General features: G+C 47.7%; 3 protein-coding genes across 5 annotated transcripts; 1 reads left to right on the plus strand and 2 right to left on the minus strand.

Annotated features, from left to right (window-relative positions):
* Nucleotides 1-6,003: 6,003 nt before the first annotated feature.
* On the minus strand, nt 6,004-8,116 carry Pnma3 (PNMA family member 3). Its single transcript, XM_042680396.1, has one exon. The coding sequence runs from the start codon at nt 8,075-8,077 to the stop codon at nt 6,710-6,712; it is 1,368 nt and encodes a 455-aa protein (XP_042536330.1). The 5' UTR covers nt 8,078-8,116; the 3' UTR covers nt 6,004-6,709.
* A 24,407-nt stretch (nt 8,117-32,523) lies between these two features.
* On the plus strand, nt 32,524-33,840 carry Pnma5 (PNMA family member 5). The gene has a single exon (XM_042680399.1). The coding sequence runs from the start codon at nt 32,524-32,526 to the stop codon at nt 33,838-33,840; it is 1,317 nt and encodes a 438-aa protein (XP_042536333.1).
* A 10,109-nt stretch (nt 33,841-43,949) lies between these two features.
* Nucleotides 43,950-102,810, minus strand: Znf185 (zinc finger protein 185 with LIM domain). Of its 3 annotated transcripts, none has more exons than XM_042680420.1 (23): nt 102,640-102,810; nt 88,644-88,723; nt 88,354-88,477; nt 87,907-87,972; nt 86,269-86,307; nt 86,106-86,183; nt 85,491-85,571; nt 84,453-84,536; nt 83,539-83,622; nt 83,170-83,211; nt 81,416-81,499; nt 77,516-77,602; nt 75,551-75,655; nt 73,871-73,969; nt 71,828-71,917; nt 67,252-67,449; nt 61,052-61,249; nt 57,103-57,213; nt 55,967-56,047; nt 52,990-53,061; nt 50,145-50,247; nt 46,365-46,463; nt 43,950-45,598 (listed from the first exon to the last, which is right to left on the minus strand). In XM_042680420.1, the coding sequence occupies exons 2-22, from the start codon at nt 88,675-88,677 to the stop codon at nt 46,365-46,367; spliced, it is 1,959 nt and encodes a 652-aa protein (XP_042536354.1). In that variant the 5' UTR covers nt 88,678-88,723; nt 102,640-102,810; the 3' UTR covers nt 43,950-45,598. The 3 variants fall into 3 exon arrangements, with proteins under 3 accessions (XP_042536354.1, XP_042536353.1, XP_042536355.1); XM_042680419.1 differs by having other exon boundaries at nt 86,269-86,310; XM_042680421.1 differs by lacking the exon at nt 71,828-71,917 and having other exon boundaries at nt 86,269-86,310.
* Nucleotides 102,811-114,907: the final 12,097 nt, after the last annotated feature.

The following is a 114,907-nucleotide window of genomic DNA, read 5'->3' on the forward strand; positions in this document are numbered from 1 at the left end:
CATTAAATTAGGACTCTTCACTTATTAAAGGGCAGGACCACCTTCCTTTCCCACCTCACAGGCATTGTCAGTCAAAATGAGGTGTGAGACATGGCCAGCATAAGTAAGTGAAAGGCAAAACTGTCCAATTCTTGTTCTCATGTCCTGAGCAATTGGAGTCCTATCCAGAATATCGTTATGTAAACCTATATCTTCAATGTCTTTTCTTTTCTATATTTTCCACTAGTAACTTCAGTTTCTGGTTTTACATTAAGAGTTTTGATCCATATTGCATTAATTTTTGTACAGGGTGAAATAAAGGGATCTAGTTTCAGTCTTCTACAAGTGGAGATCCATTTTTCACAATACTATTTGTTACTTATTTTCTATGTCAAGAGTTTGGGGCATCTTTGTCCAAAATCAGATGGCTGTAGCAGTGTAGAGTAATGTTTCTGAATTTTCTCTTCTATTCCATTGGCCTACATGTTTGCTTTTCCTGCAGTATGATGTTTTTTTTCTATGAAGGTGTATTGTAATTTGGTCAGGTATCGTGATATCATTACCATTGACTATTTCGCTCAGGATTGTTTGGTTCTTCGGGGTCTTTTTGCTTAAATATGAATTTTAGGATTGAAGTTTTTATTTCTGTGAAAAATGACATTAGAATTTTGGCGAGTACTCCACTTTTGGCAGTTCTCCACTTTCACAATAATATTTTTGCCTTTTTTATGCTCATGGGAGGTCTTTTCATTTTTTCCTAACATCATCTTCTCTTTGTTCCTTGAAAGTTTTATAGTTGTTATTGTAGTGGTATTTCATCTCGTCTATTAGGTTTATTTCTAAATATTAAAATTTCTGAAGGCCATTGTAAGTGGAATTTCCCCCTGTTTTATTTCTTTAGCCTTTTTATTATTAAGATATAGAAAAAAGTACTGGTTTTGTATTTTGGTTTTTAAATGTTGTTATTTTCCTTAGTGTTTATGAAACCTCAGGGGTATTTTGGCGGAGTCTTTAAAGTTTTAAGTACCAAGTCATGACTTATGCAAGTAGGGATCATTTGGCTTCTTTTCCAACTTGTAACCCTTTTATTTCTTTTTCCTTTTTTCACCTGCCTAATGATTCAATCATAATATGATTGGGGAGAATCAACATCCTTGGTTTGTTCTTCATTTTAGAGGAAATACTTTTAGTTTTTCCCACTTAGTAAGATTAAGCTATAGGCTTATTATATATAGCCTTTACATTGTGGAGTTACGTTCTTTCTCTTCCTAGTTTACCATTAAGGAATACTGAATGTTGTCATTTTTCTGTATTTATTGAGATGATTATGTGATTTTTGTCCTTTATTCTGTTCATGTGCTATATTACTTTTATTGATTTGCATAAATTGAAATGTCTTTGCATCCCTGCAATTAAAGCAACTTGTTTGTGCTACCTAATCTTTTTACTGTGTTGTTGAATTCTGTTTAAGTTTATTAAGTTATATACATTTAGGAATTATCCATGTCTTCTAGATTTCTCATATTATTAGAATATAAGTGAATACTGAACTAATGATTCCCCAAATTTCATAGATATTTGTAGTGATATGTCCTTTCTCATTTTTAATTTTGGTAAATTGTGTATTTTCTCTCTTTTGTTTAGAGTGCCTAAGGATATTTCTCTTTTTTTGTTTCTTTTTTTTCTGGTCCTAGTTCTTGAAATCAGAGCCTGGGTGCTATCCTTGAACTTTTTTGCCTAAAGGCCAGTGGCCTACCACTTGAGCCACAGGTCTGGTTCCAGCTCTTTTGGTAGTTGATTGGAGGCAAGAGTCTCACAGTCTTCCTGTTCTGGCTGGCTTCAAACTGTGATCCTCAGATCTCCTGAGTAACTAGGATTACAGGCATGATGAGCCACTGGCACTCAGCTTGGCTAAGAATTTTTAAAATCTTTTTTACCTTCTCAAATAATAAACTCTGATTAATTTCCTGTATTGTTATTTTGTTTCATGGTACTCAGATTTGAACTTAGTCTCTTCCACTTGCTGGGCTGTAGTTGAGCCAAGTTCTACAGCATTTTTGCTTTAGTTATTTTTGTAATAAAGTCTATTTTTTTCCCCTGGACTGGCCTGGACTTTGATCATTCTCTTCACATTTCCAACATAGCTAAAGTGACCCAAATGTGTTACCATACCCAGATATTGGTTGAAATAGTTTCTCAATACTGATCTCTAACTTTATTGAATTGTGGTCTAATAAAACAAAAGAAGTCATTTCAATTTTCTTGTATCTACTAACACCTGACTTATATCCTAAAACATTATTTTGGAGAATGTTTGAGCTGCTAAGAAGAAATTCTGGGGTGGAATGTTCTGCAAATGTCTGTTAAGTATATTCCCTCTATAGTGATATTCAAGTTTGAAGTTACATGTTCACTAGACTTGTCTGGATGACAGAGTTGTGGATTGAAGTCACCTTGTATTTATGAAGAAGTATAATATATGTTTGTATAACCAATAGTGTTTACTTTATGAAACTGGATGTGCCAACATTCAGTACACATGTGTTTATGTCTTATATCCTCCTGATGGATTTTTCCCCTTATCAATACTGTGTCCTTCTTTGGAGCATCTAATTTTGGTTTGAAGTAAGATTGTCATACACACACACACACACACACACGCACGTGCACGCGAACACATTTGTTTCAGTTTGTATTTTCTCAGAAATTCTTGTTCTGTCCTTTCACTTTAAGCCCATGTCTTTGCCAGCAAGGTACCTTTCTTGTAGGCAAAAAATGACTGAGCTTGTTTCTTAACTCAGTTTTCCACTCTTTCTTATGGTTGGGACATGAAGATTATTTGCATTCAGAATAATATATAAGCATGTAGTAATTCCTGTGTTTTTATTGAATTTGTAGGGTTTCATTTTTGTTCTTCTCATTTCCTTATCCATGGATCAAGTGATTTTTCCTGTATTTTTGTGAGTGTACTTATCTGTCTCTTTAGAGTGTAGAATTCTTTTAAGTACATTCTGTAGTGCTGGTGTACAAGTGATGATTTTCTTTAGTTTTTGTTTATCATATTATATCTGCTTCAAGCATGAAAGATGACTTTGCTGGATATACTAATCTAGGTTGTCAGTTACTTTCTTCCATGACTGGAAACACACCATTCCAAGCCCCTCCCCCCACCACCTTGTTTTTTAAAAAGGGTTTCTATTTAAAAAGTCCTTTGTGGGCTGGAGGTTAGACTGAAGTGGTAAGAGTACCTGCCTAGAAATCACGTGTTCCTGAGTTCAAACTCTACTACTTCAAAAAAGAAAGAGAAAGAAAGAAAGAAAGAAAGAAAGAAAGAAAGAAAGGAGAAAGAAGGAAAGAAAGAGAGAAAAAAAGGAAGAGAGAGAGAGAGAAAGAAAGAAAGAGAAAGAGAAAGGGAAGAAGAAAGGAAGAAAGAAGTCCTGCCTTGCCTTAGGATGCAACCTTATTTGGAGATAGGATCACTGTAGATTTAATTAGTTACATTTAGATGAGGTCAAACTAGAGAACGATGGGACCCAGATCCAATGACTGATGTTCTTTTGAAAGGGACAATTCGCACACAAATACAGACATCCACGGAGGCCAGATGTCATGTGAAATTTTCTCAGATAGTATTTCATGCCAAGGAAAGCCCAAGGATCCCAGAGATAGGCTGAAAGGAATGCAACGGCTTCTCCCTCAGATCTTCTAGCTGGCATGAATCTTCCTGGCACCTTAATCAGACTTCTTGCACCCTGTATGTAATGTTTTGTCTTTTTGATTCTCCAATCATTCAACATGTACCTTCAAACAAATTCCCATGGATTTACTCACAAGCACAAATTCATGTATGTTCACACATTTACATATATGTATACATATGCACTCACACATATACTCAATATAATCATGTGTATTTTTACAATGTTACTCTACTATCACACATCTATTTACACACATTAACACTCATAAAAACACTTGTACCAGTGCACACATTCATTCACACTTGAAGGTATATACATAATCATTTGGACAATATATTCATTCACAGATCATCTCACACACTCACATATTCACATTCACTTACCCATACTGAAATGTATTTTAAAACTCCTAATATATTCACACAAGCATAGTCATTAGCATACTGTCTCACTAACTGAAATACTCATTCATAATATCCACCATCTAACATAAGCTAATATAATATCCACTGCCACTCAATCAGTAACTCAGAAGTTCACACATTTTCACACATCACCTCACACATATTCACATATAAGGAACAAGGCTGACACTCCAGATATGATGCCCTGAGTTCCACCAGCAGTACTAGCAAACATGAGCCATCTGGTGCAGCCTGATGACACCCATTGTACCTTTAATGTCATGCCTGCCTACTTACTTTTGAGGAGCTCCCTGGTACGTCGGTGATTCAGAGATCATTACCTGTATCCATTAATGCCCTGTCAACTGCCAACTTGTTCAGCTGGGCTTCTTTGACTCTATAAGGCATTATTTCTGAGTTGTGAGCACCTCTGCATTTAGGACACTCCACAGTTCTTGTGAACCCTGCCCAACATATTTCTCAAAATTAGCCCAGTCCTTTTTTGTTTGTTGTTTTTTATTTTTATTTATTTATTTTTTGTGATCCTGGGGCTTGAACTCTGGGTCAGGGCACAGTTCCTGAGCTCCTTTTGCTCAAGGCTAGCACTCTACCACATGAACCACCGAGCTACTTCTAGCTTTTTTTTTGTGATTAATTGGAGATAAGATCTCATGACTGGCTTCAAACTGTGATCCTCAGACTTCAGCCTCCTCGGCAGCTAGGATTACAGGCATGAGCTACCAGTGCCTGGTTAATCCAGGTGCTTTGACCCCTCGATCCAACCCAACTCATCCAAGCAGAGGCAGGACACAGTAAAAACATTAATGAAATTTATATAATAAAAATGTTTGCTGAAACCATTGAGAAAAAGAGAGTGAAAGCAAAGAGAGGAACTCTCCACAGCTGTCTTCAGGATCACCCACTGTGGGCTGACCCTGCCCATGGTCAGCACACGACAATTCTGAGATGCTGGAAAGAACAGCAGAAAATTCCCCCACTGGGCAAAGGAAACTGAGTCACAACGAGCCACAGAAACAAAACATCAAAATACAGTCATCAGACCCCCCACAAATCCCTGGTCTGGGTCTTCTTGCCCAAATTTAAAATTCAGGTCACAGAAGAGCACTCCTTATCGTCCATCCTTCCCAATGGCTCCTGGGACTGGGCTCAGGGACTCTGGGGTGGAATTGCTCAGAGAAGAATATAATCCACACATGTGCACACAGGTCCATGAGAACCAGCGGCAAGGCTGCTGTTCTAGATCTAGACCAAGAAAGCAGAAGTTGAGCTCATGACACTGGACAAAAAGAGGAGCTTGGACGCCATGGGAGGAAGCTCATGGCCTGTGCTCAGACCTTGAAGTGGCTGGCCAGGTGAGTAAGGGCCTCTGCCTGGGCTTGACACACACCTCATACCTCTGCACAGGAAGAGTGGTTAGTGTGGGGGGCGGGCTCTTGTCTGACAGCTGGGGTAACTAAGGGGCCTACAGGTAAGGGTGGGCTTATCCAGGAAAGGAAGTAGCCTGTCTGGGGAGAGGCAGGCAGCTGGCAGTTTTCAAATGGTGTCTTCTCCCATATGAGTTCCAGGCACCCTTATGTAGGCTGGTGTCTTAGAAGATGCCTCCAGCTCAGCCATCCAAGTTGGCAGGGTTTGAGCTGGTCTTGGCCTTATCAGCTGCTAAGTTGTAACTTGCCATGCCAGGCTCTGGAACTCCCTGCTCGTTATCTCCGGTTCTGCAGTCTCCCTGCAGGAACAAAAAGAACCAAACGACCCCACGCCACGTCCTCCCTCCTCTGCTGCTTCTGTTAGAACAAAGGCTGCCCAACACACCCACTCATTCCCACGGCAGTTCTAAAAAACTGTCCCAGGGAGAGTCCTGTGTCCCTGTAAGCGGGGAGAGGGGGTGGTTTCGTGAATCTTCCCACACAGCTTGTCAGGCTGCAGGGGAGGAAACTGCCTCTGGGTGGCTCTGGCCTCCCAGGGCCTTTGGGTCTAGGGACCCAGCTTTTACTCACACAGGGGCTCCAGGATTCTGCCCTCCTGGGCTTCCCCTGGAGCAGTGTGGATGATTCTGAAGACAAGCTGCAGCCTGGGCTTTCCATCTGGGGTCTTCTCTCTGTGTCCTGCAGCACTGGCTCTTTCTGGCTGGGGCAGGCCTGTATATGCCCAATGCAACCTCACATTTAGTGAGTAGGCTTAAATCAGAGCTCCCATGGTGGGCATCTGGAGGTGGCCATGTCACTGGGTTGACACCCAGACCACAGACCACAGCCTCACTATCTTGGGCCTCTGCTTCATTGAGTCCTATAGTGGAGTTTTTGATGCCTTCTGGGCTAGGAGGGTCCGTTTCTTGCATGTGTCCCTGACACTTCATGGGGTCCCTGTGTGTGGCCTCCAAAGAGTTGGGTGCCATTTGGTCTTGGTTGGTGGCAGCTGGTGAAGGGTGAGGGGGTCTGGCCTGGGCCTGGCAGCTTTGCCCTTCTGCCCCCCCTCAAGTCTCCTGCTATTTGTCTGGACTGCCCTTTCCATTTTTCCAGTATGTCTTTTGTCTGCTTAACGTGTGGTAAAAGTGGGTGCCTTCTTCTGTGGAGCCTACTTGGCCTGGGGCTTGGGTTGGCTCTTATCTCAAGCCCGGTTTCCGTTTCCCAACTTTGCAATTGCAGCCTGCTTCTTCTGCTTCACCAAGCGCAGGTTGGAGGGGTTGAAGCACTGTACCCTGATGTGGCCATCTTCTCCACAACTGTAGCAGAATGTGTGATGGTTCCGGTTTCCTGCATCTCCAAAGCCAGCTCCCAGCACACTTCCCTTCCCACCTCTGCGGCCCCTCCTGCCACGGCGGCGACGGCGCAGGGAGCCCTGGGAAGGCCAGGTCTCTACACTCTGGTCAGAGGTAGGGACAAAAGGCCCGAACCCACTGACTCTGCTTGGTGATCTTGGGGATAATTCCAGCCCTTCCAGGAACTCCCTGTCTGGACCCATGGTAGCCTCCCACTCCTCCTCTTCCCGCAGGAGCTTCACTAGCGCCAGGAAACCTGGTGGCTTCCTGCGCTGTTTCATCAGCTTAAGCTTGTCTCGAAGTTTGTCAGTGAGAGTGGCTCCACCTAAAATTCGTTTCAGGCGAGTCTGATTCACATTCTTCCGTGGTATGACCTTTTTTTCAATAGCTTTTTGGAGCAGTGGCTCCAAACGGACCACAAAGTTGGAGACTTTCTCTCCTGGCTCCTGATAGGCTTTACAAAATTTTATCTGAGCCATCTTGCCATTCTCTACTGGCCCAAACACCTGCTGCAGGGCCTGCAGGCACTCCTTTACCGTAATGCCAGCATTATTTGCCCGAAGCACACTGACCACCTGCAGAGCAGGGCCTCGAAGGCACTCTATCAGCCTGCGCCTTTTTTCCATCTCAGGCACTTGCCACATCTGTAACATGTCAGTGGCATGCTCAAACCAGGCTTCAAAGGCTGACATCCCTGGGACAGCTACGGTGTTCCCAGAAAACACTCTTAGCTCTCGATACAACATTTGTTCTAGCAGAGGCTGAACTGTGACCTCCAGGGTCTGGGCCCAGTTCCAAACTTCTGGGTTAAAAGCCAGTCTAGGAGTAGAATTAGTATAGGATCCAAGGATTCTGTTAATGTCTGACACTGTTCTCCTCTCCTCCTCTAACAGGTGGTTCAATCTAGTAAGAAATTCACCATCTGAATTAGGAGGTTCGACAATCACCTCCCAGGGCCCCCCCTTGCCTACTATTTCTCTGGGGACTGAAGAACAGTCAAAATCTTCTGCAAATTCCAGGAGAGAAGCCTGGGCATTCTCCTCCCTCCTAAACATCCTGCCGATGACCCTGTATCTTCCCAGGTGCCTGAGAGCCGCGTGGACAGTCTCCTGAAAGTCATCCTCACTACAGTCCTCCGGAATGCCCAGGATCAGCATGGAGCGCTGGCTGTTCAGATGCTCCCCTCTACACCAGTCCTGCAACAGCGTCAACGGCATGTTTGCAGTTGCGGCGTATTCTAATTTACGTGTAAACACATCAATCGGAGCCAAAAATCCCCGTCCAGATCTCCAGTGCCTGCGAAGGCTAAGGGGGGCGGGGGGTGGGGGGGAAGAGCGAGGTGAAGGCCCGCCCCCCAGCCCGCCCCAGCCCCGTGCCACCGCCCCCGGAGGCGCCCGTGTTTCCTGTCCCGGGGGACCCCATCCGCGCCCTCCCCCGCCAGTGGGCCGATCCCCGTGGGTCGGGTCGGGTGGGCGTCCGTCCCCGCACCGGCCCCCGCACCCCAGGCTGCCGCAGTGGGTCAGGGCGCGACGCAGGGAGGGCGCCGGGGTTCCGCGCGGACGGCCGCCTCCACCCCTCCCTCCCCTCCTCCTCCCCGCCGCGCGCGGCTCTGGCGGGTACCTTCTGGTGGGGCCGGGGCTTCGTGGCCGTGGCCCGGGTCCGTGGCAGGCGGGGAGCGCACGCACGGGGCTCTCGGGCGGGCTGCGCGCGGCGGCGTGGGCGGTGGGCGGCCCCGGTTCCCGGTTCCCCGGCTCCCCGTTGCCGGTTCCCGGTTCCCCGGCGCGTGCGTGCGTGCGCCCGTGCGCTGCTGCGCGCTCTCCGGCTCGCTCAGCGCGTCTGGCTGTGGCTGTGGCTGTGGCTGTCTGGTTCCGGCACGTGGGCCGGTGCGTCCGCGCCTGCTCGCCACCGCTCTCTGCAGTGCGGACTCGGGGCGGGGGTGCGGCGGCGGCGGCGGCGGCGACGGCGTTGGCGGCGGCTGAGCCCGGACCCTCCGCGTCGCCCTGGAGACCGCCGGGCCATTGGCGCTCGCGGGTCACGGGACCGGGCCGCTGTGTCCGCCGCCACTGCCGCCGCAGGCACGGGGGGCCGCGGGTGACGTCAGCCGCACCGCTCCACGCCCCCCTCCCGCCCAGTCCCGGGTGACCCCCGCCCACCCGCCCGCCCACGTCCTGGGCGTCAAGAACCTGATTTCCAGGACCCCACGCTCCCCCCCAGCCCGGCCCTCCTATCTGGGGTCAGCCGCCCGACCCCGCCTCTGGAGACGTAGGATGCGCACTTGTCCAGGGCCCGCGAGACCAGGGAGTGATAGCGTCCTGCACTCAAGGCCACCAGAAAATGGTCAGAGGTGTGGCCAAGGCATGGGAACAGGGACCCTGAGGCTTTCCCAGCTCTCCTTAAATCCGATCCCACTCACAACGGCTCCGGTCCATAAACTAGAGGAGCAGTGCCTACCTGCCCAGTAGGGTCCCCTGGAGGGGATCCCACATGTGCTCACATAGGTTCATGCTCGACTGCCCATCTGGCTGGAAGAAAGGGACTGCAGGCAGGCCTGAGCCTGCAGTGGCGCCACTGTGGAAGCAAAAGAACTTTCCTGCCCTGGGGCCAGTGTCCAGGAGACGGGGGTGACCTATAGCACAGTTTGCATGGCCCTTTCTCTGCATGACGAGTCAAGGGTGGTGGACTGCATTTGCCCTACACAGATGAAAGACCCTTGATATTGAACCCAACACGCTAGGCCTCGTTTTTCCCAGTCTCTGAACCTATTTGTTTGGTGTCAGGGAGGCAATTGAATGAGGGAGACATTGACTCCCCTTGAGGCAGAGTACCATTCACCTAACTCTTTGTGATCATGCTTGCTTGGAGGGCTAGATCCCAGCCTCCTGTGGGCAGCATTCTATCCTCTTGTCTGCCCACCAGGAGCATGCATGCCTGCTCAGACAGGGAGCCATCCAATGAGGTGTTATAAACCACCTTGTATAGTAATGTGACACAAAACTGTCCACATGACTTGGGTCCCATCCGGGAGGCCTCAGATTTGTATGTGTCATTGTTCTGTCAGTTGTCAGGGATCCAAAAGCAATGGCCCCTGATGGCTTTTCCTTGGTCAGATTGAATTTTTAATCTCTTTATGGGAATCATTTTAGTTACTACTCACCAGAACCCTGTAAGGTATGTTTATTAACACTGTCCTTATTTGACTCATGACCCTTAGACAGGTTAAGAGACTTGTGCAAGGTCAAATACTTCATTGTAGTTGAATCAAAACTAGATCTTAAATCCCTGTCCATCTGTCTTTGAGTACAGTTGGGACCATTGCTCCCTGGTTGTTTTACCCTCAGAATTTATTTTTCAGATTTCCATATATTCAGTAGTCCTTCCCACATATATTAGTGAGACTGCTGGTTTAACTTCACATTTGTAGAATTCCCTCTTGTGGAAATATGACGCAATTGCCTTGCTCTGAAAGTGGTGATTTACCTTCTATGGCATGTAGAATGGGACATTGTCACTGGTGCTTTGAAGATCAAGAATGTATGTGTTGGCATGCTCGTTGCAGCATTATTTACCATAGCTGATATGTGAAATCAACCCAGATGTCCCTCAGTAGATGAATGAATCAAGAAGATGTGGTAAATATACCCAATGGAATTCTGTGGTTCCATCAGAAAGAATGGCATTGCCCAATTTGTAAGGAAAGACCTGGGGAAAAATATATATTAAGCGAAGAAAACCAGACCCAAAGAAAAGTAGGTTGAATGGTAACCCTCATTTGTAAGAAATAGAATATGTCTATGATATTCTTAACAGGGGATATCAATAACCCAACTGCTTTGTGCATAGGACCATATACAATGAAGCGTATCAACATGAACTCCAAGACATGGGAACAAGAGGTGCTTATTATGCCCTATATATAGTTTCTCTTTCTTTCATTTTTTTCTCTTTTCTGTACCTTGTGCCTCATGTATAAATTTATTCAATCTGTGGAAGGGAAAGGGAATCACAGAAACATCAGGACAAAGGATGAACTAATGCAACATTGACATTCACTTGTTACTATTTTGAATATGAACCTTACATCTTGGGGGGAAGGGGTAAGTGGGAATAAATGAGGAATGGGGTAACAGTATTTAAAAACAAATGCATTCCTTACCTTACTTATGTAACTGTAAACTCCTGTTCATCACCTTTTCAATAAAAAAAGGAAAAAAGGAAAATTTTCAAAATTACACTTCAATTCCAGAATTTAGATAAAAATAATCTTAGCTCGTTGAAATAAATGTTCTCAACATCCCAAAAAATAATGTATGTGTTGTTCCATAAAAATGTATGAGATCATTCAGAATGCATCTCTCTAAAAAATATTCATTTGGAAATTGCTAAACCAGCCCCTTGTATTCTTTTCTTTTATTAGACCTTTTACTTTCTTTCTTTTTTCTTTTTTTCCAGAGCTGAGGACTGAACTGAGGTCCTTGCACTTCACAGGCAAGTGCTTTTCCACTGAGCTAAAACCCCAAGCCCATGTTCTGGTCCCACCGTTACCACTCCAAGGGTTCAAATCTTCATTGCTTGAGTTTCAGGGACAGAAATTTAGGCTCAGCAAAGGGACACTACAAATATAATGTCAGTGAATAAATTTCAAAGCTGTGAGCTGTCAAGGGGAAACATCCAGTGGTGTGAAGACAAGAGGGTATGTCAGGAATTTCTCCAGATAGGACACTGTTAGAAGTCCCAGACAGGTGGCTGTTGTGTACATCAGAAAAGGATTCAAGAATACCAAGCATAGAGGTGATAGGTAGAATATGTTCAGTTTGAAAAGTTTATGAACGCTTTCCCAATTGAATTTAGTCACTGACCCTGGGGCAGTAGAAATGATTTATTTGCTTTTATGTCTCCACTATCTGGTATGGTAGCTAGCACAAAAGCATTACATTTGGGGACCAAATGGATAAACACCACTTGTGAGGTGAAAAGTGTAATAGATGGAGAAGGATAACCAGTGGCAGCTATCACTAAGAGGGCAAGTTTGTGGAGTCCACCTCTGGAAACTGAACTGATGAGTCTAACATAGGCTGAGCAATTGTGTTTACAAAGGCTTCTCATAATTAAATTTAAATATAGAAAAATTCAGTGGCTAGCACTGGTGGTTCTCACCTGCAATCCCAGCTACTCAGGAGGCTGACATCTGAAGATCTTGGTTCCAAGCCAACCTGGGCAGGAAAAGTCCATGAGACTCTTATCTCCAATGAACCACCAGCCATCCAGAAATGGATCTGTGTCTCCAGGGTAGAGCACCATCCTAGAGTAAAGAAGCCAAGCAAGAATGCCCAGGCTCTGAGTTCAAGCCCCAAGTACTAGCACACACATACAAAAAATTCAACAAAGTTTAGCATATAAAAAGGTAAAAAGGGGCTGGAAAGGTGGCTCAGTGGTAGAGCGCTTGCCTTGCATGCCTGAGTCCCTGGATTCGATTCCTCAGCACCACATAAGCAAAAAGAAAAAAGCCGGAAGTGGTGCTGTGGCTCAAGTGGTAGAGTGCTAGCCTTGAGCTGAAGAGCTGAGGGACAGCGCCCAGACCCAGAGTTTAGGCCCCATGACCGGACCCCCCAAAAAAAAAAAAAGGTAAAAAGGAAAGCACAACCGCTACTTTATCTATAGTAATTTCAAGCAAGAGAAATCAGTAATATCCCCTAACATAGCTATTAAACCATATTCACAATCAAATTCAAAGGTACAGAGAAGTAACAATTGACATCCCGCAGAGTTAGCACCATTAAACTGACATTATAGCACTGATATGGAACTTGATAGAGCTATTTTGGAGGTAGACATGGGGAAGATTGTGGTTTGAAGGCAGCATAGGAGAAAAGTTAGCAAGACCAAATCACAACAAACAAGCCAAGCAAATCATACTCATTCAGTGGTACACTTACACATTCCATATTCAAAGCCACACAAACTCAGACACAGAATGGCATACTCATATGCTCATACACAGTATATGCCCTCACTGATTCACAGCCTTCTCATTTTCAGACACACCCACTCCCCCACATTCTCAGTGACCCACACTCTCAACAACACATAGGCATCGACAATCACATACCTTCACTCTCATTTAGTCTCACATACTTGGAAATTCACATGAACACATCTGCCCCCGTGCATGCCCACGTCATATATACCTTCACCTACTCCCTCACACCACTCCAGTCACACCTACTTAGCCATCACAGCACAGCATCCACAAGCCCTCTGTCCCTGGGAAAGACAAAGAGCTACCAAGGACTGTGTTATTCCCTTGCCAGCGCTTACCCTTGTCCTGCCTCTCAAATGTAGAGAGGCTCCTGGCAAGTTGCCATGGAAACTGTGTGGCTCCTGATGGGTCCCATGACCAACACCCTATGCACCCTCTGCCCCCACTTGCCTAGATATCCTTCTGTGCGTAGAACTATAATGGCCGTATCCTTTATAGGAAGGTTGTTGAACATTCATTCATTTATTTATTAGCCATTGTGTTTCTTCTTTAGAGAACTTTGTTGTATTTGTTTGCCCATTTATTAATTGTCTTATTTGATTTTGTGCTGATTCATTTTTTATCTCTTAGTATATTCTAGATATTAATCCTTTGTGTGTTGAATAGTTGGTCAAGACTTTGTCTTTTGATATGCAAACCCTTTTTAATTTGATGTGAACCCATTTGTTGATTCTTGCTTGTATTTTAGGGCAATTGGGGTCCTATTTAAAAAAAATAAGTAGCTTTGTCTGCACCTTGAGAGTTTTCCCTGTGAAACTTTTCCTGTAAAGTGTCAAGATTTCAGGTCTCATGGTAGGATCTTTGATCTATTTGGACTTAGTTTTTACACAGTTGAAGGAATTGAGGCTTGACACCATTTGTTGAAGAGGTTGTCTTTTCACCGGGGTGTGTTTGGACTCATTTGTCAAAAATCAGATAGTCATAACTATTTGGCTTGTTTTTTGAGTCTTCTATTTTTTAATTAATTAATTAATTTACTTATTTATTTTAGTCGGTAGTGGGGCTTGAATAGTGGACTTGGGCACTGTCCCTCAACTCTTCAACTCAAGGCTAGTGCTCTACCACTTGAGCCACAGTGCCACTTCCACTTTTCTGGTGGTTTATTGAAGATAAGAGTCTCATGGACTTTCCTGCCCAGGCTGGCTTTGAACGGAGATCCACAGATATCAGCCTCCTGCATAGCTAGGGTTACAGGCGTGAGCTACCGGCGCCTGGCTGAGTCTTCTATTTTGTCTCATTGGTCTCCATGTCTATTTTTGTGGCCATATCAAACTGTGTTTTGTAACTATGGTTTTGCAGTATAAACTGAAGTCCAGTGTTGCAATACTTGCAAAAGTGTTCTTTTTACATAGAACAGCCTTTGCTATTCAAGGACTTTTAGTTTGAAAGCTGCCTATTTTCACATGACTTCAGTTCAAATCTGAGGACAGTAAGTAAATCCCTGCACAATGTGTATCATCCAAACTCAAATTTCACACAATTTTTTTTGTCACTCATGGGGCTTGAACTCTGGGCCTGGGCACTGTCCCTCAGCTATTCAGCTCAAGGCTAGCACTCTACCACTCGAGCCACAGTGCCACTTCCGGTTTTCTGGTGGTTTAATGGAGATGAGTCTCATGGACTTTCCTGCCCTGGCTGGCTGTGATCCTCAGATCTCAGCTTCCTGAGTAGCTAGGATTACAGGCGTGAGCCACCTGCACCTGGCTCAATTATTTTAAATACACCAAATAATCGAGTCAGTACTCTACCCAGAGATTCCTTAGTGTGCTTGTGAATGGCATTGCCAAGTTATGTAAACTCTTTTTTTAATATCTCTGTTCCATAAGAGTCCCTTATACCTTCCTCCCCTCTCAGATGATGCACTTAAGCTCTCCTCGTTAAGAATCTGAACAGTCTCCTCTTGTACAAACTGCTGTCTCCTAATTGATCTCTCTGTGCTATTGCCCCTTGTGGTCATATTTTTCCTTGCTCAGCCTCCAAATCCCTATATATACTGCTGACTGTAATAAAAGATGGGAAAGCCAATTTAGCAAACACCATCCCATGGAGGCTGTTAAAGAGAAGATTATGCATTTCAAAGATGATTTTGGAAGGAATTTACAGGAGCAAAGAGTGCTTTGGCTGTTCTCCTACCCTCTCTGTGGAGGAAGATTTGGAGGCATTCTTTCTAACAGCAAAGTAAACATGTCAGTTTGGATCTTGCAGGAAGCAAAACAGAGTGCAAGAGATTTACTGAGAAAGACAAAGTGGAAAAGCCACAAGTGAAGCAGGAAGAGCCTTTAGATCAATATAGGCCTGATACCTGAGGAGAGAGGGATACAGAAGGGTTGACAGAAGATATTCAGACAAGCCAGGTGCCGGTGGCTCAGGCCTGTCATCCTACCTACTGAGGAGGCTGAGATCTGAGGATTGTGATTCAAAGCCATCCCAGGCAGGAAAGTCTGTGAGATTCCTATCTCCAGTTAACCACCAGAAAATCGGAAGTGGTGGTGTGGCTCAAGTGGCAGAGCACTAGCCTTGAGTGAAATTGCTCAGGGATAGCGCCCAGGCCCAGTGTTCAAGTCCATGACCGACAAAAAAGAAAATAAGAAGAAGAGGAGATATGGAATTTTGAGAAGGTCTTGGCAATGGCTCAGACTCCTACAGAAGAGTTTTACATTGGCTAGAAATCACCCTAGTACTCTGCTGTGCTAAGCCATTAACTAGCAGGTCCTTAGAAATGGCGTGGCCTTGATTCAAATACTGTCAGCTAACTGTACCCCTGGTGGCAAGGGCTCCCTTAAAGAAACATGTCAGTGGTAACAGTCCCATAGCTGCCACAGGCCACCTCTTCTAACACAGAGACCCATGCATATAGAGCAGCTCCTCCGTGGTTCCTGTGGGGCTTTCTGAAGGCAAACAGAAGTTGGTAGGACAAAATCCAGCCTCCATTGATATGGTTGGCCCTGTGATTGCAACAAGTATTCATAATCCCATTCACTCTTCTCTTCCACTATCCACTTCCCTTGCCTTTAGCCCTCATCTCTGCAGCCTTAGTGACTTTCCTTCATCCCTGGGGAGCTGATTCCTTGGTATGTACACTCATGTCAGGCCAAAATTTCTGCACTTGTTTATTCACAGCCTCAGTCGGACAAGGAATACCAAGGACCACCCACGGAGCTCTTCTAGGTCCCCTATATGTTCCTCCCTGCCCCGATTTTAACATTAGCCTTACTTCTTCTTTGGTAAATATCTATCACCCCTACCAAGAGGGTGAAACTTCCGGTTTGCTCGTCTCTGGACCCAGTGAACCACAGTAATTCCCACTCAGCAGTCAAAGCTATAACTACAAGGAGATCCTGGCTTTACCTCCTGGTGAAAATGTACTGTCTTTAGGGCTGAGAATCTCTACACACCCCAGAGGTGAGGATATGATTCTTGGCTAAGTCACTGGGCTCTGTGGCTTATATCCCTTAGTTTCCTGACCAACATATTGCTCCCGGGAACAAAGTGCTGCCTGGAGGTGTATGATTGAGCATGTAACACTGTGGAGAAGCACCCTCCTTCTTGCGGAGTATTTGTGCTGAGCTTGTGTTTTAGCTGCACCTTCATCAGGCCATTCTACCTCTATCAAGTATCTCATGGCTGGTGCCAGGTGTGACAGCAGAGCATTCTAGGTCATGGGTCCTGTCACACGCTTCCTTCACTCTGAAGCATGTCCCCTAGTAAGATGCCATCTTCTGTGAGGTTCCAGATCTATATCACACACTTTGGTGGTCCCTGGATAGTGATTCCGACTGAAGTTCTGCTAGAAGGGGAGAAAAAAATTATATTCAGAATAGGCTTTTATTCTTATAAGAAAGAAAAGCCTGGTCCTTCCAAGAAAGGAGGGACATAATGTGGACTAATGGTGCCATGTCCAATTGTTGATTCTTTCCGATGAGCATTCATGTATTTCCTCTCATGCTCGTACATATGCTTGTGTATCCAGGCTCTTTTATCCTCAGCCATTGAGTCCTTTTTACTCTCAGAACTTTGACACTGCTCAGGGATCTGTGTATATTCCTATCTTGAGCCATTTATCTTTCCGCACAAAATGAATACCAAGGTCTACCACTCAAAGCTTCACCCATTGGGAAAGGTCTTTCTTCCACACTGTGATTTGGGGGCATCCCTAGGTGGGCATGAAGGGTGAGTTGGATGCAGCTGTATCCACTTTAGATGACTCCAAATACCTAGTCAATTCCTTCATAAACTGAACATGGGCATTTCCCTTTCCCTAGCTACAAGATCACATGATCCAAGACGTGAACTGAGAGAAGGGCATTGGTATAACTGTGATGGTAACAAGGAGTCTACCCTGCTGTCCATACAATTGCACTTATATCCCTACCTGGTTTATGTACTAGTTCAATCCTATAACGGATTGCTGACAGGCATCTGATAGAACTCTGCTCATAATAGGGAGTTTGAGACACAAAAGCCACCTGACATCCTATGGTCAAGTATTATTTCTAGAGGGACCCAGAATCTCACCAGAAACTGTTTCTACAAAGACATATAATTCTTTGATGGGAGTGGCATGGCTGTCCTCCAGAGCCCTAGGGGTCTGCATGGAGATTCTCCCGAGGGGCTGGACTTAAACCCAATGCTGCATCCTTTCCTCCCCAAGCCTCACTCTCGCACCATAGGGCCTGTCAGATAGGATGATCCAAGCACTTCTTCCCCTCCGCCCTGCCTTGTACGTTGCTCTCCTGCTCCTGGCCCCTCAAAGCTCTCAGCTTTCTGTGTCACTGCCACACAGGGTTTGGACCAGAGCAGTCACCCCAGAGTTGTGATATTTTTCTCCCCAGAACCCAAAGCAGCACACCATTGCTTCTTGGGGAGCGGGAGGGGCTCATGATACAGCCATTTGTCTTTTACTTTGGAGAGGATATTAGTATGCCTGATACCAGAGCTGGAAAAAGCTCAGTAAGGTGGCAATTACCTGACGTTTTTAGGACTTATCTCCCACCTTCTAGAATAAGTGTGTCTTACTAAGGTCTCCATTGTTTGGTGTCAGTATAACAGATCTGCATAATGTTCTGAGTGTGGTCTAAACAATCCATATCTCCTTGAAGGGTATTATGAAAGAGGGAAGGAGAGTTAACAAGGCCCTGAAGCAAGGTGTGAATAAAGATTTTTGTTTAGCCCTATGGTTTTGAATTACTATTCTTTTCCCTAATGGGTCAAATCATTGCCTACCTGGGATACACCAAGATGTCCTCTCCAAAGTAAAAGACAAATGGCTGCGTTGTGGCCCCCATCCACAAGTCTTACACATAAGGCTTTATGAACCTGCTTGAAAAATGACCCCATGTTTAACATATAGCATCAGAAATGAGTATGCTACTTGGTTTAGCGTGTGACAGTGGACAGCCATTCTCCAGAAACTACTCGATGTCTGCAAAGTATAGAAGAACAAATTAAAGGGAATTGTTGGGGACTATTACATATCTTTAAGATTTTTTTTGGAGTGTTTGTGGTTCTAAGTTTTGCAGTGCCCATTCTAATATTGTTTTGTGGGGAGGAAGGTGCCAATGAGGGGCTTGTACTCAGGGCTTGGGTGTCACTTCACATTCGTTCAAGGTTCATGCTCTAACACTTGAGAGCTGCACCTCCACTCAGTTTGTTTTTTTTTGGGGGGGGGTCCGGTTGTGGGGCCTGAACTCTGGGCCTGGGCGCTGTCCCTCAGCTCTTCAGCTCAAGGCGAGCGCTCTACCACTTGTCCACTCAGTTTTTTAAATTAATTGATCTATTTGTATAAAGCTGATGTACAGAGGGGTTATAATTACATAATTTAGATGATGAGTACATTTCTTTTTGAACAGTGTCACCTCTTCCCTTGCTGTCTCCTAATTTTATCTCCCATTCCACCCATAAGTGTGGTACAGTTCATTTTCAGCATAGTGACTAGTGAGTACAACTGCTGCATTTGTTTACCCTTTGTCCCACTGTTTCAGTGCTCCCCCTTACCCTCCCCAAAGCAGATAAACTTCCATGCAAGACATGAACACAGAAATTAAAAACAGAGACAAAGGGGGAGGAATAAATTAACCCAAAAAACCCTCTTGTTTCCATTTCTTGGAGTTCATTTTGATAAACATTTTTATGATCATATGCACATAGCTATTGAGCCTTTGTAATCTTCTCCTAAGAATTGTGTGAATGTTTAGAGTCTTGTTTAATTTATCATGTCCAAATGTAATTTTGTTTGTTTTTGCTGGCTGATTGGAGGCAAGTGTTCAGGAACTTTTCTGACCAAGCTGGGCTTGAACCACAATCCTCCAATCTCAGGCTCCTGAGCAGCTATGATTAGAACTGTGGCTCACCAGAAACCTGGCTGTTGTGATATTGTGTTAAACTTATACTCCTGGCCATGTGAGTGAGTATAGTTTAACACACTTCCACTTGGTTTTCCTGAGTGTTAAGGTAACCTGAAAAGATAGACCCACATCTAAAAACTGCTTTGGATGTTGACACTGAAGTTCCCCCAGCTTCTATCTTTTGCTCCATCTCTGTGTCTCTGTCTGTTACTGTCCTCCCTGTGTCTGTGTCTGTGTCTGTCTGTCTGTCTGTCTGGCTCTCTCACGCGCGCGCGCGCACACACACACACACACACACACACACACAAGAGCCAAGAAAAAATGTCTTTAATTAAATAATTGATAGTTCTGAAGAGAGCAGAACAGGCCTGTCAGCTTGGGTGAGCAGAAAGGAAAGTAGCCTGAGTTTTCATTGTGGTTAGTTCTAGGGAAGGGGTAAGAGTTTTTATGGGGGGAAAAGAATTGCCCTGGTTTGAATCACCATTATACAACAAAAAAGAGAGCACTTCAGCTATTTATCAGCTTGCTGAGATGTGAGACTCAAGGGAAAGAGTGAAGGCTAGGTGAAAAGTAAAAGCTGTCTTCTAGGGGAAATACATGCTGGGTGGCCTCTCTGTGCACTTTTGTTACTTAGGGAAAAGAAGACTTTAGTAGGCAAAAGACGAAGGACAAAGTAGTCTGAGTTTTGCTGGTCATTAATCAGGGAGGGGTTTTGCTGGAAGTAATAATTTTTCTTTTAAAGCAGAGCCTGTGGGGAAAAGATGCTATTGGGCTCTACTGGCTGCTTGGCACCAATGCCCTAATTGAAACTGCCTGACTTCTTGTAACTAGAGTAGGAACATGCTACACAGAGGGTGATCATGGAAAGTCACTTCTAGGATGTCATTCCCAGTGTAATAATTAAACATTAAAGAACGGAAGTAGTTTCTCTGGGCAATAATAGTAATGTTAGATTTCTAAATGTAATAGAAGTGGTCACGGTGTCCAAACAGGCATCTAAGAGGTAGGAAGTGGGAGAACCACCGCGCCTCAGCGCATTCATCCTTCACATTTGAACTGAATGTCACAGGCTCACCATAGCATTGGCAACAAGAGCCAATCCCAAACTGGAAGCAGTAGAGGGTAGTGAAATGGGCACGAGTTTCAGATTTAAGAAGCCCGGTCCTTAAGCACTGAGCCAGCTAAACCCCCAGTATTGTCCATTCATCTATTTCTAGTCCCTCCTATAAAGAGGCCCTTCACGATTCCGAGCTCTTAAGAATCTCATCACCCCACGCCCACCCATGCATGCCCCTCATCAACCACATAGGGTACTAACTCCATCATCACGGAGCCCCTGGGCATGAGCCAGCTCCTGGTCCCTAAATTGGGCTGCGCAAAGTTTCCAGTAGGCGTCCTAGCTAAGTCCTCTACGGTCAAGCCCTCTTCTGCTTGTTGCTGGCATAGCGATCTCCTTCGCCTCTTAAGGGTCCATGAGTGCCCAGTCCTTCCCCTCTCCTGACTCTTCCCCCTCCCCTCGCATCGTGTTGTCCCTGGGGACGGCTCCTCTGGGCCCTGGGGGCGGGGCGGCGGAGCCCAGCAGTGTGGGGGAGGGGCCACGGAGCGGCCAACACCATTTGTGATCCTCGCCTGCCACCTACCGGCCGATGCGGGTACGACCTCTGGAGGAGCCCCATTGCGCCGGATCGCGACCGAGCAGCCATTTTGGCTTCCCGACCAGCGCCTTTTCCCCAAGACGTCGCAGCCCAAGCTCTCGACTACAGGAAATGGCGGCCTGCGCAGGCGCACTCACACCTAACCGGTGGTCTAGGCGCAGAGCGCCCCCTCCTCCAGTGCACACACACGCGCAGGCGCGCACATGCTCGCTGCAACTCACCTAGGAACAGGAACAGGCGCCTAAGGCTCAAGTGAAAAATGAGTTCTCACATGCTCCGGTGAACAAGTTTGCCGTTCAATGCTCAGATTCCTGACAGTGTGTGTGGTTGTAATGTCCCACTCATCTATTGTATAGCTCAAGTCACTATTCCCAGAGATTATAAACATTTTAGTACCATAGCTTAGGTGCAAGATAAACATAATAACAAAAATCAGCAAATAATTAAAAATATATGTACCCTAAAGGCAGACATGGGGGATTGTAGTCCAGACCCAGCAAAAGCAAGTTTGCAAGACTCCATCTGACCCAATGGCAAGGTGTGGTGACAAGCACCTGTTATCCCAGCCATGGGGTAAATAGTGGGTGAGCACGGAGGTGAGCCTGTCATCACTACTGAAACAGGGAAGACAATCTCAACCCAGACCAGCGAGGCATAAAGCTAAATCCTACCTCGAAAATAATCAATACAAAAAGATGGGCTGGAAGCATGGCTCAAGTGGTGCTACTTTCCCTAGCAAACACAAAGTTCACTATTCACTCTCCCACTCGATCTCTTCCCTCTCATAACCTATTTATATCTACATTAGATAGATAGGTACATAGATACACACATAGATGATAGCTACATACATGATAGATGATAGATATGCACACACCAATAATATGACACATACATATACAAGACCTTTGAGACACAGTTAAAGTCTTGTCTATTTTCCTCCTTTCAACCTTTCCATCCCAGAACTCTCTGTACATGACAGGGGGATGCAAGTAGCCAGAAGTAGATAGGTACATAGATACACACATAGATGATAGCTACATACATGATAGATGATAGATATGCACACACCAATAATATGACGACACATACATATACAAGACCTTTGAGACACAGTTAAAGTCTTGTCTATTTTCCTCCTTTCAACCTTTCCATCCCAGAACTCTCTGTACATGACAGGGGGATGCAAGTAGCCAGAAGTTTCTTCCAGAAGTTTCCTATGGACTAGCAGCATATCATCCACGGTGCTTATCTGTGCCTATAAGCAGAACCTTCGATGCCCTGTAGGATGAGTATACTTGCCCACCATTTCTCTACCACCATGTTCAGGCCTAACATAACCTTCCTTCAGCAGCCCAAAGTAGACACTGACAAAACTTAAACATCCAAGAAATTTATTAAATAAAATCATTGGCTGAAAACATTGAGAAGGGGTAACAGCACACATGGGAACTTTTAATGGCCAATGGATGCCACAGTTCCCAGGCCTAACTCCTCCTGGGACTGCTGATGACGTGCCTCACTTTTCCCATGCTGGGGCCCTTGTCACCTTATTCTTCTTGCTGAGGGCCCACATCTGCCTCTTGCTATGATGATGGCCTCTTGCAATGGCCAGTCACTCCAGGAGATCCTCCAAAGGGATCATCCACCATTGTGTGATCTTGCCCCAAAGCCAGCAAAGGATAGTCCCAGGACACTGGAAATCACAGCAAACAAAGCCTCATGGAGCAGAGGAAACATCAAGACAGTGTGCTCAGAACCCCAAGTATCTATGTTCCCGATCTTCCCGATGGAGGCTAATGTCTGAACCACCATGAAGCGTCATGCCTTCATCGTCCATCTTTCCTGATGGCTCCTGGGACTGAGCTTGGGGCCTCTGGGAAGGAAGTGCTCAGAGAAGAACATAACCCACACACATCCACACAGGTCTAAGCGAACTGGTGGCAAGCAGCCGGCCTAGATCTACACCAAGAAAGCAGAGCTTGAGCTCATGACACTGGGTAGAAACAAGTGGAGCCTTGGCTGGCATGGGAGGAAGCTCACAGTACATACCCGGGTATGGAAGAGGCTGGCCAGGTGTGCCAGGACCTCTGTCCAGGCTTGGCACACATCTGTGCCTCTGCACAGAAAGCATGGATAGTGTGGTAGTGTACACTCGCTTGACCGCTGGGTCACTAAGGGGCATACAAGTTAAGGGTGGGCCTTTTCAGGATGAAGATTAGCCTAATGACAGAGGAGACATTGGTCTCTTTGGTGTCAGTGGTAGCACTTGCTTCTGTGACATCATTGGTCTCAGCAGTGTGATCATTTCTGTTCTTATTCTTGTCCTCATTCTTTTTGCTACTCCCCCTACTATGCTCCACATACCCAGAGCCAGGAGTTCCTACCCCTTACCAGAGCCAGAGCCTCTCTTCTCTCACTGCTACCTGAGCCTCTGTTGCCAACGCTTCGTCAGCAGTCTGGATTCTTCTCTACAGCCAGGAAGCCCCACTTTCTCCAATTGCATGATTGAGACCTCCTTCTGTGCCCACTGCCAGTCAGGGCCAGCAGTCTAATCTCTTTCCATGGTGACTGACATCACTCTGGGCTCCTACTCAAACAAAGCCCCCTGGCTGCGTGCTAATTTTCTCTAACACTGTGAGTGCTGCTGCAGAGAACTTCACAGTGTAGAGAACTCCCCTGAAAGGCTCAAAAATGTGGCCTCCAGTTTGCAGAGCTGATTCTAGAAGCAGCCTCAAAGCCCTGGAACAAGAGGACCAAGAATGCACCTCAGCCAGGCATCTCACGATTCCAGAACTATGCAGTCTGGGCAGTTGACAGTGCCTCTCACACCTGTGATAAGGTCCCTTGAGCCTCTCAGTTCTCCCAGAAGCCCTAGTTACATGAGAGAGAAAGATCACAAATGTCTTTGTTTAAGGCAAATGATTGAACACATGGAGGTGTCAGCACTGCTGTGAAAACAGAACCTATTTGGTCAGGGCTTAATATGGCAAGACTTGAAACTTCTAGGGCAACAAGCATTTCCATTGGCTGTCTATCAACAGAACGACCTAGTGGAAGAGCAGAAAGATAGGATAGGTAGTTTCCCATGGTCCCTATGCAAACACAAGTCTACCTCATTATTCCAAGAACCTCCACATCATGCAGAGACTGACTGTTCCTGGCTCAGAAGCCTCTTTTGCCACCTAGGAATTCGTTGCATTGGAGAATGTGTTTTGAGACAGCCAAAGATGAGGTTACTTAGCACTAAGCAGACATTTTTGCATGACATGCAGGTCTCTCTTCCTTCCTCATCTGTAAATGGGCCACAAGAACACTCTTCATGGGCTTTACCTTCCAGTGTGCACAGCAAATGACCACAAGGATCAGAAATAGAAGGGATGCTCAGGCTAACAATGCGGGGAATATAGAAGGTTGCTTGATACAGTCTCATGGTGAGCAATGTGAGAAACGTAACATAAGGTATAACTTTGGGACTGCTTCCCCAATGAACACGAGAACTGGCTGAAGTGATAATGTGACTGTTTCTGTAGGCATTAGTCAAGAGAAGCCTTTTTTTTCTGCCATGTTTAGGACTATGTGGCTGTTACTTTCTACCTCCATCCCCCATGGAAAGGGTGATATGATAAGAACTTCACCCAGACAGCTTGACCTCCTACTCTCCCCCTCACCCCCAAGGGCCCTGTAAATTACTACTCAGGAATGTAGGCTGGCCCAGAGAATTGCTTCAGAGAACAGAATGAGAGCAATGAAGGCATGGGTCACTCACATATTCCTATTACTTCACATATTTAGGGTTTTCATGGTATGCCAGGTATTGTGTCAAGAAATATGGGGATTGGTGGAAATGTTTTCCCCAAAAAGGCACTATCATTTTCCTGAAGTATGTAACTTCCATTCCTCAGGATTTGAACTGGGCCGTGATGTAATACAACTCTAGTTAGTATTAGGAAAGTTAGTGTCAGGCACCAATGCAATGAAGGTAAGATTTGTCTTTTGTATCTTACAGGTTGTTTCTTTCTGTTGTAGACAATCAGGAGTTTGAGTTCTGAACACCATAAGTCTCTCCCTCTCCATCACCCTTTCCCCTTTTTTTCTCTCTCTCTCTCTCTTCCTCTATCCTCTGGAATCATTCACTCAGACAAAAGGACCCACTAGGAATAGGCATACATAAGCAGAACTAATATGTTAGTGAGCTTTCCATCATTGTGATAAAATCCTGGAAAATAAAAAGAGGAAATGTTTATATAGACTCATAGTTTCAAAAGTTTCATCTATCATGGCAGGGAGGGGGTAACCAAGCACTCATATTATGGTGGAAAGAAAGCAGAGAGAAACAGTAACTTAATAAATGGGCCAGAGCAATATGTAGCACGCAAAGAAATGTTCCCAAGTGATCTTCTTCTCCAAGCAGGCCCCATTTTCCATGGATCTACCACCTTTCAATAGCATTTTCAAATTTTGAGGTCATTAATAGCTTTAAATACTCTTAAATTCATTAAAGCAGAACCATAATAATTTAATCATCTCTGGAAATGCCTTCACCCAGTATTGTGCTTTATTAATCTCCGAATCTCCCTTAATCCTGTTCATTTATTTTTGTTGGTTGTGGGGCTTGAACTCTGGGCCTGGGTCCTGTCCCTCAGCTCTTCAGCTCAAGGCTAGCACTCTACCACTTGAGCCACAGCACCACTTCCAGCTTTTTCTGGTGCTGAGGAATTGAACCCAGGACCCCATGCATGGAAGGCAAGCATTCTACCCCTGAGCCACCTTCCCAGCCCTGTTCCTTAGCTTTTTGTGCTCAGTGCTAGCACTCTATTACTTGAACCATAAATATGTGCTGAGGAATCGAACCCGGGACTCATGCATTCAAGGCAAGCACTCTACCACTGAGCCACCTTCCCAGCCCCTTAATTCAGTTCAAATAAACAATAAAGGTATTCCATCACAGCTACAAAGTAGGTATGATTGCAACTATTTTAACCATGATTATAACCCAATGGGAGCAAAGATCACTTTTTTTGAAATTTTAATGATAATAACATTTTATTGATAGGAATATAGGAAAAGGTAAGCACTTTTTAAGAATTTGACAATATTTCCCATTGCAACTTATATCATAGTTAACCTAATTATTTTAGCTCTCATTTTCCAAGATGAAAGAAGAGATTTTTCTTTCCCGAGGCTCTTGATGAAGTCTCAAACAGAGTTTAAGGTTGAGAAGACATCAATTAGAATCTGATTTGATGAAGGAAACATGTCACAATTTGCCAGAAAGCTTGAGTACTTGGTTATATTGATCAGGCATTCATGAAAAACTGCTAAAGTGACAAAAAAGATTTTATTGTGCCTTGGCAGTCTATGTATTCTTTTTTTAATAACTAGATAGGATTATATATATATATATATATATATATATATATATATATATACCTATATTTCTTACGTGTAGCTGACTGTTGCTAGTCATGTACCAAATATTTCTTTACATTTGTTGTGAGGCAGTATATCAAGGTGCTCAACTCATGGCAGCCATGAACCAGAGAGACAGGGAGAGAAAGAAAGAGAAGGAGAGAATGTTTGTAGTTGTGGGCTTCCTCCTCTTACCTTTTTTAAATGTCATTCATCCCACAGTTTGGGATATCCAGAGAGAATGTTTCCTCCTTAGTTGATCTTCACAAAGACAGCCAGAGGTGTCCTTTATGTTTTAGGCACTTCTAAAACCAATCAAATTGACAGTGAAGATTAATTATCACAGCTAGGCACTGATAACTCATACCTGTAATTCTAGCTATTCAGGAATCTGAGATCTTAAACTCAGGGCCTGGGCATTATCTCTTAGCTTTTTTGCACAAGGGTGGTGCTACCACTTGAGCCACAACTCCACTTCTGTTGCTTTGCTAGCTAATTGGTTCGTGCCTATAATCCTAGCTACTTAGGAGGGTGAAGACTATGTATTTTTAATTTATCTATGCATTAATACAATGTTTACCTTTGAATTCCTCTCTGCTGTTTTCCATGATTCATTTTGAGAGCAGAAAAGGCCTGGGTATACAATCAGGGCAAAGACCCCCTCCCATAGAGACTTTGTTTCTCACCATGGCCTTGATCAATCATGCATGACAGTGTCTAGACATCACCTCATGGCCTCTTGCCCCAGAAAGAGTTACATGGGAACAGTAGACAGGTTGGACCCTAAAAGTGTGCAATGGAATAGGCACCAAGTCAGAGGGGCTGAACGACATGTGGAGAGCTCCTGCAGGCTGCATGGAGCCTCTGATTGGGTCTGGGGACTGCTATGGGCATGGGCTGTTATATAGAGTCTTATAGCTCCTTCTTGGATCTGCACCTTATTATTCTCAGCACAATCTACTTCCAAAAAGCACTGACTCTTCCTTGGGAACCCTCTCATCTAGTGGGAGCTTTGAGTATCTTTTCCTTCAACAAGTCTTTGCCATTTTTCTTCTCCCTCTGTGTCCATGGACTCATTCTTTAAAACCATAAACACAGGGCCCAATCCAGATGTTGCAGTTTTTTAAATTTTTCCCTGATCTATTTTGTCTCATCGTTTCCATAACATTCTACATAACTGTAGAATGATGAATAGCTTAAATATAGCAAACATTTCACAATATGTACATACATCAAAACTTTATACACACTAAATATATGAATTTTTTCATTTTCAACCATACCTCAATAAAGGTTAGGAAAGAATGAATCACCTTAATGAGGAGACTTTACCTGAAAGGTTTCCGTCAGGAGGAAAGGATAAATGTTGCAATGCTAAAAATACTTCTTGATTAGGCAAGAAAGGGGTTTGTTGTAAAGGGAAGAGTGAACAAGGTTGAAAAGAATATAGTGTGAGAATGGGGATTTCTGGAATGCAGAAGAGAATGTTTTACCTGGGAACAGACTATTCTTAGAAGTTGCCTCTATTGCTGTCTGCTGCCTTGGTATAAGAGTGGGCTAAAGTTTGAGTCTAAAAAAAGAAGAGAAACTACCTCAAACCTTGCCAAGCAATGATTTTGATCCTATTAATGAGTGGTAGGAAGATGTTCAACTAATCATTTATGATACAAAAAACAAGAATTTAGTTGGGCACTGGTGATTGAGTCCTGTAATCCTAGCTACTCAGGAGGCTGAGATCTGAGGATCATGGTTCAAAGTTAGCCCAGGCAAGAAAATTCATGAGACTCTTACCTCCAATAAATCACTAGAAAAATGGAAGTTGCGCTGTGGCTCAAAGTGGTCGAGCACTTGCCTTGAGCTGATGACCTGAGGGACCGCGCCCAGGCCCAGAGTTCAAGCCTCCATGACCCCCCCCCCCCCCAAAAAAAAAAGAACAAGATTTTGAAGGACCTTGGTCTGGACTTGTCATGGATTATAAGGGAGGCATTCCTTAAGTTTCATCTAAGTCAACTGGGGATACATTTCTTTGCAGAAAGTTAGGAACACTGTTTCCATTATCACATGATTCAGGTAAAATTAAACACTGCTATCATTCCTTACCCACTTCTTATACCATAAGGAAGGAGAGAGAGAAAGCTAGTTTTCTATTAGTATGAAGTAAAGGGAAGTCTGAGTATGGGAGCATGCAGTCTCTCAAAGGTGAGTATGACCTGTTCCCATAATGACTGCCATGATAAAGTGATGTAAAATGGTAGGTGGTGGAGGCAAGGCGATAGCACAGACTGGTGCTGCAGGTAATGCATCACATTGAATCTGTAACTCTAGTAGTACTATCTCACTATTTTTTCCCTCATCAGGAGGAGATTGATTTAAAAGAATGTCCAAGGTACGTTCTTATTAGGAATAGCAAGAGTGGAGGTGTATGCTATCCATCTGAGACATAGAAAACAGATGCAGTTAAAGGCTGAGGATGTAGCTGAGTGATGGAGTACATGCTTAATGTGCATGGGCCCTGAGTTTCACCTCTAGTACTATGAAAATAAATAAAATTATAAACAAGTGTTAATAGCTGTGTCTACAAATGCATTGATCATTCAGTGCTTTTAAATTTTGTCTGCATAAATATATACACGAATGAATAAATAAGGTGGGAAGGCATTTGTGCAAATATGTTGGTCAATGATCCTTAAGATTTGCTTTCAATTAATAAACAAGTAAACTGGGAGGGTGGGCACATATTTCTTCAAGTATGTTTGTCAGTGACAGTTAAAATTTTGTCTGAAAACTAGCAAGTAAATAAATGGGGCTAGTAATTTTGCAAATATCTTGATCATTTGGTTACCTTCAGAATTTTGTCTGCATAAATAAATAAATAAATAAGGTGGGAAGACATTTATGCAAATGTCTTGGTCAGTGGCCTTTTTTGTGTGTTTTTAACATTTTTAATGAGGACATTCTATAAAAGGGTAATCTTTTAAATCATAAATAAGGCCAAAGAAATCTGTTCTGCAATACCTTCGACTTTTGGCTCTGAAATGTGCACTTTCAGTATGTTCATTTGTATGCCATCTGCACAGTCTTTTCCAAGATTGTGATTTGGGGTTGCTGAGTTAACATGGGAGTTTTTCCTTTGTGGAAGTAACTTGCTTGTGAAAGGCAAGAGGGCCGTTTGGGGCATACCTGATGAGAAAATAAAGAGAATATAATTTCTCTGAGGTTTTTCATTTGTTAGTAAGCAGTGAAAAATTTTGTGTCCCTGTTAGAAGTCCTTGTATACAGCCTAATAAAAAATAAGCAAAGTCCTCACCTTTGAGTTGGTTAAAGTCCCCACCAGTCCTATATTTTACATTGGCTTGTATTTTTCGACAGAGCTGTATTTAGTGGCAGATGTGTATGTGGTGATTGAGTTTGTACTCAGTGCTCCATTCTGCATTTGGCCCTCCATTTTGTGCACAGCCCTCCATTTTGCTCTCGGCCCTCTAGTAACAGTTTGAATTTAGAAGTGCGTGTACGGTCTAAGGAGGGACCGTCCAAGCAGAGCCGCAGTGGCTGCTGGGTTGGCAAGACCGTGGGTGTATCCATTCGGCCAAATTAGCTGGACTCAGACACTGTACAATGGAAATCAGTTTGTTCTCTATGCAGGAGGACTCGGGTGGGGGTGGGGGAGGGGGGGGAGAACAGGGCAAGATCACCAATGCGCAGTCGCAAGAGGGTCGTGTGCAGCTATGCCGTGGGGGGGGGGTGGGGCAGCTAGTATAAATTGCTGCCGCTTCGGCTTGGTGGTTAGTGTGTTCGGTGGCTGACCTGGAGGCAGAAGCGGGAAGGAGCTCAGGAGACGTTTCTAGCCGGTATACTGCTCGGTTCCCGGCCCAACCTTAGCCACAGCACCCAGTAAAGAGCTGTACTATTTTCTGTGGTGCTCTACAGGTCTGGTGGACAGTACCAGTGGCCTGGTACTTTGAGGCGAGGGATTCGGCTTTGGCTGTTCCTGACGCCTGACTCCCTGCTGGGGAATGGCCGTTGATGTGGAGGGGGAGGGGGGCTGGTGGGGGGGCGTGCGGCGGTAGATGAGAAAATATAGACTATAGGTAGGGTTTTTAAATATTGGGTCTCACTTTGTTGCCTAGGCTGTGAAGAAAACTGTGGCTAGGGGAACTTAGATGAAGTAATATGTGGTAAAAACGCAGATTTTTTTGTACCTGTTTGTTCTTTTCTTTTTTGGAGGGGGGAGGGGTCAGTTGAGGGGCTTGAACTCCGGGCCCGGGCGCTGTCTCTGCGCGCTTCTGCTCAAGGCGAACGCTACCGTTTTCTGATACTTTTTTATTGGAGAAAAGCATCTCACAAGTTTCCTGCCCGGGCTGGCTTTGAACTGTGATCCTCAGATCTCAGCCTCCTCAGTAGCTAGGATTACAGGCGTGAGCCACTGGTACTTGGCTCCTTCAATTTTTTATATGGTACTTTGCTGTGTGGCACAGTGTGGAGAAAATGGCAGATGGGGATGGGCCTTATATGAAGGAATATGGATCGTTAGGAGAGGATTCTTTTACTTATTTATTTTTATTTTTTGGACATAGGATTTCACTGTGTAGCCTAAGCTATCGTAGACTTTCTGGACTTGAAGCAACCTGTCTGCCTCAGACTCATAACCAGATCCTACCACACCTACCTTTGGGGGGCAAGGGCTTACCTAATGACTTAGTGTGGGGAAGTTGAGCACGAGTGCGGTCCGGTGAGCTCCACTTTGCATAGGTACGATGTGTAGTAGGGCCAGGAGATCCACTGGACCTTGGGATTCTTTTTGTCTTACCAGCTATCCCATATTGAACACTTCCTCCCTGTATGGGGTGGGTGGAAACTTCTGTACAGACTCCCCTTTGGTATGCCTTCTCCAGAACAGGAGCACACAGACAAGGGACAAAACCAAAATAAAAACCACCTGCTTCCTTACCTTGGACAGCTCCAGTGACACAGGGACTGACTACCCGAGTCCAGGAGGCCCATGACCTTCTAGCTCCAGCCAAATTACAGCTAACCACCTCCAGGACAGTCTAGCACTGCAACACGAACAGCGGTGAGGACTTGTGTGGCCTAGGCTGCCAGGGGAGGGGACTCAGAAACCCTGACAAATAGCAGAAAGGGGCAGGGGCTGCCTACCATGGTTCACACACTGCTCTGTATGCCCAGACTATAGTGCAAAGTGTGGGTTAACCCTTCTCACCTCTCCTTTGCCTCTCTTTCAAGCTTTCACACACATTGAATCCACAAACTCTTGTTTTCTCAGCACTATACTCTTCCCTTAATACTCCTCCCGCCACCCCTTGTTACCAGGATGCTTTATTGCACCTGGTACTCTCCAAGGATCTTAACGTTACTGTATAACATGCTTACTAATAAAAGTCCACAATCTAAGTTTCCATAAAAACACTGCACTTGGTCTCCCATTCCCCACACCTACTGCTCTTCTTACATTTCTCAGAGCTGTGGCCATTGTTATCACTTATCACACATTCCTCAAAGTGGAGCTCCACACAAGTCCTATGCCAGGATGATACCAGGTGATCTGCACTCCCACACCCCAACTGGACCATGGGAAAATTTTCCAGAAATGTATGTCCACTACATTTGACATCATACTCTGTCTCTTGACATTGGCCTTTTCCACCACAGGTCTTCATAGCAGTACAGTCCCGAAACTTCCAAGGACGAACCTTCAGCAGTAGGAGGTCAGCAGGGTAGGTGGGGGGGGGGGGGGATTTCCTGCAAACACCCTGCACAAAATGATTGTGGGATGTGTAGGGAGTAAAAAGTAAATTAATTTCTTTTTTTCCCCAGTCCTGGGGCTTGAACTCAGGGCTGGGACATTGTCCCCGAGCTTCTCTTGCTCACTCTACCACTTCAGCACAGTGCCACTTTGGCTTTTTGTGTTGATGTGGTACTGAGGAATCAAACCCAAGGGTTCGTGCATGCTAGGCAAGCACCCTACCACTGAACCACATTGAGAGCCTAGAGTGTTAATTTCTAAGGGGAGGTTCTAGCAGAGGGCCGTTAGTAGGGAATGGTGGAATTACTAACTATGCTCTTCCCCATCTGTATTACAGGCTGTGGTGGAAACCTGGAACCCTTCTACTTGTCTTGTTGGCACTGGTGTAGAATTCTTTCTGTTAAGATTGTGAGCTTATTACTGCTGTAGTGCCAGATAATAGTGAGTGGGGACAATGGCTGTGGCACTCTTGGAGGATTGGTGCAAGGGGATGGACGTGGATCCCCAAAAGGCACTGCTGATTGTGGGTATCCCAGTGCACTGTAATGAGGTGGAGATTGAGGAGACTGTGAAGACAGGTTTACATCCGCTGTGTGAGTACAGGGTGGCAGGCAAGATTTTCAGGAGGGAAGACAATGCTAAGGCAGTGTTCATTGAATTGGTTGATGTTGTCAATTATGCTACGATACCCACTCATATCAAAGGAAATGGGGGGACCTGGGAAGTGATAGTCAAACCCCGTAACCCGGATGAGGAGTTTCTACATAAGCTGAACTCCTTTCTCAAAGATGAGGGCCGGAGAATGGTAGATGTGGCCAAAACCTTGGGGTTTGGCATGATGCCCGTGGAGGAGGGGGTAAGCCCAGAGGCTGCAGTCGACCCCACACCATTATCTTTGCAGCCTCTGCAGGAAAACACATGGTACCGAAAACTCAAAGTGTTTTCGGGAACCGTTTACCCAGGTCAAAATGAAGAGCCCTTTGATGTCTGGCTAGAGCAGGTCACTGAGATAATACGCATGTGGCAGGTGTCACAGGGAGAGAAGAGGCGGCGCCTCCTAGAGAGCTTGCGTGGCCCTGCCCTGGCGATCATTCGGCCCCTCGTGGCCAATGACAACTCCATGACTGTGGAGCAGTGCCTGGACACCCTGAATCAGATCTTTGGGGATAAAGAGGATTATAGAACATCCCAATTCAGGTTTCTGCAGTCTTCTCAGAAGATTACAGAGAAGATGTCTGCTTTCTTGGTGCGCTTAGAGCCCCTGTTGCAGAAAGCTGTGCAGAAAAGCCCAATGTTAACACAAAATGCAGATATGATTCGTCTCAAGCATGTCCTATCTCAGGTGTCCATGACCCCCAGCCTCCGGGGTAAGCTTGAGCTCTTAGATAAGCGAGGGTGCCCACCTTGTTTCCTGGATTTTATGAAGCTTGTCCGAGATGAAGAGAAGCGTGAGAATACCATCCTAGTGATGAGGGAGAAGCAGAGGTTAGAGGCTTTGGCAAGACAAAGGGGTGGTACCAGACAGAGCGCAGGAGTCAGCGTCCAGAACACTACCACTGCTTCCCAGACGGTGACTTTTAGTGAGAGTGGCACCCAGACCACACATGAAATGATACCTGGGACACTGAAGCGCAGGCGAACAGTGCTTAATGGTATAATAGAGGAAGAAGGGCAGAGTGAGGTTACAAACCAAGGACCTGAGACTGTCCAGCCTAAAATAGAGTTGGGAAACGGGGAGGGGCCTGGGGCTGTGAGCCACCCCAAGCCCTAGGAAACAAAGGCTCAGGAGATGCAGGCCTTCCTTCTCCTTGCAGGCCGCAGGCACACTTTGAAAGGAGAACTAGGGAGCCCACACAAGTAACAAGGGACCTAATGGGAGCAGAAGGGCAGGGCAGCCAGGCCCACACCACATCCTGTCACCCTCCACCAACTAGAAAATATGACACTAACCAAGACCAACATTCACCCAGCTCAGTGAAGGCCATACTCAGGGGCCCCTTAAAGGGCCAGGCACAGATCCAGGAAGCTGACATACCCAGCCCACAAGAAAGCCAATTCCCTGAGGTAGACCACAGTGAAACAGAGGACCAAGATGGTGAGGCTGAGGGCTTTGGTCTCATCACCAGGTCACCTTCAGATGCCCCCCATGCAGGCTCTGCTTTAAGCCTCACTAAATGTGAGGCCACACTGGGGATTAAGCAGCCTGCCTCAGGGAAGCCACAGCCAGAAAGAGCCAGTGTGCAGGAGCCAGGGCTTCAGGACAGAGAGAAGACCCAACAGGAGAAGCTGCATAGTCCAGCCTATCTTCAGGATCATCTGCACTGCTCCAAGGGAACTCCAGGAGGGCAGAATCCTGGAGGCCCTGCTTGAGTAAAGGCTGGGTCCCTAGACCCAAAGGCCCTGGGAGGCCAGAGCCACCCAGAGGCAGTTTCCTCCCCTGCAGCCTGACAAGCTGTGTGGGAAGGACACCAAAGATTTAGGAGATGCTACAAATAGGCACGGTGGAGGTGGGGAGCTCTTTGGGAGAGTTCTGTAGAACTGCCGTGGGAATGAGTGGGTGTGTTGGGCAGCCTTTGTTCTAACAGAAGCAGCAGAGGAGGGAGGACGTGGCGTGGGGTCGTTTGGTTCTTTTTGTTCCTGCAGGGAGACTGCAGAACCGGAGATAACGAGCAGGGAGTACCGAAGCCTGGCAAAGCAAGTTACAACTCAGCCACTAATAAGGCCAAGGCCAGGTTGTACCCTGCCAACTCAGGTGGCTGAGCTGGAGGTATCTGTAAGGCACCAGCTGACCTGGAGGTGCCAGCTAATGAGAACTTCTGTTGGGGCCCAGGCTCTCCTTGCTCCTGTCTAGTGCCATAGTCCACCTCTGGTTTCTTCTTGCAGACATAGGCCAAGCTACCTGGTGTTCTCTTGCATATGTGTAGTGTGCGCACATGCGTGTGCGTGCATGTATATCTTCCTATGTTCACTGAGCAATTCCTTTCCAGAGGCTCAGAGACCAGTCTCAGGAGCCAGCTGAAAGGGTGTATGAAAAAGTACTTACCAGTGACCCAAACTTCAACATTGGGCAAAACGAACTGACCAGGATTGACTTGGGTGGTGTTCCTTGCTATGCTTTCCAGCGTTTTGGGACTGTCTTGTGCCAGACACAGTGAGAAGGGACTTCTGAAGTGAGGGGGCATGGCCAAAGGCCACTGTATTGGCAAGAGGCAGATCTGAGACTCTCAGCAAGGACTGTTGACAAGGAGGAGTTGGTAAATAAAAGATGTTGTCAAGAGTGGAGGAGAGAGATGGGTATCCTTCAGTGGCAGTGGGAGTTACTGTCTGCATTGTCATCTTTTCTCAATGGTTTTCAGCAAATGTTTCTCTTCAATAAATTTCATGCATGTTCCCTGCTGAGTCTCATGTCTGTTGGGATGGGAGTGCATAGGGGGCTTCTGGGCTAACATTGGGGATGCCCAGGACAAGACTTGTGAGGGGCTATGGGAGCCAGAAAATGAGCAGAAGTCAGGCAACAGCATGCTGATGGTTTTCAGACCTGGTGACTGCCTGGCTTCCCAGGGCACTTGGGGAGTCCCCAGGTATAAGTGGATCAGATGTTGAAAGGGCACAAGGGTCAGAGGGCTTTAAGATCACTGGCAGCACCATGGGTGTTGGGGGGCATTTGAGGGCATTCAGTGAGATCAGGCTGGCCATATGTGCGATCCCAGGCTGACAACTCTAGAGAAAATCCCCAAACCAGCATGGGTATGAGGAAAAGATGCTCCTGCATGCAGCTGCTTTTATAGGAGCTCAGAAGACTGAAGTGATCTTGCCCAGGCAAACAGTAGACCTGACCTTGCCTTTAGCTCCATGACCAACTCCATCCTCCCCACTAAAGTATGTCAGGAGAGAGTGCACAGGTTTTTGGTCATAGTCCCCATCAGGAGCCACACAGTTTCCATGGCAACTTGCCAGGAACCCCTTCTGAGTGGAGCAGCAGGACCAGAGACAAAGGCTGGGCGGGGGCTAACGCCAGTCAGCTAGCCCATGGAAGCGCTGTGCCTTTCCCCTGAGCACAACAGGCCTGTGCGGCATCATGCGCGTGCAGGTGAGTCTGTGACTGTCTGATGGGCTTCCATCAATCGTCCTCTCTGGGCCTGAGGGCAGGGAGGTGACAAGTTTGGGTTTGAGTTTGAGGTCGTTCAGAAAGTGACTGTATTTGGCACCGCTGCTCGGTCACCGTGCACCGTGCGTTTAGCTCATGCCACCAGAAGGCAGGAAGCACCAACCAGAGGCCAGTCCTGGACCTCTGAGGTTTCTCCAGACAAGCTGCAGCCTCCACCCTGGCCTCCTGTGTGCTGCTCGTCTCCCTCTGCTGCTGCCCCTGCTTGCCCACTCTCGAGTGCCTTGTGGTCATTTTCACCCCCTTCCTCCACAGTGGGGGCAACAGGTGAGGGCCTCCCCCAAGCAGCCTGACCCCCCATAGGCCCTGGCCAACCGAAGGCCTAGTGTCTGGTCAGAAGGCACCGGTCCCTGGAGGCCACCCCATTCCCAAACCTCAGATGACACCTGAGCAGAATGACTGAGTTTGTCTCTCTCCCCTCATTCTGGGCCCATTGATGGGACTCACTCCCTCCTAGAACCCTGGCACTTTCACCTGAGTCATGTGGGCAGAAAATAAAGCCTAGGCACCTGCCAGCCACTTCCCTGGGCTCAAAGGTTGGACCAAGATCCTCTAATGGTAGAGCCTTTGATCTGTACCATCACAGGTCTTTATTGGCCAATTGTAAAACGGGTGTGTGCTCTGTCCTATAAGATTTTCCCGGGGCTGGGAAGGTGGCTCAGTGGTAGAGTGCTTGCCTTGCATGCCTGAGGCCCTGGGTTCGATTCCTCAGCACCACATAAGCAAAAAGAAAAAAGCCGGAAGTGGCACTGTGGCTCAAGTGGTAGAGTGCTAGCCTTGAGCTGAAGAGCTGAGGGACAGCGCCCAGGCCCAGAGTTCAGGCCCCACGACTGGCCCCCCCTACCCCCCCCCAAAAAAGATTTTCCCCACTAAAAGCCCTGGTCAATTGTGGCAAACCCCTCCAAAGTGAGGCACCTAATGCATCTCCGTGGAGCCTGAGGCATGACTTCTCCCCTGGGCATGGTGGCCCCTTATACGGCAGTTAGCCATGTGAACCCTTTGTGGGTGACAGCACCTGTCCTGCCTGGCACCAGGGCCAGTGCCCTATTCATTGTTGACCTTCACTTGAGCACTATGATCCTGGAAAACACCAGTAGTTACAAAATCATCCCCATTCGTTGCTATTCTAGAAAATGACGCTACAAAAAAGTACTGATGTGGGCTCAATTTTCTCTCTTCTCCCCACAAAATTATATTTTCCATTTTGGACTCCTACTACCTCAATGTGACCTTGATTCATGATAGGGATTTCTTTTAATACCAGTACTAAGGCTTGAATTCAGGGCCTTGTACTCTTGCTTTGCTTTTTATCTCAAGGCTGGCGCTTGGCCACAGCTCCACTTCTGGCTTTTGCTGGTTAACTGGATATAAGAATGTCCAGACTTTTCTGTCCAGGTGGGCATGCTTTCAGTCATGATCCTCAGATCTCAGCCTCTTGAGTGGCTAGGTATGAACTAGCAGTGTTCAGCTTTGTGATTGGGCCTTAAAAATCTACTTAAAGCCATGTGCCGGTGTCTCATATCTATAATCCTAGCTACTCAGGAGGCCCACACCAAAGAGGCAATTACCATTCCTCAATGCATGGTTAACTTTGTCAGATGAATTTGGAAAGGCTCAAACATGAAAACAAATACCTGAGATGATTAACTTGTAAGGAGGAAAGAGTTGCTTTGGCTCACAGTGTGAGAGGTTTCCTCGGTCCCCTCTATTGGTCCCTTTGCTTTTATACCTGTGACTAGGACCACGTCATGACAGGAGCACATGGTGCAGTAAAACTGCTTACCTTATGCTTTTGTTTTTTTGTTGTTGTTTTTTTTTTTGTTCCGGTCGTGGGGCCTGAACTCTGGGCCTGGGCGCTGTCCCTTGGCTCTTCAGCTCAAAGCTAGTGCTCTACCACTTGAGCCACAGCGCCACTTCTGGCTTTTTTCTTTTTGCTTATGTGGTGCTGAGGAATCGAACCCAGGACCTCAGGCATGCAAGGCAAGAGCTCTACCACTGAGCCACCTTCCTAGCCCCTTACCTTATGCTTTAGAAGTGAGAGAGAGAGAGAGAGAGAGAGAGAGAGAGAGAGAGAGAGAGAGAGAGAGAGAGAGAGAGAGAGAGGGGCAGAGAGCAGAGCCCCACAATCCACTTGAAAGGCATGCCCCCATGACTTGAAGAGCTCTCACTAGACTCTACCTCTTGAAGTTTCCACTACTTTCCAAAAGTGTCAACTTAGGGACCAGCCCTGTAATATATGGGCTCTGGGGAGTCATCCTAGCTCAAAACCATAGAATTTTGTCCCTGGCCTCCCAAAAGTCTACACAGCCCTCTCACAAAATGTAGTGTGATTCATAATTTTAGATGCTCCAATCCACAATTAGGCAGAGAAACACCAAGTTGGGGACCAAGCTTTTAGCCCATGGGCATTTGGGGGATTCTGTACATCCTCCCCTGGCCTCCAAAGGATCTTATGTCCATCTCGCAATATAAAATACACTTAGACTGTCTTCATGAGTCCCTAGTTTTAAGTGTTTCAGCATTGCTCAAAAGTTCAAAGCCAACCTAGTAGCTTGTGGCTCTTTCCTATACTCCTCGCTACTCAGGAGGCTGAGATCGAGATCTGAGGATCACGGTTCAAAACCATCCCAGGCAAAAAAGTTTGTGGGAGTCTCATCTAGAATTAGCCACCAAAAAGTTGGAAATGGAGCTGTGGCTCAAGTGGTAGAGCACCAGCCTTGAGGGGTAAAGCTAAGGGAGAGAGTCCAGGCCCTCAGTTGAAGTCCCAGTACTGGTACCAAAAAAATTCAAATCCAAAGCCTCCTCTGAGTTTCACAGGAAACTTTTAGATGTGAGCCCCTATAATGACCAATCAAAAATCAATTACATGCTTCAGACATACAGTGGCCCGGAGTAATCATTTCAGTTCCCAAAGCAAGGAATAGGGGCATAGAAAGGATAGATGGGAACAAAGCCCAATCTAAAACCCACTAGAGCAAACATTAAATCACATAGTTCCATGTCCAGTATGCAGGGAGTGCCGGTGGGATATGAGATCCCAAGAGCTGGAGTACTCCTAACCCTGACCCTGTGATCCTGTGCTTATAGACCACATGGCCATCGTCTCAGTCTTGGCTCTGCTTGTTGCCTATAGCTTCCGTTGGCAGGCATGCTGGGCTCCTAGCATCTCTTTCTGGGATCTCCAATACACCTCTGCCTTCACTCACAGCTCCACCCATCACCCTGTCATGGCCCATTATAGCGTGTGGCCAACAGTGAGTGTTCAGAATTCTTTTATTGCATGAATGAATGAAAGAATGAATGAATGACTTCTTCATTCAGGCTTCTGCTCGGAGGTCCCCTACCCCAGGACACCATTCTTGACCTGAAAATTCTGGTTACATAAAGCTCTTGTCTACTCCTCAAGGGGGTTTGCTCCCTGTCTATCTCACCAGGAAATGGCCACTCTGTGACTAAATACTCCCTAATATATTCCCTGTGCCCAATGGAAGACCTGGCACACTGTGAAAGTTATGAGTTGCCTTGCTGGTGGAACTGAATGTAGAGCACCATTAAAGAGGGACCAGAGTCAGGTGCTGATGGTTCATGTCTGTAACCCTAGCCATTCAGGTGGCTGAGGATTGGGCCAGGATTGCCAGCCTGGGCAAGAAAGTCCATGAGACTCTTATCTCCAATTAACCACCAAAGAAGCCAGAAGTGGAGCTCTGGCTCAAGTGGTTGAGCACCAGCCTTGAGCAGAAAAAATAAAACAAAAAAAAAAGCTCATGGACAGCACCCTGGCTCTGAGTTCATACCCAAGATCAGCATACACATAAAAATGATGGTTTGGAAAACCCTCTCCCCGTGTTTAGCAACTCATACTAAGGCCAAATAGCATTTCCTTGGGCAATGCTTTCCTGATCAATCAGCCCAGAATAGGTTGTTCTGTTACAGCATTTCCACATCTTACATGTTCTCTTCAGAACACTCATTATAATGATTTTTAGTTGTAGAATGTTTGATCTATTTTTTCTCTTTCTTTAACGCTGTCAGCACTGGGGCTTGAACTGGGTATGATGATACTCAAGTGGCACATTTCTTGTGGCACTGATCAAGAGTATTAGTGGACAGACAAGAAGGTGACCAGGCAGCAGAGCATTATGTATGCTACATCAAAGCACACTTACAATTGAAGGGCAGAAGTTGGTCTGAAAAAGATTTGTTTCCAGAGAGTGTTGAAATGCAGAGCCCAGTGATCAGTGGGCTTCGAAAGTGAAGAGCAAGGCAGAAATGGCTTTCCTAGCCACAGGGCCAATTGTCCAGGGAGGCTGCAAGTGCAAAAGGCAGGTTGGATAGTGATCATAGACCCACACTAAGTAGCTGTTCAGAGAGAATACCCCTGAAGTGCACATTCAGAGCAATGGACAAGGTGACAGAACAAGCCTACATATATTTAACGGGACTGAAGTCATGCAAAGTACATTCTCTGACCTACATAGAATGAAGCTAAAAATCTGTTTACAGAAAGTTAAAGAATCTGTTTTTTTGTTGTTTGTTTGTTTTGGTCAGTCGTGAGGCTTGAAGTCTGGGCCTGGCTGTTGCCCCTGAGCTCAAGGTGAGCACTCTACCACTTGAGCCACAGCACCACTGCAGGTTTCCTGAATGGTTTATTGGAGATTAGAGTTTCACAGACTTTCGTGCCCAGGCTGGCTTTGAACCATGATCCTCAGGTCTCAGTCTCCTGAGTAGCTTGGATTACAGGCAATAGCCACCAGTGTCCTGCTAGAATCTGTAATTTTTTTAAATTTTCTTTTTCTTTTTTTTTCCATTGCTGGGTCTTAAGCTTGGCCTGGGCACTGTCCCCGAGCTTCTTTTTGCTCAAGGATAGTGCTCTACCCCTTGAGCCACAGTACCACTTTGTCTTTATTGGAAATAAGAGTCTCATGGACTTTCTTGCCCGGGCTGGCCTTGAATCAAGATGCTCAGATCTCAGCCTCTGAGTAGTTAGCATTACAGGTGTGAGCCACCAGCACCTACCTGGAATCCATGCTTAATAGCACACTCTACAGTAGGTCAAAGTCAATAGGGAAACTAGTTAATTTTCTGAAACAAATGAAAAGAAAAAAAAACATGCAGCTAATGCAGAGCTGAGAGAAAAACTTGCACACACACATTAAAACAAATTAATATGCAACTTCATAGCTTCAGGAATTAACAGCAAACTATGACTTCCAAGCACACTGAGGACATAAGAAATTAAAACTAAATCCCAAGTAAGTACTACAGAAAATAAAACGATGAAGATTAGAACAGATATTAAGGAAACTAGAAAATAGCAGAAAAAAATCAATGAAACAACAGAAAAATCTATTTTTTTTCTAGGAACAAAAAGCAATACAGCCTTAGTGAAATTAAGTGAAGAAAGCATGCTTTAGAGAAAGGATGCTCACAGGAAGAAGGCGTTGTGTAGACAGGCCTCACTGGCAGAACTCTTCGGCTATGGAATGTCTGGGTAGGTCAAAACTCAGTGGCAGAGTTGAGAGAGCAGGTAGAGGGCTCTGGCAAAGGGCCAGAAGTGGGAGACATTCAGAAGCAGAGAACAGTGAGCACAAGGCACTTGGAAGCAGGTTTGGCATCTTCCCAGTGATGGTACTGTGAAGAGAAGATTCACATGTTTGTGTTCTGTGGAGGACATTTCCAGGCCAAAGACCTTTGTAAGCAAAAAGCAGTCCCCAGAGGGCAGCACACTAGACGGTATGGGGAGGGAGCCCTTGTAAGTATACTCCTAGGGGGAAGGGAGTGGATAGAAAGCAGGAAGAGGAACAGATAGGCCCAATAGTGGAATCCACTTGCTTAGTGGCAACATGGTCAACAAGTCATTTTTCATGTCGTCACCCTGTTTTACTCTGTGTCATATACCATCACCGGCTGAGACAGCAACACGTAATTAGGAGCTACTGTTATAGTCCTCGTTCTGTGAATTCGTTCTCCCTCCTTTCCCAGTCACACCCTCTGTATGGTGATCAAGAGTGGTATGAGGGACACTAGAACAGTGCTTAGGTTCTTGCTCAGTGGTGGACAGAGTTCTCTGAATGCCACGTGTTCTGTCTTTGGACTTCTTGTCCCTGGGTTGGAACAAGACCTTGATGGCATTCTGGGTACATTTTCAGATGACACAAAATGTGGAAGCCTGGCTCACTTGATAGGCTGAATGATAACTCAACAGGATTCAGACAGTCTGGGGTATTGATCATAAGGAGCAAGATGAAGCAGCTTTTGTGATTGGTACATACGTAGAGGAACGAGTTCCAGTGTACATTGGGTGGCATCTTTGGAGAGGGCCTTTGAGACATGTGCATTCAGAATTAGTTTCAGGAATGTGGATATGTGATGCTGAAGTTAATTCCTGTGTAACTAATGGAAGCTAATAAAAATACGAAAACAATTAGGGTCAAAGAAGAAAAGGGACCAATGCTATTTAAATGGGAAAAACTGACAGAATATGAGACCCTGAGAAGTGTCTTCATCTATTTTAGGGACTGGTATATAGGAGAGGTTTTACAGACCATCATGGGTGACAATTAAAGGTGAAGAGATTGTTAACTGAATAGAAGAATACATTTTCTAAAACTAAGGCTGTCTACAGACACACTTGGAAGGAATTGAGCTCCTGCTCACTCCAAGTATGTAATAGGACTCATGAAGGGATGCTCCCCAAAAGAATGCTGTGTTCCTTAGTAGCATTTGCTGAGTCTAGATATCTCCACTACTTGTGCATAATACTTTATATCAAGTATGTAGCTGCTTGTGTAGAAAAAATGAGTTCAGGTAAATTATACACATGGTAGAACACACCAAGTTATTACTCATAACAAAGGAAAGCTTAACACTGACTTGTGTAATAGCTTAACATTTATTGTAATTGTGTACATTAATGTAGATTAAGCAAGTATAATTAGAAACACTAAGCAATTCAAAAGAAAGCAAAAACAATTCAACCATTCCTCTTCCTTATGTCTACAGATTTCGGTGTCTTGTAAGAAATGAAAGAAGCTGTTTTGGATCAAAATCAGAATTCATTTTACAAGCTGTCTTTTCGTATCTTACATTTTGGTTCTAAATTCCCTTAATGATAGAGTATAACTTTGAAGTGGAGAAATCAGCCTATCTGAGGTCTCTTTACCTTATGTTCTACTTTAAGGGCCTTCACTGATACTCTGGGATAGCACTTCTCACCAAAGAGTGGCTTTTTTCTCTTGTTCCCATTCATTCAGCACCTGAGTGTTAGTGCTCATCATGTGCCAAGACCCATGCCGAGAATCAGACTTCAGGAAGACTAGCTCATGTAGTGTGAGTGCAGTGTACCATGCCAACTTGTTTTATATCTTTCAGAGTAAATCATATGCACAACTACGCAAATAAATGACACGTTACTATCTAATCATTTGGCAGGAAGAATATACCCACAAATCATTGTGCATAGGGTTCAGAAAATGTGAAAAGATGGAAAGACATTTTCAAATAAGATCAAGAGAAGAGGCCTTCATTTTGAATTTTTAAAAAAAGACAACTTTTTTCCCCCAGTCCTGGAGCTTGAATTCTGGGCCTGGGCACTGTCCCTGAGCTTCTTTTGCTCAAGGTTAGCACTCTACCAATTGGACCACAGCTCTACTTCTGGCTTTTTTGGTAGTTTATTGGAGATAAAGAGTCTCACAGACTTTCTTGCCTAGGCTGGCTTTAAACCATGATCCTCCTATCTTAGCCTCCCAATTAGCTAGGATTATGGGTGTGAGCCACTGGTGCTCCGCTCAGTTGAAAAACTTAAAGTTTGTTCTTTCACTCAAAGAACTTACAAATTACTGTTGGGGCTAAAGGCAGCAGAGTACAGTCAAGTTCATGCAGTCAGCACACTGTGCAGATGGGCCTGCCTGTGTGCTGCCAGCCAACAGATTCCTGTGTTCTCTGAACTCAGGGCCTCAGTAGTTGCGGCTACCTTGAGACAGAAGTTGGACTGGCAATCAGGTCACTGAAGGCTCTGTGCTCAGGGAAGCAGGCCTATTGGGTTTTTCTCTGGTTAAACAAGCACCTATTTGGGAAGATCTGGGAACTCAATCTGATCCCACTTGAAAGCTTTGGTTTGGAGGAATTTTCATGGAAAAGGGAGGAGAGGGAGAAAGGGCAATCTGACTCTTGGAGCATTTTAGGGAGTCCCTTTGATGCTTAGAGGAAAAGTTGGTCTGACAATGTTCCCCTCTGTAAGAGTATACTCCATGAGAAACTCATAGGGTGGTGTTGCATGGTGGGAATTAGGTGCCCTCCAAACAGCGCTTGGCATATACTGAACACCAAATCAATTGGCTCCTGGAGAAAGCATGGGCTGTGGGGAGAGGCTGCAGTGTTTCTGCACAGGCTTCTGCAGAAGGCCAGGCCAGCACCTTGAGCTTTACTACTTTGTGTAACGTGAGGACAAAAATGCCCACCCCCTCCTCAGGATGGTCACAGAGATTAATGCCTTCACTTTTTGATAACAGCTGGTATGTGGAGAGGCCTTAGGAAATGTGATCTGCTTTTTCTCTCGTCTTAACCTTGCTGGGGTCTATGTACCCTAAAAGCTAGTTAAGAGGACTTCTGTGTCAATCTCAGCGAGTAGGAATCGAAGGCAAAGATATTAATCAGCTATCAACATTCAAACAGATACAGATAGCCCTTTGGTTGTTAGCTTCCTAAAAGCATACCCTATTAAATTTAGGTCTAACTGGGTAAACTTCTCAAAACATACCCACAAACCTTCACAGAAAAACAAATATGGTGAAAGGAAGATAGGAGGAAGTAATTAAAATCTGCTACATAACTCCATGTAAAACAACTAACTACTTTAAAATGTGGATGGAAAATTTTTTTAAATGCATATGGCAAATAGACAAGCAATTAGCCTATTTAATGCCTAGCATTCAATGCCTGCAATTTACCCACCAGGGATCGTCAATACTTTCCAATGTGGTCCCTCAGAAGCCTCAAGAGAATCAGCACCTTGAGCCCCACACTTCTGCCCAGGCCTAACATCCAGATTGGCTGCATTTGTTAAAACGCCAGTGTGTCTTAGAGAAGCCAAAATGCAGTTCTTATTTGATCCTTTGATCAAGGAGTTCAAGCCTGAAATGAAATCATAGCTGTAAAGAGATTTCTTAAGCTATAAAAACTACACACAGAAGTAATTGGTGTAGCATCATTAAGATACAGTACTGGCTGTTAGTAAGTTCAATCTAAGATGGGTAGAAGTATGAAGAGATCAGTGAGAGAGAGAAAGAGAGGAGCCAGTAACTTTAGGCAATGGGATAGCCAAACTTGTCTGGGTTTCATCAGCTTCTGCTCAGCCAGTGGGGAGCTAAAAGGAAACAGAAGTGTGATATTGGAAATAAACATCTAATCCAACATTCAGCCACAGACCCTGGGTGCAGGTAATCTGTCATCCCCAGTGCTCAAGAGCTAGAGTCCAACTCAAAAGCATCTTCTGGAGAGAAGGCAACCAGCATATAGCTGGGGCAAAGAGCCTGCTTGCTACCCATTCCAGTTGCCTTCAAGGGAAATTTCCTGCTCTGTATTCAGATACTTGGGGCAATTCCCCTGACTGTTAGCTTAGAGGCTAGTCTACTCAATACCCAGGCTCTGATGTCTGGATTTAAAGCTGGGCAGAAAGTGCTCAAAAGGCTCTGAAAGAATAGAGTAGAAAGGCCACAACTGGAGTCTGAAGACCTGGGGTAAGGTCTTGATTCTACTACAAACCAGCTAGGTGTTTTAGGTGTACCCCCAGACTCTTTTTCCTTGTCACAAAATGGGACTAACAGAGGTCCAGTGGCATCCCAGAGATACAGAGCTCAGATGAGCTTCTGGGTGGGAGGTACTGTGTGTGTGTGTGTGTGGACAGGAAGAGACTATGACTAGGCCAACTTGGAAGTATCCCCATGGAGTAGTACCCAGGCTACTGAAGACCTCAAGTGTCAAATGGCACAAGACAAGTACTCAGGGCCCTCTGAACCAAAAGGCTGAGAGGGATAGCAGGGTCCTGGGGAAAGACATAGGCAGAGACCTAGACGAATTTCTTCCCTCTGGTAGATTCTTGACTGCTTATCTTATGGGCTGTAGGCACCCACCTAGAAGAGCTTTCCATAGCATTTCCCACAGTGGATGGTGTCTCGGTGAATGAAGATCTGATCCAGGAGGTCACCCATTGGTTTATTGCAGATGCCACACTGAAAGAGAAAGTCAGGTGGCTGTCAGTACTCAAAGCAGGAAGGGGGCAGGCAGATGCTGTGAGCCCATAGCACAGCCTGAACTTCCAAGAAGACAATAAAACAAGGCAAGAAAAACAACCTAGTGTGGTGGCTCATGCCTATAAGCCTAGTTACTCCAGAGGCGGGGATCTGAAGCATTATGGTTCAGGTCTAGCCTAGGCAGAAAGTTAATGAGACCACATCGTAATCAGGCGGTACACGTCTGTGATCCCAGCTGTGTGGTTGGCTCAGGTATGAGGAGCATGGTCTTAGGCTGGACCTGAGCAAACACATAAGACCCTACTGACAAAAATAACTAAAGAAAAAAAGGTCTGGAATTATGGCTGAAGGGGTAGAGTGCCTGCCTATCAAACAAAAGGCCCTGAGCACAAACCCAAGTACAGACACCAGGGGAAGGAGAGAAGCAAAACTCAACTTCAAACATAAGACAAAAACAGGGTTGGGAAGTAGCTTATAAATACAGTGCTCGCCTAACATTTAAGGGCCTGCAACAAAGCCCCAGCAAAACCAAACAAACATACAAGAACAATTTTTTAAAAAATGAAAGGGCCCCCCCCCCCTCAACCACAAAACCCTAGATGGCACTAGGACCATACAATGGTCAGGAGCCTACATTTTTTAATTCAGTCAGTGTGAGCCTGGACTCAGCTACTTATTAGCTTGGCAAGGTTGGGCAAGTTCCTCACACTGTCTACCCTCCAAAAATCCTCCAAGCATGTCAGACTTTTTTTGCCACTTTTCTGCCACAACCACAACTTGTGCACACCTTATATGAGTCCAAAGCGATGTGAAATCCTCGCCTGGCTGTCCACTTTCTCTGTGCCTGCCAGATGACTGCTTTCTGCCTACATTGATAGATCTGGCTAAGACCCAGGCAGCAGTTGTCTTTTTCTGTGTGTGGCACCCTGAACAAAGCCCAGCGTGCGCTTTCACTGCCAACTCCAGACCAGCGTCCCTCACAGGTCTTCTTGGGGCTCCTGCCCACTCAGCACCTGTCTTCTCAGATTCCTGTAAGCATGCTGTGCTCCACATGAGTGTCCATCATTAAGTCCATTACTTAAAGTCTACAGAATCTTCTAGGACTTTCATGGATGTCCACAAAGCAGAAAAACAATGTGGTCTGTGGCAATCCAGAAAACCGGAGCAACTACAGAATTCCTCAATCTCTCACCACCTGATGTGGGACCCTCCCCGTGTGTGACTCCCATGGTTGGCCAAGCCTTCAACGAGGTCATTCCACACTTGCTCTCTCTATTTCCACATGTTCTATTATCTTTTGATCTCACCCAACACACACACACACACACACACACACACACACACACACACACACACACACACACACACACACACACACACACACGGTGACCCTTAGCCCTGAACGTTGCAGAATTCAATGGCTAACTCAGGCTTTGTGTGATTTGATCTCTTAGTGATCATTTATGCAGTGACCACTGGAGCCATCTTGAGAAACTGTATCACCTGTATAAGACCTTAGATGCCCCACACTCATCAGCAAGCCTCCTGGTCTATTTGCCTGGCCACATAGATGAGCCTAGCATATCAAGGGAGCTCCCATATCCCTGTCTTAATACCTTAAACCCTCTCTATAAGCCTCTCTCTCCACAGAAAACCTAATTCCTCCTCTCTCAGGGACGATCTGGGAAGGACCTTGATTACCTGACAACTGAAAGATGGGTTCCTTGCAGACATCTGTAACTCCCTATATACAGGGACAAAAGCATGAAACTCCTTCCACCCCCTATCTTTCACAGCCCCTCTTTGGATTCTTTTCCATCTGTGCACAACAATGCTTCATTTGGAACCAAATCAATCCACAGGACCAGTCGCAAACCTATCCCTCATTGCCCACACACCAAGTACAAGGACACGTGCAAGCCAAGACACGCAAATAGATTTTTACTCCTATGTTCACCCATAAAAGCTCTAACATAAACACTTCCTAACAGTTATTGACATCTTTATTGGGCGGATGGGAACTTTTCCTACCACCTTTGAAAAGGCATCGAAAGTGGCTAAAGTTTTACTGCAGTCTGTCATTCCTAGGTTAGGTTAGGTTGCAAAGTGGCAATGGACCAATCTTCACTTCTCAAATCCCTCAACAGGTGGCGCAAGCCTTAAGGATCCTATGTTTGGCACCCTTGGGAAAGATGTAAAAAGGCCCATTCCTCTCTCAAAAGGCAGTTACTAATCAGTCTGTCAATGGAACTCCATCAGAGCTTTATTGAATGTCTTCCTTTTGCTACGCTCTGATACCACATCACCCCCAGAGCTGCTCGTTTCCTCAGTCCTCCCCTCCCCCTACTTACATCTTAGCTGAATTCATCTGGTCACATGGACTCCAGTTCTGTCCTTTCCCTAGAACCCAAACTTAAGCTTTTTTTTTTTTTTGTCGGTCATGAGGTTTGAACTCTGGGCTTGGGCGCTGTCCCTCAGCTCTTCAACTCAAGGCCAGTGCTCTACCACTTGAGCTGCAGTGCCACTGCCAGTTTTCTGGTGGTTTATTAGAGATAAGGGTCTCGCAGACTTTCCTGCCCGGGCTGGCTTTGAACTGCGATCCTGAGATCTCAGCCTCCTGAGCAGCTAGGATGACAGGTGTGAGCCACCAGCACCCAGCCAAACATGCATTTTTAATTGCTTATGTTACCTCTCTATTGGCATCTTCAGTGTCACCTATGTCCACCCTTACTCTTGAATTCATGTCCAAACCTGTACCCCTTTAGTCCCTCGCTCATGGGAAAGGAAAGGACCATTCTTTCACTCAGTGTCTTTACATCCCAAATCTTGGCTTCTGTCAGCGTCTGGAACCCTACAGCCTGTCAGCTCTATTATCCATCCAGAGCCCCCTCGCCATTACTATCCTTTGAGTCAAGTGACCATTCTCTCCCTGCCTTGCAGCCTCCCTTGGAAGACAGGGATCCTTGAAAAAGCACCAATCACATTTCATCACTTCACAACTAACCCTCTAGAATGTTCCAATTGCATGTAGAATGAAATGCAAAGTCTTTCCTCTAAAGCCTACACAGTGCAGCTTCCAGCTACCTCCAGAATCTTCTTTTTTTCTTTTTTTTTCTTTTTGTTTTTGTTGGTCGTGGGGCTTGAACTCTTGGCCTGGCTGCTGTCCCTGAGCTCTTCAACTCAAGGCTAGTGCTCTACCACTTGAGCACAGCGTCACTTCTGGTTTTCTGAGTGGTTAATTGGAGATTAGAGTCTCATGGACTTTCCTGCCTGGGCTGGCTTTGAACTGTGATTTTCAGATCTCGGCCTCCTGAGTAGCTAGGATTACAGGCGTGAGCCAGCGGAGACCGGCTCAGTTCCTCCTTTCTTCTTATTCTCCCCCTCACACTTGCCACACTAGCAATGCCAGCTAGCACCCTCCAGGCTTCCACCTTAGGACCTTTATATTTAGTGCCCCTTTGTTGAGAAGAAGACCACTTTTGTCTCTCCTATTGGTACTAGCCATGTGCAGTTACCAATTCCCCTTCACTTCCTCAGTCCTGCAGCACATGTAAGACAGTTCACACTTGCTCACAGACAGCAAACTGCCTTCACATCCTCTAGAACCCGTGCCACTCTTATGCTCTGTGTGATGTCACCAGCACCATTCTTCCATCTTACCTTAAAACAATATTCATGGCAGCAGATGCCAAGATGTTCTAGGGTAATCTTTGGACAGTCTCGGATCTCCCGGCTGCAGTAAGTGCAGATCCCTCCAGTTGTTCTGTAAGAAGAAAAACAAGAAGCCAGTGATAAAGCTGTCTTTTAGGTTTCTGACATGCTTCAACAAGACCTACTGCCTTGATGTAGCCAGGCCTAGAGCTCCCCTCAGCATATCCAGCCTGCTCCTTATTTCTGTGGTGCACAATTGGGAGCGTAGCCCTGGGTCCTAGGTCTAACCCATTCTCCACTAGCCTTGTGTGACGGCCCTTCTCCATGTTATGCCTGGGACTGCAGAACCCTGCCCTTCTGCTTCTGTATTCTTAGGCTGACCCCGCCATTAGTCTGCTTGGACAACCTGCTTTAATCACGTGAATGTTGAAGATACTGCCTTTTGGGGTAATTCACAACCGTGTTCCAGGAGCTCTGGTTTGTTTCTTTTTTGTTTTATGTGCTAGTACTGAGGCCTGATCTCAGGGCCTCACACCCTCCCTTGGCTATTTTTGCTCATGGCTCATGCTCTATCACTTGAGCCATACCTGCAGCTCTAACTAACTGGAAATTAGAATCTCACTGATTTGTCTACCTGGACTGGCTTGGAACTGTGATCCTCAGATATCAGCCTCCTGAGTACCTTGGACTGTACCTGGCACTGGTTAAGGGAGTTGGTTTGTTGGTGCTTAATTGAAGATGATAGTGTCACAGACTTTCTTGCCCCAACTGGCTTCAAACCAGGATCCTCAGATGTCAGTCTCCTGAGTAGCTATGACTATCGGTGTGAGCCACTGGTGCCTGGTAGATCCACCTTTTTGTTCATAACAGTCACCTGTGCTTTTCCTCTTCACATAAGATGTGCCAAAAGCTCCAGTTTGCTCTGCTCCTCCACGCTAAAATCATGGGTGCTCTCTTCTAGAGATGTATACCTCCTTCTCACTGGACCCAGGGAAGTGCTAGCAGCCTGGCTTCCTCAGGTCCTGCCAGAGCCCAGCATTATCATGGGTATGCTGCATTCAGCCATCCAGCTTGCTGTTGGCCAGAGCTCTTTGTAGGTATCAGTGTTGCAAGAGAGCCCTGCCTTAGCAAGAGGAATCCAGTGCATTACCCCTTCTATCTCACTCAGTCTTCCTTCGCACGTGCACATGTCTGTGCACCTGACACTGATGCCTGAGGTTGTCCTTGGAGAATCTCCTTCTTTCCTCTAAACTCAGCAATTAACCAGAAATGTTTGATTCTGGATTAACATCTGTACCACAAGGAGGGGGAGCTCTAGGCTATCTGACCGGCCTCACTCCATTTAACCCTAATCAATTGATTCATTCCTATGTTTTTAACCACTTGCTCTCCTCTGGTTGGAGTGTGTGCCCAAGGGTTCATGTGCTGAAAGCTTGGTCTTCAGTATGGTAGTGGGACATGCAGTGGGATCTTTAAGAGTTAGGCCTCAGGGATATAATTAGGTCATTGAAAGAGAGCAATGTGGATCTTTCATAGTTAGGTCAGTTCCCCAAAAAAAGGCTCCTGTGATGCCACGAGGCCTCTCACCCTAGCCAAACACGTTAGTGTCATGTTCTTGAGCTTCCACTGCTGTCAGCTAAAGAAGCCTCTCTTCTTTAGAAACTTCTCTGCCTCAGGCATTTGTGATAGCAACAGGTAACAGACTAGTACATTGCCTTTTGTGCTAAGAATTCACCTGGTGATGTGGTTTACTAAGTGATATGTGGTTGCCCAGGATTTAGGTGTTTGGCTCTTTCTTCAGCCATCCTGGAGAGGATTTCTATGGCCTTGTTCATTCATCTGCTCCTCTGACTATTCTGTTATGGAGAGGAAAGACTCAAAAGATTCTTTTCTTTTCTTTTTCCGGTGGTGGGACTTGAACTCTGGGCCTGGGCACTGTCTGTAAGCTCTTCAACTCAAGGCTAGCGTTCTACCACTTGAGCTACAGCACCACTTCCAGTTTTATGGTGGTTTATTGGAGATAAGAGTCTCAAGGACTTTCCTTCCCGGGCTGGCTTTAAACTGCAATCCTCAGATCTCAGCCCCCTGAGTATTTAGGATTACAGGCGTGAGCCACCAGCACCTGGTAGGTTCTTTTCAACTCTTTCTTCCTTCCATTTTTTCCAAATCTAGCCATGGTTTTGGAACATCCTCACAGCACTTTAGATCTAGCAGTGAATGAGAAGGCATTAGGACTAGTTAGGCAGTAGGATTTAGCTATGGCTCTGCCACCAACTCCCTGCGTAACTTACTCTTCTTTTCTTTACTGTAACCAGAATGGATCCAATTTCAAATGTTCTTTTCCCTCTTATTCCAAGAATTTAAAAGTAGGAATTTTTTGTTATCAAAATCATCCTAAGATTGTGCTATCATCTGGCAGTGCCTTTCATGACTGGTGAGTGAGGAGTAGCATGCCCTTTATTCAATTCAATGACTCTATAACCTTGTGCATTCTTAGTTTTGTAGTTTTGACTTCTGATTAAATGTGCAATAGTGGCTCATTAGTTTCTGATCTGAACTGCCTCTCCTGAGGAAGTGACCCCTGGGTTTTCAGACACTACCACTTCCCTTCTTGGTTGCCTGATGTGTCTATTTCTTTGCTTTGAATTGGGTTCACAGGCTTGAGTTGCCACAAGAGTGATATCCTGAGGAAAGTGGCACCACCCTACATAGTGTATTACACTGTGTGACAGATGTTCTAACAGATCAGAAATCACAAAGAAGCTGACTAAAGCAAACAAATACAGTGCAGAGATATTCTTCACTGTCTTTTGTATGTGGAACTGCAAGCTCCTTGGTCAGAAAGTAGACGTACCTCTCAGAGTATGGAGTGCTGTTGTATGGGAGCTTCTTCTCCATATCAAGCGAGTCCTCGGCACTGCTGACACTGGAAGCATGATGGAGAGCAAAAGATGGGAGTCAGATCATAAACACCATCATGAGCAGGGGACACTTCTCTCATGAACTCATGGCCTCAAGCTGAGACATAACTACACTGACAGGCATCACTCATAATCCTAAATGGCACTTGGTACCATAAGAGGCATAATGATACCAAGGAGGCTTAATTATCTGGATGAAGAACCCTTTCATGGGGATAAACAAGATCCCTTGGGAAGGGAGATGACATGGCTTCTTGGATACAAGAAGACCTTCAGTTCTACTGACCAATAGAAAAAGACTAGAGCTTTTCCATTCATGTATGTGTCTGGATTACACTGTGAGTTACCTGGAGCCCACTAACAGCAGAAAGCAGACACTATTTCTGGGAAAGGCAAGAGAAGTGTACAGCATGACATCTCTGCTTCCTTTATATGGTAGGATTAGGCATGAGGTGGAACTTTTCATTTCCATGTTTTCATTTTCTTTTCTTTTTTTTGTCAGTTGTGGGGCTTGAACTCTGGGCCTGGGTGGTATCTCTGAGCTCTTCAGCTCAAAGGCAAGCGCTCTACCACTTGAGTCACAGTGCCACTTCCGGTTTTCTAGTGATTAATCAGGCTGGCTTTGAATCATAATCCTCAGATCTCAGCCTCCTGAGTAGCTAGGATTACAGGCGTGAGCCACCAACACCCAGCTTTCATTTTCAATAGTACTGTTTGTTTTTATTTAATAATAAAAACTAATAGCTTGCAAATATTTTCCGGGAAAACAGCTGGTTAGCTACATACCTCAAAACCCCCTAATGGAGCTGCCATTTCCTTGGGTGCCCATGAGGTATTGAGGAATTGCTAGTCAGAGACCAGTCAACCTGCCTATAGTGCAACCCTGAATAAAAGATGAGTTGACTTTTCAGCCTTGGACCTGATTTCTTGTCAGCATGAAGTTTCTCTAAGCTTCTTGAAAGGAAAGCAAAAAGGGAAAGCAGGAGACTACTACACAGTACTCGCTGCCTGCTAAGGAAAAAGTCTGAGAGTTTTCACTAGATATAACATTGTAATTAAATGTTTAATTCAATTTTAAAATAAATTTAATTGTCAAGGATTGAAGAATGAGCCAGGTACTGGTGGTTCACATTTGTAATCCTAGGTACTCAGGAGGCTGGGATCTGAGGGTCATGGTTTGAAGGCAGCCCAGAAAAATCCATGAGACTCATCTCCAATTAACCAGCAAAAATGGACTTGTGGCTTGTTCAGTAGATCATTAGCCTTGAGTGAAAAAGCCAAGCAAGAGTGCATGGCCCCTCAGTTCAAGCCTTAGTACCAACACTCAGAAAAGAGTCCATTAATGAAATTTAACAGACTGATAGTGAAAAAGAAGAAAATGGGACATGATTCAGTGAAGGAAGGGCAGAGACGGCACCTACAGCTATGCTGCAAGCTTCATACACGTCACTTCTTGTCTTAGACCCTCCTTGAAGAAGGCTACAGAGACAGAACACAGACAAGTGTGTGGGCCAGGGCTGGAGGTAGCAGGGGGTCTGTTAAAGGTTCAACAGGTTCTTTGTTGGGGGAAAGTAACAATCCTATTCTGGAATGGGATAGTGACAGTTGCATACTTCTGTGAATATACCCAAACCCACTGGATTATATACTTGAAGGGCACATTCCAACTCAGAAAGCATCTTTATCTAAAATAAACCAAGCAGTGGGAGGTCATCTGAGACTTGGAACTTCACGCTGCTGCTCATGCTGATCAATCATTCCAGCCATAGTGAAAGCCAGTGTAGAAGACTTCCAGAAGCCCAGGATGCTCATCTCTGGTTACTAAAATCTTCACCCCTAGCTAAGCACTGGTGTCTCACGCCTATAATCCTAGCTACCCAGGAAGCTGAGACCTGAGGATCATGATTTGAAACCAGCCTATGCAGGAAAGTCTGTGACAGTCTCATTTGCAATTAACTACCAAAAATCCACAAGTGGAGCTATGGCTCAAGTGTTAGAGTGCTACCCTAGAACAAAAGAAGCTCAAAGACAGCATCGAGGCCCTGAGTTTAAGCCCTAGGACCAACCAGCACATACAAAAACATCCTCAGCCCTGAAGTGATATCACATTCTGTGAGGCCCCTGGTACCCTGCCTCCATGTGGGCAGGTGGGAGAACACTGAGGTGACATGGAGATGGCCTTCTATGTGCCCTCAGAAAGCACGGAGACACTGAAAAGATGACTAGTGAAAAGTACATACACATCAAGTACTAGTCATGTGCTCTCAACTGACGCAGCCTGGTGAGGAAGAACATGGGGCCAGAGACAAGAGTCCTGTGATCTGGAACAGGATGGACTCAATGAGATAGCCCTAAGGGCCCCACCATCTCTGCAACAAAAGAGAGTGGCAAAGTGCTGGGTGCCACTGGCTCATGCCTGTCATCCTAGCTACTCAGGAGGGTGAGATCTGAGGGTCATGGTTCAAAGCCAACCCGGGCAGGAGAGTCCGTGAGACTTATCTCCAATAAACCACTCAGAAAACCAGAAGTGGCACTGTGACTTAAGTGGTAGAGTGCTAGCCTTGAGCGGAAGAGCTGAGGGACAGCACCCAGGCCCAGAGTTCAAGCCCCATTACTGACAAAAGAAAGAAAGAAAGTGACAAAGACAAACAGAAAAGAGAGGCACTGGGTACGGGACATAGAATGATCTAACTGTTAGGCGAAAAGTCAAAGACACCAATTATGCAGCACATCTAAAAAATACAGAAAGTCATGTCACTGGCAAATCATATGACTTGTCCTTTCAACAATAAGATTACCCAGAAGCTACTTAGAGCTGAGCCCTGGAAAAGGTAATCAGATACAGGAATGAGAGCAACACAAGGCCTGGCAGAAGGCCATGACAAGGAAGGATCTGGAACACGCTCTTACCTGCCATACCGTGGAGATGCTGGCTTCCCAGAAGACACCTCACTAGCGTTCATGTACTCCTTCACAAACACAATGCCTTTGCTGAAGAAGCACAACAAAACAGAAGGAAATATACTAGAACATTCCAAAGGACTGAATATAGCCCAAGGAGGGATCACTACCCCTAGCCATGTTTGAACCAGAAGTGTAGAAGCTGACAGGAAGGTGCTGGTGGCTTGTATATACCAGCCTCCACGAGCAACAGACAAAGCTACTGACACCACTGTGGATGGGCAAAAAGCTCCGCCTGTAGGTTGTGTTTGGACCGAGAGAGGATCCTGTAACCTTCCTCCATGCTGACCTCAATGCCAGCACCCTCTTGCTAGATTCCTGTACTTCCCACCAGTGCCTTTCTACTGCTCAACCAGAATATTGTTCTACTCTCAATTGTTTTCCATTCCAGCCCTTTCTATCTGGTACCTTCCCTCAAGGCCCTCAGCTCTTGTACCATTTCCATGTCAAATCTAAGCCCTCTCTCCTTCTTGAAGGTCCCCAGGCCCAGAAGTCCCCTTATCCCACACAGGCCTCTGGGAACACTGGGAACAAGGTTCTGCATGATGCTGGGTTCAGTATGGCCCACACTTAGCCCTCCATTTTCACATTGTATGTTGCAGCCGACTGCCAGATGTTAGCATGGGGCCCTCTAGTCACCTCCTGAGCACACACGACTTCTCTCAGCAGACTCCCTGCAATGCCCTCCCTTCCTGCATGCTAAGAGGTAGCCAGAGGCGCAGGTGAGGCCGTGGGTGGATGAATGAGACACACATAGGCATGTTTCATGGGCATGCTAGCAAGGTCGCATGGGTGGCGGAGACCTGGTGCTGGTTGCATCCATTGATGCCACGCACACACCATCTCAGCTTCATACAAGGATAGGGAAAGGGGATAGAGAACCAAATGCAGGCCTGCAAACAGGTCAAGGGTGCTAGTAAATATACTACGGGGACTAAAACAGAACTGTGTCAACCCATTGTGGGAGGCATTACAAGGGAGGAACAGGAAATGAGAGCTGAGTCTTTTGCTTCCTAGGAGAACACAGAAAGCTGCCACCATGCGCCCAGAAAACCCCTTCTGCGATGGCAGGTCTCCCTTCTTACGTTGTTGGGCTGGATTCCAATTCACTTGAGGAGCCCGGAATATAAATGTGAGGTTGCTCGGAAGTGGCCGTGACAGTCACCGTGACCATGCAGCTTGATGGACTTTTCACCCTGAAAGAAATGGAGGACGGGCTTGGCTTGGGACACAGGCCGGGCATCGCCTTGATGCCGAGTTTTCTAGCCTGATGTCAAGACTGTTACTTCAATGGATTTTAAAGAATAACAGTATTTCTTATAACTTTTTTTGGGGGGGGGGTCCGGTCGTGGGGCCCAAACTCTGGGCCTGGGCGCTGTCCCTCAGCTCTTCAGCTCAAGGCTAGCGCTCTACCACTTGAGCCACAGCACCACTTCCGGCTTTTTTCTTTTTACTTATGTGGTGCTGAGGAATCGAACCCAGGGCCTCATGCATGCAAGGCAAGTGCTATACCACTGAGCCACCTTCCCAGCGAAAAACAGTATTTCTTAAACCATGCCTACAACTCACTAATCATTTGCTACTAGATAGATATTGATATATGCATTTCCTTCCTTCCCATTTTTATTACCACAAAATAATTGTACAAAGGAGTTTTACTGTCATCTTTACATACATGAATACAATGTCCTTTGAGCTAAATTCACCCCCCTCTATTACTCTTTGTTAACCCTCTCCCTCCTCAGCTTTTAGTGAACTTCACTGTACTATTTTCATGTATGCAATAATACACTAGATCATAGCCCATAACTTTCTCCTTTCTCCATCCTTTCTCCCACAGTCCTTCCCTTTACAATCATGTCATGTGCTCAGAGGTCAGCAAATGAACGTGTCGCTTTATGGAACAGAAAAGCAGCTGGACTGCGTGGAGACATAGCCCAACTCACAGCTTGACTCGGCACTGCGAGACCCCAATCTTCCAACCTTACTGCAGCTCAGGTCCCGGACCTCTGAGAATAACTTGTGGGGATGCTAACGATGTGACAGTGAGGACAGAGAAGGGAAGACACAGAGCAACTTGCCTCCTAGTCAGGCAGACATTCCCTCTCCCGGACCTGCAGACAAGTGTGCAGAATACAAGGCCAAGGCACAAAGCCAAATGAATGTAGATGTGGATAAGGACAAAAGTCAGATGCACAGCCTCCAGGAAGGCTCCTGCCAGACTCCATGCCACAGAGGGTTCCGGTCCTGGGATGCAACCTCCAAGGCCGCTCCCAGGTCTTTCTCTGCCCAAGTTCTAGTTGACCCACACTCTACCTTCTTGTGCCAAAGTCTGCACGATGCCTGATGTCATTCTAGACCTCCTGTCAGACACCACTGATCACCTTTTCCTTTGTGCTTCAGCCATGGGCCAGTGCTGGGCACACCCAGCCCTGCACTGACGTGGGCTTGTCTGCCACTCCTTCCTCACTGTGGATATGGCTCTTGCACCTGGCCCAGCTCTGGAGCATCACTTCCTTGCCAGGGAATCCAGTGCCTGACAGTCCAAATGCTTTCAGAATGAGCAGTCATGACCTGGTACCTGCCTAGCTCTTCTTCATCCCAGTCTCAAGGTGAGTCGTATGCAACCAAACCCCCAGCCACACTGATTGGCCTGCAGTTCCCCAAGAGAGCTGGCTTTAGAGATAACACCTAAGGACCTGCCTGTCTACCGCACATTGTGTATGCTGTGTCTACTCCTGTAGCACCCCATGAAGCAGGGAAATGGAGAAGAGACTGGATGGGAGGGGAGACCCCACAGGAACTTGGACACACAGGTGTATGTGGGGAGGGGAGAAATAAAGTGCAAAAGCCAAGAATAAGAAGAGAATTTCCTATAATAAGAAGAGGAAGGCCAGGCGCCGGTGGCTCCCACCTATAATCCTAGTTACTCAAGAGGCTGAGATCTGAGGATTGCAGTTAAAAGCCAGCCTGGTCCGGAAAGTCCGTGACACTCTTATCTCCATTAAACCACCAGAAAACTGGAAGTGACGCTGTGGCTCAAGTGGTAGAGCGCTAGCCTTGAGCTGAAGAGCTGAGGGACAGCGCCCAGGCCCAGAGTTCAAGCCTCAGTACCCACAAAAAAAAAAAAAGAGGATGAACTTTGTCTAGCTGAACTTTGTCTGGCTGAATAGTTTGAACGTGTGGCAGGCATCCTGTGATCCATGTCCAGAAGAATGAGCAGACAGCTGAACTGAAGGGATATGGTTCAAAAAGCAATCCCAGGGCAACTGCTCAGCACTGTAACCAGAGCTGCAGGAGCTCCCCCCCCCTACACACACACACACACACACACACACACACACACACACACACACACACACACACACACACACACACACACTGCTGTCCATCCCTTGGAGGAATTATCCCACTTTCCTTTCAACAGCATCCTCTCCCTAGCCTAGGACCTAGCTCCTGTCCTGTTCCCCTCACTGTCTCCCGTTCAGCCATATGGCTCATGGTTTAGGTGCCCCCATCCCTCTCTAATTTGCCCAAGTTGCTTCTTCCCAGGTTATTTACAGGCAAGCCCTTACAGCTAAACTGCTTCATCAGCACAAGAGCTTTCCCTGACCATCCTGAGCCCCTTCCTGTCAGAGCACGATTTTTCCTTTCTTGGCTTACTGGGGTAAAGCGGCAGGACAGGATGCATATCACTGTGACTAATAACGCAGGTGCTGGGCTGACTGTCTGGATTCTAATCTCTTTTAGGCCATTTCTTGGAACTGAGAGGCACGGAACCACCAGAGAGGTGAGAGCAAGGGCATGGATCAACATCAGGTGAGAGGGCAGGAGAACAGCTTCGAAGCAGAAGGACTGAGGGAATCCTGAGGAGTGAAGTCCTCCCATGGGCCAAAAGCCTCTACTCTACAACCTGCTGCGGCAGGAGCCAAAGGTGCCTTCCCACGAACCAAAGCTGGATGTGGGGGCCAGAAAGCTCCACCACAGAGACAGAGGTGAAGGTCACCTTGCAGGACTGGGGAGAATGTTATCAAATTATGACATTTTCTCCAGCCCTCTATGTCTTATAATATGTGAGGATCCATCCAGAGACCACACTGTATATGATCCAACAAGTCCAACTTTCCTTAGATACCCTCTCCACCCCCAGGAGCCTTAACCAACTGATATAAACTCCTGAAGAACCTAGAACTGAAGCTTTCTACTGCATCTGAATTCCCCAGGTTCTACCTCACAGATGTTTTTTGTTTGTTTTTGTTGTTTGTTTTCGGACTAGTACGTGGCCTCAAATCTTGATCCTCAGATCTCAGCTCCCTAAATAGCCAGGGTGACAAGTGTGAGTCACCAGCACACAGCTTTTCCTTAGCACAGTTTTTCCTCATAGTTTTACAGATAAGAATTCACAGAACGTTGAAGGCCATTGTACAGCCTTACCCTAGACTGCTTCGAGATCATTTTTGGTGTGAAAAAAATATTCTACAAGCTTCCTAGGTTGTCATACTGAGAACACAGTGATTTGCTGTGGCCGGGCATTGCTCTACTGAGACCAGGAGATCGAGATGCTTGCAGGAAAGCACATGAAGCAGTTGGCACTGTCCGTTCCCTTCTGCCCTGCTCCTCCTTGGTCTTTGGCTTCTGTCATGGCCCTTGTTTCCTCGCACTAGCACTTCACAGCCTCTTCAAACTACTGTGGAAGTGAGGTCTTGTGGCATTCTTTCCTTCAGGCACAGGAGCACATGCCTTCCCTTGGGACCTCCCAACTCCATGAATGTCGGAAGTCCCCTGACCCACATTGACAGCCCCTAACTGGCTGTTAGCCTTGGCCTAAGAGATGTCACACTACGGCTCCACGTGAAAGCTGTGCAGAACTATTGTGAGGAGTATATCCTGACTTGTTTGCTTTTGGTCTGTCTCTGCCTCCATTCAGAGAGTAATAGGCTCCGTGTGTGTGTGTGTGTGTGTGTGTATGTGTGTGGCCCCTGACCAAACCCCTCAGCTCCATCTGGCAGATGCCCAAGGCAGCTAGAACCTCACCTGCTGCTGCAGCTCTGCACTTCGACGCACTGCTCCGGACTGCTGAGGCTGCTCTGCGGCTCCAAGGCGCTGGGATCTTCCGGTTGCTCAGCGAGTGCGGCTGCGCCTTCCCTGACAGCTCCTGGGGCTCCAGATCTCTCTGGCGAGGCCTCACTGATCTTGGGGCCCACACTCTTCACCTCATAACCGGCGGAGATCCTGAGAGAGAGAGCGCACGATTGGAGGGAGGGTGGAAGTAGCCCTTGTGAGCTCCGGGCACACTAGCTGTCACAGGCACAGAGGGGCAGCGGCAGAAAGGAGCCAGGCACGCCCTGCACCATAGAAGCCTGGGAATCGCTTCTTCCAGGGAACTCATCTCTGATACTGTCTTGTTATTGGAAAAGGCAAAGCACCCTTCATGAGCTCAGTGAGGTGTTAAAATTTTGAGGTTTTGACTGGAAACACACGATGCTGCCATCTTCCTTTACTCCAGTCCTTCTGAGTCTCCAACCTACCACACACTCTTAAAAACACTCAATGCATTCATCAAGATGCATCGTTCTCATAACCTGACTTAGGGGATCGTAACCTCTTTATACAACTACTTAATGATCATTTTTAAAAAAAAATATTCATAGTAGTTACAAGCTGTTCTGTTGAATTGCAGGGAGGGGCACAACGACCTAATCCATCCAGCCTTCCCCTCAGGCTCCCAGGTTAAGAAGCTTTGTGAGCCTAGTCAGGGCTGGGAATCTGAGACGGGGTTTCAGCCTAGGCTGCTGCGGAGGCTTCGATAAAGGAGAGAGCAGGTACAGCTCTTTAGTAGGCACTGGGATTGTCAAAAGGGCTGCGATATCCACTGAGAGGGGGATGGGGTGAGAACTGTTGCTAGGGCGGGGCCCAGAGGAGCGGCTGGAGCCATTTGTGATCCTCAGACGCCATCTACTGGCCATCTCGGGTACACCCTGAAGAGAAGCCCCGCAGCTGAGGACGATTATGATCTGGCAGCCATTTCACCTTCAGAACTATTGCATTTCCACAAACGCACTCCAGCCCCAGATCTCCGATGTGTGAAATGGCTGCGTGCGCAAGCGCACTCACGCTGGCTTAAGTGCCCATGATCTTTGTGCGCGCATGCGCAGGCATACATGTATTGCCTCCAGTTTGCATTTAGAGATGGCACACCCCACCCGCTCCTCGCCCCCATTCCATCCCAGCTTATTTATTGTGAAGTAGTGTAGCTCAAGGAAAGTAAATGGTGGTGGGAAACTAGAGCCAGAAATTGAGAGATAAACATTATGTTAATGAATGGCTTTATTAAAAAACAGTTTTTTTAAAAGCTTTGTACTCCCTCACTAAGCTATGACAGTTTTTTTTTTTTTTTTTAAGGCTTTCTGACCTTTCCTGCTTACGCTTACTCAACTAATTAGTAGTACACTCTGGAAAAAGAGCAAAGATATTGGAAAAAAAAAACCTTGGGGAGAAAAAAATGGTTAAACAACTCCATTGATCACAAACAATATACAAAGAAGAAAAAAACATTTATGTCAAGGGTAGACATTTGTCTTAAAAGAAGCACCTGATGAAACCCATACTTTGTTTAAAAGGATGATCAAGAAAAACAAACATTGATGTCACAGTTACCTAGATTTAGTAAACTGATGGCACCTGTTATCAATGGGTGCAATTGATTATATCAAAGCAGACACTTGGGTGCAGGTGGATCACACTTGTAATCCCAGTTGTTTGCCAGCTGAGGCAGAAAACTCTATGAAACTCTTATTTTCAATTAGCCTGCAAAAATCTGGAAGTGAAGCTGTGGCTCAAGTGGTAAAGCACCAGCCTTGAGTGACAAAGCTAAAGGATGGCCACCAAAGATCTAAGCTCAAGCCCCAGAACACCAAAACAACACCACTAACAACAACAACAAAACTAGGGTAACTGCAAGAATGACAGAATGTACCAGAACAAAGCAGAAGTTGAAACTGGAAGAAATTTAAGCTTAACCCCTGCCCATATTTCCACCATAAATATCCATGATGCTAGAGCAACCATTTAGTTTCTTAGTGGATGTGCTTACATCCATATCTGGGTTGTACACTATTCTTGGTCTGGCTTTAGAAATAAACTTTCTTGGTCTCTACTTTGATGGGTCCTAAAATTCTTCTTTGCAACATTTCAAATCTAGTCCCCAAGAGCCAAGGTAGAGGCCACCTCCCTTTTAGAGACTGACAATAGTCACAGCTATTATTATGAAGCAATAACATTTTCATCCTGTTTTTTGCAGATGAAAATCTAAGGGAGGGTCCATCCTCTTGCAGCTAATAAATGCCCGGATGGCCTTTGTCCTGTGTCATTCAGTAAACTGTTCCCCCCATCTTGTTTCAGCAGATCACATCTGGCGTCCTTGCCTAGGGAGGACGGAGGGGTAGAAGCTGGGATGTGTTGAGCACTTAAACGTCCTATTCAAAACCCGTGTTTCCCTCAACTTCACTCCCACATCCCTTCCCTCCTTAACCCATGACGTTAACATCCTTCTGTACATCACTTGGCCAACATCAATTCTCCTACTTGTCACCATAAACTAGCCATAGCAAACCACACATTAGCACAGGAGAATCTCCCTGTCTCCCGGATCCCTTTCGCCACCCAGAAAACTACGTCCTCCAGGTGTCCTGTCCCTTCAGCTAGCTTGGGTGTTCCTTTGATTTTCCCATGGGGTCTCTTCTCTTCATACTTTCAAGTCAGCCCTAACCCCTGTCAAGTGGTGTGGCCTTGTCTGTGTCCCCAGTGCTTAGAGCACTTGGCTGGACACACAAGAGTCACTAGGTACCATTTTGTTTAATTATGGCAGGGGCAGCTTATAAATTCCTGAGGGGGAAAAAATAAAAATCCCTATATTTTTCAAAGTCCGCAGTTTTTCGCTTACACCTTTCTTGGTCTACCTCTCATCTGTCTACAAAACAGAGCCTTCTTTCCTTCCCACAGCTCTGAGACTATGCTATGACGTCAGCAGCCCTCCTCCCTCACATTCGCTGTCTTCTATTTGAGCAGCAGACTCATCTTTTCTACTATGTTGCTTTCATATTTAGCAATCCCTCCCTGCCACCCGGGAGCTATGGATACCCGCATATCTCCCACACCTGCAATTGTGCGGCTAACATCTTAAGGAGCTGTTTGTTCGCACCAACTGTACCTTAGTTCACACTCCCTTTTCGATCCATTCCATCCTAACATCAGTCTCTCCTCCTCCCTAACCTGCTTCCCCAAGGCAGCGGCCATGGGACTGACGTCACCCCTGTCTAATTCTTCCATTTATCCGAAGTCTTCCTTCTCACACCCTCTCTACAGATCCTCTTCCTTACCTAGGCCTGTCAACATCATTGATTTTTACCTCTTTTTTTTCTTTTTGCCAATCCTGGGGTTTGAACCTAGGGCCTGGGTAATGTCCCTAAGCTTCTTTTTGATCAAGGCTAGTGCTCTACCACTTGAGCTCAAGATATTTTTGGTAGTTAATTTGAGATAGGAATCTCAGGGACTTCCTTGCCCTGGATGGTTTGTCCCTCAGTTCTTCAGCTCAAGGCTAGCGCTCTACCACTTGAGCCACAGCGCCACTTCCTGCTTTTTTCTTTTTGCTTATGTGGTGCTGAGGAATCGAACCCAGGGCCTCAGGCATGCAAGGCAAGCACTCTACCACTGAGCCACCTTCCCAGCCCTGGTTTCAAATTGTGATCCTTAGATCTCAGCCTCCTAAGTAGCTAGGATGATGGCCGTGAGCTACCAGCACTTGACTTTACCTCTTTTTATTTTGTATACTTGATTAGGGGTTGAGGAGGCCAATAATGCCCTTCTTTTTCTCTGTTTGTTGTTGTTGGTGGTGGTGGGGCTTGAACTCGGCTTGGGCGCTGTCGCTGTGCATTTCAGCTCAAGGCAAGCACTCTACCACTTGAGCCACAGCGCCACTTCTGGTTTTCTAGTGGTTAACTGGGAATAAGAGTCTCACGGACTTTCCTGCATTGGCTGGCTTTGAACTGCGATCCTCAGATCTTAGCCTCCTGAGTAGCTAGAATTAGAGGCATGGGCCACTGGCACCCGGCCTTTTTCTTTGTTTTTGAGACAAAGCAACAGCAGAAATGGGAATACATGTCTACTGGTAAAGGTTTGGATGTACAGCTCCCAAATCTCCCTCTATAACCCAAACCCCATGGGCAGGGGCTGGATGAGGGCTCTGGGTGCTGGTGAGGCGAAGCAGAGAATGTGGGCTTGGTATCCATTGGCTTCTGAAGACATGCTTCAAGCAACCTCACCTACTCCCTTCAATGACTCCCTCTATGTTGACAAGTGTCAGCTCTCAGCCAGTTAGCCACTCCGCTCCACACCCGTTTACTTAATGGTATACTGGACACTGTCATTCAGATTGCCTCCAGGCACTTCAGATTCATGCTGGTCCCCACACCTCACCATCCCTAGCTCTTCACTCTCTGCTAGTTGCTTTCACCCTCCACCTAGTGATCCAGCCTTGCCATCCGGGGAGCTGCCTTAACACCCCATTTTCCTCACTGTTACCCTCAGTCCGTTATCAATGGTGCAGCCTTATCACCCCTCTCTAGGCCTCCTCATGGACCTCGGACCTCATGCTGCCCTGTACCTCCCTAGCCTCAGCCTCCTACAACTTCTCTGTCCTGACACACTCCTGTATGGCAACTCTCAGCAGTCCTGGGGACCCTGTGCCCAGCGGAAGGTGCCTTCTCCCACGACAGGAGTGAACTTCCCTTCTCACGACGGCCACCGTGCTTCATGTTCCCTTTCCTCTACTGGAAAGCCACCTCCCGCATATCCATTTGGCATACAGTATCTTAGCCCTCCAATCCAGCTCCAATGTCACCTGCGAGGAACACCCTTCCTGACACCACGACCTATCCTCACCCTAGAGGAAAAAAAGAACCAATCACCTTCTTTGCAGCCCTTTTCCATACTCCTGATAGTGTGAACACTGAGCAAAGTATGAAGAATGACGAGACAGGGGACAGAGCTGTGCACGCAGTGTCATTGGATTGGGCCCCTGGAGGGCCTAGGGCCAAGGAGCTAAGGATGCATGGAGTATTCTTTTCTTTGTGTTGGCATTAGAGCTTGAAGTGAAGGCCTGGCCACTGTCCTTGAGCTTTGTGTTCAAGGCTAGTGCACTATCACTTTAACCACAACTCCAATTCTGACTTTGTGCTGGTTAATTGGATTTCCCTTCCTAGGGTAGATCTGAAGTTGGATCCTCACGTCTGAGCCTTCCGATTAGCTTAGGATTGCAGGTATAGCCACTGACACCCAGTGAGTACATTCGTAAATAACAAAAAGTTTGTAACAGGTGAACCTGGCCCTGAAATGCCCTTCTGCCTGACTGCTTATGCAAGAGTGGTACCAGGAGTCCCAGAACTCAGGGTGAATGCACATTTTCATTTTATTTCTGCAAGAGGAGTCTGCAAGAAGACCCCCAGGAGGACACACTTTCACTTCCACCATGTCCTGTCTTCTGGGCCAGGGAAGTGTTTCTATAGCAGGTGTGCAGCTCTCCACACTGATCTGCAGAAGTAGCTAATTCTTTTCTTTACTCCTAAAAGTCACAGCAATGGAGGCACAGCGGGTGGAAGAGTGCATGGCTGTGTGGAAAAAGGAGAGACTTGAAAATCTCCCACCCACACCAGTCACATCATGTTTTCTCTCCTCCCCCTGCACACATACCAACATGCCAATCAATCTCCTGTCACTTCTACCCCCACCTGCTCAGAGCAGGCTTGAGTCCTCTCACTGTGACCTTCTTCCACTGCCTTATCATGGTATCATCTTCCCTTCCACTCATCCCTGTCCCTTATAGTTTGTCATTAGTGATGTCTGTCACAGTTGCACAGTAGCACTGTGCATACAAAATTAGCCTACGTCCTACCTGCCATGCACATAAACTCTGGGAGGCACTGGGGATTCATGTGCGTACACCTGTGCTCACACAGCTCCACCTATTACAACCCTAGGCTTGCATCTCAAGCCATAAGCAGCCAGCCTAGCAGTGGCCGTTAGGATCCTGCTCACAAGGCAGCAGCACAAGCACCGGGTTGTGTAATATGTCAAGACGCTGGCATGGGAGTGGAGGAAGCAAGTTCTACCTGGGTTGTGGCCCCTGACAGAACCCCTGAGCTCCAGCTGGCAGATGCCCAGGGCAGCTAGAACCTCACCTGCTGCTGCAGCTCTGCACTTCGACGCACTGCTCCGAACTGCTGAGGCTGCTCTGCGGCTCCAAGGCACTGGGATCTTCTGGTTGCTCAGCGGGTACGGCTGTGTCTTCCCTGACAGCTCCTGGGGCTCCAGATCTCTCTGGCGAGGCCTCACTGATCTTGGGGCCCACACTCTTCACCTCATAACCGGTAGAGATCCTGAGAGAGAAGCACATGATTGGTGGAAGTGGCCCTTGCTCACCTGGCCACACTCACCATCAGCTCCTGCAGGCACAGAGGGGCTCATGTGTTTGAGGATGCAGCAGGGGGGAGCCAGGCACACTGCTCCTCATTTATCACGGAAAAAGCTAGCCTCTGTGGATAATAAACAAATGCACTTGAATCCAGCAGGGAGTGTCTTCTTCCCCAGCTGTCTTGGGCTGGAAATTCTTTGGGGTTCTTCCTGGCCTTACATCACACCTGTGCTGAATTCTCAAGACAAGCACCAGGGAAAGAAAGAGGAAATGCTGGTCATTCATCTTCCACTTGTGTAACCCTCACATCACCATTCCTGTTCCTGATCCTAGGAACTCCTAGGCCAGGGGCACCTGAGCCCACCATCCCAGCACTCAGATTTAACTGAACCTAAAGCAACTTGGTAGCACTATTGGGTTGCCTCCAGTAGCTGGTGGTGGGTGACCCCAAGACAAAACCATCAACTACCACCATCCCTGGCACTCTTATTAAGGAAGTTAAGTTCATACTAAATAGGTTTCCCGTTTTCATGCTGGAGTAACATGGAAGGTGATGGTCATGCTTTTCAGGGACTTCTATGTCCAAAAACGATGTCATTTTTTGGCCTCACTGAAGAGAAACTAAAACTCCCTGGCAGGGATAATAAACCAAGTGACACTTGCAGCTTCACAGTGCTTTGTAGAAGTGTGGTGATAGAAGCTGTCCTCAAAATTAGGGACCAGAACCAAGTTTCTTCAAAAGAGAAATTTGGAAGCTGGGCACCTACCTGTGGCTCATGCTTGCACTCCTAGCTACTCAGGAGGCTGAGGTCTGAGGATCCTGGCTCAAAGCCAGCCTGAGCAGGAACGTTTATAAGATTCTTATCTCCAAGACACTATCCACCCCACCCCTCCAAAAGCCAGAAATAGAGGTCTGGCTCAAGTGGTAGAACACTAGCCTTGAGCAAAAGCTCAGGGAAAGTTCCTAGGCCCTGAGTTCAAGCCTCAGGATTGGCACATACACACCCACCCCCAAAGAAAATCCCAAAAGTACAAAAAAAGAGCAATCTCAGGTTCAGTGCAACACAAGGAGAAATGGATGAATAACAACTCTTTATCTTAGGCCTTGGAGGAGCGCTACTTTGATTTTAAGAGATGGAATCCATCTAGGTCAAGAATAGGAAATATTAATCAAACACAAGCAGCTTTGTTGAGCAATATAATATGGGGAGGGGGAGGAGAACAATCTTATTTCTTTGTTAATTTGTCTGGGGTCTGATGAACTGCCTAGAAGTTAAGTGGTTACTGATAGGTAATAATGAGGGTGGCCATGAATGAGGTTTATATTTGGAGTTTTTTGGATTTTCTGAAACCATTTGTGTGGGTGTAGGAATTAGTCTGAATCAAAGATCCAGGAGGGTAATGTGCCCATTGCTAATTCTGGACATAAGCACACTCTCCACAGGACATTGTCCCTTTCTACTGTGGCACTATCTGGACTAGATTCCTCTAGTGCTGGCTAAGAGTTCTCAGTGAGTGAAAGAAACTAGAATTCACCTGCTTCTTATGTAAAACCCACGCCTGCTGCATAACAAGGAGAAAAATAGCATTTTTTAGATGCAAAATCTGATACAACACTTCAACAGGAAGGAAATGTGCTATCAAATGAATTCAGGGCAATAAATTTGGTTAAGGTAAGCAGAGACAAGCTTCTTAAGGGCCCTTGTTCAGCTGACTAAGGGAATCATTCCTCTAGAGGTGCTTCATCTTACTTGAAGCCTTTGTAAAACCAGCATTTGACATTATTATCCTTTGTGCTTAGAAACGTCCTAATGTAGCCTCATGAAGTCCTCACAAGTCTATATGACAGAATATATTATGACCTGTAGTAGTATCCATATAAGGAAATGGGGGGATACAGGTAACAATACCTCCAAGGCCACACAAGTAGTCAATGATGTAGACTTTGGTTTTGAACTCAAGCATCGGAGTCCATAGTGACACCAGTGTACTGTGTCATCTCTTCCTATCCATGTAACGGAGCAGAACCAAGTTAGTATAGTGCAGAATCTCTACAGATTCAGTTGGAATAGCTTTGTAACCTAGGTAAGATTCTAGCATTCTGTAACCTCCCACTCCTGCTGTCGCCTGTCCAGCCTGCTCCCGGATCAAACTTCTAAGTCCCTCATCATTGAGCTCCAGGGCGCAGGCCAGCTCCCCAACCCCCACCCTTCAGTCAGGCTTTGCCCAGAGTCCTCTGCGGACAAGGCCCCACTGTGATCTCTTCCTTTCCTTCTCTCCTGACTCTTCCCCCTCCCCTCGCATCGTGTTGTCCCTGGGGACGGCTCCTCTGGGCCCTGGGGGCGGGGCGGCGGAGCCCAGCAGTGTGGGGGAGGGGCCACGGAGCGGCCAACACCATTTGTGATCCTCGCCTGCCACCTACCGGCCGATGCGGGTACGACCTCTGGAGGAGCCCCATTGCGCCGGATCGCGACCGAGCAGCCATTTTGGCTTCCCGACCAGCGCCTTTTCCCCAAGACGTCGCAGCCCAAGCTCTCGGCTACAGGAAATGGCGGCCTGCGCAGGCGCACTCACACCGCAACCGCAAGTGGCTACGTGCAAGCCGCCGGGAAATCTCGCCAAAGCGGTGGACCACGCCTTCTGCCTGTCCTGCGTAATATTACGTCTCTGTCAGGTTCGGCTACTCTCAGGTCCACGCCTTTTCTTGTTTACAGCCTGACTCTGTTCCCAAGCAGATCGTGAATGTGAAAGAGGAGGAATTGGCAACCTCAGCATTATTACTGTTTTTTCTTGTTATTTCCGTTGTGTGTTGGGAGATGAGGTGCTGTCATGTGTAGTGAATGGTATTCATGTAGACTGGCATGTCTAGTCTCTAACTTTCAAGAGAGAGTATCTCCTGCCCTCGGTTGTGGAAATTAGATGCTTTATTTACTAGATCACTCTTGGAGTGAAGAAGAGGGGAGATTAGCTCAGGAAGATATTCACCACCTAGCTGGGAAAAGAGAAGAGACTGGAAGTTGTAAAAAGAAAAAACAAAATGGAGCAATGGCTCAAATGGTTGAGTACCAGCCTTAATCAGAAAAGGCAAGGGAAAGCATAAGGTCTATAGTTCAAGACCCAGTGCTAGTACAAGGCAAACACACACACACACACACACACACACACACACACATGATTTAACTATTAGCGAGGATCTGGTGGCTCACAATTGTAAACAGGAGGCTGACATCTGAGGATCTACTTTAAACCCAACTTGGGCAGGAAAATCTGTGAGATTCTTATCTCTAATTAACCAACAAAAAGCTGGAAGTACAGCTGTTGCTCAAGTGGTAGGGTGCTAGTATTGATCTAAAAATAAACTAAAGCAAGCAAGCAAGCTCAGAGACAGCATACAGATGAGGAGTTCAAGCCTCAGGACCAGCACAAAAAGAAACAGAGATGCCAATTTCAAAAGTACTTGCCTCAAATGTTGAACATTTTACAAAATTAGTGCACATTTTCTGAATAACAAAGCTAGCTGAGGTCTTTTTGTCCCTTCCTTTTCCTTACCTGAATCACCTCTACTCTGAATGCATATAAGCTTTCAGTCACCATCACCTTTCTATCTCAGACATACCCTTAACTCTTTATTCTAACTAGGCATAAACCTGGACAGACTAGGGGCTGCTCTACGGGATCCTGTGAACACAACAGGTGCCCCAGTGAACTTGCTCTTGTGGTTATTAACAGTATTGTGCACAAAAAGCCAGTAAGCTCTACTTACTTTGAAAAGCCATCTCTCCCATCATTTCCTTCCCCCAAAGACTCACATCACATCTCTGCACACACACAGCTATACACAGAGGAAACACTGGGTTCTTTTGAGCTTCCTAGATCCTCTTCTCACTGTTTGTAGGACTCCTATTCATAGGAATCTAATGAAGAAAAAAACCTCAAAAACAACCTCTCTGTTAAACCATACCAAAGACTCCTTCCCTGCTGTAGTACTGATGTGTTGCTCAAACGTGGTTCACATCTTATCCAACCTTCCCCCACTTATTCCACATAGACTGCATGAGGACTCCTTGCAAACAAAGCCATGCTTGATTTGTCTTGTTCCAGCCTGGACCAAACTAAAAGAGGGGGATACTTCCTAATTTGGGAGCACTAATGAGCTGCAAGCAATAGGATTTCACAGAAAGCTTCCTGGCCTCAGAGGCATTTGTTCCCACTAGGGCTTCCTTCTTTGCTCTGTTCCTGAGGCCAGCTCTCCTGCCTGACCTTCCTAGACAAAGGCTACTGCATACGCATGCTTTCTCGCTCCATTCCAGATTCTCAGCACTGCCTGTTGATGCCTTCCTTACCCCTTGGAGTTTGCCTTGGTAGCCTCCAGGTCTGCTACACTGCCATCCTTGCTATCAGCCGGGGCAACAGAGGCTGAAGTGGAACTGGAGCTGAGGGAAGAAAACAGAGAGGACCGCTGAGGTCTGCCACGGAAGTTGGCTGGGGCCCAACTTTTCCTCTTTGCCTGCCGCCTTCTCACAGGCAAATGGAACTGTGCCTGCCAGGGGTGGATGGCTTTTCAGTTGTACCACTGCTACCATCTGTCCTTTCCAGCCACATGTTCCCTCGGACTCAGCTCTCTCTGCTGAGCCTGACCTTGGGATTTCTCTCCCTCCCTCCTACCTGGTGAGCCACAGTATAGTCCCTTGGGGACAGGCTCACGGACAGTGCTCAGGACAATGTGTTCTCTTGGGTGGCCTCCCAGTGTCCTCCTTTCCGCTTCTGGTTCCCTACCACCTCACAGTGAGTTCATGGCGGTTGATGCTGAAAGGTCCTGGGACCAATAGCCTTATCACCTGTCCCACTTTTCCTACTGCCCCCAGTAGCTCTAGATCAGGCCCCCGCCCTGCTGTGAGCACCTGACATTTGAAGGAGCTGAGAACTGTGGGCACTGGAGCTTGGAATGACTTCTGAGGGCTGGGTGTGGCAATGGGATTGGTCCCTGGGGAAGTTGTCACACTCTTACTTGACGGCTGCTGGTCCAGGCTCACAGGAGTGACAGCTGGCACCATGTACATCCTGATCACCCAACAAAGGGGTGGAGCTAGCGCCTGAACCGCACCTGTTGGAGGAGGCCAAGCTGGTCCAAGTTCAGGACTTTTTGTCCTGAAAAAAGTGGCTTTCTGTCCCCAAAGATGAGGAACTGCTCAAAGGACACGTGGGACAGTGTTGCCTACTGGTTAAGTGCAGCAACCTAGAAACACATGGTCTGGATTCCAATCATTGCTAGTCTCTCCTAGCTGTGTGACCTTGGGCACACTGCCTGACCTCTTTGGTCCACTGCTCTATTATCAGTAAACTAGGAACAAGCATCCGATCTTGGAAGTATTCTAACAGAAACAAATGAACTCATGAGCAAGTACTGCAAATACTGCCTCAACCATAGCACCTGCTAATATGCTCCCTGCTCTTACTGGATCTTGTGCTCATTTGTAGGCACGGGGACCTTTTCACCGTCCATCTGTATTTACCCAGTTGCTACATATTTCCTGAGCCTCTATTACCCAGGATCCCTGCTGTGAAGCCACATCCTCTGTCTCTGTAAAATACGCATACTGATGTTCACAGGGTACCGTGTCGCCTGCACACATCTGTGCCCTCCACTTGAGTAACATTTACTAAGACTCCCTCATGTTTGTCCCCAAGCCTATTCATACCAGTTGTGTAACTATAATGATTACACGCCATGATTGAACAAACGCATGAAAATGAATGGAAGAGGAAGTTGTTCCATAGGAGTAGAAAGCAAAGATTTCCTTTGATGAGGGGTGCATGAGCAAGAAAGATGGCCCAGATAAATATTCAAAACCAAAGCACCCAGAACCAGAGCCAATCATATTGGACCAAAAGTTGACAGTAGCCAATAATAAACTGAGGCAGTCTGCACCGCCGTGGGGAGAAGGCAGGGGAGTAGCTCCCCTTCCTCCCATAGTCTTCAGTACTCAGAAAGAAAATGGCACTTATCCATCCACCATTTATATATATACATCCATTTCTTTGTCCCTTTTGTATTCCCCATACATTCTATCTGCCCAAGGCGAGGCCCAGCTAAGGGACGGACCTTTGTCTAGTAGCTAGGCCTTGTACGTGCTCTGCAGGAGCTTAAGGGCCAAATGACAGTGGTGGGGGAAGAAGAAGCAAGATTGGAACACAAGTAATCCCAAGAGAAGTGGGAAGCCCAAGACAAAGGAGATGGTTGGGGGCAGGGCATGGGAGAAGCAGCACACAGCAATCCCAACAACTTACCAGAGCCCCCCACCCCTCAGCAGCCTTAGCAGTTTGGAAGCTTGAGCTTGGCCTATCACCAGAGATTTGAGAGTACCTGTGTGTCACAAACACCTTACCCTTTTGTGTCAGAGCCATTGTCTTCTCCAGTGGAGACTTCTGGTGTAGACCCTGTGGCTCCAGATTCCTCGGTGCCATCACTGAATTGCGCAGCTGATCTGTTTTAAGAAGAAAAGCATTTGACTGCGATTGCTCTTTGACCTTACCTAACTTACAAGTCTTGAGGGCAGGTCTCAAGGACTGGAAGTGCAGGCCCTTGATTGCCTCCTCCCTACATAGCTCTGACAAGAGTTTAGCCAACACCAAGTGGAGTCTAACAAGTATTTCTGTGTTTCTTTCAGACTTGATTGTTAAGGAACAGAGGCAAGAACCACAGCAAGGTGGAAACTTGGAGAGGAGGACATGTTGGGGGCCAACAGGGCAAGAGAGCACGGGGCAAGGCATTAGGCCATCAAAGGCAGAGATAAGGTTCTTCCATCTATCTGGGGCTCCATTTCCTTGTTCCCAGACACCAGAGTCCTGACTGGGACTCCAGGGTGCCACACTGAGAAGACTGGAGAGTGGGTTCAAATTCTCATGGAGGAAATGGGGATGTGCAGTCCTTGCTCACCAGATCATTCTTCCCTAGGCAGCCCAGAGATTTGCAGGGTGATGGTGGCATGAGCAGGCACAGCCATCCCCTCTGGGCTCATCCCTCTCCATCATGGCTCTGATTCCTCAGCCTTCACCCTCTGTTCCCAAATGTCTCCCTTTCTCGACAGACAAGTCTTTACTAGATGTTCTATAAACATCCATACTTTCTTTGGTCATTGAATTCCTCTGAGTGTCAACCTGGGAAAGACGATTTGTTCTAGAGTAATTGCATAGAAAGTGAGGCAGCTTTTGGTGAGTGGAAGGAACCCATTGAGGGCCAAGAACTCGGTTCACTGGGTGTTCTTAGCAGAAAGCTGCCCTTCCCATACCCCCCTCCCTCCCTTTCTTTCTTTCCTCACTCCTTCCTTTCCTCTCTCCCTCTTTCTCTCTTTCTCCCTGTCTCTCTCTCTCTTTCCTTCTTGCTGGTTTCTCTCTCTCTCTCTCACTGTGTGTGTGTGTGTGTGTGTATACCAGTACTGAAGCTTGAATTCAGGACCTGGGTGCTATTCCTTAGCTTTTGCTCTAAAGGAAGGTGTTCTACTATTTGAGCCATAGCTCCACTTCAGCTTTTTACTGCTGCTTAACTCGAGATCAAAGTCTTTATGGACCTTGGGGAGGTACAGGAGGGAAGAGATAGTAGGAGGAAATCAAAGGACAGGGTAACAATGTTCAACAAGACAAGACATGCACTCGCTACCTTACTCATGTAACTGTTACCTCTCTGTACAGCATCTTTACAATAAAATAAAATTTTAAAAAGAGTCTCATAGACATTCAAAATGCTGGATCCTCAGATCTCCTTCCCCTGAGTAGCTACGATTGTAGGTGTGCGCCACCAGTATGCAGCCCAAGCTGGCTCTGAATTTGTAATCTTCCTACCTCTGTCTTCTAAATGTTGGAATTACAGGCATGTACCACAACATCCAGCCCCATTAATTCTTATAACAAATATTCACTAAACACCTATACAATTGCCCGGGGCACACCAGAAATAGTCCTGGTCCCAGTTTCAGCTGCTGATCTTAGACCAAGTGCCATAGAGGCCTTCCGCTGGGTGCACATGGTCTTTGTGTTCTTGGGTTAGTCTGTTCCCTGGAGTGCATTACCTTTTAGAGTCCGTGTTGGGGCTCTTGAAGGTTTCCTCGCCAGCAGAGTTTCTCTTGAGCCCTACAGAGCAAGGTGCCTCCTTGTCTTTGTGGCCTGGGGAAGACCTATGGAGGAAAGACATGTGAGTTAACCACTTGGGAGCCACCTACATGCCAGGGGAGCCAGTTACGTCATCCTCAAATGCCAGTCGTCTAAAAGGAACTTAGTATCTCCTATTGATTAATTAACTGTCCACAAAAACTCATTGCTAATAATATTGACTGGGGAGCACACCCTGTCCTTATGACTTTCTATGCAACCCCAGGACATGGGCAGTGTTGTTATATTCTTATATTCCCATTTTCCAGGTAAGCCACCGTACATCTGGAAGGCCTGAGTGATGTGCTCCAAGTTCTACAGATAAGAGGAAGAGGTGGGATTTGAACCCAGCCTGAGTTCAGAGTTCTGGACGATGCTGCCTACCAGGTAAGCTAATCTAAATCTCAAGCCTCAACCTTTGTGCTATTGTCTTTGAGGCTGTGAGGAAGTCAGCCATCACTGCCATCTCAGGACGCCATCAGTCCTAGCTGATCGTGGCTACTCCCTCATCCTTGCCACCTCTCCTCCCTTCTGTCCCTTAATGTCTGGGTTCCCCGAGTTCCTCCCTGTCCGCACACTTGGCCACCTGCTGGGCTACCTACATCTGTTCTCTTCCCATGGCATCTACTGTCTCCCTTGAGCTAATGACTTCCCAATAGTTACCCACGTAAATTCATGGGAGGCCGTCTGAGGATGAGACAGTAGAATGCAGTGGCAGATAGCTAAGGTGGGGTGGCCAGAACCCCAGGGGGGGACAGTGGAACTTGAAGCAACACAGAATAAAATGGAAAGCAGTGTGTCGCAGGAAGCGGGATCCAAGGAGCAGTATAAGGGGACCTAGCGATGACTTTTTGATTCATCTTCCAAGCTACTTCTTCCAGGAAGCCTTCCCTGAGTTCTCAGTGTTGCAGGGATTAAGGGATCATCTTTGATGTATGATCCTGCTTCCCTCCCCACACTCTGGGCTTCACAAGTGCCCCATCCATCTTCTCTTGGGCTCAGCTCACGGCTCCCAAAGCTGCTTGCCTGTCACCTGCCTGTACGGTCCTCTGCTTCCCCCAAAAAGAGCTGGGCCCTTTGTACTCCAGGTTACTTGTGGCCCTGGGCTGGAGGTGGGGGGTGGGTTGAGGACAGACAAAGGCAGGCTAATTCAGGAATCTTACCCAGTTACCAGTGCTCCCCCCTGCCCACCACAGGCAAAGCAATTACCACAGCGGCTACAAGAGGCTACATGAACCCAGTGTCCCCATGCAGCCCAGCCATACTGTCACTTCCTGTGGACTGGGGCACACAGTGTGGTTAGCATTGGCCATGACTGCATTGACTCCATCATCAGACATAGAAGCGGCCACTCTGACTCAGAGCGTCCCTACTGTCCCTGGATCCCGCTGTGGCGACTGACTGCAGCCTCACAAGGCCCAAGTGCACATTTCATACTCAGTGTTCAGTGAAAGAATTAATTGAGGATAGAAAACCCAGGATTACTGGCACCTACTAATCTTTCAGCTCCACAGTGGCAAAACCAGGTGGCAGGCCTCGTCATTTGCATCCTGTCTCCCTAGAATGGTATACAGGAGCCAGGTGCCAGAAACTCACACCTGTTATCCTAGCTACTCAGGCTGAGATCTGAGGATCACAGTTCAAAGCCAGACTGAACAGAAAAGTCCATGACTCTCTTAGCTCCAATTATCCACCAAAAAGCCCAAAGTAGAGGTGTGGCGGTGTGGCACAAGTGATAGAGAGGCAGCCTTGAGCCTGAAAGCCAAGTGAGAGCTGGAGGGCCTGAGATCAAGCCCCCTTACCAACATGCAAGAAAAGAAAAACAGAAAAGAAAAAGAAAAAGGATAGTATAGAACGAAACAGGGTCACATCAGAGTTCTCCATACCTCATGCTTTCCAGTTCCGGGGCCACCACGCGGAGTCCTGCCCTGGGTGTTGTGATTTGCAGGCGGACAATCTCCTCACCTCTCAAGCTGCAGGCCAAAGGAGACACTGGAGGGTTGATGATGGGAAAATCCTCCAACTTCCCCATCTGTGTAGCATCCAGGGACCTTTTCCCTCAGGCGTCTCCTGGCTAGTGAGCAGGACACTCATGCCCACCAAGCTCCTCCTTTGGTTTGGCTTTCATCTGCTCTTTAACCTTGAACCTTCTGAGTACTGCAGCTGAGCTGAGGCCCCTTACCTTCAGGCCCCTGAGGAAGGAGTAGAAAGGGGGACACACTGCACCTTGAACTCTCTCAGGCACAGCAACAAGGCCTTCTGGGTAGAAATGAGACCATATCTGTGTGGCAATGAGAAGCCACAGGATTGGCTTGAAGTAGGGTGGGAACTGATGTGATCATATTCTCCTTACAAAGACAGAAGGCATCTTTAGATGCAGAGGGACATTTGGATACAGGCACATGAGAGAGAAGGTGGCCACGTGAAGACATAGGCAAAGAATCACAGAAGTAAAAAGTTGCAAGCCAAGGAATGGTATGGAGAGTGAGCATCAAAAGCTAAGAGAAAAACCTGGGGCAGATTCTCCCCTAAAATCTGCAGAAGCAGCATGATTCTGCCAACCTTGATAAGACTTTGGGCCTCTCACATTGCACGAAACTACATTTCTACGGTTTCAAGCCACCCGCTTTCTGGCATTTTGTTACAGAGTCTCAGCAGATGAATACAGGGGCCATCTTGTCTCTCCTTATCTGTTGCCCCATACAAGCCTTGCTACCTTCCCAAACCATAATCTGTAGAGAGCTCTAGTGCTATATGAAGTTTTCATTTGAGCTGATTACTACAGAAGACCAAGAACAGTTTGGAAATTTGCATACGGTTGGATAGCAGGCATTTCCTGAATCCCCAAAGTGATCGCTGAACACCCACTATGTCCCTGCACACCCGTGGGAATGGAAGTGACAGTGACCTGTGCCATAGAGCACATTAACCCATCCTGACACCATCCTGAGAGAGAGGAGGTGGGGGGGGGGGGCGGGGTGGAGGTAGGCTGGAAGGGAAGAATTCCTTCTCAATGCACTTAGTTGCAGTACTCATAGTTTCCAGTAGGGGGCAATACTAGGCTCTTTCTGCGAGTTCTGCAAATTAGCAAACCTATTATCAATACCACTGCCCAGTAGGCTAAATATTGAAATGCGATATCCTACTTATTTGAGACAATCTTGAGTAAAAATTGATGCTTTTTGTATGCCGTATATGAAAAAAAAATCAAAGTAGTGAAAGGTAAAGGGACTTGCTCAAGGTCACTCAGCCAACAGGAGGCAAATCCAGGGTTATATTTTGTGCCAGAAGCCATGCTCTTACTCCCTGTTCCCTAAATACTGTCAGGTTGCATCATGGGATCAATACCATAGGACCAGAACCCAGAAGGCTGAGGCCCTGCACTGATTTCAGAAGGCAGAGAGCTCATAAAGCATGACCAACACAACGATGGACAAGCAGCTCAATTCACAGGGTGCACCGGAGTCATGAGAAGGTAACCTTTGGACTGACATGTTAGAGTCAGGATGAAGGAGGGTCAGGATGAGGGAGGACACTGCCATGATATAGGATATAGCCCTCGCATCAACCTGCTTTGTTAGGACCCAGAGTTTGGTTGAGTCAACCCCTCTGGTTGGGCTTTTCAGATGGGTAGAGTTAGGAACTAGGCATGGGGGGGGGGGAGAACCACTGGTGACTGCCAAGCCCAGTGCAGCATCTGATTAATAGAGTCAGAGAACAAGACTCTCCAGAAGCTCAAGACTGGCCAGCAGCTCAACAGAAGTAGCTGTGTGTTTCATATTTAGTTTTGGCCGCAGAACTTTAGGGGAAAAGTGTCCAAGGCATCAAGGTGAGCCTACTATTAAGAGTTTGGACCCATCTCCAGCTTTTCGAACTAGTCACACTCTGACATGGGAAAATTCCTTCTGTCTGCTCTGTGAGAGAGCGTGGAGTCTAGAATGTTCCATAATCTGGCTTGAGCTCCATTTCCTAAGGCCACTCAGGCAAGACAATTTTGTCTCTCAAATCTGTCATATAGTACTACTCAAACTTCCACCTGTACTCTCTATTAAAGGCATCTTAAAATTATTCCTTTTTTTCAAAAGATGAAGAGAAATTAAAATGTATACTGTTGTGGCATGGCTCTTGTCAGATGTGTATGATATTTGGAGACAGGGGTCTCAGAGTACTGTAAGGTCACTAAAGTACTCCCACTCCAGTGTAGCTAGCATTCTCCAAAGAAGAGATGAAGATGTAGGCATATATATGGGGAAGATTATGCAAGAACACAAAGAAAAAGTGACCATCTACCTCGCAAGGAGAGAGGCCTCAGGAGGAATCAAGTCTTAATACACCTTGGTCTTGGATTACAGTCTCCAGAACCATGAGGAAGTTTCTGTAGCTGAAGCTGTCCAGTCTGTGGTTCCTGTCTACGGCTGCTGACCTAACCCCATCAACCACTAAGGCTCCTACATATTGTCTGACAAGGAGCTCTGCAACTCTCTTTTCCAAGCTGTAAGGTTCCTTACGGCTAGGTGCTGGTGGCTTACACCTGTAATCCTAGCTGCTTAGGAGGCTGAGATCTGAGGATTCTAGTTCAAAGCCAGCCTGGGTAGGCAAGTCTGCAAGACTCTTATCTCCAATTAACTACCAAAAAGCCAGAAGTGGAGCTAAGGCTCAAAGTTGTAGAACAGGAGCCTTGAGCACAAAAGCTCAGGGACAGTGTCCAGGCTCTGTGGTCAAGCCCTAGGACTGGCACAAACAAAGATCCCTTATGGATGGGAGCTCTGATGGGAGGAGTAGGGCAGACAGTGAAGGGTCACATGTCTAACAGTGGTGGAAGCTCAAGTTGGACGGTGTCAAATGGCTCCAGGAGAGCTAGAATAGACAGTTGTGGTCCAGGAAGTGACTCATAGGGATACACTCTCCTTTTCTAGCCTCAGGTGTTTCTCAGGGTGCCACAGAGGTGCAGAACTGGGCTTGGACAAAGCTCTCAATCTAGGCAGGTGCTTTCAACTGCAGCAAGCAGGCAGTGGCGCTCCCTGGAGGACTTAGCACTATTCAGTGCAAAGTACAAGGAGGTATTGATGCTCTTCATCTAAAGACAAGAGAGCACCATTATCTACCTGGACACTCAGGGCTTAGAAATCAGGGCAAATCACGGCCCCGCCTGGCGTGAGATAAGCAGGGCTCAGCCTGCCCCATGCCCTGTCACCACTCTGGCAGACCTTCTCTCTTTGGCAGGCCTAGCCAACTAGGCAGGTGGGAAACACCTGACTAACACACAGGGTAGAGCCAGCTTGTGGCTGAGTCCAGCTCCTGGACTCCTGACTTCCAAAGGGTGGGGCTAGGCACACTCCTCATGCATCCGATCTGCCCCTATCTGCACTGGCAAAGAGGGCAGCCGTGAACAGTGCTAGGGACTGCAGAGCTTCTTTCTCGGGCAGGCTGAGATTGGCCACTTTGTAGCAGCACCACGAGCAAGCTGAACAAGAGCACGCTATGGCAGCCGTGGCTGGCCATCTGAAGCCCTCCAGTTGGTACATTTTCTTGGGATGCTTTGCCACTGTGAGGCTCAGCCGTGCAAGGGTTAAGGTGACACAGATAAGTACTAAACAGACAAGAACCACGCGTTCCCTCCCTGGAGGCAGGCTGTTTTGCTCTTTTCAGCCCTGGGACATCCATTCAAATGAGCTCTTACTGATTTCTGCTCCCTGTCGTTCTGCCACTGGCCGCATGGGGACAGTGAACCCAGGCCCAGCAAAGGCTCTCTAGCATCTGAGTGGCAGAGATGAGTGATTCATTACCTGCTCAAGCCAGAAGTGGGTCTTGCCAGAGTAGGTGGCTGCCGGCTCCCCTCAGAAGTGCCGTCCTCATCTACCACTTCAACCCTGCAGGCAAGAGGAAAAGTGGCACTTGTGGTCATCTTGGTTGCCCCAGAGCCTACTGGCTCCAGTGTTTTCAGTGATGCCCAAATGAGGTGATCATGAAGTGGTCCAGGCTGGGGAACACAGGTCCTGCAGCTCAGGGTAAGGATGGCATTGGCAGCTGAATAGTACCTTGACAAAATTCACGTTCCTTACTTAGCTACCAGTAGTGCGCTCCTGGAATCCTAGCTACTCAGGAAGGATCTGAGGATTGCAGTTCGAAGGTGGTCCGGGCAGGAAAGTTCATGAGACATTTATCTCCAATTAACCAGGAAAAAGTCAGAAATGGAGCTGTGGCTCAAGGGGTAAAGTGCTAGCTTTTAGTGGAAAAAAACTAAGGGACAACATCTAGGCTCTGAGTTCAAGCCTCAGTACTGGTACATACACAATCCATGTTCCTTGGAACTTGTGATTCCAATCACATCTGGAAATAGGGTCTTTGGGGATGTAATCAAGGTAAAATGAGGTCACATTGGATTAGAATGGCTCCCAAATCTAATGACAGATTTCCTTCTAAGACAAGGCAGATCTGGACAGACACAGACACACAGAGAAAAGATGGCCATGTGAACACAGTGGTAGAGATTGGAACAAGTGAGGTACAGGCCAAGGCACACCAAGGATTGCTAGCCATCACCAGAAGCTTTCTCCCTTGGTGAATCTGGAAGAGATCAACCCTACCAGCACCTTGACTTAAGACTTCTAGCCTCTATAGCTGGGAGCTAGTCTATTCTGATGTTTTAAACCACCCAATTTGTGATATTTTCTGACAGCAGCCACAATAACCAAATACAGTTAGTGACACAGTGAGACTATTCTCTATCATTTACTTTGTGTTGTCACTACCCCATGCGTGTGATATTCTAATCAGCCTTTCTGGTCATTCAACACAGCAAGCTATTCCCACCTCTGATCCTCTGGGCCTCAGCCTAGAACACCTAGCATGCTGATCCTCCTTGAACTTCAGTTCTCAGCTTGTTATACAACCTTCCCTCGAAGGCCTTCCTTGTCCATCTAACCAAAGGTCCCTAAGAGACTCAAGTTCATAGAAGTTTCTTCAGCCTCTCTCCAAAATGTTCCTCACCCAGAGCGGAACCTATCTCACATAATCACACCCCTCCCTCACTCTCTTAGAATGTCCTGACATCCTGTTTGCCCTTTAGGACTCATTTCTAATGTCATGGTCACTTCTCAGGGAATGTCTCTTGGTTGCTCTGGTCCTGGGTAAAAGCAGAGTGTATGATAAGAGGCAAGAAGACTTTTGCTGGGGTCAAGGGAGATACTTCCTAATGGATCTTGGGCAATGGGTGGAGCAAAGGCATGAAGCTTAGCTAGCCAGAGATGCTCAGTAGCAAGCCTCTGGACCCAACTATGTCTGGAGGTACACAAATGAGGTCAAGAGAACAGCAACACATTGTCAGAGTGCCTGGGAAATGTGGTGGCACCATCTTGAATCATGGACCCAGCTTGATTAGCCACTGGCCTTTCACAAGTCCTGCTCAGGGACAACAATCCCCCCTCCTTCCCTGTCTCCCCACCCCTCCTTCCCTGTTTCCCCACACTCCTGCTGACAGGCAGCCTTCTACCATGGCCAGCAACAACAGACTTCCATGGCTTTCCTTGATGACACTTACCTCTTTGCAATAAATGGGGCCTGGATCTCCTGGGTAGGACTTCTGGAAAGGAAGCAGACAGAGCCTATAGACAGTGACCACAGCCACTTACCCCAGAAATTTCTAGATGACCCTCCTATACCCAGAATCACAGCTTCCCTCATGAGGGGCAGAGAGACTCCCTCCATTTTCTAGAAAGCACAGCCAAGAAGCTGAGAAGGTCCCAGGAGGAGGGCTCTTGGGAATTTTACAACCCAACCTTTCACCAGGCAAAGGGACTGGAGGCCTGAGGAAGAGGGAAGTATTCCAGAGCATGGAGCCAGGTGGTAGCAAAGCCAGGCTCAGAGCGCAGACATGTGGCCTGCTGGGCCTCCTTGCTGTCTCACTTACCCAGTGGTCTTCTTGGCCGCCGACAGGACATAGGAGTGCTCCCGGGAGGCTGTCTTCCTCACTACACTGCTTGCAGCCTCTGACCTGGAGCAGCATGGGACACATGGTAAAGTGGACACACTGTGCCAGTGTAGTGTAGGATGTCGTGAGAATGAGTCAGGACCACCCCGTGGGGGTGAGGGAGGAAGCCACAATGGTATCTGCTGCAAGGACCATTCCAAAAGAAATGTGGACTGCTTCCAAGCACACGGTGTGTGCCCAGCCCTGCCCTGGATGCTGACAGCCCCACCTTGGCACGTGGGTGCTATCTATTCTCTGTCATTCACTGGGCCTAAGGGGACTCTATTGACTTGCCTAAGAGCACAAATCTAACAGGTTGCAAAGCAGGCATTCAATGCAAGGTAGGTGCTAGCTCCTGCATTATTCACCTGCACTATTCCGGCTCAAGGTACAGTAGTTCCTTCCCTATGATTGTCATTCTTCCAGGCCTTCAGCAAAGGGCCTTTCCCATGCTCCTGAGCCACCGATGGGTCAGCAGAGCCACAGATGGGTGACCAGATGTCGACCCAAAGCAGAGCCTCAGTTTGTGGGTAAAGTTACATTCAAAATCCCAGAGCGTGTTCCTGCCTCCTGAGTGTAGTGTAGGGCCTGCTAGGACTTTGCACATGGCACAACACACACACACGCGTAGAGGGTGCTGTACACAGCCCCTATCCTAGAGATCTTTGTTCCGTTTTCTCAAGACACTTTCTAACAAGCTGATAGAATCTCCTGAAGAACCTACAAATGAAGCTTCGCCCTGAACTTACTGCTGGCCTGTGTGTGGTACATTCTGTCACCCCAACTGGGGCAATTCCTGTCAGCAGCCTGGACAGTCAGGCCCTTGTCCTGCCCGTGAGGGACACCACCCTTACCTCCGTTTTTGCTCATCTGAAGAGAACGGCACCTCTTCCTCTTCAGCTCCTGATGTGGAGCTGCGCCTGATGTTATAGGGTGCCCTGGGAGTAGAGGAGAGGCAGTCATGGCTCTCCTACCGCCTCCCCCTTGCTCCTTGTCACAGCCTGCCACTCTTTGTGGTGCTGCTTCTGGACATCTGTATGCTGTTACTGCTGCCCTTGGGCCTTAGCTTGTACCATTTCCTCCTTCCTGAGAGCGGGCACTCTTCCCTATCCCATTCCCTCTAGACCCAGTTCAACTCACCACTTCCCTAGAATGACGGGCCATCTACTCCACAACATTGGATGATGGGAATGAGGGACCAGCAATATAAAGCCCCTGGGAAGTACAGGTACTACTTATAGCTTTATTTTGATTCTCCTTTCCTAAGTGGGGGCCTCTGCTAAGAATACCAAGGGGAATCCTGAGGGAGGGGGCACATCTTAGAAAGGTTCACATCTTAGAAACAAGTCCGATAGAGACAAAAAAATTGTTCATATCTATATGCTGCCAGGGCCAGAAACAGTTCAAGGATCATCAAGCTCTCAGGCCAGCCTAGCCCAGATTGAGAGCCTCACACTTAGAGCGATACAGCACGTTGCCCAGTAAACATAGCCCACCAATAACAGTCACATGCCCATGGCCCATGGTCCTTTCTCCAGATCCCTGCACTCCTAGAAATGTTTTTGTGGTCAAAAAATGCACTGAAGCCAGGCATAGCAGTGCAGGCCTGTAACCTCACATGCAAAAGGCTGAGACATGAGGATCCAGAGTACAATGCTGCCCTGGCTACATAGGGAGACTTTGCCTCAAACATTAAACAAGAATAAAACCACTATGTATAGCTATCCAGTGTTATGGGACTCTGGTTGGCACTAGATCCCAGGTGCAACTGGCAAGGGTTGTCAAGTCTATGAGAGTAGGTTTCCCATCTCTTGCTTGGAGCCAAGTGTCTAACCGCTCTCAGTAGGCCCAATTATTGGGCTCAAAATTTGGGTCTGACAGTGCATACTTACAGCTTCTTGTAATCCTCAGTGGTCATCTTGTAGCCAGAGGAGGAGGGGCGGGGATTACCCGCTCCCATCAGTCCGGTAGCACTGGAGAGGCAAAGAGTTCCCATGTACCCATCCACAGGCCCTCTCTTGTTCCCAGACTCACTCACACAGCCCAACAGTCACGTGAGTGACAGATGGCTGGGGGGGAGGGGGGGAAAGGAAGGACTGGTAGCCTTTCCTCATTGCTGTCATCCCTGAAAGATACCTCTTGCCAACAGATTCACTGTGCCTTCTTCCTGTCCTCTAGGCTCCTTGGCCTTTCCTTTCTGATGGAGCCCCAGTTGTGCCTCACACCATGAGCTTGGATAATATGCCCCATCAGCCTTCTGATTGGCTAAAGCCAAGATCCCAGAATATGCAGTGTCAGCTGTCGGGCCAGCGGACCTCTGGCTCAGCTCCTCACAGCTGCATCCTCATGCCTCTGCCCCACACTGCACAGGCTGCTGTGGGAGCCAGTCAGGATATCTTCCCACACACACCATCACTTGCAGGAGGTACAGCCCTCTCTCTGCCATGAATCTGGACAGGGATCATGCCTTCCTTCCAGCCAATAGGTCAGTACCCCAATAGACATACCTTTTTGGAGCTCCATTAGCCTTAGGAAAGTTCTGCTGGGGCTGAGACGAGCTATCTATGGGCTTGGTGAACACTCCCCTGCAAGAGAGCCCAGATGTTGTTGAGAAGTCAGGGGGTGGCACAAGTGGCATGGGAAGGCAGGCAGGGATCTGCAGGCACTTACCGGATGATATAACCAGAAGAAGCCCTTGTGTTTGGAGGCCTGCTGTGAGAAAATGAGGTAGGAAGTGAAATGAAGCCTCCCTTAGAGGCTCAGATCATCTTTTTTTTAAATCCTGTCCCCAAGTGCATGAAAGGGTATTGGCTTATGGGTGTGCAGTATAGCAGACTGAGGGGAGCCAGACATCCCCATACCCTTAGCCCAGGTGCTCCCTCCATCTGTTGCTCGCAGTCTCTCCCAGGAAGAGCGGCCATAGCTCTTCTGTGGCCAGGCCCAGCATGGCGCTGACTCCTGTGCCTAGGAATGTGTGTTCTATGGCTGCTCATTTACTGCAGAAGTGTCTCTCCCAAAGTCCAGCTTGTTCCTGGTCTGCCTGGTCCTTATGCTCCTGCAGGAGAGCTCTCCTCAGCTCTTCTTACACACAACCGTCCTGCTGTCTGCTCTCACAACTGAACGAATTCAGGATAAAGGTTCCCCAAAATGTGTAGGTTTGGGCTCAGGGACAGGAGATCAGGGCACCTCCGAGAAACCTTCGTTAGAGCTGGATATGGAGACAAACACTCCGGGTAGACAGTCCCTCTGTCCACCAACGGAAAGGCTTTGGGCTAGAGCAGTGGGGTCAGGGCAAAGGGTAATGCAGAAGCCCAATATTCTTCATCCGCACACACCCTGTCTTTCACAAGGTCGTCAACCTGCAGCAACACTTAGAGTGAGACCCATTTGAGCCAGGTGGCTCATATGAGTGAATGTCTGTCATACATTAAGGAAGCTAGGACTCCGTGCCAGTGCTGCCCATCCTAATTCCCACTTGTCTCCTTAGGATATATCGCTTTACTTGAGCTGAGCCCGTGTCCCCGGAAGGAATGTGGGCCCGTAGAGAGAGGATCTAGTTCTCAACGAATACTATACCCTGTGTGCCCAACAAAGGATCTGGCAGTGAGTAGAAATTTTGAGTCATTAAGCAAGGCTGAAGTTACTAGAATCTACCCTCTGAGCCACACGGCCTCTACCATCACCTGCAACACCCCCCCTTCCCGATGCCACTGCCAGCAGTTTGGAACAAGGACCGAGCATGTCATTCAGGAGAGTGCCTCCCGATGCCAGCAGGATGTGCCCACACTTCTGATGGAAAAGCCTTAAAATACAGGCCAATTCCATGTGGCCAGCTGTGAGTCTGAACTTAGGGGGACAGTTGGAGCAAACTGGTAAGGCTCCCCCAGCAGGCTAAGTGCTGTGTGTGCTTAGCAGTCAGGACAACAGGCAGGACTGAGTCACCGGTGAATCAAAATCACCTGAGAACCCTCAGAGATATGATCTTCTTTTCTGCAGGGCAAGTTTAGAATCCCAGCCTTGTTAATAATTTCTATCCCATGGCCACCTGAAGCCATAGCCCAGAAGGGAAGTCAGTGCTATTACTCCTGCACTGCAAGGCTAGGGAGTGGATCCTTTCCCTAGGGGGAAACGCAGCAGAAAAGCCTCACCTTCCTTATGGATTTCAAAAGACTCAGTGTTGTTTTTCCTGCCCCTGCTTAGTTCAGGACTTCTATGTGTCCCCTGTGCACGGTCCACTCTCTCTGCTTCCCAAGAGTCCTCGGTGCCCGCCTACAGGGTACTACAAAGTTCCAGGACACCACCTCTTACCTGGCCTTGGAGACCTCTCCAGGTGATGAAAAGGATGTGGCCCGATTCCGACACGTAGGCAGCTCTCTGGTGGGGGAGGGGAGAAGCAGGAGACCTTGTGAAAGACTGGCCCCCAAGGGCATCCGTCACCTGTCACCCGTGGCCTCCATTGTAGAGGCTACTGGATGCCACCATTCCCACCTCACCTTCTCCTTCCCAACCTTCCTCCACTGGTGCATGAGCACATAGATGCCCTAGCACCTGGGCGCTTTCCCGCTCTGTGACTTGTTCTAGGTCTTCCTTGCCCTTGGCTGGATTGCCTTCACCGTGCTCCATCATCTCTGACTGGCCAATGGTCACGATTGGAGTGAGCACTAAGGGAAAGCGCCCCTCAGCCTCCCCCCAAAAGGCTGAGGCCCCATGGATTGTACAGCCCCACTCCATTGCTGTCCTCCCTCCTGAACTTACATGGTGCGGCCCTCGGATTCATCCTGCTTGGTGATCCAGCTCTTGTCCCCTTTCAGGATGGTTCGAACTTTCATCTGCTTGAGGACATTATTGCGCTCCTCCTCACCTGGAGGCAGGGGCTTCCCTGGCAGGGCCAAGACCACACAACTTTAAAAGGGGAACCCTAGCCCCAAGGCCCTGCAGCCTCTTTTCTTTTCTTTTGCCCTCCCTTTGCTGCCTGGGCAGCGTTCATGGCCCTTGTGGGGTTATGTGGAACAAGACAAGTAGAGCACCTAGAAGCCTAAGCTCACCCTTGGTGCTGCTTCCCAGAGCTGAGATACTCATGGTGTTTGCTGCACAGTTTCCTTCTCAGTTGATTCAGTTGTAGCTCCTGGGGACAAAGGCAAACATATGTTAGTAACTTCATATGTTTGCGATGGCTTGTGGGTCACTTCTATAGTTGGGATGTGGCTTAATCCCTAGTTCATGCGTTGGAAACTTGGTTTCCCAGTGTGACAATAGTAAGGGGTGGCGGGACCTTTAACAGGTGAAGCTTACCCACAGTGAGGGTATTTCCGTGGGAATGAATTGTAGCTCATATGGAACTCTAGTTACTTCACATGGCAGAGTTGTTATCAAGGCGTGAGTCTGGCCAGGCCTCAGTCTCTTTCTGGCTTCCTATCTCATTGTGTGAGCTCATCCTCTCACATGCTGTGCTGCTACTGTGATGTCATCAGCCTAGAGACACTCAGCAGAGCCAAACTGCATGCCCACATCATGCCAGCCTCCTGAACTGTAAGCGAACCCAATCTTTTCTTTATAAAGTTCCCAGCCTCAGTAACAGAAAGAAGACTCATAGAGTCACTAAGTCATTCCTAGCACAAGAAGATCAATCGGTCTCCTTTGCCATGGGGGATGGCAAAGACTGGTGGAGTCCTGACTGGAGGCCGAAGGCCAGGGAGCAAGCACTCACTGTACCTACCACTGGGGAGTGACACCGCTACCTGTTTGCATGGGACAGCTCACCTGGAGGGCACAGAGCTCTCAAGCTGTCAGGAACTGTCTATTCAAGTAAATCACTGATTGGGGCCAAGCATGAACTTCCTAATGAGTGCCAATGACCTCATTCTGTACCCTTGGTAGTGTGGGGGAGACTGCTGGCAGCAAGGGAGCCTCTGCAGGGTCTTGGAGACTGGCATGGGGTTAAGACAGTCCAACTGGAACTGGAGCTGGTCTCAGGGCAATCAGGTGGCCTGACTTCCACGCATGTGGGGAGGACAGGGCTTGAGGAATCAGCTGCTTTGGGGCTGGACCATTTTTGTGACCCTTAGTAGCTGTCTGATGGACTTTGGACAGGTCAGACAATCTCTCCAGGCAGTCTCAGATTCATTTCTTCATTCGTAAAATGGGACTAGGAGTCTGACTTTCAGGATTTCTGTGAGGACAGGAAAGATGATTGGACAATTGGTCAGGAGCCAAGTAGCAGTAACTCTCAACTTTGCTGGAAGAGGGAGGGTCCGTAGTTAAATGGTCTGGGGTAATGCAGCTCTCTTTGGTTTAGGCTTGGCTCCATTTCCAGTGAGGAAAGCCTAGAGACTCACTGCTAACTCTTAGCAGGACCAGATGAGGGTGAAGTTCTGGTCAGGCCCCACATTAGCGTTTTCCTTTGCTCTTCCTCTTGCCTCCTCTGTGCCCTGCAGGGTGGGGGAAAGGCAGCAAGGGGTGGGCCATGCTGGTCTCTGAGCCCCTCACAACTCGAGGGCTGTCCACCTGTCCTCCAGACTGGGAGTGACTCAGAGCAGCAAGGATACCAAAGGTCTAGGATGTGGGTCTACTCGCTGTCTAGAGTGCTTTCAAAAGAGGACCTGGGAGGCTCAGAGGGGTCAGCAGGTGAGAAGTAGGGGCCGGGCTGTGCTAGCACAGTTCTGAGGAAGGAACAGCTTTTCTCCCCAGGGGCTGCCACCCTGTGGGCCCCTCCGGGGCTAGGCTCTGCCAGCTCTGTACTGCTGCCAGCTGGCAAAGCCTGGACATGTGTGGAAGTCAGGGGCACACTAAAAGGGGCAGGGCAAGGGGCCAAGACCAAACCAAATTAGCCACGTCAGCAAGAGCTGGCTCTCCCATAAACTGCACCAAATGAGCAGTCCAGGCAGCCCAAACCCGCTGCATGCCAGGAACGGCACCTCATCATGGAAGATGGGAGTCTTGCATGCCCAGCCCCTGCACTGAACTCAGCTGCCACATCAGACTGCTGTCAAGATCTCATTCCACAGGTGATCTTACAGCTGCATAGGCCCAATTACCCAACTGTCTCTATCCTGGACTCCTGGGGAGTGGCCTTACAGGCTGGGGCACACGGGTAAAGTCAGGCCCAGGTAGCCTGAGATCTTGGTCGTTGGTCTCCTGGTGCTACTTGGAGAACTTGCGAGAGTCCTTTGCTTTCTCTGGGCTTTAACTCCACACCTGCAAGCAAACACCTCGTACTACTTGATCTCACAGGGTCTTTCTAACCCTGTCAGGCTGTTCTTGCTGATTTAGCTTACTTTCTTCAGGGAACCTCAAGGACATTCTTCCTTTTCAGGACCTCAGAGGCTGTGGCCATTGGTTTGCACACATGAATTCCATCCCAGGCCCAGCATGAGACTCAGGAGCTCCTCAGATTCCCTTGATAGACTTAATGGCCATGCTGCCTAGAAGTCTTCTGTCAAATCTGAAGCACATAAGCTATTTCTCAAATCAATATAGACTTATACATGTGCAGAATGACATAAGCAGAGAGGCCATTGGCAACTCCCAGGCCAAAGGGGCAGGGACAGGAGCAGATAAACACCAGGGCTGATACTTCTGCATGGGCTACTCTCTCTCTCTCTCTTTCTCTCGGAACAGGCTGCATTTCAGAAGTCCAGTTTCTTTTTGGATAAGACAATAAATAAAAAAATCACTGCTAGAGTAGATTGAAGAGTAGGGCAGCTCTTTGGAATAAAAAACAAACAACCTTTAAGTTGATCCGTCTTAATCAGGTGGATTGACAAGTGGGGTTAGCTTCTAAGTCTTAGCCAGAGAGCTGCCATCTTTTTTCACTTTGCCATACTCTCCCATCTCCCCTCTGGGTTCAGGCTGAGATAACTTCTTTTTTTTTGTCGATTGTGGGGCTTGAACTCTGGGCCTGGGCTCTGTCTGTGTGCTCCTCAGCTCAAGGCGAGCGCTCTACCACTTGAGCCACAGCACCACTTCCGGTTTTCTAGTGGTTTTTATTGGAGATAAGAGTCTCACAGACTTTCCTGCCCGGGCTGGCTTTGAGCCATGATCCTCAGATCTCAGCCTCCTGAGTAGCTAGGATTACAGGACTGAGCCAACAGCACCGGGGCAACTTTTTTCCTGGTCATCCTGCATTCATCTGTCCTTCCTGCCAATAGCATTCATTGACTCTAATCCTACGTTTCCATATCCACCCCCATGTCTCACTCACCTCCTGATGTTTCCCTAGTGTTTCCAAGGGAATAATCTAGAAGCCCAACAGTCATACTAAACATAGTATGGCCAATCCAATCAAGCACACACTATGTAATTATTTCAAATTATACAAATTATACAAATATCTATATCTGAGGCTGGGAAGGTGGCTCAGTCGTAGAGCGCTTGCCTTGCATGCCTGAGGCCCTGGGTTCGATTCCTCAGCACCACATAAGCAAAAAGAAAAAAGCCGGAAGTGGCGCTATGGCTCAAGTGGTAGAGTGCTAGCCTTGAGCTGAAGAGCTGAGGGACAGCACCCAGGCCCAGAGTTCAGGCCCCACGACCAGACCCCCCCCCAGAAAAAAATAACAACAAATATCTATATCTGTGTCTATAATTTAACATGTCTTTCTATATAGTCTGTTTCCACACCTGTAGATTTAACCAACCTCAGATCAAAAGTACTAAAAAATTGCATCTATACAGCACAGAATAACCACCATTCGCATAGCAATGCCATTGTATTATAAGAAATCTAGCGATGATTTGAAACACATGGGAAGATGCACATGGAGCACGAAAATACAACACAATGTTATAGAAGGAACTTGAGCACCTGCAGACTTTGAGGCAGGTGCCTTTGGAGCCTGATCCAACAGTGAGGTCATGACAGCAAGAGAAGCAGTAGAAATATCCCTGAGGGAGGAAGCCACATTCTTTGCTCCAATGTGCAAGGGACACAAACTAGGACAGATGGCTGAAAAACAGTGCACACGTGGCCCACTAAAGGATCTGTTCCCTGCTTAGAGCAGAAGCACTGATCAGGTTAGGAGGAATCCCTGTACAACACACACACACACACACACACACACACACACACACACACACACACACACCACTCACACACACACACTCTCAGGGCAAGCTCCACAAACCTTGGTAAGTCAGGCTCTATGCAGAAAACAAAGTACTCAAAGAGACAACGAGAACTCCCTGCCTGTGAGGTTTGCATCTAGAAAATATAAAGTGTGGTGTCCAGACTGATGAGTATTGTCCTCTGTGGGCATATGTGCTCAGCACAGCCTCAGGCGCTTCTGCCTTCATATAAACAGAACGGGGGGAAGCAGGATAGTGAGGTCCCTGGCACAGATGTGTATGGCCCACAAAATATTTATGGCCTTATAGTTATTCCCCCAGGACCTGCTCTCTCTGCACTTAGGGTAAAAATAGCAAGTATAGAGTCAGTCAGCCTTGGGAGAAGCATCTACAGTCTGCCTCAGACTTTTCTGCTTTTCTCCAGCTGCCGCCAGTTCCAAGCCATGCTGTAAGAAGACCTGGCACTAGGCCACATGGGGCCCTGGGAAGTGCTAGCAAAGCTGGCCTCCATCACACAGTACATCCCACGAGCCAGGTCAGCACTCTGTATTGAGGTCCAGAGAACAGGACACGGACGCCTGGCAGCACAGCTGCAAACCACAGGCATTAACTACAATTTCATTCCTGCTTCACCATGACCAAATGAACCCAGGATAGGTCAGGGGCTGGCCCAGGACCATACTCCCAAAGATTTGAGCTGTGGTCCATATAGGAGCCCTGCTAACCGCATGCATGACAGCATCTTACGCTCCTGGTGTAAACGGACAGGATCTGGGCACACCCACTACCGGCCACCTCTCCTTTCTCCTCCAAAACTGAGCACTGGGGCCAGCCCTAGTAGCCTGACTATGCCCCCCGACTTGCCAGCTGCTTAGACTTATCAGCATGTTACTCCCGAAATCGACTGAAGAAGAGCAAGGCCTCCACTTTGCTGAGCAGCTTGCCTTCTGTTACCTTTGTCAGGCTTGTGCCTGAGATCCACGAATCTGAAAAAGTTCAAGAGCAAACTGCTGGGATTGGGGTTCCTTCCACGAACTTAAGTCATCCTGGTCCATCAGCTTTGATATCGGAGGTGGCCCAGCCTGAAGGCAAATATTCTTTTACAGGCTGTGACCTCTGCTCACAACTCTGCTCTTCTTCCCAAAGTGTTGTCACACAGCTGTGAAGTTCCTGGTTCTGAACCTAGGTCTCCTCATCTGTAATGTAGTGCAGAGCCACCAAGTCCATGGACCTGCTCATAGAGCCTCTTTCTTGCAGGATGCACCCAAATTAGAGCAGGTGACCCTGTCTGGAATTTTCCATGCTGTGACTTGGGTACTTTGATAATGGCGGGGTCCTAATCTCCAAATGGTTCACACAAGCACCCGTCTAGTCAGATCATCCATTCTGTGGACCTTTTCCGTACCATGACTTCCACTTCTACCTTGATTGGGAGTAAATTTCTGGTACTTTGGGACTTTCCATATCAATGTGCTTAGTGCCTGGCTTCCCTAACACCTTCCATATCAGTGTCTTGGACAGATAGAAATAAGGAGGGAATGAGAGAGGCCTGCGAAAAGCCTGTGTTTTCCTGACCACAACAAGCCAGGCACCTCAGAGTTAGGGACCATCAGAGTAAAGTCAGAGCAAGAGCTGACCCACTAATGTACAGAAGAGCTAATGGATGTAGAGTACTCAAGGCTAGAGGGAGCCATGTTGAGGGGGTTAGAAGATGTGACACATATGCTTGGCTGATGAGTAAGGAGAATGAGATAAAAACACAAGTAGGTCAAGTGCTAGTGGCTCACACTATTAACCCTAGCTGCTCAGGAGGCTGAGATCTTAGGATGGAAGCCAGCCTGGGCAGGAAAGTTTATGAGACTGTTGTCTCTAATGATGTGCAAAAAATGGAAGTGGAGCTGTGGCTTAAGTGGTAGAACACTAGACTTGAGCAAAAAAAAAAAAAGTATAGGGACAGCACAAGGCCCTGAATTCAAGCCCCAAGACCAGCACCAAGAAAAAGCACTTCACAGGGATGTGCTCTGCCTCTGAAACTGACAGGACATTTTGTCCAAGCCCCTGCTGCACCCTAACCCCCCACATTTGATTCCTCATGAGAGCCACCTCCCTTCCTAGAGGAGCTCTCATGCCCCACTGCTCCCTGGCCCAGGGATACAGCCACAGTCCAATGTCACTCTTGGTCACTTATGGAAAGAAGAGGAAGTGTCTAGGAAGATAGGTTGCAATCCTCAGACTGAGACATCACCTTGCAACTGCCCAAACCCAGACCTCTAGTTCCATGCTGAGTGGGAGCCCAGAAAACATGGACATGGAAGACCACCTGCTCTGATTATCTATGTTGGTGTAGGCTCTGACTGATAGCATCCCAGGGTGTTCACTCTGGTTCTAATGCTGCCTCCACACTAGCCCACTGTAGGATAAAGAGCCCTTTCCCTCCTGAATTCCCCCTGCTACAGCTGAGATGGGATGGCTTCTTACAGAGGTTGAGCAAGCAGTTAGACAGGGGCAAGGCAGCTAGCCCTCTGCCCTGCTGGGCCCAAGACCACAGGCATGAGCTTTCTGTGGCAAGGCAAAGCAAGAACATGCAGCCCAGTGGCCAAATGCACGTGTCAAGTAGCATCTGGAGGAGCCATCAAGACTTGACCTGCCCAACCCAGGGATTCATTGCTGACATCAGGCCATATTTTAGGTAAAGGATGTCTGTAAGCATGTAGCTTTGGGGCAAGAACTTGCTCTGATAGGCAGAGTCCCAAAATAGTTAAATAGTTGGGAGACAGGCTCTTAACACTCCCCCTTCCCATCAGGAAAAACACAGTGCTCCCATCTGGTCAGGAGGACAGTGATAAGGTGATGATAAAGTCTTCTGTTTCCCTGGAACAAGTCCCTAGACATTCATGGATACTGCCAGTGCCAGTCCCTCAGCTGGGCACTGCTTACGGAGGGATCTCAGAGAAGATGGCTGGTATGTAGGAAGGAGAAGGCATTCTCATCCCAGCTCTTTAACCCTTGGGACACCTAGTCTCTCCTCATGGGCCCTTGATTCTCCACCTGGATAAGGGCACAGGACTAAACATTTGGTAAATAAAATCTGCAAGGGAGCCCGGTGCCTGTGGCTCACACCTGTAATCCTAGCTATTCAGGAGGCTGAGATCTGAGGATCACGGTTCAAAGCCAGCCCAGGCACGAAAACCTGTGAGACTCTTATCTCCAATTAACAACTAGAAAACCGAAAGTGGTACTGTGGCTCAAGTGGTAGAGCACTCGCCTTAAGCTGAAGAGTGCACAGACAGTGCCCAAGCCCAGAGTTCAAGCCCCACAATCGACAAAAAAAAAAAACCTGCAAGGGAGCCTCCAACCACTAGATCAGTCCCCTTCTGGCCCTTCTAGGAGACAACCCTGAAGCTCCAGTCTGCTTGGGACAGCTCCCATAGCTCCCCTCCCAAACCTCTTGCTCAGAACAGCACCTTCTGCTGATCACCCATGTGACAGGACCCCATGGGGTGCTACTTTGGGTGGGTGGGACCAAAAGCCTAGCATAGTAGGGAGAAAACCTTGGCTGCATTATGGCTACCCCCTCCTCAGCTGCAGCAGGAAGTATAAAGACAAGCTGATATTCCACCTGCTTGCCTGGAAAGGGTACTAGGGCGTACACAGCCTGAAGTGCAAGGCAGGCTGAGGAATGTCCCTCCCACCACACACACACACACACACACGCACACACACGCACACACACACAGAGTACTTGGATATCCCCATCCAGTTCTTTCTCAAGGAATGCACTTGGCTCACAGAGTTTCGACCCAGGCTGACCTAAGCCAGCACTCAAACAGCCAGCCAGATTCTCTGTGCCAAAAAGGCTGGCATGATGAAATGTCCCATTTTATAATGCAGCCTCCTAGTCCAGGTCTTGTGAATCTGAGAATTCGGATTCCCAATATCTTGGGATTTCAACAGAATCACTAGACAGGTTGCTTTCTTTCCAGAAGGAGGCAAAGGGACCATTAACACTGTCCCCACCTGCTCCAGTGCTTTATACTCGTAATCTTAGCTACTTGGGAGGCTGAGAGGCTGAGATATGAGGATTGCAGTTTGAAGACAGCCTGGGCAGACAGGTCCATGAGACTCTTTGTGTGTGTTTGTGTGTGTATGTGTGTGTGTGTGTGTGTGTGTGTGTGTGTGTGTGTGTGTGTCAGTCGTAGGGCTTGAGCTCAGGGCCCCTCAGCTCTTCAGCTCAAGGCGAGGGCTCTACCACTTGAGCCACAGTACCACTTCCGGTTTTCTAGTGGTTTATTGGAGATAAGAGTCTCACGTCTTTCGTGCCTGGGCTGACTTTGAATCGTGATCCTTAGATCTCAGCCTCCCAAGTAGCTAGGATTACAGGCGTGAGCCACTGGCACTTGGCAGGTCCATGAGATTCTTATCTCCAATTATCTGCCAAGAAGTTAGAAGGAGAAGTGTGGTAGAGTGGCAGACTTGAGAGTAAAAGCCAAGCAAAAGCATGAGGTCCTGAAGTCAAAGCCCAGTACTGGCATAAAAAAGTGATTTAGAGGCCTTAGACAGGGCTAGGCCCAGCAGAGCAGTGGCGGAACAGCTGGATCACGTCTGTCCCCCGCTGCCCCCCCTAACTTGCTGCTCAGCACATACCTCCCAGGAGCTACACGAGCCTCCCTTCTTGCAGGAGCTCACGACCTGCTTGAGATAGTCCAGTCCCTGAGGCTCCTGCCTAGAGGCCAACAAGACAGCAGGAAGGAGGCTCACCAAATGGAAAAAAGAGCTGGAAGAGACTTTGGTTGCTGAGGAAAAAATGTAATATGGAAAAAGAACTAGTATTGGGGGGGGGGTGGTATTTGTAAATGTGCTTTACAGGTAAATGACTTCTGCATGAAAGTCTGGAATTTCACCTCCCGCCATCCCACCCCAACACCCCAGATTCTAGACTTCTCGGCGTCTTGCTGAAGGGACCATGGAAGGAAGATTTTCGAAGCAAGCCAGCTCCTTCCCAAGATGGTGGGGAGCTGAAGCCTGAGGGGGAAAGGCGGCCATGGCCCCCTGCCACTCCTGGGGCACAAGGCTTCTACCTGGCTCCCCGCTATCCATTTTCTGGCTCTAAGTAAACTGAACACAAGCAGTTGCTTAGGGGAGACTGGATCATTTCAGAAGTGGTGTGGCCTCAAAGACCAGCAAAGGATGCTGGGACGAGCCTTCTGAAGCGCCTCTGTGGAGGGGTTTGGGTGAGGCCACAGGACTCCAAGAGCGAATCCCAGTGCTATCACCATCTCACCTCATCGGCTGTACCATGAGAAAGGACCCTGAGGAACTCAGGGGCTCCTCCAGCCTCTGGTAACCTGTGCATCCCTCACCGCACAATAGTTTTTGCAGTTTGTGAACCAAGGTCTCAGTCGTACAGAGATGCTACCACCATCTGTAGATAAGGCAGCTTAAAGGGGACCAAAAGGGGTTCAGGGCCAGATGCTGAATGCTCATGCCTATAATCTTACTCAGAAGGCTGACACTGAGGATCACAGTTCACAGCCAAACTAGTCAGGAAAGTCTGTGCAACTGTTATCTCCAAAAAAAGCCAGATGTGGAGCTGTGGCTCAAGTGGTGAAACCAGTAGCCTTGAGTGGAATGAAGCTAAGGGACAGTACACAGGCCCCGAGTTCAAGCACTAGGACTGGCACAAAAAGAAGTTTAGAAATTGTGGGGCCTACCCCACCCCACCTTCCCCTCTCTCTCTCTCCCTCCCATGCCCAGGAATGTCACTTGCAACCTCACTGCTGCCACCTCTGGGTAGGACTGAGTAACACTGGCCAAAGCCAACTGCTTTAGGTCTATCTTAGAGGTGAAGATCAAAAGGTAAGGACTACCCAGAGGCCCCTCTAGCATCCAGATGAAACCTCACCCTAGATCTGGGAGGCAAGACTACAGCCTCCTTCTCTCCCAGGGCTTCCTTGCCTCCCCCACTCCCCCCCCCCCCCGGCTCCAGCCCTTTCTCACTTTCCTGTCCAGCTCCAACTCAGAGTCCTCTTAGTCCCTCCCTTCCTACTATCATCCCTATCCCCCATTACTTTTCACTAAGAGATGGAGGCCTTGAAAGGAGAAAGTATTTGCCCAAGGTCACATTTTCCTTTCTGCAACAAGCATTTATGGAAAGCTAACAGCTGGCCTGGGTACTGGGGAGAGCTGAGGAGCCAGGAGCCAGAGGAGGGGAGAACGGCCCTGTGGCCCTGCCAAAGCGCTGCATTTCCCAAGGAGGCGCCCTTGGCTCTGGTCCTAAAGTATGCGAAAATGAGTAGGAGCTCACCCGGGCAGAAATGGTGCAATGAGTCCTGCTTTTTGGTTTGTGTTGTGGTTTTCTGTTCCAGTCTAAACCAGGCGGGGTCTGATGTAAGCATTTTCTGCAGGGATCCCCTTCTTGTGCCTGCTCTCTCCCTAGCAACTCTGCCACATCAAGCTCTCGGGGAAAGTGACCTAGTCATCAGAAAGTGGCATGCGGAGCCAGCGATCACAGGGACCACACCAAGGAGGCTGGACCTAAGTGCCTGACATGGACCCACAAACGTGTCCAAGGCCAGGGACCACCAGCAGCTTGGGGGTCTGCTCAGCACTGGCCCAGGTCTTCCCCTCTGATTGGGGTGTGGCTCCAGAGGTCCACAGCCACTTCAAGCCACCAGCAGTAACCTCAAGAACAAGCTCTGCAGAAAGAGGGGCAACACAGCAGGCATTAGGCATGGTTGGGGAACTGCCCATGCGGTGCTCCAGGCAGCCTGTTCCCAGACTGTGTTCCTGAAAGTGGCCTCTGGGTCCCTCCAGAAACTAAATCCCCCTGGGACATCTGCCTAAGCTCCAGATTCCTTTCTGCCTCCTCACCTCTGAATCTCAGTGTAGTCACGGGCCCTGGGGAAGGACACGTACAGGACCTCTGATCCTTTTATTTTCTCCTCTCTTTTCCCACCTAGCCCTGGCCCCTCCCACCTCCCTGTCTGCCCTCTCGGTTCCCAGCCATCCCAGCAAGCAAAGCGAGCAGAAAATGCCCATTAAATGCTTCAATGAACATCAAAAACTCCATTCCACATCCTCAAAAAGGACCAGAGCAAGTCCCTTTCTGTGCCTCAGTTTCCCTTCAGGAAAAATGACCCCCGATAACCCCAATCAGAAAGGAGGCAATGTGTCAGCAGTGGGAAGTTACAGGAGTTCTTTGAAACAAGTAAAGAAAACAAACCAGACTTTTGTTGACATGGGAACTCGGCCTAAGCACCAAGGACTGTATGATGAAACTATCTGCACCACTCATGCAGCTATCAAGGATTTTCAAACTCGTTTCCTCAGGGGTGGGAGGGAGTGTGCATCCTGACCAGCTTCTGAAAGAGGTTCCCCCTAAGCTTCTGAGCTAGACACCCAGCTGCTTTCATACAAGTAGGAAACCCAAGCATTCTTGAGGTCATGTGGCACACTCGGGTTTGCACACAGCTACATGGTAGCTGAGCTTTCCTTTGAATCTAGTATAACCTCTGGTGCTGTCCTCTTCATCTTTAACCTCACCTATTACATCCCCCACTAGGAGCAAGATGCTGGACAATTCATTCCTTCTTGACTGCCAGTCCCTAGTGCACTGCCCTGTTCTGCCATCAGCCAGTTGTCTGTGGGTGCAGGGAGGATGAATGCAAAACCCTTTGTCCCAACTGTGGGGACCCAAAGGCCTAGGGTGGCAGCTGAGACGTTTCTCTGAGTTCCACAGACCTGGAGACAAGCTTTCCTCTTCCATGGCACTGCTCTTGCCCCATACCACCTGGGGAATGGTAATGAATGCGGCCTTAGTGCTCAGCGAGGCCCACTGTGTGCCATGTGGCCTGCTACATTACAGGCTGTGCCTTGAGGCGGCATTCACACCTATGGAATCAGTCACTTGGGGAGACTTGAGTGGGAAAGAAGAGCAGGCTTCCAACTTCCACAATGGATCAAACCCTGAATTGCGGGTGTTTTCTTGGCATGCAACTGAAGACCGTTGAGGGGAACAGGTGTGGATGCCTTCCTTTCACCAGGTTTTGGAGTCAGCACGGGGAGGCCAGAATCCCTGCTCTGCAAGATCTCAGAAGGCTATAACAGGGGGAGTGAGACAGAAGATGGGAAAGCAAAGCAGCCTGAGTGAGGCTGAGGTACAGCTTTGGCTGCGCTGGACCACTGCCCTTAATCCAGAGCGCTTTGTCCCAGTGACAAGCAATCACTGCTGCCATTACCATTCAGCTCCTTACAAAGTAGCTTATCTGTCTTCCTGTCACTCCTCCCTGCCAGGCACGAGGCTTTCTCTTCCAGCCTGCACTGTCTGGCTCTCACAGGAACATTTTTGGAGACTAAGAAAAATTGGTTTTGGCTTTTCAGGAATGAGTGAAAGCTAGAGTCAAGCAACTCCAAACCATGTGTAGGCCTTGATTTGGCAGATTTTGAGCTTCTGATCCTGCTTCTAAGTCTTCTTCTTCCAGGAAGTCAGCCCTTAGCTTTTTAGCCAGAGTTGCTTCCCTGGTCCAGGGGAAGAGTCCAATGTTTTCTACTTCCAAGAGCTGCAGTACCATACGTGCTGAGTGTCCAGAGGACAGAAAGAACAGATTTTGAGCACTGGCAGTGTGCTGGGTGCTGCACTGGGTGCCTTCTGCTAGCCGCAATGGCAAAGAGGGCAAGGTAGGGCAAGTGAGATGATTTTATTCTTTTTCATGTTCGAGTGAATGTGCTGGGGTACAATGAGGGGAACGATACAAGCACCAAGCCCTCTAGAACATTGTCCCTTTGTCAATGCACCTGTGCTCTGCTCACCAAAGCTGACCCTGCTTTCCCAGATGTGACAGTTGAGGCCCTGGGAAGGCACTTGAACATCCTCAACTTGGTTCTGTAGCTCTGTGTAGGTGTGTGCATGCACAGACACACATGTGCGTGCACACACACATCACAGACACACAGACAGACACATACACATACAAACAGATAGAGGGTCCTTTACCCTAAAGCTTCATTTAGGTTTACGTTTAGATCAACCACCCCTGTTTCCTGGCTGCAGGCAGAAGTCAAAAGAGCCATGAGACCATGGCAAGAGTAATACCAGGTGTCAGAAACTTTGATCAGTGCTGGATTGGGCAGGAAAGGCCTTCTGCCTTCCTCCTTCCCTCTGTGTGTCTCTGTCTTTCTTTGTCTTCCTCCTTCCCTGTCTGTCTCTGTCTTTTTCCATCCTGAGATGTTTCTTCATTACCTTCCACAGTGCTAAGACTAAATGCTATAGGTGAACACATCTCCTCGGTCCTAAAGCCCAGGCACAATCCCACCACCTACCTTATCCCTGCTCAGAGCAGTTCTGGTGATAGGCTGCCTGGCATATTATCTCTCTGGGCCAGTGGAGCTGCCCAGGTGCCTCCAAGCTTGCAAGTAGCAGAGCAAACAGCAGGATCTGAGCTTTCAGCCTTTATGTGAGGCAAGGTATCACTCTGACTTTCCAAAGAGGACAAGGCTCTTGGCTCCCCCTGCCCCCATCAAAACAATCCAGCCACAGAGCCTGTGTGCTGCAGATTGCCTTGATAGCACCACAGTGACACTTGATTCGGCGCCTTCTGTCTGAGCACAAGCAACTCCTTTCCCGTGGCCCTCCCTGAGATCGCCCTGTGCCCAGCACATGTTCCTCACAAACCCCCATCAACTCCTCTTCCATAGGTTCTGAACCAGTGAGGAGTTGCTCCAGGTGAGCCAGCCAGTTCAGATTTCTCATCTCGAAAATGGACATAAGAGTGCTGCGGGGTGGAGGGTGGGGGGTGGGGGGGTCAGACTCCCTGAATTTCGAAGCAATCAGTACTAGGGTCACCCTGCCCCCTCCCTGGAGAAGTAAGGACTTATGGGTGAGAGAACTGATGTCCCGAGTTGTATCCTGCAGGACACGGATGGGTGCGTGGCCCTCGCTGCCTCCCCGTCTGGCTGCCTGGGACGGCGAGTCGACAGCCCTACCTGGAACAGGTGCCCAGCTTGTGGGGCCCGCGGAGGGTCGGGCGGGCGCCGGACGTAGGCTCCCTCGAGTGGGCAGTGCCGGACCTGGCCAGACCGAGGTGGCGGCGATTGCTGGGAGCGGGACGCAGCGGGGAGCGCTCGGGGAGGCGAGGAGGCCCGGACTGGGCTCACCCGCAGGAGAACAAACAGGTTTTCTCCGGCTGCCCGGAGCCTCGCCCCTCGCCCCTCCCCTCGTCCGGCCCCCTTCCTCTGCCCTCTCCTAGGGTAGGTAGATGCGCCTGGCACATTCCGCACATTCTCCCGCCAGTGTCCTCCTCCTGCCCGCCCCTTTCCAGCCCCGCCCCCTCGGGGCTGCGGGAGAAATCAAGGCGCGGGCTCCCCACGCCGAACCCAGAGAGAGCTCCAGAAGGTTTCGCCGCGTGGAAAACTTCCAGGCAAATTCCTCCGGGCTCGCGGTACCCGGGCCAGGAAGCCTCCACCACGTGAAGGGCCCCCACTGCCTAGCGGCGCCCCTGCCCGCGCCTGCCGAAATCTGGCCCAGGCTCAGGGCCAACGACTTCCACAGATGCTGTCGGGTCAATTCTGTCAACTACTGTGCCTAGATCCATTTTACAGATGGAGATCCCAGACACAGGCAGGGAGGGGGCGGGAGTACTGGTGGCTGAGATCATGCAGGAAGTCTATGAAGCAGAGAGGGAGGGGAAAGCAGCGAGGGAGCTGCTGCTGTCAGCATCAGGCCCAGGACAACTGACACCCTGGAAGGCTATGCAGGGAAAGGGGTGCAGCCCCCCTCAAGACACAATAAACAAGGCTACCTCACACACTAGACTCGAAGACACATTCAGGCTCCAGAGTCCATGCACTGGGATACATGTCATTCATTTAAGCTGCTCAACAGTCCCTGTGATGGCAGGCTTGGTCCTGGTTTGAGGGCTACGATGGACAGAGCAGCAAAAGGAAGCTCCAAACTGAGGACCAGCGGTTCAACCCTGTAATCCCAGCTACTCAGGACGCTGATATAGGAGGATCACCATTTGGAGTTAGTCCAACTTCACAAGACTCACATCTCCAATTAACCACTAAAAATCTGGAAGTAGACCTGTGCCTTAAGCCATAGATTATCAGCATTGAGGGGAAAAAAAGTGCCCAATCCATGCCTACGCCCTGACTGCAGGTGCCAGCTCCACTACCAGCACACAGACAGACAGACACATACACACACACACACACACACACACACACACACACACACACAAATTTACCACCACCAACTCTCTCACCACCTGTGAGGCTAAGGAAGTCCCTCCACAAGACGGGACACTTAAGCCAGCCCAAGCAATGGCAGAGAATTAGCCAGGAATCAAAAGAATGGACCAACCAACACAACAGGTCCTCCTTACTCGGGTGGTGTGAGTCTGTAGCCCAGAGACCCTCAAATCCACCCACTCCTCTCCATGGCCACAGGCTCAGCCTCCTAGCTGGCTTTTCAGCCTCGAAATCAGTTGAGACACTTAGATGGGTGAATATCACTATGTTCCTCTTCGTCTCGATTGCTTCCCATAGCTTTTGGGATCAAAGCTGAAGTTCTGAACATGACCCAAGGATTTGGCTGTGGATGACCTCTCTCTGCAAGCCCACCCACTGTGTTCTTTTTCTTCAGTACAGTACATTCACAGTGGCCTTCTGTGTCTTCTAAACATATCATGTCTCCTTGTACCTTCAGCTGCCCACACTCCTCCACTGCCCTTCCTGTATCCCAAGTCTGCCTAGTGAACTCAATTACTCTTCAAGTGTTCACTCAAGTATTCCAAACCCTCTCGTGCCTGTGACCCAGTCAAGCCGATCACTTCCTTCTATGCACTACCTTAGTTCCCTCTCAGGACAGTAGCTAACACCCTTCCTTGTTCTGCACAGTGAGCATTGGGAGCTCAGGACTTCATCTGACTCACCACTGGGTCATAGAGACCAGCCCAGCAGCTCTGAAGCATTTGCGAAAAGTATAGGAAATTGAGATCGTGAAAGGAAGGGGCTCCTCTTGGAGGGGTCATCACATTGGAAGGAGGGATACTGTGTGTTCTGAAGGGAATTGTATAGAAAGTCACTCCAGTTCATCTATGGTTCTTACTGTCAAGTGTTTTGCTCCTTATTAATATGGTATGGCTTAGCCTGGTGGCTGGCATCTAATACCTTCCCTTCCCTCGCTGTGGCTCTTGGTGGTCATGGGCGTGGCTTGGCATCCTAGAGTGTGTCACACTCCTCTGGTGTCTGTCCTCCTCATGCAGAAGACATACTGGTGGATCACAGGTCATGGGGAGATGGGAACACTTGTCTCCCAAGGCTGTCATCAAGAAACAGCAAACTCACTCCACAGTTCTAAGTCATTGTGGGCCAGCTAAAGAGAAAGAGAGTGAGTGGGGTCCAAGGGCTAGCTAGGTCTCGAACCCTTCTTATGTTCCCGATGATGCAAAACCCTGCCCAAGACAGCTCTGCCATGTTGTTTTAGCCAAAGAGACCAGCCTTTCCTTAACTCCTCCCTCCTGGCCAGACTGCCAGGCCCTGCAGCGGATTTTGCCTGCAAACGGGTTTGACTCGAATGGTAACTACCCTGCCCTGCCCTGCCCTGCCCACCTGTTCACTGCCCCAGCAGAATCTCCCAACGATGATTTCCACCCCCACTACCTTCCAGAACCACCTGTAGACACTTGCCAGTCTTCCAAACCCCTACTGGCTTTTGTGTGTGTGTGTGTGTGTGTGCGCGCGCGTGCGTGTGTGCGTGCGCGCGCCAGTTCTGGGGCTTAAACTCAGGGCCTGGACACCGTCCTTGAGCATTTTTGTTCAAGGCTAGTGCTCTACCACTTGAACTATAGCTCCACTTCTGGCTCATTTTTTTTTTTTTTTTTGGTGGTTTATTGGAGATAAGGTTGCCCAGGCTGGCTTCGAACCACAATCTTCAGATCTGTTTCTGAGTAGCTAGGATTATAGACATGAGTCACCAGGATCTGGCCCTACAGACATTTGTTTATTTGGTAGTACTAGGGTTTGAACACAGGTCCTCATATTTGCTGGCTGGTACTTTACCACTTGAGCTATGCCCCCAACCCAGTTTTTGCTGGTTATCTTTGAGATACGGTTTCAAGAACTTTTCTGTCTCGACTGACCTTAAACTGTGATCCTTCTGCTCGCAGCCTCCCCAATAATGAGGATGGCGGGCATAAGCCACCAATGCTCAGCCATACTTTCTTTTTTAGCCTCTTCAGGCACCAGACATACCCAGTGACGAGGACTCAGATATATCAAGAGCTCTCCTACCACTGCCGCTCCCCCTGTATAAGATACCCACTTTGTTTGGAATGACAGTTCTTCTTTGAAGATACCAGGTGATCTCCCATACACTCTCAGTTGCCATGCTGTCTTCCTCATGAACCTTCCCTTGGACTCCTCTCAAGTTCCAGTGGCTATTGGCTGCTTCCTAGACTAGGCTCTACCTCTACCTGTCCTGACCTTGGTCCTGTCCCTCTCTGCTTTCCTATCTTTTTATGTCTTAGTCCCTAGCTTTAGCTCTAATATTGGCCAGTGCCCTGGCCTTTCTCATGAAGGCTTGAGTAGCAATGTCACACTTTCAGGGGCCTGAGCAACAGCGTAAGCAAGCCCTCTCGACAAGGTCCTGCTGGTTCCAAATACGGTAGGCTCAGGATAGCCTGGACGATCACAGGAGGTAAAAGGTCTGAAAGGTGGAGGCAGAGTGGCAGGTAGTAACCCTATACTGAGGGAGGCCAGACGAAAGCCCTCAGATGGGGAGGGGGACAGGTGGCTAGGTGAGAGAATAGGCCAGCATCCTATGCTCTAAGGGAGGCCCCATTTCCATCTGGAGGGCTGGGAGTAGGGCTAAGGCAAGCCAATCTAGCTGAAGAGTTCCTAGGTTTGGGAGGGGAAATAGGGAGGGGCCTTGAAAGCTGTCAGGCCCTAAAGATGACCTGGGAAGTGTTCCTACACCACAGAAGACTGGAGACTAAAACAACTTGAACTTTTCAGTTGGACAAATGGGGAAACTGAGGCCCAGAGAGGGTAGATTGCTAATCAAAAATCACAGAGCTAGTCTGACAAGAACGGAGACTAAACTCTGCATGAAATGACTCTCTATGGGTCTCCACCCAGCTGCCTAGAGGCTGGGGTGCTGAGGTTCCTCTGTAGGGAGGGCTGGGCTCCCGCTTGCACCCTAATCCCCTCTTCCCCTCCCTCCTTCCCAGGCCCGCCCTGCCACCTCATCCTCCGAAGCTCTTCAACTGGTTTCCACTTGCTGGGTGACTTGTGAGACTCCCAGCAGGATGCATTCCCTCGAGGCAGGGGTCCCCACACCAGGCAGGACTGGCCCAGAATGAGCCCTCTGGAAGCCTGAACCTGTTCCCGTTTGGAAGCAGCTCCTCTGCTAGTAGCTGCTCCAAACCCTCAGCAGACAGGGTGAGCCCTCCACCCGCTCGCTGTTGCCTTTGGGCCTCCTGCCATGCCTGGCGCTTGCGCTCTTCGGAGTGAGGTCCTGCTCCTGCTCTCTGGCATGCAACACACTGTCCTTTGCCAAGTGCCCCCACTGCATGGGCCAGAAACCAGGCAGACCCAGTCCCAAGCAGGAGCTGTTCTGAGTGTAGGGAGGAAGCAGAGCCGTCACTCCCCCAGGGACAGCACCCATACCCATGGATCATTTCGCCCATCCACTGTGGCCCCACCGGGAGCAGTGACCCCATCTTACAATGAAGGGACATGAGATGCAAGGAGAGGGGGGGAGCAGTGAAGAGATCATGCATCTCCTTACATTTCCCAGCCTGGAGCTTGGACTACTGCTGCTCTTCGAATCCACTGCTTTGAATAAGGCCAGGAAGCAATCACTAGTAGTGCTGGTCTGCATGACCTGATGCCCTAGAACACACACTCGTGTCTTTTGTCTCTGGCTCTGAAGCAGCCCCTGGCCAGGCCTCCAGAGCACGAGTGCACGAGTGGAGCCAAGGCCTTGCTGGCAGATAATTCCCACAAGCCCTGAAGAATGGCTTTTTTTCTTTTTTCTATTTCTTTCTTTTTTTCTTTCTTTCTTTTTTTTTTTTTTTTGCTGCTTTAAGAATCATCCACAGATCGGAAAAAGAATGTTCTAATTGGAAAACCTCCCCGCCATGGTTTTCCGGAGTTTTAGTACAGTTGGCCGGCAAGGAGGCTCCTGGGATGAGGAGGAAGGGAAGTGATGAGGAGGAGACAGTGGGCTCTCTGCCCAGCCTCCCCCCTTCATCCTCTAAGCTCAGCTCAGCCCTTGCTGGCCAGCGTAGGGCCATGCTCAGGGTCCCAGCTTGGCCTCCGCCTGAAGAATTCAGAGGCTGTCTGCCTTCAGCTGGGTTCCTCCTTAGAGCCTAGCCCAACCCCACACCCATCTGCCCCCGCCCCCCCCCACCCCCCGCCCCAAGGCCCTGCTGCTGTCCCAGAAGTGTCCGGTTTCCGCGGACCCTCTGGCAGGACTGATGCCTACTGGGTATTTTGAGTGAGGGCGTAGAAGAGGAAAGATGTAGGAGCTGCTGCACGCTCAGAGATGGAAACATCAGAGTGGACATCGAGGTTGATGGGGCTCCCAGCTCTGATTAGGACCCTGGGCTACAAGGCCTGACACTGAGCTACAGGCTACACACAAGGGCACTGTTGTTGAGCTTTTGGGTTCCAGGGTGTATGGCTCTACCACTTGAACCACAGCTCCACTTATGACATTTTGCTGGTTAATTGGAGATAAGACTCTCAGGGACTTTCCTGCCTAGGCTAGCTTCAAACTTCGACTCTCCAATCTCAGCCTCTTGAATAGCTAGGATTAAAGGTGTGAGCCACCTGTGCTTGGCCTGACATCGTTATTTTAAGACAGTCTTGCTATGTAGCCCAGCGTGGCCTCAAACTCACAATCTTCCTGCATCTACCTCCCATGTGCTGGGAGTGCCACCATGCCTGGCTGTGAACCCTGACTTCCAAACTACTTCCATCTGTCCCATGAGGGAAGGAGACCAACTCAGGGGCTCTGGTATTGGAGTTTAATTGCATTACAATGAAATATTGGAAAATCTGTTCTTCAGTCATGCTGGCTACATTTCAAGTGCTCCACAGCCCCACATGGCCAATGGCTACTGTGTTGGAAAGCAGAGACAGAGGACAGGTTGATCATCGCAGAACGTTCCATTGGACAGTGCTATATGCTCTGCTTCCCTCTCATGGGAACTCTCCACTTCCTCTTTATTTGAAGGAAGGACCTGTCCATCAGGCGAAGTCCCCTACAGTTCTTGCCAGAAGATGCTCTCTTTTCTCCTGTGCCCACCAATCTCTGGATAGACTAGTGTGTCTTTGCTTGAAAACCTCACGTATTTTGAAGCTCAGGTCAATTGGCCTTGGCAGCAGTATGTGAAAGTGACTGGAAGCAGAGGTGTTAGGAGTGAGGTGGGTTAGTGTGTACATGAATTCCATACCTATGAGTGTGGCCAGCCAGCAACCCCCCCCCCCCCCCCACACACACACACAAAGCTTCCTAACTTTCTACCTTCCTATCTCCAAAGACCCTGTCAACTTTCTCCAGGGGCAGCCTGGGTACTGGGGTCACCTCTAGAGTCTGTAAGGTAGTCCCCTACTTTCTCAACACAATCTCTTTTTCCAATGAACTTGTTCAACTACCTCTAAGACAATGCTCTTCCAAATTCTTAATGACCTTCCAGCCAGGTTCCTCTTCTCCTTTTCCATGCACCAGCTCTTTTCTGTCCTCACTTTCCTTCCTACTTGGCTAAGAGTTCAGGGCCCATCACTTCAACTGCTGGCTTGTCAACATCCTAATCTTTCTGGCCTCACTGTCCTTCTGTTACCTCTGCCTTATACATCTGGACAAATCTATGCATCTGAAATACCTGTGGTGTTTCAATGCATCAGGCTAGCAATGGTCATATGACTGTACAAAATTATACCAATATAACATCCTAGATTCTACGGAGAATCTGAGACCTGACAGACCTTTTCAAGGACTTCTATCTTTGTAATTACTCCTTTTCTTCTGCACTGTATCGTCTGTCTTCCTGGGGATGTAGATCAGTGCTAGAGCACTTGCTTGGCAGTGTTTCATTCCATGCACCACATGAAAAAGTACCTATCTCATTTGGAGCACTTCCCACCATGTTTTATAAATGAATCTCAGTTGGACCTCACCATCCCCTCAGTTTACTTCTCCATTTTTCTGTTCCGTTCTGTGAAACTCTAAAGAGTTGGCAACACTCACTATATGTGCTTCTCTCATTCACTCATCATCACATTTCCACTCAGATTGCAGCCCTACAACAGCTTTAAAATAGTTTGTGTCACCAAGGATCATCATGTTGCAAACCTAATGTTCACATTCCTGCTTTCATTTACCACTTAGCCACAGGGGATCACTCCTTCTTTGTGGAAAAACTTGCCTTTCTTGGCTTCCTTGACACCTCACTTTATCTGGAGGTATGAAAGTCGGGCTCATAAACTCTGGAACCAGATTGTCCGGGTACAAATTTCAGATGTGCCAATTAACAGTTGTATGCATTTGGGTATGTTACTTGTCCTCTCTGGATTTCAATGTCTAACCTCTTCAGTAGAAGGAGGAGTACCAGCATCTACCTCCAGAAGTCATTATGAAGGTTAGAATAGAGACATTTTTTTTTTGTCAGTCGTGGGGCTTGAACTCTGGGCCTGGGCACTGTCCCTCAGCTCTTCAGATCAAGGCTAGCGTTCTACCCCTTGAACTACAGCGCCACTTCTGGTTTTGTGAGTGGTTTATTGGAGATAAGAGTCTCATAGAGTTTCCTGTCCAGGCTGCCTTTGAACTGTGATCCTCAGATCTCAGCCTCCTGAGTAGCTAGGATTACAGGTGTGAGCCTCTGGCACCTGGCTAGAGACAGACTGTTACTGTTACTGTGCACAATGAATGCTTGCCTCTGCAAATGCTGTTGCTTGAGATCACCGCGAATGTCTAACAGATCCCTCAAGCTAAACATGTGCCTTGTTTGGGGCCCTCCAAATCTTTCTTCCCTCTGTGACTTCATTATCAATGGCTCTTTTTGAATCCAACGGACCAGCAACACCTCACTGCAGTTCTGACACTAACATATCCAGAGCCTGATCACTTCTGTGCACTTCCATGTTGGTGTCCTTGCTCACATACTTCTTGCTCACTGCTCTTTGGCTTCTGCTCTCGACCTACTCTATCTGCTGTCTGCAAAGCAGCCGTCATACTTCTCCCTATGCTCTCTGTCCAACTTGGAAACAGGGCAGCCTCTGAGACTGTTCCTTCTCTCTACTTTTGTAGGTTTGGTGCTTGCTATGGCCCCTACCTCCTCAGGCTCTAAGCTCCTGACACACTGGACTTCTAACCTAAGACTTGCCTTGCTTCTAGACCTTAATGTTGAGGTAGGTCTCCCTGCTCTGGCTAACCACCATACTCTGTTGTGGGGTTAAGGTCATGGCTTGTAGCAGAAAGTTGTCCAGAGCTACAAAGACTTAGGGGATTGTGTCTTCCACTTCCTGTAGTACTCATCACCTGGCGTGGACAGTGTGTTGTACAGCATCTCTCTCTACCTCTTGCATGCACAATTCACACCTCATACTCAGTCTCCTTTGAGCCCTGGTTGTGTGCCATCAGCAGATGTATTCTGTATATATGAAGGAAGGGAGAAAAGTTCGTTCAAATGCAGTGTATGGTGAAGGTGGATTCCAATCAGTGCATTAAAGGCATCTCATTTCAGAAATCATGTTGGATCAAGTGGTCATTCAGGGAAAGCAAGCTAGACTTCCTACTTTATGCTCCACACTGAAATAAACTCCAGATGGCTCAAAAATTTAATGTAAGAAACGAAACCATAAAAGTACTAGAAGAGTCTTGGGGTGGGGACAGCATTTTCTGAGTATGTCATGAAAACCAGAAACCATAAAAGAAAAGATGGAGAAATTAAAAACTTCTGTATGGCAAACCCACCATAACTGTCATTAGACAAATAGCAAATAGTGAAGCATTGTTTGTACTGCATGTGATAGCACAAAGCTTAATCTTCCTAAAATAAATCTAACAAGAAAAGCAGCTGGCATCGGAGGAAACATATGAAATTGAAATGTAAATAAAGACAGTCTTTTCTACCTCAGTCTCATGGATGGGGAACTGAAAATGGACCACAAAGCCTAGAGTTACCTGAGCTGTGGGAAAATGGGACTTTCATGCTCCATAGCCCCCGAGAGTGGGAGTATAAATTAGTCCAGGATGGTGATCTTAAAATATGTAAGAAAATGAAAGCTGAGGACTTCTTTTGATCTAGCATATCAATTGCTACAGATTGTTTTTATGCACTCATATACGTAAAATAGCACTTTTGTATATTATGTAAAATGTGATGCACCATTACCTACGTATTCTGCCTTCTGTCCTGGTACTCTGGAATAACCTGTCCTTTTCTCAGATGAAAGGCCAACTTGTCTGCTTGTGCCCTAGATTCTATCTCTCATCGCCTACTCCTAACATTTCTCCCTTTCTCTTGGGTCATCAATTATTCCCTCTTAACTGAGTTCGTCTGATCATCATGCATACATGCTTGCTGTAATTCTACCCCCAGAAAATCCAACCTTCTCTTGACCCTGTCTTCCCCTTTAGTTGCTCTCCACTGAAGGCTTCTCTTCCTATTAGAGGAACAATCCTTGAGAGGATCATCTACACTCATCATGCCTGATTCCCCTTCTTTCTTCTCTCCTTCATTTCCACTACTAGATAGAAATCAACCTTGTCAAGTTCACCAATTGCCACCCCCCTCCCATGTTGCTAAATCCAAGGGTCAGTTCTTGGTTTGCACTTTACAAGACACCAAGGGCTTCTTATATTGTCTTCTGTGGCCCCTTCTCAACTCTCTTTCCTTCCACAAGGACAACCTCTTGATTTTGGAAGGATCCGAGATTCAGTCCTTATAACTTCTCTCTATCATATTCATTGTATGCAGTTCAAAACATCACCTGCAGGATGGTGACCTCTAAACATCGACCTTTCCCTGAACTCCAGAGTGCCATATATAGTATCCTAGTCAACATCTGTTGTGGTGACATTTGGGGTGGGGACAGTATATTGGCCTATTCAATATCTCCTCCTGAATTGTTTTACTAGAGCCAGCCCATACTCAATAATAATCTTTGGCCACAGCGATTAATAACAAGGGAGGTGTAGGTTCAAGGTTGAAAGGATGGTGGCTGGGCAGATGTCCTGGTAGACGCACTTCTTATATAAGGTGATGGCATCCTTGTGATAGTTCCTATCAGGTGTAAGAACACTGCCTTTATAATCCCAGATTTATTTTCTTTGGGGGCTAGTACTGACACAAGCAACTCCATATTGATTCTGATACCTTTCACATGGGCCTCATATTCTATGTCCCAATCCAAACTAAGCTTGTTCTCTCTGCAACTGATCCCAGGACAGTTGATGGTGACATCGCCTTCTAGTAACTCAGGCCAAAGTCTTTGCTGCCATCCTGGATTCTTCACTTTCTCTTGCTCCCCACATCTAATCTGCCAGCAAATCCTATCTGCCAGCAAATCCTACCACCTTCCCAATAAGTCCAAATCTGATCACTCCTGCCATTTCCATTGTTTGGCCAGTGAATGGGTTGTTTCTAGTTGCTTTGCTATTATGAACAGCAGTGTTCTGCACACTTTTGAACATATCTCCAGTTACAGGGCAAGAGATTCTCTAGACTAACAATTCTCAAACCCAGAGCTTTGGGTCTCACCTCCCAGATATTGCCCACTAGTGGGTCTGAGGCAGCACCAAACATGGTTTGACCCAATTTTCATTCCTAAGTGTCCCCAGTGCTCCATACCCTTGGCAATACTTGGTGTTGTCACCTGTGTTGCATTTTGCCAATGCAGTGGGTACAAAGTGCTAACCTGCCATGGCTTTCAATTACAGTCCTTCCTTTAAACATTGATCCTCACATGGTAACTGCATCATGGGGGAAAATTAAGTACAAGTCTGCTCATTATAACATTGTCCAAGCTTCCTTTCCACCAAGAGGTACATTGAAAATTTACAACTAGACAATTTGTGACGAGTCAGGATGATGATTTTAGAGCTCTACTCATGTGGAATATTATCTACACCATATTGCTGAATGAAAGAGAGGAAATCAGTTTGCATGAAAGTAAGAAACATGACAGCATGGATAATGTGATTTCATTTCTTTAAAATTGTGAAAGGCATCAGGAAATCCCTCGGAGAATGTTACTACTTGCTGTGGTCTACAAGATGGATTTTCAGTCACTTTAATTTTTTTTTTTGTTTCTCTGTTTTTCCTTACAACGTTTGACTTCTTAAAATATGCATCTTTTCTTTTTAAAAAAGCAGCTTTCAAAAAGTGCAGTTTTCGATTCCCTGTGCTTGCATATGCATAGAAAGGATCTGGAAGGTTTCACATGAAAGTGATCACAGTGGCTGCCTCAAGGAAGTGGGTTTGTGTGGGCTGAGTGGGAAGGTACTTTGAGTTTTCTCTACTTCTTGCTGTACTCTTTGAATTTTTATGACAGTGTATTACTTCCATAATAAAAAGCACTAATAAAAACAAAAAAGGGTGCTATTCTTAACACCCAGGCTAGCCTTGCCAGCCCCTGCAACAGCAACTGTAGGCCCACACGGCCATACTGAGGCCCCCAAATACTTTACAAGGAGCCCACTTAAGTCATGCCAGATCCCTCCCTCCCTGTGGCTGGGGAAACTTTCAAGACACAGAGCTGGTGCTACTCACAGCTTCTGGGTGCTGCTTTCAGCCAAGAGCAATGTGTGTCACCCCCATAAAACGAGTAGCTGTGGGCTCCTCCACCCTGTGTGCTGGAAGCAGAGGCCAGCCCCCACCTCGCCTAAGCCCAGAGAGGAAGGATTAACAAGCAAAAAGCCAGCAGGCTGTCAGAGGCCAGAAAGCTCCTGTAATAAACCAGCCTGTTTTGCTAACCAAGCACTTTTAAGTCTATAAAGATGACAGCTACGAAGAAATAAAGTCGGCAAAATCAGAAATACAGAGGAATGGTGAACATGAACAGAATCAGAGGGCACACTCACCTGAGAAAGAACTAATTATATTTAAAACCAAAGCCAGACTGAGTGCATAATTTGACCGTAGAAAGTGGTTGCTTCTCAAAGATCACCAGAAGGGGATTCTCTCTTCTCATATGGTTGCTCTTCTTAGCTATTGATGACAGGCAGGTTATCTGGAATGGT

This window comes from Dipodomys spectabilis, unplaced genomic scaffold (genome assembly GCF_019054845.1).
Source record: "Dipodomys spectabilis isolate Male_0828 unplaced genomic scaffold, ASM1905484v1 ptg000060l, whole genome shotgun sequence".
In the NCBI taxonomy this organism is placed as follows: Eukaryota; Metazoa; Chordata; class Mammalia; order Rodentia; family Heteromyidae; genus Dipodomys; species Dipodomys spectabilis.

Bases quoted from the DNA above. Each gene is read 5' to 3' on its own strand.
- Znf185 (XM_042680419.1), bottom strand. From the start codon at position 88,677: ATGAGTATCTCAGCTCTGGGAAGCAGCACCAAGG. The intron at 71,918-73,870 runs GTAAGGTGTTTG...TTCTTCCCTCAG, and splicing joins AATGGCTCTGACACAAAAGG to CTCCAGTTCCACTTCAGCCT. The intron at 57,214-61,051 runs GTGAGGTTCTAG...CATTTCTTTCAG, and splicing joins GTGCAGAGCTGCAGCAGCAG to GGTGAAAAGTCCATCAAGCT.
- Pnma3 (XM_042680396.1), bottom strand. From the start codon at position 8,077: ATGCCGTTGACGCTGTTGCAGGACTGGTGTAGAGGGGAGCATCTGAAC.
- Pnma5 (XM_042680399.1), top strand. From the start codon at position 32,524: ATGGCTGTGGCACTCTTGGAGGATTGGTGCAAGGGGATGGACGTGGAT.